At 46.5% G+C, this 130977-nt stretch overlaps 1 protein-coding gene across 4 annotated transcripts; it reads left to right on the top strand.

Annotated features, from left to right (window-relative positions):
• The first annotated feature begins 12938 nt into the window (after positions 1-12938).
• On the top strand, positions 12939-65065 carry LOC132402312 (bone morphogenetic protein 2-like). Of its 4 annotated transcripts, XM_059985183.1 has the most exons (4): positions 12939-17764; positions 29093-29194; positions 54132-54484; positions 64207-65065. In XM_059985183.1, the coding sequence occupies exons 3-4, from the start codon at positions 54139-54141 to the stop codon at positions 65022-65024; spliced, it is 1164 nt and encodes a 387-aa protein (XP_059841166.1). In that variant the 5' UTR covers positions 12939-17764; positions 29093-29194; positions 54132-54138; the 3' UTR covers positions 65025-65065. The 4 variants fall into 4 exon arrangements, with proteins under 4 accessions (XP_059841166.1, XP_059841168.1, XP_059841165.1 ...); XM_059985185.1 differs by lacking the exon at positions 12939-17764 and having other exon boundaries at positions 28953-29194; positions 64210-65065; XM_059985182.1 differs by lacking the exon at positions 12939-17764 and having other exon boundaries at positions 28953-29194.
• The last annotated feature ends 65912 nt before the right edge of the window (positions 65066-130977 follow it).

The following is a 130977-nucleotide window of genomic DNA, read 5'->3' as shown; positions in this document are numbered from 1 at the left end:
AAAAATCATTACTAATGCCTCCACAATCTCTTCAACCTTCCTCTTTCAGAACCCTTGCATGTATACCATCTAGTCCAGATGATATATCTACCTTCTGTCATAAGGTGGGCATTGAGAGCAGACCCAAATACATGACACGGACACTGAAGTACAAGGAACAGGGCTAGGTGTGTCAAGAAAGCAAGAGAAATGGGGAAGAAATGACACTAGACAAGACACGGGCCCTGGATGAGACTAGGATAGGAAGACCTGGAGGAGGAACTAGGAACCTGGACAAGGGCTCCGAGCCAGAGACTGGACAGAGACCCGGAACCTGGGTCTCGAGTCGGGCTCGGACTCCGGATCTAGACGAGGACAAGACGTGGCAAGGCAACAGGACTGGACGTGGGGGCAGGACGCGGGACTCCTGGGCTGGATGAGGACATGAAGCTTAGACTCAGACTTGGGAGACTGGAACACAGAGCCTTGGTCATGGGAGACAGGAATGCGGAACACAGAGCCAGGACCCCTCCTTGGGAACAGGATGTAGGGCCGGGGCTCATACACAGAACACAGAGCCGGGACCCCTCCTTGGGAACAGGGCATAGCGCCAGGACTCATACACAGAAAGCTGAACATGACAAGATGGCTCCCAACACAAGGTAGCGGCAAACGGCCAGACCTACCTAGCGAAGTTGAGGAGACAAAGAGACAGTTCCAAACAGCGAAAGATGGTTCCTTATTTAGACACAGCAAGGCTCCGGTCTTGCTCCGGCAGTAGAAATTGACGGCGAGGAAGCAGGCAAGGCTGCAGGCAAAAGTGTAGCAGGTGAGGCTTCAGTCAAGGGCTACAGAAAGAAGGGGAAGGGAAGGGAACAGTCCAGCCTCAGGGTAACGGCAAAGACAGCCTGGCTTACCCAATGGAGGCAAGGACAGGAAGGATCAGATACAATCACAGGGTAATGGCAAAGACGGCCTGACTTACCCCACGGAGGCGAGAACAGGATACTGACGAGATGAACCAGCACCTACACTCAATCCCAGGGCCACTTATATCCCCGGCCCCAAAGCGAGCATCAGGTGCCTATGATTACACCCAACCGAAACAAGGGACAGCCAGCCGGAAGACCCGGATCAGACCATGACACCTTCAAATCTTTCAGTTTCCCAAGAACCAAGTAATTCCTTAATAATGGCAAGATCCCACACTTAAAGCCCCCTAATACCCTCAAACTTCCGGCATACTGATAGTGTCTTGCACTGTGACGACTGGTGCAAAATACTTATGCAGTTCATCTGCCATTTCCTTGTCCCCCATTACTAACTCTCTGGCATCATTTTCCAGTGGTCTGATATCTAACTTTTGGTATCCTCTTTAATATTATTGGTTAGCTAACCTTCCCATTCTATCTTCTCCTTCTTTATGACTTACTTAGTTGCCTTTGTTAGTTTTTAAAAGTTTCCCAAACGTCCCAAAAACTTTTGCCCTCTGTTTTGGCTTTTATGTTGGCTTTAACTTCTCTTGTCAGCCATGGTTGTGTCATCCTGCCTTTAAAATACTTCTTCCCCTTAGGGCTTTGTTTATCCTGTACATTCCAAATGGCTCTTTGAAATTCCAGCTATTGCTGCTCTGCCATAATCCCTGCCAATGTTCTTTTCCAATCAATTCTGGTCAGCTCCTCTATCATGCCTCTAGAATTTCCTTTACTCCATTGTAATATTGATATACGTGGTTTTAGCTTCTCCTTCTCAGATTGCAGGGTGAATTCTGTCATATTAAGATCACTTATCCCTAATGGTTCTTTTACCTTGAGGTACTTAATCAATTCTGGTTCATTACACAACAACCAATCCAGAATAGCTAATCCATCTAGTAGGCTCAACCACACGCAGCTCTTAAAAGCCATCTTGTAGGCATCTCAGAAATTCCCTTTCTTAGGAATCAGTACTAACCTGATTTTCCTATTCAACCTGAATGTTGAAATCCCCCATGACTATCGTAACATTACCCTTTTGTAGACCATATCTTTACTACTCTTTGGCTGTATGCATATATTTCCCATTAGGGTCTTTTTATCCTTACAGTTCCTTAGTTCTACCCACAACAGTTCAACACCTTCTGACCTTATGTTACCTCTTTCTAATGATTTGATTTCATATTTTACCAACAGAGCCATGCCACCCCTTCTGCCTACCTGTATGTCCTTTCAATACAATATGTATCCTTGGAATACTGCCAGCTATGATCTTCTTTCAGCCACATTCAGTGATATCTACAATGTCGTACATGCCTATCTGTAAATCTGCTACCAGTTCATCGCTCTTATTCCCTATACTGCATACATTCAAATATAACACCTTCAGTCCTCTATTCACCTTTTTAGATTTTGTTCCCCTTCTGCATTGCAACTCACCCTGTAGTTTGCAGTTTTGCCTTTTCATCAGCCTGTCCTTGCTAGGAGTCTCACTACACACTACCTCATCCTCAGCACTATCACTCCAGTTCTCATTCCCCTGCCAAACTAGTTTAAACCCTCCTGAACAGCTCTAGCAAGCCTACCTGCAAGAATATTGGTCCCCCTTGGGTTTAGCTGTAATATGTGCCTTTGTACAGGTCATACCTTCCCCAGAAGTGATCCCAATGATTCATAAATTTGATCCCCTACCCCCTGCACTAGTTCCTCAGCCATGCATTCACCTGTCAAATTATTCTATTCTTACCCTCACTGGCATGTGTCACATGCAGCAATCCAGAGAATAGTACCCTAGAGGTCCTGTTTCTCAGCTTTCTACCTAGCTCCATAAAATCTCTCTTCAGGACCTTCTCACTCCTACCTATGTCATTGGTGCAAATGTGTACCAAGACTTCTGGCTGCTCACCCTCCTCCTTTAGAATACCATGGATCCAATCCAAGACAGCCCTGACTAGCACCTGGGAAGCAACATGCCATTCGGGTGTCTCTATCATGCACACAGAATCTCAACTCCGTTCCTCTGACTATAGAATTTCCTATCACCACTGGTAGTGCTTTTCACCTCTCTTCTCTTCTGAGCCACAGCACCAGACTTAGTGCCGTAGACACGGTCACTGCAGCTATCCCCTGGTAGGTCATCCCCCTCAACAGTATCCAAAATGGTATAATTATTACTGTGGGAATGGCCACAGGGTACAGAGCAATTCCCCTCCTCCTGACACCTGTTACCTGTCTCCTGAAACTCAGTGGTGACTACCTCCTTGTAACTATTATTTATCATCTCCTCATTCTTCTGCATGAGCTGAAGGTCATTGAGCTGTAGCTCCAGTTTCTTAACACATTCTCTGAGAAGCTGCAGTTCAGTGTTCCTGTTGCAGATGCATTTATCCAGGAGAATGGAGGTTTTACAGAATTCCCATATCTAAAACAAAGTACGAAACACTGCTCCTGGAGCCATTCTTGCCAAACAACTATACCCTAACAAATGAGGAATGAAGAATTAATAAAAGAGAAACTTACCAGACTTACCTTGCCCAAGCCTGATGAACCAAAGCTGCTCCAGACAATGGCACACACACAACTATGGCTGCTCTGCTTGTTCTATTTGCCCTTTCTAATGAATCCCAATAAGTCATTGGTTGCAGTCCAACTCCGAAAAACCTTGATTCACTCTTCGCCTATTTTTACTGATTACTGTCAGTCCAAATGAAGAATGTTAACCTGAGCACTCTCCCCCCACAGCCTCCCTGGCCAGGGTCATGCAAAGCTATGGGAGCAGGTGGTGGATGGTTGTATGAGCAGCTGGTATAAATCACAAGTCCTGTTTATGTGACCATGGGCTCCAGCCAATCTCTGAAGTGTATTGATTATGGCTGGGGTCACCTGTCTTGCAAAGACTCTGCCTTTGAGAAGGCAATGGCAAACTACTTCTGTAGAAACATTTGCCAAGAACAACCATGGTGAATGAAAGACCATGATCACCCATGTCATACAACATGGCACATCATGAACAAACAAATTTACCTGGCAGTGCATTCCATGCACTCTCTGTGTATTAAAAAAAATTCTGAATATGCCTCCTATCTAGTCATTTTTAGATTATGGTCCTTCATGTTAGCAATTTCCACCTTCAGAAAAAAGTCTCTGGCCGTCCATTATATCTCTGCCTTGTATACGTTATCAAGTTACACCTCATCCTAAAGAGAAAAGTCCTAGCTCACTCAACCTACCCTCATAAAGCTCACAGCCCCATAGCCCCAGATCCCAGTGAAGGAATGAGCTGCTGGAGAATTTGGGTGAGTTGGTGAGCATCTGTGGAAGTTGAAAGATGGTCAATATTTTGAGTAGGACGCTGTATCAGGCTCTGAGATGTCAACCATCCCTCAACATTCACAGACACCACTCAGCCTGCTGGATTCCTGTGTCTGCAGTCTCGCCCATGTCGGCATGACAGGACACCGGGCTTCCCTCATGACAATATGTAGTGTGTGTGATTCTGCTGCAACCCTTCCAACTGGTCTGTTAACTCTTGCCTTTCTTTCCTGACAATTGTTTCTGAGAGTTAGGCCAGTTGCTTAGGGAGGCAAGGGCCTAGTGCAGTGATGTCCATGCCGAGCACTGTCCTAGATTATCTGGTGGTTGACCATGGATGAACATTGTATCCAACTCTGTATCTAACCTGCGGCATCCCTGTCCAGAAAATATGTGATGCGATGATGAACGGGGAATTTCACTCCGTATCCAACTCTGTTCATGCCCTGGGTGTGTTTGATCACTATGTTTAAAGGATTCTTTAATCCACATGACAGAGAGAGAGAGAGACAGAACAGTAACAAGAAAGTGATATGCACCAGCTTCTCATACGACCATCCACCACCTGACTTTATATGACCCTGATCGGGGGGCTAAGCAGGTGCTACACCTTGCCTAAGGGTGACCTGCAAGCTAGTGGAGGGAAGGAGCACCTTACACCTCTTTTGGTAGAGACACATTTCCGTCCCTCCATCCAAAATTAGTTGATAGGAAGAAAGATAGAAATCTACTGCACATTACAGGCCCTTCAGCCCACAATGTTGTGCCGACCATGTCACCTACTCTAGAAACTGCCTGGAATTTCCTTACCCCATAACCCCCTAATTTTCTAAGCTCCATATACATACCTAAGAGTCTCTTAAAAGACCCTATTTCATCTGCCTCTGCCACCTTCACTAGCAGTGCATTCCACACACCTACCACTCTCTGGTACAGTACCTGTGGGGATGTGTCTGGCACTGTATATCTCCAGGGTACAGTACCGATGAGGATTGGTCTCTCAGTGCATAACTTTGAATACCCAATCAATTATCAAATAAGTCACAACTGTGCCCCTTTACTGTCTGCTACCTGGAAAGGACCAGGGTCCTGAAACTCATCTCCTTATATACCTCCCACTCACACCAGGTTCTGTCCCTAAGGATTAGACCATGGATCCCTAACTTGTATGCCAAGTTCCCTCTATTCCTCAGTACTGCCCAAAACCCCACCATTCATGATATAGATACATCTCAATAAACTTCCTCACATTTGTAAGGTCCATTCAACTCCATCTACCATTTTTCAGCCCATGTCACCACTACATCAATACCTCTCTCTCACCTTCTCAACCACCAACAACTCTGCAATCACTGTCTCTTACTGATCTAGAGTTGTAAACTCAGTCAGTTCCACCATGGGCACTAGCCTCCATAATATCCAGGACATCCTCAAGGAGTGAAATTTCAGAAAACGGCTTCCATTATTAAGGACCACCACCACCCAGGACTTAGCTATTTCCTCACTGTTACCATCAGGGAGGAGGTACAGGAGCCTGAAGGCACACATTTAATGATTCAGGAGCGGCTTCTTTCCCTCTGCTATCTGATTTCTAAATAGCCATTGAGCCCACAAACATTTTCTCACTACTTTTTGTTTAGTTTGTTTTTTCTTTACTTATTTTATTTAATATATTCAGTATATACTTACAGTAATTCAGTTTTCATCTATTATTATGAACTTCATTGTGCTGTGTAAATTTCATGACATATGCAGGTGATATTAAAACCTGATTCTGATTTCTACATCCACATCCAAGTCATTGCTAACAAGGGTCCCAGTGAGGACTTGCAGGTGAACAGTGAATGAGATCAGATTTTTATGTACACAGTGAGTTGGATCATAAGATGCAGGAGTGAAATTAGGCCATTCAGCCCATTGAGTCTGCTCCAGCATTCCATCATGGCTGATTTATTAACCCTCTCAACACCATTCCCCTGCCGTCTCCCCATAACCTTTGATGCCCTGACTAATCAGTAAACTATCAAGCTCCCCCATCTCCCTTCATCTCCCCCCCATCTTTCTCTTCCTTGCTATTCCCTTTCCTGCGCTCCCCCTCTCCTCTTCTCACAGGGTTCACAGGGGCAGTTGGTGGGTAACTCTACGTTCAAACCTGCCTGTACTTACTGAACAGTGCAACCACTCCCTGGCCTTTCCCCAGAACAGGGGAGCATCTATGCAGACAGGAAGCCACCTCATCTCCTGGCTAGAACAGATGTTTTCGTCTGGAGATAAGGGTCACGTGATGGAAAATGAGTGTTTCAGAGGAAATGGCAGTATGCGTCTGCTTACTTCTAGATTAAAAACTGCATCTTGGTCAAATGGTGACAAGGAGATAAAGTTTCCCTTCTCTCCTCCATCCCTCAATTGACCCCATCCTCTTGTCTGTCTGATCTCTCCCCCCCCTCCCCGTCCCTCTCCTCCCCTTTCTCCCTCCTCCCTCCTTCCCCCTCTCTCTTTCTCTCCCCCTCTCTCCACCTCTCTCTCTCCCCTCCCTCTCTCCCCCTCTCCCCCTCTCCCTCTCTCCTCCTCTCTCCCCCTCTCTCCCCTCCCCCTCTCTCCCCCTCTCTCCCCTTTCCCCTCTCCCCTCTCTCTCTCTCTCCCTCTCCCCCTCTCCCTCTCCCCTCTCCCTCTCTCCCCCACTCTCTGAGTAAAACTCGAGGAGCAGTGATAGAACCAGCCCATCATTCGCCTCAGGCCCCAACACCCTGACCTATGTAATCGTGGGCGGTCATGTTGGCACTGGAATGTGTGGCAGCACTTGTGGGCTGCCCCCAGCACATCCTTAGGTTGTGTTGGTTGTTAATACAAACAATGCATTTCACTGCATGTTTCAATGTACATGTGATAAATAAATGAATCTGAATGAATTAATCTGAATCAGAAAACCTACTTCAGAAACAGAATCAGATTTAACATCATTGGCATATGTTGTGAAATTCATTAACTTTAAGGCAGCAGTAATAGTTAAGTTTAAAAAAAAAAGTAGTGAGATAATGTTCATGGATTCAATGCCCATTCAGAAATCAGATGGCAGAAAGAAGAAGCTGTTCCTAAATCACAGAGTGCACTCTCAGGCTTCTATACCTCCTTCCCAATGGTAATAATGAGAAGAGGGCATATCCTGGGTGGTGGGAGTCCTTAATGATACATCAAACCTTGAAGATGTCTTGGGTACTATGTAGGCTAGCACCCATAATGGAGATGACTACTTTTACAGTTTCTTCAACTTACTTTGATCCTGTCTGTAGCTTCACCCCCCCCCCCCCCCAACACCCACCCACACCCCACCAGGCTGTGATGCAGCCTGTCAGAATGTTCTCCGTGGTACAATTGTAGAAGTTTTCGTGTGTTTTAGTTTTGCTTTCTTGTTTTCTCATGAACTGGAAAAATATATCTGCGGAATCCAAAAATCTGAAGTAAAACAGAAAATGCTGGAAACACTCAGTGGGCCAGCCAACATCTATGGAGAGAGGGACAGTTTAACATTTCAGGTTGGTGAGACTTCATCGGAACTAAATGTATTGAAAATCAGAATACTGTAGATGCTGGAATTAATTCTGTATTCAAAGTTCGAAGTAATTTTATTATTCAAGTACATATATGTCACCCTGAGATTAATTTTCTTGAGGCCATACTAAATAACTCTATAGAATAATAACTATAACAGAATCACTGAAAGACCACACCAATTTGGGTGTTCAACTAGTGTGCAAAAGACAACAAACTGTGCAAGTACAAAAGGAAAGAAATAATAACAATAAATAAATAAACAATAAATATCAAGAACATGAGATGAAGAGACCTTGAAAGTGAGTCCATAGGTTGTGGGAACAGTTCTGTGATGGGGCAAGTGAAGTTCAGTGAAGTTATCTCCTTTGGATCAAGAACCTGATGGTTGAGGGGTAATAACTGTTCCTGAACCTGGTGATGTGGGACCTGAGGGTCCTGTACCTTCTTCCTGAGTGCATGTCCTGGGTGGTGGGGGTCCCTGATGATGGATGCTACTTTCCTGCGATAGTGCTTCATGTTGATCTGCTCAATGGTGGGGAGGGATTTACCTGTGATGGACTGGGCCAGATCCACTACTCTTTCATACCAGGCTGTGATGCAGCAAGTCAATAGGCTCTCCACTACACATCTATAGATGCTTGTTGAAGTTATAGATGCCATGCCAAATCTCTGCAAATTCCTAAGGAAGTAGAGACACTGCTGTGCTTTCTTCATAACTGCACTTATTGAAATAAAGAGAACTTCTGGCACATTGGCCTTTATGAATCAGAGTATTGAGTACAGGGATTGGGATGTAATGCTTGAAGTTGTACAATATGTTAATGAGACCAAATTTGGAGTATTGTGTACAGTTCTGGTCATCTATTATATCTAGTTTAATTATTATTTGGCCATTCATGAATACAAACAAAACAGTGTTCTCTGGAGCCAAGGTTTAAAACATGCACAGCATAAGGCACACACAGTACATATAAGATAAGAAGCAAACATACAGTCTTACAAAAAAGTATGTATATATAGCCCAAGCCCCTGAGTGACATATTTTCAAATTGTTGGGGCATGGGTGCAATTGGCATGAAAACACATTTTCCAGTAATCTATGCCCACAGTCCAGCCCCCAACCAAACATGGATGCTGTGTTCCACCGCCTTGGGATCTCCTCTCCTGGGTTGCTGCAACAGCCAAGCTCACAGCTTGAGGCCTAGTCCTTGCTACACCAAGACCACACAATTCCCCCGTCATCTGTCACACCAACAAACAAGGGAAATGGGATTACGGCATTTTAAGTTATCAACACCTAACAGGGTCTTGCGATTGCAAGAGAAAATGTCCAAGACAATCACCCAACAACACTGTAGCAGGCAGCGACACGAGTGGCTTGCTGACCTGCAGTACCCAAAGTTCTCAAAGTCCATTATTGTCTTGGGATCATGAAAAAAACAAGAACACCTTTAGTTGTCCCTTGGGAGGCCGCTTCGTCGGAACACACTGCTATCATACTGGAAAGATATTAATAAGATTGAAGGGTAGAGAGAAAATTTACAGGGTCATTGCTGGGACTCAGAACATGAGTTATAGAGAAAGGTTGAATAGCTTATAACTTTATTCCCTAGAGTGTTCCCTTTTTTATGCCATAGAGCCTTACCATTAACTGGAACCCCTGATAGAGGTGTACAAAATTATGAGGGGTAGGATAGAATGAATGCTTTTTCCCCTCAGGTTGAGTGAGACTAAAAGTAGAGGTCACAGGTTTAGAGCGAAAGGAGAATCTGAGGGAGAACTTATTCACTCAAGGGGTGGTACAAGTGTGGAATGAGCTGCCAATGGAAGCAGGTTCAATTGCAACACTTAAGAGAAGTTTGGATAGGTACATGGATATGGGGGAGATGCATGGGGGGGGGTAATATGGAGGACTATGGTCCAGGTGTATGTCAATGAGAACAGACAGAGTTTGGCATGCACTAGATGGGCAGAAGGGCTTGTTTCTGTGCTGTAGTGCTCTATGATTCTATAAACACAGAAACTGCAGAATCTGAAACAGTCAAAAAAGCAAGGGTTGTAACCCTGAAACACCAACCGTTTCTCTCTCTACAGATGCAGCCTGCCGTGCTGAATTTTTACAAAGGATTTTTTTGTGTGTATAAGTATAAACCCAGCTTTTTCTCGTTCCTAGTATGACTCACAGAAATACAGCATAGAATCAGGCCTTTCATACCATTGAGTCCATCCTGACCACCAACCACCCATTTATACTAATCCTACATCTGATGTGCTCCCCCCTTCCTTTCCAGTCCTGAAGAAGGGTCTCAGCCCAAATTGTTGACTACTTATTCATTTCTGTGGACGCTGCCTGGCCTGCTGAATTCCTCCATTTTTTCAAAAATCCCATTTTATTCTCCCCACGTTTTTCCCCTTGATTTTACCCCTCACCTACAGAGTAGGAGGGCAACTTATAGCAATCAGTTAACCCATCCGCTTATCCACACATTCTGCGTGGCATGAAACTGGACCATCCGTGGGAAGTCCACAAACAGAACACACAATCTTGGCACAGGCAGAGGTCAGGATCGTACCAAAGAACCAGGCACAGCAGCTATAATAGCTCTGCTACTGTGCCACCCATCGTACACAGCGCTGGAAGTTGTGTAGTTTTCACAGTGGACTCTTCTGTTCTGCAAATGTCTGTGATTCTGTGGGTGCCACACGCTCAGTTCCTCGTCCAACAATTCAAAGACGTGTTCGCACATTCTGCTTTCAACAGGTGAGCAAGAGAGGGGGTGAAGCTATACTTCAACTGGGATTACAACTCCTTCGTCTCACTCCAGGTTAATGTGAATGGGGATAGAGGCCAAGTAATTACTGAATTTATTTATTTAGACCAGGGGTTCCCAACCATTTTTATGCCATGGACCAACACTATTAAGCAAGGGGTCCATGGAGCACAGGTTGGGAAACACACAGTTTAGACTTTAATAGGCTCTTTCGACCCAGCAAGCCCACTATGCCCTGTGACCAATTAATCTACTTACCTGTATGCCTTTGGACTGTGGGAGGAAACCGGAGCACCCGGAGGAAACCCATATAGTCACTGGGAGAACATACAAACTCCTTACAGGCAGTGGTGGGAATTGAACCTGGGTCACTGGTACTGTAATAGGAACATAGAAGCATGAAAACATACAACACAATACAGGTCCTTTGGCCCACAAAGCTGTGCCAAACATGTCCTTACCTTAGAAATTACCTAGGGTTGTCCATCGCCCTCTATTAAAGACCCTATCGTATCCACCTTCACCACCGTCGCTGGCAGCCCATTCCATGCACTCGCCACTCTCTGCGTAAAAAAAAAACTTACCCCTGTGTACCTACCTCCAAGCACCATAAAACTATGCCCTCTCGTGCTAGCCATTTCAGTCCTAGGAAAAAGTATCTGATTATCCACATGATCAATGTTTCTCATCATCTTATACACCTCTGTCAAGTCACCTCTCATCCTCCATCACTCCAAGGAGAGAAGGCCAAGTTCATTCAACCTATTCTCATAAAGCATGCTCCCCACTCCAGACAACATCCGTGTAAATCTCCTCTGCACCCTTTCTATGGCTCCACATCCTTCTTACAGTGAGGTGACCAGAACTGAGTACAGTACCTCAAGTGGGGTCTGACCAGGGTCTTATATAGCTACAAAATTACCTCTCAGCTCCTGAACTCAGTCCCATGATTGATGAAGGCTAATGCACCATATATGCCTTCTTAACCACAGAGTCAACTTGTGCAGCAGCTTTGAGTGTCTAATGGACTCGGACCCTAAGATCCCTCTGATCCTCCACACTGCCAAAAGTCTTACCATTAATTCTATAATCTGCCATCATATTTGACCAACCAAAATGAACCACCTCACACTGATCTGGGTTGAACTCCATCTGCCACATCTCAGCCCAGTTTTGCATCCTATCAATGTTCTGCTGTAACCTCTGACAGCCCTCCATACTATCCACAACACATCCAACCTTTGTGTCATCAGCAAATTTAATAACCCATCCCTCCACTTCCCTCCACTTCCTCATCTAGGTCATTCATAAAAATCACAAAGAGTAAGGGTCCCAGAACAGATCCCTGAAGCACACCACTGGTTACTGGCCTCCCTGCAGAACCACTCTTTGCCTTCTTTGGGAGAGCCAATTCTGGATCCACAAATCAATGTCCCCTTGCATCCCATGCCTCCTTATTTTCTCAATAAGCCTTACATGGGGTACCTTATCAAATGCCTTACTGAAATCCATATACACTACATCTACTGAGTTACCTCCATCAATGTGTTTAGTCACATCCTCAAAAATTCAATCAGGCTCATAAGGCACGACCTGCCTTTGACAAAGCCATGCTGACTATTCCTAATCATGTTATGCCTCTCCTAATGTTCATAAATCTTGCCCCTCAGGATCTTTTTCATCAACTTACCAGCCATTGAAGTAAGTCTTAATTTCCTGGGCTATCTCTACTCCCTTTCTTTGATAAGGGAACAACATCCACAACCTCCAATCCTCCAGAACCTCTCCCGTCCCCATTGATGATGCAAAGATCATCAACAGAGGCTCAGCAATCTCCTCCCTCACCTCCCACACCTCCCACAGTAGCCTGAGGTACATCTCGTCTGGTTCCAGTGTCTTATCCAACTTGATTTCCAAAAGCTCCAGCACATCCTCTTTCTTAATATCTACATGCTCAAGCTTTTCAGTCCGCTGTACGTCATTCCTACAATCACCAAGATCCTTTTCCATAATGAATACTGAAGCAAAGTACTCATTAAGTACCTCTGCTATCTCCTTCAGTTCCATACACACTTTTACACTGTCACACTTGATTGGTCCTATTCTCTCAAGTCTTATCCTCTTGCTCTTAACATTATTGTAGAATTGATGCACCATCAATAACTCTGAGACGTGAGTTAAGATAGGCTTTTATTGGCTGGAAGAAAGCACAAGCAGCAAGTGACCACCACACAACATCCTGGAGACTGAGGAAGGGACTGTGCCTCCAATCGCCTTTATACCAGGGTCTGTGGGAGGAGCCACAGGAGCAGTCAGCAGCGGGGGGGGGGGGGGGGGGGGTGTCCAGACAGGTATATGTAGTTCACCACAAGAATGCCTTGGGGTTTTCCTTAATCCTGTCTGCCAAGGCCTTCTCATGGCCATTTCTGGCTCTCATAATTTCATTCTTCAGCTCCTTCCTGCATTAAGCTAGCTGCTATCTACCATGCCACTCAATTCAAACCCCACTTCAAGTTCAAGTTTATTGTCATAGGTGTATATACACAGTTTCAGAAACCCCAGAGGACTCTGTCACTTGCCCCAGAGTGTTGGGCTTCTAGTTTTCTCAAACACCAGTATTTCTAATTGTTAGAGCCATAAGGCCCTTGTGCTTTCTGTTTAATCTTGTTAAGTTAATTATGATTGCATGGGTTTCCTGCGTCCAATGGTTATTTAAAGAGGACTCTTATTTAGTGCTGGAGCGGAGTCTTTGTGTTTGGAAGAATGATTTCTCTTGCAGTGTCGCTCAGTCTTGACTTCAAGGCTCTGTTGGAGTTCCTATGCCTACCCTCTTGCTTCCATCCCTCCATGGATTTTCTGCCATTTATCCACTCCTGGAATAAGTCATTGTTGCCAGCGCTCATGGTGAAAGATTCTTCCATTCCTCAGCACACCGTCATGTCACACAGGACATAAATGTCATGAAAAACTGGCTTTTTGCAGCAACAGCACAGTACATTATAACCACGATTAACCTAATTAAACATAAATTCTCATAACACACATAGCTTTGAATAATTATACATATACCTTTCCAAGTGTTATACCCTTACAATTTTTATCAATGCAATATCAAAAGAATTCTATCTGGATGACGAACGGCTTGTTACAGCAACAGCTCTGCACATGATGAAAGGAAACTACAGAGAGTTGTGCACACAGTTCAGTACATCATGGAAAGTCAGCGTCCCCTCCATAGATGCTGTCTCCACTTGTCACTACCTCAGTAAAGCAGATAGCATAATCAAAGACCTCACGTTTCCCTGACATTCTCTCTTCCACCCTTCCCATTGGGTAGAAGATACAAAAGCCTGAAAGCACGTCCCACCAGGCTCAAGAATAGCTTCCAACCTACTGTCTTTAGCCAAGTCATTAGGTATATTGAAAGCAGAAGTTGATAGTTTCTTGATTAGTAGGCATCAAAGGTTATGGGAAGAAGGCAAGACAATGGGGTTGAGCAGGAAAATAAATCAGTCATGATGGAATGGTGGAGCTGAATGGGCTGAATTCTACACCTATGTCTTATGGTTATCAGACCCTTGAATGGACCTCATGCAATAAGCTGGGCTCTTGATCTCACAATCTACTCACAATACTCCTGCATTTTATCATTTACCTGCACCGCTCTTTCTTGATCGCTTTTAAACTTTATTCTGCCTTGTTAATGTTTTACCTTGTACTACTTAAGTGCACGGTGTAATAATTTGATCTGTATGAAGATTTTCATCATACATGTCACAGTAATAAATAGGTAACAATATCAAATAATCCTGGGCTCACACCCACTGAAGCCCTTGATTTTCTCTCCATTATCTTCAGTTCCTCCCAGCCATTTGCATTTATTCTACTCTCCATAAACCTGGGCAGCAGGGTAGCATTATGTTCCCACAATGCTTTACAGTACCAGTGATCTGGGTTCAATTCCCATTGCTGCCTGTAAGGAGTTTGTACATTCTCACAGTGATCAAATGGGTTTCCTCCAGGTGCTCCCGTTTCCTCCCACAGTCCAAAGACATATCAGTTGGTAGGTTAGTTGGTCATTGTAAATTGTCCTGTGATTAGGTGCGGGTTAAATCTAGGGATTGCTGGGCAGCATGGTAAGGACCTATAAGGGGCTGCATCTCAATAAATAAATGAACCTGAGCCCGTCCATAATTTTGCTTACTAACAAGAAGGGTCTGTGGACATTTATCCATAGACACTGTCTGACCTGATGAGTTCCTCAAGCATTTTGTGTGTGTTACACTGACCATAGACACTGTCTGACCTGCTGAGTTCCTCCAGCATTTTGAGTGTGTTACTCTGTCCATAGACACTGTCTGACCTGCTGAGTTCCTCCAGCATTTTGTGTGTGTTACTCTGTCCATAGACACTGTCTGACCTGCTGAGTTCCTCCAGCATTTCGTGTGTGTTACTTTGTCCATAGACACTGTCTGACCTGCTGAGTTCCTCCAGCATTTTGTGTGTGTTACTCTGGACTTACAGCATCTGCAGAATCTCCTCTGTTATCCAAGTATGTATGCATTACCTTGAGATTTGTTTTCTTGTAACAGGAACCCATCAATCGTTCAGTTCCCCGCCCCCCCCCCCACCACCACCACTACATACTCCTCACACAGACTCTCAGCACTCTTCACTACCCCCTCTCACTGCCACTTTATGCTTACGTAGTGATCATGCCCCAATTGACTCCCGTTCATCTAGGGTAAACTGATACCGACCCTGCCAACTATGTACCCCTGGTTGCTATGTATCCGCTGGGGAAGGCCATAATGCAAAAATACTTCTCCCATAGCACCTTTGCCACCGTAGTTGTCCTTTGATCCTTGGTAGGGAAAGCTTGAGCGTACCTGGAGTAGTGGTCCGTGATGACGAAGACATTCGCCGTGTTGCTGCTATTGGGTTCTACAGCCAGGAAATCCATGCACACCAGATCCAAAGCCCCCGCACTCTACAAGTGCAACAAAGGAGCAGCCTGCACAGGCAGCGTCTTCCGGCGTATGCAACGTATGCAGGACTTGCAATACTCGTCGACCTCCGACCTCATTCTGGGCCAATAAAACTGGTCCTTGAGCAATCCATAGGTCTTCTCCACCCCCAAATGTCCAGAGTCATCATGCAGTGACTTCATCACAAACCTCCAGTACTTCTCAGGCAGGTCCAGCTGCCAATGCTGAGGTCGGTCCGGGGCTGACGTTACCAGGTATAACATTTGGTTCTTCAGCCTCAACCGAGGCCATTCTTTCAGTGACAGAGACACTGAGCCGTGTTGTGTCTTCTCCACCCGGGCCATGTCCCCCTTCTCAGCTGCGTACCGAATAGTGCCAATGCCAGGGTCATCTTGCTGAGCAGCTGCCACTTCCCCAGGACTCAACTCTGGCAGCTGTGGGGTCTTCAGAGCAGTCAGGTCACAGTAAACTAGGGGTAGGGTGTCATCGGACACCCCTATTGGGTCCACCGTGTGATCTGGCCTCTCCTTTTCCTCAGCCTGCACAGTGATAGCAAACTGACACATGGCCTTCACCCCGGATGCAGGAACACTCTTCCACTCTTCTTCCCCCTGCAGGACCTTGTGCCTCCATCGGTACAGAGCGTCCACATCAACATTTCAGCTCCCCAGCCAGTACTTCAGACTGAAATCATACGGATAACACTGCCAACCACTGACGGCCAGTGGCATCCAGTTTCGCTGAGGTCAGGATGTAGTTGAGCGGGTTGTTGTCAGTCTTCACCTCAAACTTGGCCCCATAGAGATAGTCACTCAGCTTATCCACCACCGCCCATTTCAATGCCAGAAACTCCAATTTGTGAGTGGGATAGTTTCTCTCAAAGGGCGACAAACTGCGGCTGACAAATGCTATAGGCATCAACCCATTGCCATGATCCTGATACAAGACAGCCCCTAACCCCTCACAGCTGGCATCTCCTCTAAGTTTCTTGACCCCTCTTCCACTTGGGACACCCATGGACTCGCTCTCTGGGGGGCTCCCTGCCATTCACATTCCTGCCTGAAGTGCCTCTCTTCCCCACAGTTATAACATAAGGGGCCCCGACCTCCCCTGGGCCGATGTGCAGTCCATCCCTTCCGGGAGGGGCCCTCTGTGCTATCCCCCTCCCTCAGACGGACCCCACCTGCTGCGACCCCTTTACTGTCTCCGGAGGGGAGCTGGCCCTGGCCCACAAGGGGCTACTACCGAGGACTGCACCGTACTAACGGAGCCCTCTTCCGACTCCAATGCATCCTCCTCCTCCCTCACCTCTCTGAGCAAATGAACGAAGGATGGGGGGGGATGCCTTCTACGGGACTGCCGGAGACTGGTAGCGATCATATCATGCCTCTGTGCACCCCTAGCTACCTGGTCTACCCTTATCTGATCCACCTCAGTCCCCGAAATGACACCCCCCCCCCCAGTGCCTCAAACAATTTAGCCTTCACTCTATCCGGAAAAGATACTCAGAAAGCTTTTCCCCTTCCTCCTGACACAGGTTCCGAAGCCCCCCCAAAAGCTCCACCGTGCTCCCCGTCAGGCCAAAAGCCTCCTCCAATGCTTTTAGATACTCAATCAGAGAAGCAAAGGGCTGGTTAACTTTCACGCCTCTTACTACCTCAGCTGCTACCCCTCTCAAACTTTCCACCAATCTCTGTCGCTTTTCTTCCTCAGACCACTGCAACTCATCCAGCAGCTGAGAGACATGTTCTATCCAGGTCTTATAATCATCCTCCCTGAGAAAATTCTCAACTTCTGACAAGGACCTGCCGCCTTGTTCACCAGGGTGTTAATGGCAGAGACCAACTCTGAGCCTTCATCCTTCCATGGGGGATGGGGACTAATTAAATTTTCCAAATCTGACCACTCCCTTCTTTCATCTCTCAGAACCGATTGGACCCAATCTCTAAAATCTCTGCCTCCAGCTTCAGGCAACTCCTCTGGTGTCCCATTGGACCCTTCAGACTTTCTGCTGTGATAATGTGAATGCCTCATGGCCCCGCCTCACTGGGGTCACCGATAGACAGTGGCAGTCCCACCACCGTGACATCAGCACTAGTCTGAACTAACACAAAGCCTGGGTCCACCATTTATGGAAAACAAAGTTCATTATATTAAAAAATCTGCTGTCATGAACAGTTCTAACGAGGTGGGTCTAAATTTTCTTGATTTTGACAATCTTAATAATACTTTTTAAATTAATTGGATTAAACAATTTTTCGGTAATCCTACTTCTATATGGAATTGTGTTCCTTCTTTTGTCTTTTCCCAGGTTGGTGGATTGAAATTTTTTCTTTTATGTAATTATAAAATAGACGAAGTTCCTCTCTGTTTATCTCAGTTTCATAAACAGATGCTTTTATCTTGGTCTTTGATTTACAAACACAATTTTTCTCCTCATAGTTATTTTATCTGGAATAACCACAACATAACTTATAAGAATAAATCTTTGTTTTATAAAGGTTGGTTTGATAATAATATTTTGTTAGTGAAACAGTTATTTAATTTAAGCAGTACTTTATTGAGTTATACTGAGTTTTTATCCACCTTTGAATTTCCTGCGACTATAAAGAATTTGCAGTTGTTATGGATGCAAGTCCCTCTGGTGTAATTATGTTGTTTAGAAATACATCATATTTGGTAGTTGAATTACCCATCCACTACAGCTGTAGGAAAGATTTGTTTTCCTCCATCTTTAAAAAAAATAATAGCGGTATTAGAAGCTTGTTTCAAAAAGACAATACTTCTATTCCTCATCTGAGAGATTTGGAATAGTCACTTGGGGAATCTGAGGTGGAGTATTTAGGGCTGATTTAATAAATTTTTATTGAGGAATAAAATTAAAGAAATTTAATTTAAAATTATACATAGATATTATCCAACCAATGTTTATTTGTCAGGGTTTAATTCTGATATTGAAACTAACTGTTCTTTTTGTGGTTTATATCCAGAGGATTTATTTCATCTGTTTTGGGACTGTGATTATGTTAAAACATTTTGTGTTGATGTTTGTCAATTTATAGATCAATATATTAATGTGGATTTTTCTTTTTGTTTTGAAAATGTTTTACTTGGGTTTACTAATAATACCAAATCTCATAGGGATCATTTTTTATCATAAATCTTTTGTTAATTTACAGTAACTTTTATATCCATAAATGCAAATACAGCAATAAGAAACCTTCATTTATATTTTTACATCAGACTTCAAACTATATATTAATACTCTGAAAACTTCCCATAATCAGAAAGCTGTAAAGTCTGTACAAATTTGTCAAAGTTTCGGGCTATTTCTCTAAATGTTTCTGTTTTGTGACTCCTTTCAGATATAGTTCCTTCTGTCCAACAGTATTTAGAATGGATTTTCTTTTTTATATGTATATTTAAAGTTAATAGTTATATATTTGTTGCTGCTTATGGTGATTCCCTGGCTTTGTTAGCATCTGTTCAATGTTTTTGTTTGTGTTCAATAAAAATTAATTTTTAAAAAAGCCTGGGTCCGCTATTTTACCAAACTTTCTGGCTATGATCTCGACCTTACCGATAGCTTTAACCTTACTCAACCATCGAATTAACACTTCCTCCAAGGTACACATATCCACCCCACTTAATACACCGGCATGGTTAACCAGTATGTCCTCGATCTCACACCAATGTTCAATCTTATCCGAGTCCATTTCCACTAATTTAAACCAGGCGAATTACACAGTATCCAACAAAATTCAAATGCCGGATGAGTCACCCACAATGTAGTGACCATGCCCCAATTGACTTCCGTTCGCCGAGGATAAACTGATACTAACCCTGCCAGCTCTGTAATCGTGTTGGTGTGGATACGGTGTGATGTGCTCCAGTACACACCCACAACATAAAATACCAAACAGTACACAATATGCAAGTGAATGATTACACTTTATAATTTTACTGCAACTAGGAGGTTAATAGCGAACAAATACAAATACGAAAGTGAAAAAAAATAAGGCGCCACACTTATCAGAGTTTATCAGTTCGTGCATAAAATCATTGGAGCTCAAGAAGCAGGGTATTCTCTCCACCATTCGATCTCCTCCGAACTCCATGACCCTTGGCCTTGGACCCACCACGGTGGTCAACCAGAGCACTTCCCACACATCCTTCTTCTTCGCCTCTTGGCTCCAAAGATCCCCAAAACCTGTGCAAACTAACAGCCTTAGACAGACAAGAGAGAATAACATCTCTTCCATTGGATAAAAGTCCCATTATCACTAATCATAACCCAAACATGCTGCTACAGAGAACCCATTACCTCAGCAGTTAACATTACAAAGAAGCCATCTTATTATTAACAGGACAGAGAAGCCGTTTTATTAGCAGTTAACAGGTAAAATTGCAGGTAATAGTGCTAAGAACCCTACATTCTCCCACTCCCACCGAATTTAGTCATGCCCTCATGATATTCAGATAATTTGCCAACCCTTCCTGCAGAACACACTGCCCAACCCAAGTGCAGAAAGCAGTGACGTAACTTCCCAAAACAGTGGAGATCATACCCTGTTCCCCGGGTGCTACGTAGGCCTACCTATCTGGGGGGGGGGGGGGGTTCCTACTTCGCTGAAACCTACGCAGTCCCTCTTCTAACTCCTCCACCTCAGACACTACAGGGAGCCCTTTGGAGCTACGGGGCGAACCCTCCCGCGAGCGATCAGTCAAACCCCTCTGCACCCTGGAATCCTCTGTCTCTTGTTTAGGCCCCACCTCCTCCTCCTTTGGCGCCCTGCAGAACCACCAACAGCCCATCACTAGCCCCCCTTACCCCATCTAACCCAGTGAGGGAAGGGCCAGGAGTCTCTTCCTCCCTCACGGGAGCATCGACGTACGGCAGCATGTACCAAACTTTGGAATCATCATCCTCCAAATCGGTAACCCTCACAGGGGCTGGGGCCGGGCACGTCTCTTCCGTCACCCCGGGGGTACGCAGAGACCTTGTAACCGGCACCTCAGGCTCCCGCTCTACCTGTACTTCTCACCCCTGGGGCAACTGGTGATTCCGATAGAGAATCTTGACAGGCCCCTTCCCACCCTTGGGCCACACTCGGAAAACCGGTAGGTTTGGCATCTGACTCTCCACCACATAGGACGTGGCCACCCAGCGATCAGCCAACTTGGGCTTTCCAGGTAATGCCAAATTCCTTATGAGGACTCGGTCTCCCAGCAGGAGTTGGGAGAACTTTACTTTCTGGTCATACCTCCTCTTATTTCCCCGATTCTGTTTGGCGGCCGCCTCCCCAGCCAACTCATAAGCCCATTGCAGCTCTTTCTTCATATCAGACACATACTTCAAGTAAGGCTTCGGCGAAACTTTCACCTGAAACAGAGGTCAAAGGGCAACCTTGCTTCACGCCCAAACATCAGAGAACAGGGCGAGAATCCAGTAGCTTCATTGTGTGTACAGTTGTAACAGCGAACCAGGTGCCCAATATGTTGACTCCATCTGCTCTTTTTGATGATCTCCAGAGTTCCAAGCATGTCGAGCAATGTCCGATTAAAGCACTCCGGCTGGGAGGCGCCCTGCAGATGACAGGGCGTGGTCCTCAATTTCTCAACCCCCAGCATGTCCAATAACTCATAGATGAGCTTACTCAAAGTCCCATCCCTGGTTGCTATGTATCCGCTGGGGAAGGCCATAATGCAAAAATACTTCTCCCATAGCACCTTTGCCACCGTAGTTGTCCTTTGATCCTTGGTAGGGAAAGCTTGAGCGTACCTGGAGTAGTGGTCCGTGATGATGAAGACATTCGCCGTGTTGCTGCTATTGGGTTCTATAGCCAGGAAATCCATACACACCAGATCCAAAGCCCCCACACTCTGCAAGTGCGAAAAAGGAGCAGCCTGCACAGGCAGCGTCTTCCGGCGTATGCAACGTATGCAGGACTTGCAAAACTTGTTGACCCCCGATCTCATTCGGGGCCAATAAAACCGGTCCTTGAGCAACCCATAGGTCTTCTCCACCCCCAAATGTCCAGAGTCATCATGCAGTGACTTCATCACAAACCTCCAGTACTTCTCAGGCAGGTCCAGCTGCCAATGCTGAGGTCGGTCCGGGGGTGACGTTACCAGGTATAACATTTGGTTCTTCAACCTCAACCGAGGCCATTCTTTCAGTGACAGAGACACTGAGCCGTGTTGTGTCTTCTCCACCTGGGTCACGAGTTCCTTCTCAGCTGCGAACCGAATAGTGCCAATGCCAGGGTCATCTTGCTGAGCAGCTGCCACTTCCCCAGGACTCAACTCTGGCAGCTGCGTGGTCTTCAGAGCAGTCAGGTCACAGTAAACTAGGGGTAGGGTGTCATCGGACACCCCTATTGGGTCCACCGCGTGATCTGGCCTCTCCTTTTCCTCAGCCTGCACAGTGATAGCAAACTGACACATGGCCTTCACCCCGGATGCAGGAACACTCTTCCACTCTTCTTCCCCCTCCAGGACCTCGTGCCTCCATCGGTACAGAGCGTCCACATCAACATTCCGACTCCCTGGCTGTTACTTCAGGCTGAAATCATACAGACAACACTGCCAACCACTGACGGCTGGTGGCGTCCAGTTTCGCTGAGGTCAGGATGTAGTTGAGCAGGTTGTTGTCAGTCTTCACCTCAAACTTGGCCCCGTAGAGATAGTCACTCAGCTTATCCACCACCGCCCATTTCAATACCAGGAACTCCAACTTGATGGGTTAATTGGTCATTGTAAATTGTCCTGCGATAAGTCTATCATTAAATTGGAGGATTGCTGGGTGGTGAGACTCAAAGAGCCAGGAAGAGCCTATTCTGCACTGTATGACAATTAAAGTAAAGTTAAAAAACTAACCCTTTGAATGTACAGCTACTTGTGCATTGTGTTTTATATGATTGGTTTTATGTTTATATTTATTGTGTGTTTTCTCCCTCATTTTTTTGTTGCTGTTTGTGTTTTTTTGCACATGGCGGGGTGGGTGTTTTCTATTTTTCTTTGAAGGTTTTTCTCTATTTTGTGGCTGTCTGTGGAGAAGATGAACATCTGGGTGGTTCTCTGCACACGTACTTAGAGAATTATCTTTATTGAGGCCCTTCTGGAACTTAAGCAATAAATATTGACAGCATGAAATGAAGAGTCCTTGAAAGTGAGACCATTGGTTTGGGAACATTTCAGGTGAAGATGAGTGAAGTTATCCCTTTTGGTTCAAAAATGTTATGGTTGAGGGTCAGTAACTGTTCCTGAACCTGGTGACGTGAGTCTTGAGGCTCCTGTATCTCCTTCCCGATGGCAGCAGCGAGAAGAGAGAATGGCCTGGGTGGTGGGAGCCCTGGTGATGGAGGCTGTTTTCTTGCAGCAGTGTTTCAAGTATTTTCCTGTAAATACAAGAAAATGAATCTCAAGGTAGTGTATGAGCACTTTGATAAGAAATTTGTTTGAACTTTGAACTTTAGGTAGGACAGAGGGACTGCTGCAAGGTTTTGCCTGTGGTACATCCTGCACCAACTGTGCTCATAATGCAACCATCTCTGTGGAATTTCTCTGCATTTCCCAGATTCAGATTAATTTATACATGCACATCAAAACATCCACTTAAATGAGTTGTTTGCATTAACAACCCAAGGATGATCTGGGGGCAGCCCACAACTGTTGACTTCACAAACAACCTCGTGACAATCTTGCACTTTATTGTTTACCTGCACTGCGCTTTCTGTGTAACTGTTACACTTTAGAGACTCATAGAGTACTACAGCAAGGAAACAGGCTCTTTAACTCATCTCCTTCATGATCAACTATTATTGTCCCTACTCCCATCGACTGGCTCCTAGACCATAGCCCTGCACACTCCTCCTGTCCATGTACCTATTCAAACCTTCTCTTAAATGTTGAAATCAAACCCACATCCACCGCTTCCACTGGCAGCTCATCCCACAATCTCACCACCCTCTGAGTGAAGAAGTTTCCCCCTTGTACCCCTTAAATATTGCACCTCTCACCCTTAACCCATGGCCTCTAGTTCTAGTCTCATCTAACCTCAGTGGAAAGAGCCTGCTTGTATTTACTTTGTCTATACCTTTCATAATTGTTGTACCTCCATCAAATCTCCCCTCATTTTCCCACACCTCCAGGTAATAAAGTCCTAGAGAGGAATAACATATATCGGAAAGGAAAGAGCCAGATTGTTCAAATTCAGAGTGGAACAAGTCTGTATAAGTGTGCCAGACCCCGTGCCTATCTGTGTGCCATTTTGTGAATATTTGTTCTAACATTCACATCTTATTTATTTATATTGCCCTCCCTCTTTATTGGTATGTCCCTGTCAGAGACAAACACTTGAAAATAGATGAGTCACTGGTTTTACAGTCTTTCCAATTTTTTTTAAGAGTGAAAGAATTATTTTTGGCACCCAATGGAGTAAGGGAGCATAACATGATCGGAATGCTCCAGAGAAAAGGCGGAAGTGATAATCAGCCCCGACAGGAAAGGTAGCATTGTGTTTGTGTACACTCAAATGAACTGCAAGCTCTTGCACGAACAATAAGGGTCGGAAGCAAAGAATGTCCTGATGCAAAGTCCAAACATTGCTACAAGATTATTGAGAATGTTGTTCCTGTGTCAGAATAGTGTTGCTCTTCATTTTTTGCTCTTTTTGGGATTTCACTTGGGTTAGTCCTCATTTGTTGGGTGACACAGGGATGCCGCGGGGTCGGTCTTGCATCTCCAGAGATCGGGTTCAGTCCTGTAACCTGGCGCTGTGTGTGTGTGTGTGTATATGAGTATGAGTGAGTGAGTGTGTGTGTGCGTGTCTGTGTATATGTGCCCACGTGTATGTGTGTGTACGTATGTGTGGCTGTGTGTATCAAGTCAAGTCACTTTTTATTGATATTTCGACCATAACTGCTGGTACAGTACACAGTAAAAATGAGACAACATTTGTCAGGACCATGGTGCTACATGAAACAATACAAAAACTACACTGAACTACATAAAAACAACACAAAAAACTACACTAGACTACAGACCTACCCAGGACTGCATAGAGTGCACAGAACAGTGCAGACATTACAATAAATAATAAACAAGACAATAGGCACAGTAGAGGGCAGTAAGTTGGTGTCAGTGCAGGCTCTGGGTATTGAGGAGTCTGATAGCTTGGGGGAAGAAACTGTTACATAGTCTGGTCGCGAGAGCCCGAGTGCTTTGGTGCCTTTTCTCAGATGGCAGGAGGAAGAAGAGTTTGTATGAGGGGTGCGTGGGGTCCTTCATAATGCTGTTTGCTTTGCAGATGCAGCATGTAGTGTAAATGTCTGTAATGGAGGGAAGAGAGACCCCGATGACTTTCTCAGCTGACCTCACTATCCGCTATCATAGGACATACTATCCTACGTATGTGTCTGTGTCAGTGTGCATGTGTTTATGTGTGTGCATGCATGAGTGTGTTAAAATTGTACAAGGCATTGGTGAGGCCAAATTTGGAGTATTGTGTACAGTTCTGGTCACCAAATTATAGGAAAGATGTCAACAAAATAGAGAGAGTACAGAGGAGATTTACTAGAATTTTACCTGGGTTTCAGCACCTAAGTTACAGGGAAAGGTTGAACAAGTTAGGTCTTTATTCTTTGGAGCGGAGAAGGTTGAGGGGGAACTTGATAGAGGTATTTAAAATTATGAAGGGGATATATAGAGTTGATGTGGATAGGCTTTTTCCATTGAGAGTAGGGGAGATTCAAACAAGAGGACATGAGTTGAGAGTTGGGGGCAAAAGTTTAGGGGTAACACGAGGAGGAACTTCTTTAATCAGAGAGTGGTAGCTGTGTGGAACGAGCTTCCAGTAGAAGTGGTAGAGGCAGGTTCAATATTGGCATTTAAAGTAAAATCGGATAGGTATATGGACAGGAAAGGAATGGAGGGTTATGGGCTGTGCAGGTCGGTGGGACTAGGTGAGAGTAAGCATTCAGCATGGACTAGAAGGGCCGAGATGGCCTGTTTCTGTGCTGTAATTGTTATATGGTTATATGGTTATATGTGATATGTATGTGTGCCTCTGTGTGTATGTGTGAGACAGAGAGAGTGTGTGTGTGTGTACGCGGGCATGGGCGTGTATGGATGTGTGCCTGTGAGTGTGTGTGATTGTGAGTGAGTAAGTGTGACTGTGTGTGAGTGAGTGAATATGTGTGTGTGTGAGTGAGTGTGTATGTGTGTATGTGTGTGAGAGTGTGAGTGTGTGTGAGTGAGTGAGTGTGTGTGTGAGTGAGAGAGAGTGTGTGTGTGTGTGAGTGAGTGTAAGTGAGTGAGTGTGTGTGAGTGAGAGTGAGTGTGTGTGTGAGTGAGTGAATATGTGTGTGAGTGTGTATGGAGTTTGCACGTTCTCCCTGTAGACACATGGGTTTACCTGCTGCTCTGGTTTCCACACTCAACCCAAAGATGGTCAATGGGTTAATCTGGTACTCTGTGTTAAGTGGGTGTGTCTGGCCAAGTGGTGGAATCTGGGATGAGCTGATGAAAATTTAAATGGGATCATTCATTTGTTGTGTACCACATTGTATGACGTGGGCAATCATGGTCTTTCCATGACCATGATTATTCTTGTCAAAGTTTTCTTCAGAAGTGGTTTTCCATTGCCTTTGCCTGGGCACTGTGTTTACGAGATGTATGAACACCCAGACGTTACCAATACTCTTCAGAGATTCTTTTCCTGACGTGGGGTGGCATGGTAATGCAATGGTGAGCACAGCACTTTACAGTACAGGTGACTCAGGTTCAATTCCCACTGTTGTCTGTAAGGAGTTTGTACATTCTTCAGTAAGGACAAACTGAACATTCTCCCTGACACCACCTGGGTTTCCCCTGGGTGCTCTGGTTTCTTCCCATAGTCCAAATACTGTGGTAGCTTAATAAGTCATTGCAAATTGTCCTGTGATTAGGTTAGGGTTAAATTTGGAGGATTGTTGGGCTTATTGTCAATAAATAAATAACTAGGACTTGTGATATGCACCAGCTGCTCATATGACCATCCACCACCTGCTCCCATGGGTTCATGTGACCCTGATCATGGTTGGGGGGGGCTAAGCAGGTTCTACACCTTGCCCAAAGGTGATCTGCAGGCTAGCGGAGGGAAGGAACACCTTACACCTCATTTGGGAAAGATGTAGCTCCATCCAACCATCCAAAATGGAATTAATGTAGTTAAACGAATGGTTGGTGGCTAGCATGGACTGTAGGTCATCAAAGGGCCTGTTGCTATATTTCTTTCTAACTATGAAAGAGAGCTCTCCTCACACTGTCTCTCATCTTTCAAGTTCTCTTTTCCCACTTCAACATCAGAAGTTCTGTAAATGCTGGAAATTTGGAGCAACACACCCAAAATACAGGAGGAACTTGAAAGATCAGGCAACATCTATGGCGGGAATAAATAGGCAATGTTTCGGGCCGACACCCTTCATCTAGAAGGTTTTGATCCGATCTGATGAAGGGTCTTGGCCTGAAGTTGTACATTTCCCTCCATAGATGTGGCCTGACCTGCTGAGTTCCTCCAGCATTGTGTGTGTGTGTGTTGCCCATTCCAATCTATGAAGAATTAAATATTTTCGGCATTTAAGAAACTCTTCGATAGGCATATGGATGATATAAAATGGAGAGAAGAATTAGAATGATTTTAGAATAGGTTAAAAAGTTGGCACAACATTGTTGATCAAATGGTCTATACTATGCTGTTATAAGACCATAAGATATAGGAGCAGAACTGGCCATTTGGCCCATTGAGTCTGCTCCGCATTTCAGCGTAGCTGATCCATTTTCCTCTCAGCCCCAATCTTCTCCCTTCTCCCCGTATCCCTTCATGCCCTGATTAATCACAAATCTATCAATCTCTGCCTTAAATATAGATAAAGTCTTGGCCTCCACAGCTGCCTGTGGCGATGATTTCCACAGATTCACCACTCTCTGGCTAAAGAAATTCGTCTCCATTCTAAATGAAAGCGCCTTTCCCTGAGGCTGTGTCCTCAGGCCTTAGACTCCCTGACTATAGGAAACATATCCACTCTATTGAGGCCTTTCAGCATTTGATAGGTTTCAATGAGATCCCCCAATCACTCCTTATGTGATAAGGCTTTCAACACCAAAATCATTTTGGTTTTATGTTATGTTCTAGATTCTATGCTTTTCAAATGCTGCAATCGAACCCACAACCATTACTTCAGCTGGAAGCTCATTCCACACTGTACATCCTTCAATAATTTTGATCCTGGTCCCTGTCTGTGAGAGCTTGCTGTGCAAGATTGGTGGCTATATTTCCTACTTTACAATAGCCACTATAATTGACCGGCCATGGAGAGTTCAGGTGTGTTCTCGGGGTGCCATAGAAATGCAAGTCAGTCTTTTTTCTCCATGTCATATTGTCAGGATGGGAAGGAGAGGGAATGAGGGGATGGGAAAAGGTGGTGAAGGAGTTTCTAAGGAAAAGGGAGAGGGGGAGGGGCTGGGAATGGGAAAGAGGGAACAGATGAAGAAGGAGAAGGGTGAGGGATGAGTGGGATTGCGAGGAACAGGGAGAAGGGAGGGAGGGAGATGGAGATGGGGAGGAATTGGGGATGGGAAAGGGAGGGGATCATAGGTGAAAAAGGGTGGGTGAGGAATGGGAAGGCAAGGGAGAGGGAGATGGAGATGGGGAAGGGTTGGGGTGGGATGGGATGGAAAGTCGATGAGAGATGAGAAGAGTGGGGAATGAGTGGGATGCAGAGGAAGAAGGAGATGGAAATGTGGAGGATGTAGAGAAGGGAAGGGGTAGAGATTTGGAATGGGGTGTATGGAAATGGGAGGCATTAGAGATGGAGACAGATATGGGAAGGGCTTAGGGTTATAAAGATGGAAATGCAGAGGTGTTAAAGATGAAGACAAGGATGGGGAGCAGTGTAGAGATATGGAAATGGAACTGGGGAGGTGTTAAAGATGGAGACAGAGACAGAGAGTGGTGTGGAGATATGTGGATGACTTAGGGAGGTGATAGAGTTGGAGACAGAGATGGGGAGCAGTGTAGAGATATGGAGATGGAGATGGAAAGGAGGAGTGACTATACCCCACACCAGGTTTTTGGGTCAGGATCGGTAGGATTCTCGCAACGTGGCCCCTCGGAAACTTTGGTTCACTTCGGCAGGGTAAGTGTGTGTGTGTGTGTTTATATTCAGGAATGATTCCCCCCCCCCCCCCCCCACCATCCCGAGATATGGATCGTTACACATGACATCAACGGCAGGTCAGAATAAATCAGGAATTTAAGGGAGGTCCTGTCACCAGACGAGAGACAGAGAGACAGAGACAGGGGGAGAGAGAGGGGAGGGGGGGTGGAGGCACACACAGAGAGTGAGAGAGAGAGAGAGAGAGAGAGAGAGAGGCAGCAAGAGACCGATATCAGAGATCGGGAACAAAGTTAGCACGACAACAGAGGAGTATGAAAGAGTTGAAACATGTTAAAATGTTTACTCTGCCCTCCCAGTTAATGCAGTTGAAATGAGTTCACGAGTCGGAAGGAGACGCTGAAATTGCCGGTAGACCGAAGGAGGGTTGAACCATGGAATCTCACTACCCGCTGAACTTGGTGAGTGTATTTAAAAAAGGTTTTAATTGTTTTAATTATGCCTTTCGTTTGGAGTCAGGGCGTTGGGTGGGGATGGGTCATTTGCTTGTTCTAGATCGGAACTATCTAAATGCGGGTTGTGAGGTTGCCCCGGTCCGGAACCCCTGCTGGGTGGAATCGAAATTCGCTCCAGGAGGCTCAAACACGAGGAAATCTGCAGATGCTGGAAATTCAAGCAACACACATAAAATGCTGGTGGAACACAGCAGGCCAGGCATCATCTATAGGAAGAAGTCCAGTCGACATTTTGGGCCGAGACCCTTCGTCGGGAGGCTGCCGGACAGACAGGGTGCCAGTCAGATTTCTCGGTGGGATTTGGTACGCCGGGCGCTACTATTTTAAATCACCGCCACCGCCAACAACAAAAGAATTATCGAGGCTCCCTTTCCACGACATTATGGCGTTGCGGGGTCTTACCGTGAGCTGTTTAGCAACAGTGACCGCACTTCAAAGGAAATGTCCCGCTGGCTGTCCAAGGCGGAGAGACGTCCCGTTTAGTGAACTTGGGAAAAGGGATTACTCTGAGGTTATTCGGCCCCCTTTTCGGTGGGCAGGGAGGATAACAAAAACACGGTTTCTCAGAGGGCACGGGAGCTCCCGGGATCGAACAGTTATTTACCCCACCCCTCCACAAACCCCCACCACTCATAACTCCGTGCGAGCCGTGTGACCCATTCGTCAGCATGACTGTTTATGGGATCTTGCAGTGCACATATTGACAACGGGGCACTGGCTATGGAGTGAATGCTTCACAGTACAGTACAGCTGAGCTTGGTTTAATTCCCGCCGCAGTGCACGAGTTTTTTCCTGTCCTCCCGTACCAGTTGGTATGCTTCAATATTGATTGGATCAAAAAAGAATCCAGACTCCCCACACACCCACGTACAAAAGGGATCACTGAAAACTACAGAAAGTAGTCAAGTTATATATCCTTTGAGCTCATGCATAGCCCTCTATATCCTCCATTACAGCCCCCCCCCCCCAACCAAGGCAGACAAATGAAGAGGCACCGCACCCCATCCTGCAGGTAGATGTGCTCTGGAACAACCGCTCTCCAAAAAGCCCAGGCAAAAACCTTCTCCACTATGTTCCCCTCTCACTCTCAGCCTGCCCATTAACTCTATGCTAGCCCTCAGGGTAATCCTAACCCACACTAATTTCCCTTGTACCTGTTTTCTCCACAGTCCTATCAACTCCCTTACCCCCTCATTTTTATACCTCTGATCTATACACCAGGGACAAATTGCAGAGGCCAATTAACCCAATGATCTACCTGTCTTTGGGATTTTGTGGGGGAAGCAATCATATGGTCACAGCACAGGGTGCCTCCACATAGACATCACTGGAGGTCAGGGAGGAAGAGAATATTGGGAAGAAGAGGCAGTAACCCTACTAATGACATTACCACGGTTGAGAACAGGAATAACCCTGTGTGAAGTACTCACACAAAATGGATGCCTTCCAAGATGTGGAATTATTTCCAAGGACAGACAGAGAATTTCAGTACTTGGAATTGGTTTATTACTTTCTCAGGTACAGGCGACAGTCTTGTCTTACATACTGGTCATACTGATCAGATCATTACACAGTGCATTGAGGTAGTACAGCAAGGTGGAAGTCCATTTGAGAGTCTAATAATAGTGGACTCTGTGGGAAACTCTTTATTCCCAATGGACAGGATTCCCAAATTAAGGATTAACTGGATCCTAGTGGGAGAGTTAGCCATGAGACCTGGAGTGGGACTGGAAACTCAGAGTAGAGAGGAAGAGATTGCCATCTGGGAGCTCCAAGCATTATCATTATCAAGTATAACTTCCTCTCGCCAGAAGTCTTATGCTGAAGAGGATATAGTAAATTAAATCAGTAAATCGGTTTATTAATGATTCATGAAGGTAGAATGAAATACTTAGTGTTGTATGCATCGGTACAGATCACTTCATTACATAGTATATCAAGGTACAACAAGGAAAGCAATAACAGAATGCAGAATAATGTGCTACAGTAACCAGAGAGAGTACAGTGCAGGTAGACAATAAGATGCAAGGCCACAGTGAGGTAGATTGTGACATTGAGTCCATCTTATCACAAGACCATAAGACTGAAGCAGAATTAGGCCATTTGGCCCTCCATTCTAGGGGACTGTTCGACAGTCTCATAACACACAGGGTATCAACTGTCTTTAACAGAAACTGTTGAGCCCTAATGAAAGGTCTTGATCCAAAACGTCGACTGTTTATTCCCATCCATAGAGGCTACCTGACTTGCTGAGCTGAGCTCCCCCAGCCATTGTGTCATTGAGCCTAGTAGGACGTGCTTTCAGGCTTTTGTATCTTCTGTCCAATGGGAGAGAGGAGAGAGAATGAGCAGGGAAGGTGGGGACATTGCACGAGCTGTGTTCACAATTCTCTGTGGGTTCTTGTGGTCATGGGAAGAACAGTTCTTTTCAGCTGGTAGCTAGTCCTGAAGAACAATCTTGGGCTGAAATATCGACTGTCTATTCATTTCCATAGATGCTGCATGACCTGTAGCATGTTTTACTATGAATTTCCAGCATCTACAGAATCTCTTGTGTTTAAGATTTGTATTTATTTTATTAATATTGGGAATATATAGTAGTTCAAAGAAGCTGTGCCTCCCTTCCAGAACTGAATGAAGGGTGTTCATAAGGAGTTCCCAATGTCCACAAAGATCCTGTTGCCAGTAGGTTCACCAGGCAAGATCAAGTGATGTAATAGCCAATAAGAATCCAACTTTGTGTCCCGTCCTGGCAACACACCCTGTCTTTGTATCAGAGGGTAGAGAACCCACTACTTGCTCAACATTCCCGTCAGAGAAGTTCATAGCAGAGAAGATCAAAACTGGACAGGGGACAGTGAACAGTACAGCACCAGAACAGGCCCTTTCACCCAGGATGTCTGCAATGATGAGTTAAACTGGCTCCCTTGTACCTGTAGCTGACCCATATCTCCATCACTTAGGGTATGCCCTTTTCTCATTATTACCATCAGGAAGGAGAGTCAGGAGTCTGAAGACACACATTCAATGTTTCAGACACAGATTCTTCCCGTACACCTTCTCTGAATGGACAATGAACCCATGAACATTCACAATTTTTGCTCTCCATTTGCACCTCTTATTTAATGATATAATTACATATACAGTACTATGCAAAAGTCTTAGGCACTTATAAATAATTAGGATACACGGGCTATGTTTCAATGAGAGCTTACTGAAAGGATTGCATTCGTATTTGGGAAAAGAGGAAATTGAATGCGATGCCAGGAGTGGTAGTAGAGATACACTAGAAACAGATTAAAGAAATGGAGAATTATGTGGGAGGGAACAGTTAGGTTGAATTTAGTGTAGGTTAAAAGGTCAGTACAATATTGCATGCTGAAGGACCTGTACTCTGCTGTACTGAGCAGTGCCTCATTAATGACCCCCATCACCCAGGACATGCCCCCTTCTCTTTTCTACCATCAGGTAGGAGATACAGAAGCCAGAAGGCACATACACAGCAATTCAGGAACAACTTCTTCCCCTCTGCTATTTGATACACAAATGGATATTGAACCCATGAACACTACCTCACTACTTTTTAAATTTATTTCTGTTTTTGCTCTTTAACTTAACTATTTAATGCACACATATATACTTACTGTAATAAAGAAGAAGAAGAAGAAGAAGAAGAAGAATAATAATAATGCCCTTAACTCCTGGTGCAGTCACCAGGGCATCGTCATGACAAGCTTTTTGCACCGATCTTATTGGTGATTGCTCATCCTGTGGTGTTTCTGTAGCATTCTCCAGTTTTTTGTTATGAGGTTGAGTTGCTAGCTCGATGCTCAACCCAGCATTGGGAGAGTTAGGGTTAGGGTTAAGTTAGGGCAAAGGGAGCCAGCTGGATTCGAACTTGGAACCATTTGCTCCAGAGTCCAGTGCTGATGCCACCAGCCAGCCACTGTAATACAGTTTTATCTACATTTATCATTATACCATAAAACATAGGAGCAGAATTAAACCATTCGGCCCATTGAGTCTGCACTGCCATTCCATCATGGCTGATCCTGGATCCCACTCAACCCCATACACCTGCCTTCTCACTATATCCTTCGATGTCCTACCCAATCAGGAAATAGAAAATAGACAATAGACAATAGGTGCAGAAGTAGACCATTCGGCCCCTCGAGTCTGCACTGCCATTCTGAGATCATGGCTGATCATTCACTATCAATACTCAGTCTCTGCCTTGGCCCCATATCCCTTGATTCCCCTATCCATCAGATATCTATCTAGCTCCTTCTTGAAAGCATCCAGAGAATTGGCCTCCACCGTCTTCCGAGGCAGTGCATTCCACACCTCCACAACTCTCTGGCAGAAGAAGCTCTTCCTCAACTCTGTTTTAAATAACTGACCTCTTATTCTCAATCCATGCCCTCTGGTACTGGACTCTCCCAACATCTGGAACATATTTCCTGCCTCAATCCTATCAAATCCTTTAATTATCTTAAACGTTTCAATCAGATCCCCTCTCAATCTCCTCAATTCCAGCGTGTACAAGCCCAATCTCTCCAATCTCTCTGCGTAAGACAGCCCTGCCATCCCAGGAATCAACCAAGTGAATCTACGCTGCACTTCCTCAATTGCAAGAATGTCCTTCCTTAAACCTGGAGACCAAAACTGTACACAATATTCCAGGTGTTGTCTCACCAGGGCCCTGTACAAATGCAAAAGGACATCCTTGCTCTTGTATTCAATTCCCCTTGTAATAAAGGCCAACATTCCGTTTGCCCTCTTCACTGTCTGTTGCACTTGCTCATTCACCTTCATTGACTGGTGAACTAGGACTCCTCGGTCTCTTTGCATTTCTCCCTTACCTAACTCTACACCGTTCAGACAATACTCTGCCCTCTTGTTCCTGCTTCCAAAGTGGATAACTTCACATTTATTCACATTGAATGACATCTGCCAAGTATCTGCCCACTCACCCAGCCTATCCAAGTCTCCCTGTATTCTCCTAACGTCCTCTTCGCATGTCACACTGCCACCCAGTTTAGTATCGTCAGCAAACTTGCTGATATAGTTTTCAATGCCCTCATCTAAATCGTTGATATAAATTGTAAAGAGCTGTGGTCCCAATACAGAGCCCTGTGGTACCCCACTAGTCACCTCCAGCCAGTCCGAGAAACACCCATTTACTGCTACCCTTTGCTTTCTATCTGCCAACCAGTTTTCTATCCATGTTGAAACCCTGCCCCCAATGCCATGAGCTCTGATTTTACTCACCAATCTCCTATGTGGCACCTTATCGAATGCCTTCTGAAAGTCTAGGTACACAACATCCACTGGCTTACCCTCGTCTAACATCCTTGTTACACCCTCAAAAAACTCCAACAGATTAGTCAAGCATGATTTGCCCTTGGTAAATCCATGCTGGCTCGGCCTAATCCTATTTCTGCCATCAAGATGTGCCACTATTTCGAAATTTAATAATGGACTCAAGCATCTTCCCCACGACTGACGTTAGGCTAACAGGGCGATAGTTCTCCGTTTTCTCCTTCCCTCCCTTCTTGAAAAGTGGGATAACATTAGCCACTCTCCAATCTTCAGGAACTGATCCTGAATCTAAGGAACATTGGAAAATGATTACCAATGCATCCACAATTTCCTGAGCCACCTCTTTTAGAACCCTCGGATGCAGACCATCTGGACCCGGGGATTTATTAGCCTTCAGTCCTACCAGTCTACTCATCACAGTTTCTTTCCTAATGTCAATCTGTCTCAACTCCTTTGATATCTTATGACCCTGGCCCATCCATACATCTGGGAGATTGCTTGTGTCCTCCCTGGTGAAGACAGATCTAAAGTATGCATTAAATTCTGTTGCCATTTCCCTGTTTCCCATAACAATTTCTCCCAATTCATTCTTCAAGGGGCCAACATTGTTCTTAACTATCTTCTTTCTCTTTAGCTTTTGCTATCCCCTTTTATATTCCTGGCTAGACGGAGCTCATATCTGATTTTTTCTCTCCGTATTGCTTTTTTAGTTAAGATCTGCTGTTCCTTAAAACTTTCCCAATCATCTGTATTCCCACTCATCTTAGCCCTGTCATACTTCTTTTTCTTTAATGCTATACAATCTCTGACTTCCTTTGTCAACCACTGTGGCCCCTTCCCCCTCTTTGAATCCTTCCTTCTCATTGGAATGAACTGCTTTTGCATCTTTTGTATTATCCCCGAGAATATCTGCCACTGCTGATCCACTGTCTTTCCTGCCAGGGCATCCGCCCATTTAACTTTGGCCAGCTCTTCCCTCATGGCTCCGTAGTCTCCTTTATTTAATTGCAACACTGACACCTCTGATCTGCCCTTATCCCTCTCAAATTGTAGATAAAAACTTATCATGTTATGATCACTACTTCCTAATGGCTCCTTTACTTCAAGATCACTTATCAATTCCTGTTCATTACACATCACCAAGTCCAAAATAGCCTCGTTCCTGGTTGGCTCAAGCACAAGCTGTTCCAAAAATACATCCCTTAGACACTCCACAAACTCCCTATCCCGGGGTCCAGCACCTACCTGATTCTCCCAGTTCACCTGCATGTTGAAATCTCCCATAACGACTGCATTACCTTTAGCACATGCCAATGTTAACTCCCTAATCAACTTGTACCCAATATCCACACTACTGTTTGGGGGCCTGTACACAACACCCATTAGGGTCTTTTTACCCTTACTGTTCCTCAGCTCAATCCACACAGACTCTACTTCCCCTGTTCCCAAGTCACCTCTTGCTAAGGACTGAATCTCATTCCTTACCAACAGGGCCACCCCACCCCCTCTTCCCATATTTCTGTCTCTACGATAGCAAGTATACCCTGGTACACTCAATTCCCAGGCCTGATCCCCTTGCAGCCATGTCTCCGTTATCCCAACAATATCGTAGTTCCCCATTTTCATCTGAGCTTCAAGCTCATCTGTCTTATTTCTGACACTACGCGCATTCAAGTATAGAATTCTTAGCCCATTCCTTCTCTCCTTGCTTAAAACACTGTCTACTGTACCTAACCCAGCTCCTTGAACTTCCATCGGGCTAATTGCACCCTGAATTTTGATGACCTTCTCAAGATCATCCAAACCTTCTACACATTTAACCCCATGCTCCTTCTGACCAACCCTCTGGATCTGGATCCCTGCCCGCTGCACTTCTAGTTTAAACCCCCCCCCCCCCCAAGCAGCACTGGCAAACATTCCTGCAAGAATGTTAGTACCCCTCCGGTCCCTTCGAAACAGATCCCAATGTCCCTGGAACAAAGACCAATTATCCAAAAACTTGAACCCTTCCTTCCTGCACCATGCTCTCAGCCTCGTATTAATGTGCATAATCATTCTATTCTTCGCCTCACTCGCACGTGGCACAGGTAGCAATCCTGAGATTGTCACCCTGGAGGTCCTGCCTTTCAGCTTCACTCCTAACTCCCTGAACTCTCTAAGCAGGACCCCCTCACTCACCTTACCTACATCGTTGGTCCCTACATGGACCACTACATCTGGGTTCATGCCCTTGTTCTCAAGAATAGCCTACACCCGATCTGAGATGTCCCAGACCCTGGCACCAGGAAGGCAACATACCATCCGAGACTCCAGATCTGCCCCACAAAATCTCCTATCTGCCCCCCTAACTATAGAATCCCCTAAAACTATTGCTCTCTTCTCTTCCCTCCTCCCCTTTCTAGTTGAGGGTTCAACCTCTGTGCCAGAGGCAGGACCACTACAACTCATTCCTGGTAGGTCACCCCCATCAACAGTATCCAGTACGGTATACTTATTGTTAATGGGAATGGCCGCAGAGGTGCTCTGCTCTCTCTGCCTGCTCCCCCTGCCTCTCTGGACCGTCACCCATCTGCCTACTTCTTGGTTTTTTGGTTTTTTGAAATAATCAACTTCTGCCTTAAATAGAACCACAGACTTGGCCTCCACCTCAGAGTGTTCCACAGATTTACTACTCACTGGCAAAAAAAATTCCTCCTTACCTCTGGTAATAATAAAGGGTCATCCCTCAATTTTGAGGCTGTGCCCTCTTGTTCTGGATACCCCCACCATAGGAAACATCCTCACCACATCCACCCTATCTAGTTCTGTCAACATTCAACATCATGTATTGCATTGTACTGCTGCTGCAAAGTTAACAAATTTTATGACAAATGCCGGTAATATTAAACCTGATTCTGATTCTGTTTATGACGCAGCAATACAGCAAGAAATTCCATTGTCTCATAATTCCGATGACTTCGGTTGATCCCAACCTGTGTGGAGTTCTCACATCCTTCCTGTGACTGTGGTGGGCAGTGACCGAGCAGCCCTGTTATCAATCTCGTCAGAGTTTTCTCAGCCCAGGGCAACACTGCTCAGTAGGACCATGCTTATTTGGTTGAGTCCATTCTCAGTTTTTGACATGAGATAGGGGAGGATGTTGATAATTGGTGAGCATTGCACTGCATGGAAGGGAGGCTGTTGATAATTAGTGACCACTGTATTGCACAGAGGGGAGGCCGTTGACAATCAGTGAGCACTGTATCCACAGAGGGAGGACGGTAGGCTGATGAGGAGTGGTGTGGTACATTTTCTGAGCATTGAATGGACTCACCCATTTTTATATTTTATTAACTCCTGTGTTTTACAGACGTGTCTGATGGTCCAATGCGGCACTTCCTGAATTACAATCTTCTGGGTCATTTCACTCCACAAGTGCAATAATGGACACAAAAATGTCCGTCTTTACAATGAAAGATTTGAATTGAATTGAATTGACTTTATTTCTTACATCCCTCACATACATGAGGAGTAAAAATCTTTGTTAAATTTCCATCTAAATGTGCAATGTTCAATTAAAGTAATTTATAATAAATAAAACAGTCAATGTAACATAGAAATACACTCAAATCAGTGTGAGTTAATTAGTCTGATGTCCTGGTGGAAGAAGCTGTCCCGGAGACTGTTGGTTCTGGTTTTTACGCTATGGTACTGTTTCCCGGATGGTAGCAGCTGAAATAGATTGTGGTTGGGGTGACTCAGGTCCCTTTGGGCCCTTTTTTCACACCTGTCTTTGTAAATGTCCTGAATCATGGGAAGTCCACACCACTCTCTGCAGAATCCTGCAATTAAGGGAGGTACAGTTCCCATACCAGGCGGTGATGCAGCCAGTCAGGATGCTCTCAATTATGTCCCTGCAGAAAGTCTTAGGATTTGGAGGCCCATACCAAACTTCCTCAACCACCTTTTTCCACCACACAGCAGGTGTGTACAGACCATGTGAGGTCCTCAGTGATGTGGATGCGAGGAACTTAAAGTTGTTTACCCTCTCAACCCCAGATCCATTGATGTCAATAGGACAGCCCGTCTCCATGCTTCTTGTAATCCACAACCAGCTCCTTTGTTTTTGTGACATTGAGGGAGAGGTTGTTTTCTTCCCTGTAAGCCACATGTTATTGTTTGAGATAAGGCCAATCAATGTAGTGTCGTTGGCAAATTTAATTAGCAGATTGAAGCTGTGGGTGGCGACACAGTTATGAGTATACAGGGAGTAAAGAAGGGGACTTAGTACACAGCCCTGAGGGGCTCCTGTGTTGAGAGTCAGAGGGGTGGAGGTGAGTGAGCCTACTCTTACCACCTGCCAGTGATCTGACAGGAAAACCAGGATCCAGCTGCACTAGGCAGGGTCAAGACCAAGGTCTGTGAGCTTCTTGTCAAGTCTGCATGGAATTATGGTGTTGAATGCTTGATTGTAAGAATGGCATTCTCACATAAGCATCATTCTTCTCCAGATGTCTAAGTATGGTATGTACAGCATCATCTGTCAATCAGTTGTGTTGGTAGGTGAATTGTAGGGGGTCCAGTGTGAGTGGTAGCATGCTGCAGATGTAGTCCTTGACCAGCCTCTCAAAGCATTTGCTTATTATTGAGGTGAGTGTGACAGGACGCCAGTTGTTCAGGTATGAGTATAGTACTCGCCCTAGGATGCCGTCCAATCCCGCAGCCTTGCGACTGTCCACTTGTTGGAAACATCTGCGTACCTCAGCCTCAGAGACCGACCAGGTTGCAGGCTGAAGCGGTGGCTTCCCTCGAAGGCTCAGAGTGAGCGACATCGAGCCAGGAGAGAGGCCGCCATGTTGGTGGCACCTCTAAGATTGGCTTTGAAGACTGCGATGATATGCAACCCTCGCCGCAAGTCACATGTTGTTATGAATCTAGACTCAATCTTGTCCCTGTATTGGTGTTTCGCTGCCTTGTAGCTTTGCCAGGTCGGAGCTGCTTTTCTTGTGCTCTTGCTGGCTGCCGGCAGCATAAACTCTGCGTCGGGCGGTAAACGCTGACCACACGGAACTATTAGACAACAGACAATAGGTGCAGAAGTAGACCATTCGGCCCTTCGAGCCTGCACCGCCATTCTGAGATCATGGCTGATCCAGGGTTTCTGGTTTGGGAATACCCTGACTAACTTCTGGGGAACAACGTCGTCGATGTACTTCCTGATGACGCACGTGACTCCAGCTGTGAACTCGGAGTCATCCTCATCAATGTCATTGTCATTCCAGTCCTGAAGCATGGAGACCGATTGGTGGGACCAACAGTGGACGGTTTTAACTATGGCGTCTCCTCTTCTTTTCGGCTGTCATTCTGGATTCCTCCAAGTTGTTGGCTGCTCCGCGTGTCAGCGTTCTCCGGTGGTCTCTGCCACAAGCCACCGCTGCCACTCGTTGACCTTGATACTTGTCTGAGGGAGCTGCTACTTAAGTTGATTTCTCTTGCCCTGAGAGAGTTCCCGGTGCAGTGCTGCTTTCGGTAACCTGGGGTTGTCCGTGCGAGAAAACCACCTGAGCAGCAACGTGCTTTCAGTGCTTGGAAGGGAACCACGTTCTCCAGGACGCCGATGCCGCTCTGATTTGCTTGCGGTACGAGTCCCAGGCGTCAGAGGCATAAAGCGATGTTGTGACAACGGCAGCCCTGTACACCTGGATTCCTGTGGACAGACGCAGCTGGTGGTTCCTCGGCATGTTTCTGGAGGCAACCGTTAGCTCTGGTGAGTCGATTCCGTACCGTCGCTGGAGATGACGCTGTTCAGGTAGGTGAACTGCTCAACTGTGGTGAGAGAGTGGTCGTCAATACTGATCCGAGGTGGGTTGTAAACACTACGAGGGGGCTTCTGATGGAGGATCATTGTTTTCTTCAAACTGACAGTTAACCTGAAAGCCCTTTCAGCCTTGCCGAACTGAGTGACTGCAGCCTGGAGCGCGTCCTCTCTGTGTGCGTGACAAGACACAGTCATCCGCATGGATTTGTTCGGGCGAGGAGGCGGCCACTCTCAAACAGTACGATAGTCAACCTATTGATAACATGTCACACGATGCCCGAGAGGTTTTGCGTGATAAACTGTAAAACAACAGCTTCTCTATCCAGGTTGATGAGGCAACAGATTTCACCAATAAATATCATGTTGCAGTATTTATAAGATCTGTAAATGATGGTGCAATTCAAGAAAACTTTTTCTGTTACAAAGAGCTGCCCGAAACAAAGACTAAGATATATTGATGAACCCTAACCCTGATGAAGGGTTTCGGCCCAAAACGTCGTCACTACCTCCTCCCATAGATGCTGTCTGGCCTGCTGAGTTCTGCCAGCATTTTGTGTTTTTACTAAGATATATTGAGTGTTTGGTCTTATGTGTGGAAAGAGAAGGTCTGTCTTGGAGGAACTGTTTGGCATCTGTACTGATGGTGCCCCATCAATGGCTGGCTCCATGAGAAATTTAGTTTCTCTTGTAAGAAACTACCCTATTGAGCAGATATTTGTCATCATATGAACCAGTTGAGCAAGTCTCTGCAAGGCCCTAGAGAAAATGTTTTGATTTCAAGTGACAAAATTCTTGGATTTAAAAGGAAACTGAATTTTTGGAAAAATGATGCAAAAGTAAATCTTGAAATGTTTCCACTGCTGCTGAGGAAAGATCAGAAAGTATTCAGTCTTATTGAAAACCACCTGGAAGCGTATAATTCAGATAATGGTAGTAGAATCATTTCAAACATGTATAAGGGGTTGTCAAATCTTAAAACACATTCGACTTCATACATTAAAACAAAATGGGAGAAGGAAGGAGGAATAATTATGTCTGAGGAAGAATGGACAACAATATGGAGATACCAATGGAAGTGTACCAGTTCATAGAAATGGAGGGAGTTCGGATGGAAAGACTTGATAAGATATTTTTATTACACCCTCTCAGAAATCCCATTATGATAGTAACCTCCCTGTTTGCTGGAGAAATTGTGGAAATCAAAATGCAAACCATTATCATATTTTCTGGGAATGTCCCATTATCAAAGACTGTTGGAGTGGGATGCACAATGCTCTACAAGACATCTTTAAATGTGAAATACCCTTAGAGAGTAAGACCATATATTTTGGGTATATACCTCAAGAATGGTTGAAAAGAGATAAATATTTAATGAATATACTGTTGGTGGCTGGTAAAAAGACTCTTACTAGGAAATGGTTATCACAGGAGAGCCCAACCTTAGATACATGGATGGAAAATACAATGGACATTTACAAAATGGAGAAGATAACAGCATCTGTTAATCATAAGCTGAAACAATTTGATTCATACTGGGAAAAATGGCTTAACTACGTAATGCCTCATAGGCCTGATTTTATTCTCACAAATCAATGAATATGTTGTAAAAAAAGATCACTCCCTACTTGTTAATAGTTCTTTCCTTTTGCTTGTTTTTTCTTTCCAGTCTTTTCTATAAGTGTATACCTCAGATAAATATTATGTGGAGATTTGTGGCATATATGATTATATGATATATATGTACAATATCTGAAATACATCTTATGGAAATGTTTGTTTGATGATGAACTTCAATAAAAAATAAATTACAAAAAAATAAAACCACCTGGAAGAGCTGCAGAATAAAACTGAACAGTATTTTTCCTCCCTTTCAACACAAATGTATGACTGGGCAAGGGACCCTCTCTCTGAATCTTCTGCTCAGCCTGACAACTTGATTTTGAAAGAAGAGGAAGAGTTTAGTGAGATACGGTCTGATTGTGCACTCAATTAAACATTTTCTGACCTGCCCCTGGATAAGTTCTGGATTTCTGTGAAAGAAGGGTGACCTGCCATTCATAGGAAAGCAATGAACATTTGCTGCAGTTTTCACCTCTTACATGTGTGGGCAAGCTGTTTTGTGTTTAACAAGCATCAAGAGCAGGGATAGAAGTAGTCAGCTCATTTCAGCTCATTTATCTCGTTTGACCCAAAATTGAGTATTTGTGCAGCAAAAAAAGCAAGCATAGGTCTTACATGCTAGGCCTATATTTGAGACTGATCATGTCATTTAGTAAAAAAATGTTTTTTTTCAGATTCTTGTCTAAAATTGTCTTGGGCTATATTTTCATTAATATTGCTCTTTGGCTTATGTTTTTCAGTATTCAACCATTCAACATTGTCAATAAATTTTTGTGTTGTAAATAGCATTAATTAAAATCAATTTACAACCTTTATTTAAATTATTTCTTCAGCGGTTTGATTGGGACACGACTCCGCAAGGGCGTGGACGTCAGCCTGTGAGAACAGCGAGAAGAAGACACCTTTTAGAGTGGGTATCAGAGTAGAGGGAGACAGAGTAGGAAGGCTTTGGCTCAACGGGGCTTCAGTGGTAACGGGTCGAGGCCAGGTAGGTTAACAGTGTAGAATACAGACAGTAAGAATGTGTGTGTGGCTGATTTTCTGGGTTTGGTGTCAGATGTGGGAGGTCCGGGAGACTCCCAGCCTCCCACCTGGTCACATCCTCGCCAGGTGTGTCGAGCTGCAGCTTCTTAGGGACTGCGGTAGGGAACTGGAGATGCAGCTCGATGACCTTCGTCTGGTCAGGGAGAGTGAAGAGGTGATAGAGAGGAGCCATAGGCAGGTAGTCACACTGGGGCCTGCAGAGACAGATGTGGGGACCAGTCAGGAGAGGGAAGGGCGGGAGTCAGAGGCTAGAGAGCACCCCTGTGGCTGTACCCCTTGACAATAAGCACTACTGTTTTGAGTACTGTTGGGGGGAACAACCTACCTGGGGGAAGCAACAGTGGTCGTGCCCCCGGCACAGAGTCCGGCCCTGTGACTCAGAAGGATAGGGAAAGGAAGAGGAAGGCAGTAGTGATAAAGGACTCTATAGTTAGGGGGTCAGACAGGTGATTCTGTGGACGCAGAAAAGAAACACGGATGGTAATTTGCCTCACAGGTGCCAGGGTCTGGGATGTTTCTGATCGCGTCCAAGATATCCTGAAGTGGGAAGGTGAACAGCCAGAGGTCGTGGTACAAATTGGTACCAACAACATTGGCAGGAAAGCGAGGAGGTCTTGAAAGCAGACTACAGGGAGTTAGGAAGGAAGTTGAGATGCAGGACCGCAAAGGTAGTAATCTCGGGATTACTGCCTGTGCCACATGGCACTGAGTTTAGGAATAGAGAGAGGTAGAGGGAAAATGTGTGGCTGAGGGGTTGGAGCAGGGAGCAGGGATTCAGATTTCTGGATCATTGGGACCTTTTTTGGAGCACCAGTGACCTGTACAAAAAGGACAGGTTGCACTTGAATCCCAGGGGGACCAATATCCTGGCAGGGAGATTTGCTAAGGCTATTGAGGAGAGTTTAAACTAGGATTGCTGGGGAGTGGGAACCAAACTCAAGAGACGGAGGAAGAGGCAGTTGGTTCACAAATAGAGAAAGCTTGGAGACAGTGTGAGAGGTAGGAGAGGCAGGTGATAGAGAAGGGACGTACTCAGACTGATGGTTTGAGATGTGTCTATTTTAATGCAAGGAGCATTACGAACAAAGCGGATGAGCTTAGAGCGTGGATCAGTACTTGGAGCTATGATTTTGTGGCCATTACAGAGACTTGGATGGCTCAGGGGCAGGAATGGTTACTTCGAGTGCCAGGCTTTAGATATTTCAGAAAGGACAGGGAGGGAGGCAAAAGAAAGGATGGGGGGTGGGGGTAAAAGAGGTGGGGGTGTGGCACTGTTGATCAGAGATAGTGTCACGGCTGCAAAAAAGGAGGAAGACATGGAGGGATTGTCTACGGCATCTCAGTGGGTGGAAGTTAGGAACAGGAAAGGATCAATAACTACTTGGTGTTTTTTATAGCTCACCCAATAAGAACAGGGACATTGAGGGGCAGATTGGGAGACAGATTCTGGCAAGGTGTAATAATAATGGGGTTGTAGTGGTGGGAGATTTTAATTTCCCAGATATTGATTGGCATGTCCCTAGAGTGAGGGGTTTAGATGGGGTGGTTTTTGTTAGGTGTGTTCAGGAAGGTTTCTTGACACAATATGTAGATAAGCCTACAAGAGGAGAGGCTGTACTTGATCTGGTATAGGGAAATGAACCAGGTCAGGTGTCAAATCTCTTAGTGGGAGAGCATTCTGGAGCTAGTGATCACAATTCTATCTCCTTTATCACAGCATTGGAGAGGGATAGGAACAAACAAGTTAGGGAAGTGTTTAATTGGAGTAAGGGGAAATAAGAGGTTATCTGGTAGGAACTTGGAAGCATAAATTTGGAACAGATCTCAGGGAAATGTATGGCAGAAATGTGGCAAATGTTCAAGGGATATTTGCGAGACATTCTGCATAGGTACGTTCCAATGAGACAGGGAAAGGATGGTAGGGTACAGGAACCATGGTGTACAAAGGCTGTTGTAAATCTGGTCAAGAAGAAAAGAAGAAGTTATGAAAGGTTCAAAAAACTAGGTAATGATAGAGATCTAGAAAATTGTAAGGCTAGCAAGAAGGAGTTTAAGAAAGAAATTAGGAGAGCCAGAAGGGGCCATGAGAAGGCCTTAGTGGACAGGATTAAGGAAAACTCCAAGGCATTGTGCAAGTATGTGAAGGGCAAGAGGATAAGACGTGAGAGAACAGGACCAATAAAGCGTGACAGTGGAAAAGTGTGTATGGAACCGGAGGAGATAGCAGAGGTATTTAATGAGTACTTTCCTTCAGAATTCACTACAGAAAAGGATCTTGGCGATTGTACAGATGACGTACAGTGGACTGAAAAGCTTGAGCACGTAGATATTAAGAAAAAGGATGTGCAGGAGCTTTTGGAAAGCATTAAGTTGAATGTCACTGGGTCCAGATGAGAGGTACCCCAGACTACTGTGGGGGGTGAGGGAGGAGATTGCTGAGCCTCTAGTGATGAAATTTGCATCATCAATTGGGATGAGAAAAGTTCCAGAGGACTGGAGGGTTGTAGATGTTGTTCCCTTATTCAAGAAAGGGAGTAGAGATAGCCCAGGAAATTATAGACCAGTGAGTCTTACTTCAGTGGTTGGTAAGTTGATGGAAAAGATCCTGAGAAGCAGGATTTATGAATAGCTGGAGAGGTAGAATATGATTAGGAATGGTCAATATGGCATTGACAAAGATAGGTCATGCATTACAAGCCAGATTGAATTTTTTGAGGATGTGACTAAACACATTGGTGATGGTAGAGCAGTAGATATAGTGTATATGGATTTCAGCAAGGCATTTGACGAAGTATCCCATGCAAGTCTTATTGAGAAAGTAAGGAGGCATGAGATCCAAGGGAACCTTGCTTTGTGGATCAAAACTGGTTTGCCACAGAAGGCAAAGAGTGGTTGTAGATGGGTCATATTCTGCATGGAGGTCGGTCATCAGTGGTGTGCCTCAGAATCTGTTCTGGGACCTCTTCTCTTCATGATTTTTATAAATGATCTGGATGAAGAAGTGGAAGGATGTGTTAGTAAATTTGCTGATCACACAAAGGTTGGAGGTGTTGTGGATAGTGTTGGGGGCTGTCAGAGGTTACAGCAGGACATCGATAAGATGCAAAACTGGACTGAGAAGTGGCAATTGGAGTTCATCCCAGATAAGTGTGAGGTGGTCCATTTTGGTAGGTCAAATTTGATGACAGAATGTAGTATTAATGGTAAGACTCTTGGCAATGTGGAGGACCAGAGGGATCTTGGGGTCCGAGTCCATAGGACACTCAAAGCTGCTGCGCAGGTTGACTCTGTGGTTAAGAAAGCATATGGTGCATGGGCCTTCATCAGTCGTGGAATTGAGTTTAGGGGCCGAGAGGTAATGTTGCAACTATATAGGACCCTGGTCAGACACCACTTGGAGCACTGTACTCAGTTTTGGTCACCTGACTATAAGAACAATGTGGAAACCATAGAAAGGATGCAGAGGAGATTTACAAGAATATTGCCTGGATTGGAGTGCATGCCTTATGAAAGTAGGCCTTATAGGCCTTACCCTCCAGGTGAGGTAAGGCTCGGTAAGCTCCTTTAATTAATCAATTAGATTAGGAGTAGGTAATGGAGGCAGCAGTTAGGGCATTTGAGTGCTCCGTTTGCAGTACGTGGGAAGTCAGGGCAAGCACTGTTATCACTGATGACTACACCTGCAAAAGGTGCATTCAGCTGCAGCTTCTGACAAACCATGTTAGGGAACTGGAGCTGGAGCTGGATGAACATCAGATCATTCGGGAGGCAGAGGCAGAAATAGACAGGAGTTTCAGGGAGATAGTCACCCCTAGGAATCAGAAGACAGGTAGTTGGGTGACTGTCAGGAGAGGGAAGGGGAATAGACAGGAAAAGCAGAACACCCCTGTGGCCATTCCCATCAACAATAAGTATACCGTATTGGATACTGTTGGTGGGGATGACCTACCAGGGACAAGTTGCAGTGGTTGCGTCTCTGGCACTGAGACTAGACCCTCAGCTCAGAAGGGAAGGAGGGAAAAGAGGAGAGCAGTAGTGATAGGGGATTCGATAGTTAGGGGGACAGATAGAAGGTTCTGTGGAAGAGATTGAAAATCCCGGATGGACTGTTGTCTCCCTGGTGCCAGGGTCCATGATATCTTGGATCGAGTTCTCAGTATTCTCAAGAGAGAGGGTGAGCAGCTGGACGTCGTGGTCCATGTAGGGACCAATGACGTGGGTAGGAAGAGTGAGGAGGTCCTGAAAGGTGAGTTTAGGGAGCTAGATGCCAAGTTAAAGGACAGGACCTCCAGGATAGCAATCTCAGGATTGCTACCAGTGCCACGTGCAGGTGGGTTTAGAAATAGTAAGATAGCGCTGAAGACACGGTGCAGGAGGGAGGGCTTCAGATTTATAGATAATTGGGCAGTTTTCCAGGGAAGGTGGGACCTGTTCCGGTGGGACAGTTTACATCTGAACTGGAGGGGGACAAATATTCTTGCAGGCAGCTTTGCTAGAGAGGCTCCAGTGGATTTAAACTAGATATGAGGGGGAAGGGGAACCAGAGTGTAGGAACAGATGTATGGGAGAAGGAAGAAAAAGAAGACAGTAAAGTTCTTTGTACTGTTAGAGATAAACAGAGAGGAAGAGGTGGCAAATTTCTTAAATGCATTTATTTTAATGCTTGGAACATTGTAAGAAAGGTGGATGAACTTAGAGCATGGATTGATGCCTGGAAATACGATGTTGTAGCTATTAGTGAAACATGGTTGCAGGAGGGGTGTGATTGGCAACTAAATATTCCTGGATTTCGTTGCTTCAGGTGTGATAGAATCAGAGGGACAAGAGGGGGAGGTGTTGCGTCGCTTGTCAGAGAAAATGTTATGGCGATACTCTGGCAGGATAGATTAGAGGGCTCATCTAGGGAGTCTATTTGGGTGGAGTTGAGGAATGGGAAAGGTGTAGTAACACTTATAAGGGTGTATTATAGACCACCTAGGGAGCGAGAATTGGAGGAGCAAATTTGCAAGGAGATAGCAGATATTTGTAGTAAGCACAGGGTTGTAATTGCAGGAGATTTTAAATTTCCACACATAGACTGGGAAGCCCATACTGTAAAAGGGATGGATGGTTTGGAGTTTGTAAAATGTGTGCAGGATAGTTTTTGCAGCAATACATACAGGTACCAACTGGAGAAGGGCAGTATTGGATTTTCTGTTAGGGAATGAAATAGGTCAGGTGATGGAGGTATGTGTTGGGGAGCACTTTGGGTCCAGTGATTACAATGCCATTAGTTTCAATATAATTATGGAGAAGGATAGGACTGGACCCAGGGTTGAGATTTTTGATTGGAGAAAGGCTAACTTTGAGGAGGTGCGAAAGGATTTAGAAGGAGTGGATTGGGACAATTTGTTTTATGGGAAGGACATAATAGAGAAATGGAGGTCATTTAAAGGTGAAATTTTGAGGGTACAGAATCTTTATGTTCCTAATCTTTATGTTAGGTTGAAAGGAAAGGTTAAAAGTTTGAGAGAGCCATGGTTTTCAAGGGATATTGGAAACTTGGTTAGGAAAAAGAGAGATATCTACAATAAATATAGGCAGCATGGAGTAAATGAGGTGCTCGAGGAATATAAAGAATGTAAGAAGAATCTTAAGAAAGAAATTAGAAAAGCTAAAAGAAGATACGAGGTTGCTTTGGCAAGTAAGGTGAAAATAAATCCAAAGGGTTTCTACAGTTATATTAATAGCAAAAAGATAGTGAGGGATAAAATTGGTCCCTTAGAAAATCAGAGTGGACAGCTCTGTGTGGAGCCGAAAGAGATGGAGGAGATTTTGAAAAATTTCTTTTCATCGGTGTTCACTAAGGAGAAGGATATTGAATTGTGTAAGGTAAGGGAAACAAGTAGGGAAGTTATGGAAACTATGACGATTAAAGAGGAGGAGGTACTGGCACTTTTAAGGAATATAAAAGTGGATAAATCTCTGAGTCCTGACAGGATATTCCCTAGGACCTTGAGGGAAGTTAGTGTAGAAATAGCAGAGGCTCTGACAGAAATATTTCAAATGTCATTAGAAACAGGGATGGTCCCTGAGGATTGGCATATTGCTCATGTGGTTCCGTTGTTTAAAAAGAGTTCTAAGAGTAAACCAAGCAATTATAGGCCTGTCAGTTTGATGTCAGTGGTGGGTAAATTAATGGAAAGTATTCTTAGAGATGGGATGTATAATTATCTGGATAGACAGGGTCTGATTAGGAACAGTCAACATGGATTTGTGCATGGAAGGTCATGTTTGACAAATCTTGTTGAATTTTTTGAAGAGGTTACGAAGAAAGTTGACAAGGGTAAAGCAGTGGATGTTGTCTATATGGACTTCAGTAAGGCCTTTGACAAGGTTCTGCACGGAAGGTTAGTTAGGAAGGTTCAATCATTAGGTATTAATATTGAAGTAGTAAAATGGATTCAACAGTGGCTGGATGGGAGATGCCAGAGATTAGCAGTGGATAACTGTTTGTCAGGTTGGAGGCCAGTGACTAGTGGTGTGCCTCAGGGATCTGTACTGGGTCCAATGTTGTTTGTCATATACATTAATGATCTGGATGATGGGGTGGCAAATTGGATTAGTAAGTATGTAGATGATACTAATGTAGGTGGCGTTGTGGATAATGAAGTAGGTTTTCAAAGCTTGCAGAGATATCTAGGCCAGTTAGAAGAGTGGGCTGAATGATGGCAGATGGAGTTTAATGCTGATAAGTGTGAAGTGCTACATTTTGGTATGAATAATCCAAATAGGACATACATGGTAAATGGTAGGGCATTGAAGAATGCAGTAGAACAGAGTGATCTAGGAATAATGGTGCATAGTTCCCTGAAGATGGAATTTCATGTGGATAGGGTGGTGAAGAAAGCTTTTGGTATGTTGGCCTTTATAAAGCAGAGCATTGAGTATAGGAGTTGGGATGTAATGTTAAAATTGTACAAGGCATTGGTAAGGCCGAATTTGGAGTATTGTGTACAGTTCTGGTCACCAAATTATAGGAAATATGCCAACAAAATAGAGAGAGTACAGAGAAGATTTACTAGAATGTTACCTGGGTTTCAGCACCTAAGTTACAGGGAAAGGTTGAACAAGTTACGTCTTTATTCTTTGGAGTGTAGAAGGTTGAGGGGGGACTTGATAGAGGTATTTAAAGTTATGAAGGGAATAGATTGAGTTGACGTGGATAGGCTTTTTCCATTGAGAGTAGGGGAGATTCAAACAAGAGGACATGAGTTGAGAGTTAGGGGGCAAAAATTTAAGGGTAACACAAGGGGGAACTTCTTTACTCAGAGAGTGGTAGCCATGTGGAACGAGCTTCCAGTAGAAGTGGTAGAGACAGGTTCGGTATTGTCATTTAAAGTAAAATTGGATAGATATATGGACAGGATAGGAATGGAGGGTTATGGGCTGAGTGCGGGTCAGTGGGACTAGGTGAGAGTAAGTGTTCGGCATGGACTAGAAGGGCTGAGATGGCCTGTTTCCATGCTGTAATTGTTATATGGTTATATAGTTAAAATAGGTTGAGTGAACTCGGCCTTTTTTCCTTGGAGCGACAGAGGATGAGAGGAGACCTGATAGAGGTGTATAAGATGGTGAGAGGCATTGATCATGTGGATAGTCAGAGGCTTTTTCCCAGGACTGAAATGGCTAGCATGAGAGGGCAAAGTTTTAAGGTGCTTGGAAGTAGGTACAGAGGAGATGTCAGGGGTACGTTTTTTTAGAGTGGTGAGTGCGTGGAATGGGCTGCCGGTGACTGTGGTGGAGGTGGAAATGATTGGGCCTTTTAAGGGACTCCCGAACAGGTATATGGAATTCAGAAAAATAGAGGGCTTTGGGTACCCTAGATAATTTCTTAGTTAAGAACATGTTAGGGACAGCTTTGTGGACTGAAGGGCCTGTATTGTGCTGTAGGTTCTCTATGTTTCTAAATCTTTCAAGCCTACCTTTAGAAAGATTAAATCCCATTTTGGCTTAAGCTAGTTATTTAACAGAAATGTGTTAATTTTGTCTTATGAGTTTTTAAAATTTATGAAAGGGAATTAGATTAATTTCAAGAACGATAAACTAAACTTTACCTGTTTTTTCAAGGAAGGTTGACTAAAAGATCATTGTCTACTCAAAAGAGCATTGACAATTATTTTTGTATTATCATATGTACAATGTACCAGTGATGCTAATGCACCATGAGCTGTAGATACAATCATTTTTATCTCAGGGGTTCCCTGAGACCTGAAAATTATTTGAAGTGTTCCTCCAGGGCACAAAGGTTGAGAAAGGCTGCTCTGGAGTTTACTGATTATGGTGTGAGGAGAATGAACATCCAGTAAGTGGCAGTTCTGTGGGTGAAAAATGCCTTGTTAAAGAGAGAGGTCAGAGGAGAATGGTCAGACTGTTTTGAGCTGAGGAGAAGGTGACAGTAAGTAAGACTCAAGTTCAAGTTCATTATCATTCTCTGTACAAATATACAACCAAACAAAGCAAAGTTCCTCTAGACCACAGTGCAGTCATAAACATATATCACACACAGCAGCACCTAAAACAAAATATTACCAGAAAATATAATTTAAAATGCACATGAAGTGCACAACACAGGTAAACAGTAAATATTACAATAATTACTATGCAGGAAATTAACCACACATTACAACAGTGAAGAGTATCTATGAAGTGGATGGGTTACAGAGGCTGAACAGCACACCAGCTAATTATCATACTTATACTGATAACTTGATTGATATCACCCATGTCTGCAGGAATGATTAAGGTTATTCATTATCAGTAAAGCTGATTTTTTTTCCCTCAGCAGTTACCAAAGGGGCAATTTAACCATGTCTGCCAGATGGATTAAAATCATCATCCCAGCTAGTCCTTCTAATATGCTGCCTGCAGCCCACATGCCCACACTGTGGAGGGAGGCATATGTAACATGCATGACAAGTATTTCCCTCAAATCTGTTGGAAATGGTGACTTTGTTGTAAAAGAGTAATTTTCCTAAGCTGTCTGAACATTGGCCCCGGTTTATACAAAATTGGCCATCAAGTTGTTGTCCAGTCCTGGAACAATTGAAAGAATCCCTCTCTCATAGAGCCTGAGAGTGATACTTCATGGGAAATGCCCTTTGCCTCAACTAATCCATCCTACCAAAGATGCCCCTCTTGCCACTTTTGGCTTGTATCCCCCTAAACTCAGTCCCTCACAGGAAAAGCCCTCCCCGCCATTGAGGTCTACAAGGTGTGCTGCCACAATAAAGCAGCAACTTCCATGTCTGGAGCTTAGGACTTCTTTCATCATGTTAGTTTCCTTTTGGATTTTATCACTGTTAGTCATGCAAGTCCCGGGTGGAGACTCAGGAATACCATCGCACTCAGATGTAGAAAGATTCTTCATTGCTGTTTCTATAACAATTTTGTTTTACCAGTCAGGATTGTTAGTCCTGAGCTGAAACCCTGAACCTAGAGGGCTGGTGTACCACTCTAAGTCTGGCCTGTACCCTTTGACCTGTTTTGCATTGGTGACCCTATCAAGAACCAAAGCATAAAGCCCTGTCTCCAGCCAACATAGATGGCTGGATAGTTGAATACTGAATCTTAATTCCAAAGAACAGGTTTATTGAATGCCTCTCTGGTGTTTCCCATTCCCTCCCCTCTCCCTTCCCCTTTTCCCAACCATGATTCCCCTCTCTTTGGCCCCTTCCCACTCTCAGTCCACCATAGAGACCCAGATCAGAACCAGGTTTATCAACACTCACATATGTCATGAAATTTGTTTTTCTTTTACAACAGCAGTACAGTGCAATACATAAATTACTACAGTATTGTGCAAAGGTCCTAGGCTCTCTAGCGATATACATGTGCCCAAGATTTTTGCACAGACTGTAGCACACAGCACAAATAGCGCACATGGTTATGAAAGCAAAAAAATCACACAAGCACAGAGAAAAATAATAACATAGACCAATTCCCTCAGTGGCATGGCCTGTATAGTGATCATAATTTGTCCTGGTCCATCAGTCCTTTTAAAGTGTTGTAATTCTTGTTCTTATAAGAAAGGAAACAAAATTTATTCAAGTTTAAGTTTAGTTTCATAGGCATACAAACACAGGTCAAGATGCCATGAAAGGCAGACTTCTGCATCACATCAACTTAAATTAACAGAAATTATATATAATTTACATAATAACAACAACACTCATGTGAGATAAGATCATAAGACATGGGAGCATAATCAGAATCAGGTTTAATATTACTAGCACATGTTGTAAGATACACAATGTAATTTACAAGCAGCACAATGCAATACATAATAATAGATTTTTAAAAAACCTGAATTACAGTAAGTATTTTAATAGTTAAATTAAATAAATAGTGCAAAAATTAGAAATAAAGAAGCAGTGAGGTAGTGTTCATGGGTTAATTGTCCATTCAAAAATCTGATGACAGAGAGAAAGAAGCTGTTCCTGAATCATTGAGTGTGTGTCTTCAGGACCCTGTACCTCCTCCGTGATGGTAACAATGAGGAGAGGACATGTCCTGGGTGATGGGGGTCCTTAATGAAAGACCATCATTAAATTAGGCCATTCTGTCCATTGAGTCTGTTCTGCCATTCCACCATGGTTGATTTATGTTCCATCTCCCCACTCTCTTGCCTTCTCTCTATAAACTTTAACGCCCTTACTAATCAAAAATCTGTCCACTTCTGCTTTAAATATACCCAAAGACTTTGACTCCACAGCCATCTGTGGCAATGAATTCCACAGATTTACCAACCTCTGGCGAAAGAAATTCCTCATCACCTCTGTTCTGAAGGGATGTTCTTCTATTTTGAGACTTCCTTCTGGTCTTAGACTTCCCCACAATTGGAAATATCCACTGAATGTCTTTCTAGGGCTTTCAATATTCAGTCAGTTTTAGTGAGAGTACCTCCCCTCATTCTGTAATCCAGTGAGTGCTGGCCCATCAGGTATGTGGGAGAGTAAAGGTTCCCCTTGCTTGAACTGCAGGGAGAGGTGCTTGGGAAGTGATCTCGAGTTTACACCTTTCCACTATGCATTAACACCACTGTTGAATCATCTTGTACAGCTCCACCATGCTCCCTGCTAGTCTGCTTCTAATAGCCGTGCTATTTGCCTGGGTGCTGGTGGACGGCTTGAACACAGCAGGAGGGAGGAAGCTGGCGGAGACGGTTGCCAGGACAGACGCCCTCCATCCCCTTCCTGACCTGGAGGCTGCCCACGCATTGCGCAGGACCCTGCTGAGCAGGTTCGGACTAGAGAGACTCCCAGAGCTCAGCGGCCAGGCTGTCGTCCCTCAGCATATGTGGGACCTATACCACTTCCACACCGGGAACTACGCTGCAGTGAAGGACTCCAGCTTCATTGCCCTGGAGCACCGCACTTCAGGAACCAACACATTCCGCTGCTTCCATCACCTGGGTGAGTGTGGAATCGATTAAGAGTCCGTATCCAAATTAGAGTCTGAATGTGAATCTGAATCACAAAGTCAAAGTCAAGCTAAATTTATTATCAAAGTATGCATTTGTCATCATTTACTACCCTGAGATATATTTTCTTGCAGGAATTTACAGGAATTATAAGAAATACAATAGTATTTGTGAAAAACTCATGTGCAGATTCAATTAGGTCTTTTAAGAGACTCTTAGATAGGTACATGGAGCCTAGAAAAATAGAGGGCCATGCGGTAGGGAAATTCTGGGCAGTTTCTCGAATAGGTTACATGGTTGGCACAACATTGTGGGCCAAAGGGCCTGTATTGTGCTGTAGATCTTCTATGTTCTGTACAAAGGCTGACAGACAACAAACATACAAAAGGAGATAAACTGTACAAACATTTTTTTAAAAATTAGATAAATAATACTGAGAAGATGAATTGGTAAGTTCTTTAAAGTGTGTTTGTAGCTTGTGGATTTAAAGAGCAAACACGAGGAAATCTGCAGATGCTGGAAATTCAAACAACACACACAAAATGCTGGTGGAACACAGCAGGCCAGGCAGCATCTATAGGGAGAAGCACTGTCGACGTTTTGGGCTGAGATCTTTCATCAGGACTAACTGAAAGGAAAGATAGTAAGAGATTTGAAAGTAGGAGGGGGAGGGGGAAATGCAAAATGATAGGAGAGCGGAGGGGGTGGGATGAAGCTGAGAGCTGGAAAGGTGATTGGCAAAAGTGATACAGAGCTGGAGAAGGGAGAGGATCATGGGACGGGAGGCCTCAGGAGAAAGAAAGGGAGAGAGGGGGGAGCACCAGAGGGAGATGGAGAACAGGCAGAGTGATGGGTAGAGAGAGAGAAAATAAAATAAACAACTAAATATGTCAGGGTTGGGGTAAGAAGGGGAGGAAGGGCATTAACGGAAGTTAGAGATGTCAGTGTACATGCCATCAGGTTGGAGCTACCCAGCCGGTATATTCCTCTGTCTCCGCAGCATCTGCTCTCAGGATGAGGCTGTTCATTCCAGGACGAAGGAGATGTCTTCCTTTTTTAAACAAAGGGGCTTCCCTTCTTCCACCATCAACTCTGCTCTCAAATGCATCTCTCCCATTTCCTGCACATCTGCCTTCACCCCATCCGCCGACCACCCCACTCATGATAGAGTTCCCCTTGTCCTTTCCTACCACCCCACCAGCCTCCAGGTCCAACGTATAATTCTCCGTAACTTCCGCCACCTCCAATGGGATCCCACTACCAAACACATCTTTCTCTCCCCCCCTTTTCTGCTTTCCGCAGGGATCGCTCCCTACGCGGCTCCCTTGTCCACTCGTCCCCCCCATCCCTTCCCACCGATCTCCCTCCTGGCACTTATTCTTGTAAGCGGAACAAGTGCTACACCTGCCCTTACACTTCCTCCCTCACCACCATTCAGGGCCCCAGACAGTCCTTCCAGGTGAGGCGACACTTCACCTGTGAGTCGGCTGGTGTGGTATACTGTGTCCGGTGCTCCTGGTGCGGCCTTTTATATATTGGTGAGACCCGATGCAGACTGGGAGACCGTTTCGCTGAACACCTACGCTCGGTCCACCAGAGAAAGCAGGACCTCCCAGTGGCCACACATTTTAATTCCACGTCCCATTCCCATTCCGATATGTCTATCCATGGACTCCTCTACTGCCAAAATGAATCCAAACTCAGGTTGGAGGAACAACACCTTATATACCGGCTGGGTAGCCTCCAACCTGATGGCATGAACTTTGACTTCTCTAACTTTCGTTAATGCCCCTCCTCCCCTTCTTACCCCATCCCTGACATATTTAGTTGTTTGTTTTTTTTTCTCTCTCTGCCCATCACTCTGCCTGTTCTCCATCTCCCTCAGGTGCTCCCCCCACTTTCTTTCTCCTGAGGCCTCCCGTCCCATGATCCTTTCCCTTCTCCAGCTCTGTATCACTTTGGCCAATCACCTTTCCAGCTCTTAGCTTCACCCCACCCCCTCCGGTCTTCTCCTATCATTTCGCATTTCCCCCTCCCCCCACTACTTTCAAATCTCTTACTATCTTTCCTTTCAGTTAGTCCTGATGAAGGGTCTCAGCCCAAAACATCGACAGTGCTTCTCCTTATAGATGCTGCCTGGCCTGCTGTGTTCCACCAGCATTTTGTGTGTGTTGTAGGTTGTGGAATCAGTTCAGAGGTGAGAAGTTATCCATGCTGGTTCAGGAGCTTGTTAGCTGTAGGCTAGTAACTGTTCCTGAACCTGATGACATGGGACCCAAGGATTCTGTATCTACTTCCCAATGGCAGCAGTGTGAAGTGAGCACAGCCTGGAAGGTAGGGGTTCTTGACAATGGATGCTGCTTTCTTGTGCCAGCACTCTTTGGAGATGTACTCAATCATGGATTCACAGGCCAGAGAAGCAGAATCGGTTTATTATCATTAACGTATGTTGTGAAATTTGTTGTTTTGTGGTAGCAGTACTACGCCAGACATAAAAAATTACTATCAAGCTTCAATACATAAATAAACAGTGGAAAAGAGGAATAGTGAGATGATGTTCATGGGTTGGTTCATTGTTCATTCAGAAATCTGATTTTCTAGGGTCTTCGGTGACATACCAGATCTCCTCAAATTGTTTATGAAACAGAGCTGCTGGCATGCCTTCTTCATGATTGCATCAACATGTTCTGCCCAGGATAGATCCTCTGAGATGTTGATGCTCACCGTTTCCACTATTGCCTCTCAGTAATACTGAACATAGAGAGTAATTGCACCCTCTAGGGGGGACAGGTCTATGTGAAGGGGAGGGTTTAAGGCTGATCATTTTTACACTTCATGGAAATCCTCAACAGCTCAATTGGCAACTGTAGAGAAAGAAAACCAGTGTCAAATCTTGCTATCGTACAGAAACAGGGCCTTTGGCCTACCGAATCTGTGCTGACATTTTCAGGATCTGATATCACCGCCATAGATCATGAAATTTGCTGTTTCGTGACAGCGGTACAATGCACTACGTAATAATAAAAATTATAAATTACAATTATATAATTAAATATATAGTGCAAAAAGCAAAGGCAAAAGAAAGCAAAAAAGTAGTGAGGTACTGTTCATAGTTTCAATATCCATTCAAAAATCAGATTGCAGAGGGAAGAAGCTGTTCCTGAATCATTGAGTGTGGCTTCAGGCTTCTGTACCTCCTTCCTGATGATATCAATGAGAAGAGGGTATGTCCTGGATGATGGAGGTCCTTGATGACAGATACCCCCGTTTGAGGCATTGCTCCTTTAAGATGTCCTCAATCCTGGGGAGGCTAGTGCCAATGGTGGAACTGTCATTTTTCCCCCACAATCCTATCAGAACTCCCCCACTACCCATCTGTGCATGGGGACAATTTATCATGGCCAGTTAACCCACCAATAGACTCAAGAGCAGTTTCGATCCACTGTTAGACAATTGAGGACTAATGCAGAGGTCAGTACCGGGACCTCTGTTATTTGGGTGTGAATGTATGTGGCATGATTAGCACGCTTGCTGATTCACTGTATGTATGTATTTATTGAGATACAGCACAGAGTAGGCACTTCTGGCTCTTCCAGCCACGCTGCCCACCAAGGCCCCCCCAGCCCCCGATTTAATCCTAGCTTAATCACAGGACAATTTACAATGATCAATTAACATACCCACAGGTACGTCTTTAGACTGTGGCAGGAAGCTGGAGCACCTGGAGGAAACCCATACAGCCATGGGGGAAAAGTACAGACTCCTTACCGGCAGAGGCGGGAATTGACCCCGGGCCGTTGGTACCGTAAAGCATTGTGCTAATCTCTACGCTACCATGCCACCCAAGGTCAGGTTCATAGTGGATCAGGTCATAATGAATTGCAGAGATTTCGATCAATTAGGGACATGGGCTGTGGAATGGCAAATGAATTTCAACAGATAATTGTGAGGTGATGCATTTTGGACATTGGAGCCTACACAGAGAATGGCAGGGCACTGATGAGTGTTGTGGAACAATCTGGGAGTACAAGTGAAATTGGCCACACAAAAGTTCAAAGCACAAAGCAAACATTATTATCGAAGAAATATATGTACCATAAATAAGCTTGAGGTTCATTTTCCTGCAGGCATACTCAGCAAATCTATAGAATAGTAACTGTAACAGGATCAATGAAAGATCAGCCAGAGTGCAGAAGACAACAAACTGTGCAAATGCAAATATTTATAAATAGCAGTAAATAATGAGAACATGAGATAATGAGATTAAAAGTCCTTAAAAGTGAGATCAATGGATGGGGCAAGTGAGTGTAGTTATCTCCTTTTATCCAAGATCCTGATAAAAGGGGATAACTACACTCACAAGTAGACAGGATGGTGAAAAAGGCATTTAGCACACTGACCTTCATCAGTCAGTTTTAGTGTAGGGGCATTACGTTGTGGTTATACAATTCATTAGTGAGATCATACGAGTATTCTGAAAGGTTTGGCTCACCTTGCTATTGGATAGACATTTTCAAGCTGGAGAGGGTGCAGAAGAGATTTATGAGGGTGCTGCCAGGACTAGGGGGCCTGATTTAAAGGGAGCAGTTGGTCATATTGTATCTTTATTCCTTGGAGTGTAGGAGAATCAAAGTCTACCTCACAGAAGTTTATAAAACAAGGGCTATTGATAAGGTGAACAGTTATAGTCTTTTTCCCATGGTTGGGGGAAAACACACTTTTCCCTCTCACCTGCACACTCTAGTTTTAGTTTCCCCTGACCCAATCTTATTTATGTCCCTCATGATTTAGGATAAACTCTGTAAGGGTCCCTGTCAGTGTCTGAACTAAAATACAAAAGCAATGTTGTACAGCTGAGGCTTTGTAAGGCCACAATGGAGTATTGCAAGCAATTTTGGGCCACATGTCGAAGAAAAGATTGGCAGGAGGTGAAGAGTGGTAATAAAGGGAACGTTTTCTGGTTGGCTGCCAGTGACTAGTGGTGTTCCACATGGGTCTGTGTTGGGACCACTTCTTTTTACATTATATATCATTAATTTGGATAACGGAATTGATGGCTTTGCGGGCAAGTTTGCAGATGATACAAACATAGGTGGAGGGGCAGGTAGGTTTGAGGAAATAGAGAAGCTACAGAAGGACATAGTCAGATTAGGAGAATGAGCAAAGAAGTGGCAGGTGGAATACTGTGTCAGGATGTGTATGGTCATGCACATTAGCAGAAGAAATAAAAGTGTAGACTATTTTCTAAATGGAGAGAAAAATCAAAAAGCTGAACTGCAAAGGGACTTGGGAGTCCTCATGCAGGATTCTCTGTAGGTTAATTTGCAGATTTAGTCAGTGGTGAAGAAGGCAAATGCAATGTGAGCATTCATTTTGAGAAGACTACAAGTTAAACGCAAGGATGTAATGTTAAGGTTTTATAAATCACTGGTAAGGTCTCAATTGTAGATTTGTGATTTGGGCCCCTAATCCAAGAAGTGGTGACATTGAAAGGGTTCAAAAGATTTTCACAACAATTATTCTGGTGTTGAAAGGCTTATCATATGAGGAGCATTTGATTGCTTTTGGCCTGTGCTCAGTGGCATTTAGAAGAATGAAGGGTGTTCTCATTGAAACCTATTGAATGTTAAAAGCCCTCAATGGAGTGGATGTGCAGTGGATGTTTCCTATGCTGAGGGAGTCCAAGACCAGAGGACACAGACTTAGAATGGAGAAACGTTCAGTCAGAACAGAGATGAGGAGGAATTTCTTTAGCCAGAGAGTGGTGAATCTGTGGAATTCGTTGCCATGGCCAATGTGTTGGGTATATTTATGGCAGAGGTTGATAGATTCCTGATTAGTTGGGATATGGGGAGAAGGTGGGAGATTGGGCCTGAGATGGAAAATTGAAATTGGGTTCGCTATGAATGGCAGAGCAGACCCGATGGGTCAAATAACCTTATTCTTCTCCTATACCTAGTAGTCTTATGATCTTATGAAAAACTGTAGAGTGGGTCCAGAGGAAGGTCACAAGATGGACTGGTGTGGAGAGTTCCAGAGGAAGGTCACAAGATGGACTGGTGTGGAGAGTTCCAGAGGAAGGTCACAAGATGGACTGGTGTGGAGAGTTCCAGAGGAAGGTCACAAGATGGACTGGTGTGGAGAGGGTCCGGAGGAAGGTCACAAGATGGACTGGTATAGAGCGTTCCAGAGGAAGATCACAAGATGGACTGGTCATGGAGAGGGTGCAGAGGAATGTCACAAAATAGACTGGTCATGGAGAGGGTCCGGAGGAAGATCACAAAATGGACTGGTCATGGAGAGGGTGCAGAGGAAGGTCACAAAATGGACTGGTCATGGAGAGGGTCCGGAGGAAGGTCACAAAATGGACTGGTCATGGAGAGGGTCCGGAGGAAGGTCACAAAATGGACTGGTCATGGAGAGGGTCCGGAGGAATGTCACAAAATGGACTGGTCATGGAGAGGGTCCGGAGGAATGTCACAAAATGGACTGGTCATGGAGAGGGTCCGGAGGAATGTCACAAAATGGACTGGTGTGGAGAGGGTCCGGAGGAAGATCACAAGAATAATCGCAGGAATTAAAGGATTAACATATGAGGAATGTGTGATGTCTCTGGGCCTGTACTTGACGGAGTCAGCAGGATAAGGGTGGATGGGATCTTTTTGAAATCTACTGAAAGGCTTGGGCAGGTGCCTCATATAGGCTGCTTCCATCATTAAGGACCCCCATCACCCAGGTCATTCCTTGTTCTTATTGCTACCATCAGCAAGGAGATACAAAAGCCTGAAGGCACATGCTCAATGATTCAGGAACAGCTTCATCCCCTCTGTTGTCTGATTTCTGATGGACATTGAACCCCTGAACGCTACCTCATTGGCTTTTTTGCACTACTTGAAGGGAGCGAGTCTGTATCAAATTATCTGCAACCTGACGGCTATTCCATTATGTGAGCAGATGATCTTGATCGAGCTGCATCTCTACAGCAGACCGGGCACTGGAGGGGTGTTGCCTTCCACATCTGGCAGGTTTTGTTTGGATGGGCGATCACCGACTACTGGAGAGGTGGCAGCCTCCTGCCAACCAGTCCCAGTAGGAGGTCTGAGGGGGGCTGAGTGGAGGAGCCCTGAAGGATGGGTGAGAATTGGTGGGCTTCACTGTAATTCATGTCTTTTATATTATTATGTATTGCAATGTACTGCTACTGCAAAAACAACAAGTTTCCTGATATATGCCAATGATACTAAACCTGATTCTGAATCTGATTCTGTTTCCGCTAGTAGGAGAGTCTAGGATCTGAGAACACAGCCTCAAAATAGAAGAATGTCCATATAGAAATGAGATGAGGAATTTCTTCAGCCAGAGGGTAATGAATCTGTGGAATTTGTTGCTACAGATGGCTGTGGGGGCTCAGTTGTGGGTGTATTGAAGGCAGAGATTGCATAGTAATGTAGCAGTTAGCAGAACACTTTACAGCACCAGTGATCAGGGTTCAATACCTACTACTGACTGTAAGGAGCTTGTAACTTCTCCCCATGACTGTGTGAGTTTCCTCCACATACTCTGTTTTTCTCTCACACTTCAAATATACAGGTTAAGGTTAGTATGTTGTGGGCCTGCTGCGTTGGCACTTGTGGGCTGTCCCCAGCACATCTCAGACTGTATTTGTTGTTGACGCAAGCAATGCTGTATGACATTACGACTTGAACCCCTTCCGCCAAACCTGCCTCAGGTTCTACCACTCAGGGGCAATTTGCAGTACTCAATTAAACTGCCAAACCACTCATCTCTGGATGAGGGAGGGATAGGTAGAGTAGTGGTTAGCACAAAGCTTTACTGTACCAGAGACCAGAGTTTAATCCCCACTGCTGCCTGTAAGGAGTTTGTACGTTCTCCTCATGACCACCTGTGCTTCATCCGAGTGCTCTGGTTTTCTCCCACAGTCCAAAGCCGTACTGGTTAGTAGGTTAATCAGTCATTCTAAATCATGGGTTCCCAACCTGGGGTCCACTGACCTCTTGCTTAATGGTATTGGTCCAAGACATAAAAAATGTTGGGAAACCCTGTTGTAAATTGTCGTGTGATTAGGATAGGGTTAAATCAGGGTTTGCTGGGTGGCTTGAAGGGCCAGAGGGCCTGTTCTGTATTCTACTTCAAGTGAAGGAAAATCAGACCATGGGGTGGAACCCACACAATCACAGAGAGAGAGTGTACAAGACATCCGGATCTCTGGCACATTCACTCTGAGTTGCCACACAGCACATGGAACAGTACAGTACAGGAGGAGTTCCAGTTATTTTATACAGATTTTCTCTTGTCCATACAGCAATCCCCTGATTTAATCATAGCCTAATCACAGAACAAATTAATGTGCCAACTGGTACGTCTGGACTTGGGGAGGAAACTGGAGCGCCCAGAGGAAACCCACATGACCATGGTGAGAATGTGTAAATGGTGGGAATTGAACCCAGATTGGTGATTACTTATGCTGTAAAGCGCTACATTAACCACTACATCACTGTGCCACACCTATAAATATTATATGTGTATTATAATATGCCGCTAACGTAAAATAAAAAAAATATCCTAATAATAATACCTCAAATAAATATCTTATTTAGGTAGATATATATAATGTAATGTACATATACTATTATATATAAAATATAATGAGGGAAAATAACAGCTTGTACGTTCTCGCTGAGACCACATGGGTATCAAAGTTCGAAGTTTATTATCAAAGTACACTTACAATACAACATTTACAGCCTGGGATTCATTTTCTTGTGGACATAATAAATCTATAGAATAATAACTATAACAGGATTAATGAAAGATCACACCAACTAGGGCATTCAACCAGAGTGCAGGAGACAACAAACCCTGCAAATACAAAAATAAATATATAAATAATCAATCAATCAATCAATATTGAGATGAAGAGTCCTTGAAAGTCAGTCCATAGGTCGTGGGAACATTTCACTGATGGGGCAAGTGATGGTGAGTGAAAACTCCTTTGGTTCAAGAGCATTTTGGTTGAGGGGGAATAACTGTTCCTGGACCTGGTGATGTGTGTCCTGAGGATCATGTGCCTTCTCCCTGATGGCAGCGGTGAGAAGAGAACATGACCTGGGTGGACCTGCATTGCTGATGATGGCTGCTGCTTTCCTGCAACAGTGTTTCATGTAGATGTGTTCAATGGTTGGGAGGGATTTAGCCCTGAATGTTGTTACTCCACGTCAATCACGTCTGCACACTCCCCTGTGCCATCAAGCTGTCCATAACAGTACATTGTCAAAGCATGAGCCCATCTGATTACTTTTCAATGTATAATTCATAACATCAGATTCTGTAACAAGGCTCATAGATTAACAGTGGTTGGGAGGACCCCACCCCACCCTACTCCAGGTGTTCTGGTTTCCTCCCTCCGCCCAAAGATGTTCTGGTTGGTAGTGTAATGTCTATGGGCAACTACAAGTATATTAACTGTCATTGTAAACTGTCCTGTGATTAGGCTAGGTGGATTGTTGTGTGACGCAGCTTGTTAGGCCCAGAAGGATCTGTTTGCACTGTATCTCTAAATAAATAAAATATTCAATGGGCCATGGGGTTCATTACTCTGGCACCACCACTGTCCTGACTGTGCCAAGCTGTCAAAGTTGGTGTTGAGTCTTCATTCAGTGTTTAACCAGACTGACAGTTTGTTTTCTGCTCCAGAAGACCAGGAGGAGGGACCACGGTTGGAGGGAGCGAACCTGCATCAGATGGTCTTCAACCTGACAGCCATTCCAGTTGGCGAGCAAATCATCTCAGCCGAGCTGCGTCTTTACAGCGAGTATGATGGCTGGGCAGATGCCAGGCACCAGAGGGTCGGTGGATACCACCTCTGGCAGGTTCTGCCTCAGCAAGCGGCTCACCGACTACTGGAGAGGCGGCAGTCCCCTGCCAACCAGTCCCAGTGGGAGGTCTTTGATGTGGGCCAGGTGGTGGAGGAGTCCAGGAGGATGGGTGAGGGGCTTGTGGGCTTCCTGGTGAAGGTGGGAGAAGCTGGAGGTGACACTGGGCCGCTGAGGGTCAGCAGGTTGCTAAGGGGTATGGAGGGGAGCTGGCCTCTGCGAAGACCACTCCTGGTTACCTATGGTCTGGATGGGAAGGGATTCCCTCTGCATTCCAGGCCGGAGCAGTCCAGACGCAAAAGGAATTCCGGGAGAGGTTGGGGCCGGAGCCAATGCCGGCGGAAGCCACTGTATGTGGATTTCAGGAGAGTGGGCTGGACTGAGTGGATCATTGCTCCCCGGGGCTACAACGCCTTCTACTGCCAAGGAGACTGCCGCTTCCCACTGGCTGACCACATGAACTCCTCCAGTCATGCAATTGTACAGACCCTGGTCCATGCAGTCAATGGCAAGGTGCCCAGGGCTTGCTGCGTACCCACCGAACTCAGCCCCGTCGCCATACTGTACCTGGATGAAGAGGAGAGGGTGGTCCTCAGAAGCTACCAGGAGATGGTGGTGGAGGGCTGCGGGTGTCGCTGAGGGTCACAGGGCAGCAGGCAATTGGGGGGGGGTGTTACAGAGACAGGGAGAGGTGTAGGGGAGGGAGAGGGTTACAGACACAGGGAGGGTTGCAGGAGCAGAGGGAGGTTACAGAGATGTGGAGGGGTGTAGGGGTTGGAGGTGGTTACAGTCACAAGGAGGTGTATAGGGGAGGGAGAGGGTTACAAACACAGGGAGGGTTGCAGGAGCAGAGGGAGGTTACAGAGAAGAGGAGGGATGTAGGGGTTTGAGGGGGTTACAGAGATAAGGAGGGCAAGGTCTCCAGATGGATTTGAATTAAAGGAGGAAAGTTTGATGATACTTTTTGTTTGATTTCCTGTTGTCAGTGAAGAGGATGGGACTAGGAGGTAGAAGGAAAGGAAAGGGGTGAGAGGAGAGGAAAGAAGATGAGGAGAGAGATGCACTGCAAACCCTTGAGCCCTCACAGTGCACTCAAACTGTCCCCCATCCTCACACCACCAAATGGAAGAATTGTATTCATATAGCACCTTCACCTCAGAATATCCCATTTTGACTTGGGGTCAATATGGAAAGATCACCTGACTTCTATCAGATTGACTGAGGAGGAAATGTTGAACGTCTCCGGACCTCAGCCGATGTCCATTGGGGAATGCCATGCAGGCTGAATCTCATTATCCCTCGGTATCATGGACTATCATCCCAGGATGGGTAATTCTTCTCTTAGTCACCACAAGCTGCCAGTGTGCGTCCCACCATAGAACTGTGGGACACTTGGACACTGGATGCCGGCTTGAACTGATGGGCAGTTTCTCCACGAGCTTGGCCAAGTCTCAGCTCAACATGGAACACCACCCACCCTCTACAAAATGTTGATGGACTATTCGACTAACAGAATCAGAATCAGGTTTAATATCACTGGCATATGCCATGAGATCGTTGTTATGTGGCAGCTGTACATTCCAAAACACAATAATAAAAAACTAAATTACAGTATAAACTAGAAGTTTAATTAAGTAGTGCAAGAAGAGGGAAAAAAGTAGTGAAGTAGCATTCATGAGTTTAATGTTTGTTCATGGGAGAGGGAAGAAGCTGTTCCTGAATTGTTGAGTGTGTGTCTTCAGGCTCCTGTACTTCCTCCCTGATGGTAGCAATGAGAAGAGGGCATGGCCTGGGTGATGATGGATGCCAGCTTTTTGAAGGCATTACTCCTTGAAGGTGTCCTGGATGCTGGAGAGTCTGGAGCATCGCTCCCCAACCTGCTTCTGCCTGTGTCCAATCGATCGATGCTTTCCAGAGACGACCACTAGTGGTTATTTGCATCTTTGAGACAGCTCCCTGACCCCTTCCACTCCCAACCTGACCATGTCTATTTCAATGGTGCTATGGGTATGCATACCCATGGTATATCAGCCATGAGAGATAGCTTCTAGCAGTTCATTGCAAATATAAGTTACTATCAACTTAAAGAGATGATGACGATTATCTATCATGTGTATATCAAAACAGAGTGAAATGCATCGTTCTGCGTCAGTCCACGGATGTCGCTGGGGGGCAGCCTGGGGGTCACCATGCTTCCGATGCCAACATAGCATGGCCACGGCTCACTCTCCCTAACCAACACGCCTTTGGAATGTGGGAGAAAACCAGAGCACCCAGACAGAAAGCACAAACTCCCTACAGTCAGCTGTGGGAGTTGAGCCTCAGATCAGTATCTCTAATGCTAATGTTCTCCCTAATTTTTTTATACAGCTGCACAGACCAACAATTACTTTGAGCAGGAAATTTTGACACAACTCAAAAACTGTGCCGCACTTTAAATGCTATTTTTTTGTATAATGCATACTATGAATATTTAGAATGTTCAGGATATTTAGAAAAATCACATACTTTGATTTTTTTTTATTAGTTGAAGGGTATAATGAAATACAGTACAGCAGAAAAAACCCTTCATGTTCCATAAACGTTTTCTTGCTGCATCCAATTCCGGCTGCACAGAAACAAAGGCTATGAGCATAGGGACATTTCAGTTAGTGTGTGGCTGTGCCCCCATGCACATGTTACATGTGGCTGGTGGTGTGAAGTGATTGTGCTAACCACTATGCTGCCAAATTATACATAACTTACATGACAAAATCAATATCACAACACTGCTGCAAGCTGAGAGAGAGAGAAAGCACTATAGTGTTCGGGATAAGAAATATCTACAGTCCATGAGTCAGCCAGCCTTTTCATCTTCCAGAGGCACATGAGATTCTGTAGATGCTGCACATCTTGAGCAGTGCACACAAAATGCTGGAGGAACTCAGTAGGTTAGACAGCATCTATGGAGGGAAATGAACAGTTGGTGTTTCAGGCTGAGATCATACACCATATTTTGGCCTTTGCCACTTTCTAGTCCTGATAAAACGTCTCGGTTCAAAGCTTCGACCACTTATTCCTCTCTGTACATTCTGTCTGACCTGCTGAGTTCTTGCAGCATCTTGTGTGCATCTCCCACTTTCCATACTTGGTTTGTGTGCTACGAGTGGACAATACTGAACTTTAAATCAGAATTGGAATCAGAATCAGATTTAATATCACTGGTGTATGTTGTGAAACTTGTTAACTTGGCGGCAGCAGTATAAAGCAATATGTAATAATCTTCATGTACAACACGCTGGAGGAGCTCAGCAGGTCGGGCAGCATCCGTGGAAACGAGCAGTCAACATTTCAGGCCGAGACCCTTCGTCCGGACTGAAGAGGGAGGGGGCAGGGGCTCTATAAAGAAGGTGGGAGGAGGGTGGAAGCTGCCAGGTGAAAAACCAGTAAGGGGAAAGATCAAGGGGTGGGGGAGGGGATAGGCAGGAAAGGTGAAAAAGGAATGTAAGGGAAAAGCACTATGAGTAGTAGAAGAAGGCAGAATCATGAGAGAGGTGATAGGCAGCTGGAGGAGGAAGCAGAGTGAGACTGGGGTGGGGGGAAGGGAGAGGGAGGGAATTATAGGAAGTTGTAGAATTCAATGTTCATGCCAAGGGGCTGGAGACTACCCAGACAGTATATGAGGTGTTGCTCCTCCAACCTGAGTTTGGCCTCATCATGGCAGTAGAGGAGGCCATGTATGGACATATCCGAATGGGAATGTGAAGCAGAGTTGAAGTGGGTGGCAACCGGGAGATCCCGTCTGTGGTTCTGACTCCTCTTACTACCCATAGTGCTTTCCCCTTACATTCCTTCTTTACCTTTCCTATCTATTCAATCACTTTTAGATGTGTTAGTTCTTTCACAGTGTCCATATATTTTCTTCTTTGCCTTCCTCTTCCATGTTTCCCAGGCATATAGCCTTATAATCTAAGGCATTCTAGTTCTCCCTTTCTGATGACATGGCCCAGGAAATTAAGTTTGCTCTCATTTAATGTTCTCATTAAAGATCCTATTTGTATGGGCACATTGGAGTACTGTCTCATTAGTTACCCTATCTCTATATGATATTTTCAGCATTTTTCTAAGAAACCACATTTTCTGTTGCTTCTAAGTTTCTTTGGAGTTCTGGTGTTATAGTCCATGTTTCGGAAGCATACGGCAAGATTTTAGTAGCCTAAGCCTTGTTGTCATAGAAATGTGTCTTTTGGTAAAAATGGGTTTCAGTTTTTGGAGGTTGGTTTTGGCAATGGCAATTCTTCTTTTTATTTCTACTTCTAGCATCTTGTGATATAAAGCTACAAAGGTAATTAAAGCTGGTCTTTTGTTCAACCTCTTGGTTACCAATGTACAATTGGCAGTTGGGAGTATCCTGCTGTTTCGATATTACCATACATTTGGTTTTTTACAGTTGATGGTTAGACCAAAATCTGCACTTGTTTGTATTACTTTGTCTAGGTCTAGGAGGATTTGTAGTTCTTCTGCAGCTCTTTCTATTAGGGTGGTATCGTCTGCAAATCTTATATTGTTGATGTTAACACCTCTGATTTTTAACCCATGTAGGTCTTCTACTTCTCTGAGAATCATTTAAAGATTCAAAAAAAAACGATTCAAAAACTTTATTGTCATTCTAACCATACATCAGGTCTGCAGGGCAGAATGAGACAGTGTTTACCAGGAGCAGTGCAATCATAACATAACAAACACAACACTAAATAATAAACACAACAAAAAATAGTAAAACACAACAGCCACATGTCAGTTAAAAACAAGTTATGAGTGTCCAGTGCAAGTTAAAAGTGTCCAAAGCAGAGTCAGGTAGAGCAGCTACTTAGCAGTCTGACAGCCTGTGGGAGGAAGCTGTTTAGTAGCCTTGTGATTTTAGTTTTGATGCTCCTGTAATGTTTACCTGATGGCAGACAAACAGTTCATGGAGAGAGTGTGAGGGGTCTTTAATGATGTACCGTGTCTTCTGGAGGCATCGACTCTGAAAGAGGTCTTGGACAGAAGGCAGGGAGACCCCAATAACCTTCTCTACTCCCCTAACCACCCTCTGCAAGGCTTTTTTGTCGGCAGCACTGCAGCTGGAGTACCAGGTTGTGATGCAAAAGGTCAGCACACTCTCAACCACACCTCTGTAGAATGTAGTTAAGATGTTAGTGGGGATTGATGCTTGTTTAAGCTTCCTCAGAAAGTGCAATCTCTGCTGGGCTCGTTTCACAATCTCAGTGGTGTTCCTGGACCAAGTGAGATTGTCCGAGATCTGCACCCCAAGGAACTTGATGTTTTCCACTCTCTCCAATGTGGAGCCGCTGATGCTGAGGGGTGTGTGCTCAGGCTGAGACCGTCTGAAATCGACGATCATCTCCTTGGTTTTGGTGACATTAAGCATCAAGTTGTTGTCACTGCACCAGCTCTCTAGGTGTTTGACCTCCTCCCTGTACATTGTTTCATCATTTTTGCTGATGAGCCCCACCACTGTGGTATCATCAGCAAATTTAATGATCAGGTTCTCCTTGAATCTGGCCGCACAGTCATGTGTTAGCAGTGTAAACAGCAGTGGGCTGAGCACACAGCCTTGTGGGGATCCAGGGCTCAGTGTGATGGAGACAGAGATGTTCCTGCCAACACGGACAGACTGTGGTCGCTGTGTCAAGAAATCCAGAATCCAGTGACACATGGCAGTGTTAAGGCCAAGCAGCGACAGTTTCTCCACTAGTCTCTGCAGGATGATGGTATTGAACGCTGAACTGAAATCAATGTACAGGATTCTGGCATAAGTGTCTTTGTTGTCCAGGTGAGAGAGAACCGTGTGCAGTGTGGTGGATATTGCGTCCTCCGTAGAGCAATTGGACAATAAGCAAACTGTAGAGGGTCCAGCGATGAGGGGAGGCTGGCTGTGATATGGGCTTGACAAGCTGTTCAAAACATTTCATCACTTTGGGGGTCAGGGCAACGGGACGGTAATCATTCAGACATGCTACAACTGATTTCTTTGCTGCAGGGATGATTGTATAGATATATTCACTATAGATATTAAATAATTCCGGTGAGGCAATGCATCCCTGTCTAACTGCTCTTTGAATTTTAGTCCAACTGCTTATATTATCATCAATTTTTACTGCCACCATTTGATTCCAATATAAATTTTGAAGCAGTTGTTGGTCCCTTTCGTCAATGTTTAGTTTAGTGAGAATTTGAAATAATTTTTCATGATGCACTTTGTCGAATGCTTTAGTGCTATCAATAAAACAGAAAAATACATTATTTCGATATTTAGTTGCCCTTTCTGAAAGCATTTGTAGTATGAAAATTGCACTCCTGGTTCCTCTATCCTCAATAGACCCATATTGCAGTTTAGAAGTTTTTGACCATAATTTATTTTTAATTCGACTCAGAACAATTCTCAACTAAATCTTTATCATGTGACTCATAAGACTGATTGTTCTATAATTTTCACAGTCAGTAGTTCCAGGAGTTTTTGGCAGAGTTATAATGATTTCAAGAGATCGTCAGGCAATACACCAGACTCATATATGCCATTAAACAATTCAAAAAGAATATCAATGCCCAGATCTTCTAGGGCTTGTACCATTTCCACTGAAATTTCATCAGGTCCAGTGGCTTTACCATGTTTCATGCTTTTCATTGCTTTAGTTATTTCTTCTTTGGTAATAGGTGGGCCAGAATTAGGGTGTTTAATATCTGGGGGTTCCCCTCTATTATCCTCAAACAACTGCTCTATATACTGAATCCTCCTCTCGCGTACTTTATCTGGATCTGTTAGTCTGGATCCATCTGCTGCTCTTATGCATCCTGTAGAGGGGGTTTTCTTAATTCCAGTAATTTCCTTAACTTCCTCGTGCATTTCTTTGCTGTTGTTAATATGATCTTCTACTTCATTGCATTTTTTGATTCAGCCATTCTTCCTTTGCAATATTGCACAATTGCTTGGTCCGTCTGTCTAGCTCTCTGTATTGCACTTCATTATTCTTCACTAACCTTTTTTCCATCAGATCTAGAATTTCTTGGGTTATCCACCCCTTGTTGGTGTGTTGAATTTCTTGTACTGGGATTATCTCCTCTGGTGGTTGCTGTATAGCATATTTAAATCTGTCCCAAATAGGTGTTTTGTTTTCATTGAGATGTTCTTCTACAGTTGTTTTGAATTGTTGCTTAAGCATGCTATCATTTTTAAGTTCTCCCAACATATACTTCTTTCTCTTTTTTCCATGTTTCAGTTTCTTTAATTTTGACTTGATGGTAGCTATTACAGGATGGTGATCTGAACCACAGTCTGTTCCTGGGTAGGCTTTAGAATTTGTGATACTATTTCTAAAACGTTCATCGATGGTAATGAAATCTATTTGATTCCTTGTTCTATCTCCAGGGCTGATCCAAGTACACAATCTACGTGGATGGTTTTTATGCCAAGTATTGTTGAATACTTGGTTGTTTCTGACACACCAATCAGTAAACCTTTCTCCATTTTCATTTTTCTCCCCTAATCCAAAAGGTCCTATGATGTTATCAACCCTTTCCTGTCCAACTTTGGAGTTAAAATCTCCCAGGACTTGTTTCATATCCTGAGATTTACATTATGTATGGGGTGTATGGGGTGGTTTGGTCCTGACTAAATATCAGGAAATGCCAATAGCAATTATATAGCTTCTCCCACCCAAGACAACTCCGCCTTCACATAGGACTGAGATCCGGGTGTGTCCTGGCTCGCTGAAGGTGCTCTGTCTGTGGTGAATGTTTGGTACCAGACTAATAGTGGTGGTGTCACCTATAGTCACTGAGGTCCTCGGCAGCAGGGAGATGGATTCCAAGCTTTGGTGGAGGATTGTCTTTGTACAACAACAGCAAAGGTTGGGCGATGTCTAGTGTATGATTCCCAATTGGGAACATCAGTAGAGGTCAAATGCTCCAGTTAGATGAGCACTGCGGCAACAGAAGGCAACGGCAAACCACTGTTGAAATTTCTGCCTAGTCAATCATGGAAAGAAACAAAAGAAGGAAACCAGACAACAGCGTGAATGGGGTTGATTCTAATCAACAGAATAACACCTCGCTTGGTAGGAGTCGTCATGTGCTGCAGGTGACACCAGACCCTCATCCAGAGACTGTCAGCAATAGGGAAAGGCTAAGGGTAGCAACATGGAGCATCCATACACTTTACTAGAAAGGAAAGTTGGACGACAAGTTAAATGAAATGAAAAGGTTGGAAGTTGATATCTTAGGCCTGTCAGAAATTAGATGGACTGACAGTGGCAAATTCACTAAGAGTAGTTCTCTGATAATGTATTCTGGAGGTCAATAACATACGTATGGAGTTGGAATTATTTTAAACAAACAAGTATCAAAATGTCTTATGTAATAATAGAGAGAAAAAACAGAGAATTACAGCAAAAACTGTATATAATTTAAATAGTTAAATTAAATAAGTAGTACAAAAATAGGAATAAAAAGTAGTGAGGTAGTGTTCATGGGTTAATCTGATGGCAGAGGAAAAGTTGGTCCTGAATTGTTGAGTGTGTGCCTTTAGGCTTTTGTACCTCCTTCTTGATGGTAGCAATGAGAAGAACACATGTCCTTTCAAGATCATCACTATAGGTGCCACAGTCTTCAGGCTCTGCCTACACTCAGAGAATAGAAGTACAGCCAGGTGATCAGACTTTCCAAACTGTGGGTGTGGGATAGCACAGTAAGTGTTAGTTTAAAGGTATGGGGTATGCCACTGGCCCGGTTAACACTAAGTGCCCATTTCACAGTGATCCTCAAGGTAGGTGTGCCTTGCTTCAGTCCATGGACAGAATGATTTTTCACTCCAGGATTTAACCTTCAGTCACACTTAACAGATCTTCGAGACTAAGGTCAGTGGGGCAGTGGGGGGGGGGCATGGTTTGGGTGGTGGGTTTAAATTCTTTGAATTGTTGGTAATGTAGAAGGAGGACATTCATCTCATCAAATCAGTGCAGCATTCCCACCTTTCCCTATAGCCCTTGTTGACTACAAACCCCCAAATGCCCAACCAATTCCCTTTCAAAGGCTGTGTTTCCACCACTCTTCCAGGTGGTGAGTTCCTCCACCCCACCCTCTGAGACAGAGTCTCCCTCACAGCTCCTTTGTACAGAGATGAGAAGAAATTCCTTTATCCAAAGTGTGATGAATTTGTGGAATTTGTTGCCATGGGCAGCTGTGGAGGCCAAGTCTTTGGGTATATTTGGAGGTTAGTCAGAGTGTTAAATATTATGGGAGAAGGCAGGAGAAAGGAGTTGAGAAGTATGATAGCAGAGCAGACTGGATGGACCAAATCGCCTAACCCTGCTCCAATATCTTAAGGTTTTTTGCTGTAAATTTTAAAGCTTTGGCCCCAACTCTTGTTGATAAATGAAAGAAGCTTCCTGTTGTTTTCTGCGTCTCACCCACTTGTGATCCTGTCCCCACCCGTTTCCTCAGCCTCGCCTCGTGGCTAAGATCTCCCTTTCCTGGCACCATTCACGTGACCCTTTCCTGCACCCTTTCTGGGATTTTTATGTTCTCCCCAGAACTGGAGTCAATTTAAAGATAAAGAAGAAAAAATAAAGATGATCTCAGCAAATTGTTTATCATGCTAGATCCTAGCATCTGCAGTCTCCATAAGTCCATGAGAGATAGAAGCCATCGAGTCTGCTCCGCCATTCCAGCATACCTAGTTTATTGTCCCTCTCAACCTCACTCCTGCCTTCTCCTCTACTAGGAGATTTATAATTGTAACATCTATTTAAAAAAAGAATTTAAAGTATATTGTGGTATGATAAAAATTCAAAATCAATTTATCATCAAAGTACTTATATGTCATTTAATACAATTTTGAGATTAGATTAAGATTAAGAGATTATTATCCCTCTCAGCCCCATTTTCCTGCCTCTCACTTTGACACCCTGACTAATCAACAACCTATCAAACTCATCTTTAAATATACCCAGGACTTGCCCTCCACAGCTGTCTGTGGCAATGAATTCCACAGATTCACCACCCTCTGGCTAAAGAAATTCCTGCTTGTGTCTCCATTACTAATCAGTCATTTGATTTCATCTTTATCCGTCACCGTAGTGTAGTGGTTCACACAACACTTTACGGTGCTAGCAACCCGGCTTCAACTCCTTTCGCTGCCCGTTAGCAGTTTGTACGTTCTCCCCTGTGACCGTGTGGGTTTCCTCCGTGTGCTCCGATTTCCTCCCACAATCCACCAATTGGTGGGTTAATTGGTTGTTGTAAATTGTCCTGTGATTAGGCTAGGGTTAAATCGGGGGACATGAAGCTTGAAAGGCCGGAAAGGCCCATTCCACGTTGTATCTCAATAAATAAACAAACAGCTGGGCAGCACGGTTAGTATAATGCTACTACAGCATCAGTGAGCAAGGTTCAATTCCAGCTGCTGGCTGCAAGGAGACAGACAGTTGTATGTACTTTCCATGACTCCATGGGTTTCGTCCGAGTGCTCCAATTTCCTCCCACAGTGCAAAGATTTACCGGTTAGAGGGGTAATTGATCACGTAGGTATAATTGGATGGCACAGGCTCATTGGGGCCAGAAAGGCCTGTTACCATGTTGTATCTCTCCACAAAGCACGACTACTTCTATTGGCAACTCACAGATAAACATCACAGTTGGGGAGTGAGCACATTGCAAGATGGATTTGCTCCAATCTGACATACATACTGCCACTGGGCATGGACAAATGGGCACAGCATACCCAGCAAACAGAGAGGCTACCACAGAGAGACACAGACATCCTTAACTCTTTGTATATCAGCCTGCCTTCTGAAGCACAGCAGGCTTGATCCTACTAATCTTAATTCCCAGTTCAGTCCACCATGTAGTTTTTATATGCAATATACTTTGTTAATGGTATTTATTGTACCTCATGCTTGAACATTAATTTTTTAAAGTTTTGTTTGTTTGTGCAAAGTTTCTTAATAGATATTTCTTAATAAGTTTAAAGTATTGAAAGAAAGGAGATTTGCTTTATTTGTTACAAGTTCAGTGAAACATATGGTGAAATGCATTATTTGCATCAACATCCACAGTCAAAGGACGTGCTGGGGACAACCTGCCAGTGTCACCATGCTACTGCGCCAACGTAGTATGACCACAACTTACTACCCCGTCTGTCTTTGGAATTTTGGTGGAAGCCAGAGCATCCAGAGAAAGCCTGCACGGTCATGGGGTAAACGTACGAGCTCCTTACAGACAGCAGTGGGAATTGGCTGTACACACTGGCTGAGGCAGTTCACTTTTATACACATTGTCTCTCATCTGTCAAAGTGTACAGAGAAATCAAAAATCTTCATCAAAGCACGAAAAAAGGAACTTGAATTTCTGTGGTGACTCCTGGAAGTCCCAAAGTGTTTTTACAACATTTAAAAAATTTTAAGTGAAGATATTATACACCAGTACACTAAAATATTCACTATTACACAGCTAGGTTTGGACTTCTGCAAACTCTGCTCTTCAAAGTAACATGCTGTTGTGTAAACTCTAGCAACCAGGCATGCTCTATATTTACATAGAACATAGAGTAGTACAGCACATTACAGGCCCTTCGGCCCACAATGGTGTGCTGAGCCTCAAACCCTGCCTCCCATATAACCCCCCACCTTAAATTCTTCCATATACCTGTATAGTAGTCTCTTAAACTTCACTAGTGTATCTGCCTCCACCACTGACTCAGGCAGTGCATTCCATGCACCAACCACTCTCTGAGTGAAAAACCTTCCTCTAATATCCCCCTTGAACTTCCCTCCCCTTACCTTAAAGCCATGTCTTCTTATACTGAGCAGTGGTGCCCCGGGGAAGAGGCGCTGGCCATCCACGCTATCTATTCCCCTTAATATCTTGTACACCTCTATCATGTCTCCTCTCATCCTCCTTCTCTCCAAAGAGTAAAGCCCTAGCTCCCTTACTCTCTGATCATAATCCATATTCTCTAAACCAGGCAGCATCCTGGTAAATCTCCTCTGTACCCTTTCCAATGCTTCCACATCCTTCCTATAGTGAGGCGACCGGAACTGGACACAGTACTCCAAGTGTGGCCTAACTGGAGTTTTATAGAGCTGCTTCATTACATTGCGTCTCTTAAACTCTATATCTCGACTTATGAAAGCTAACACCCCATAAGCTTTCTTAACTACCTTATCTACCTGTGAGGCAACTTTCAGGGATCTGTGGACATGTAACCCAGATCTCTCTGCTCCTCCACACTACCAAGTATCCTGCCATTTACTTTGTACTCTGCCTTGGAGTTTGTCCTTCCAAAGTGTACCACCTCACACTTCTCTGGGTTGAACTCCATCTGCCACTTCTCAGCCCACTTCTGCATCCTATCAATGTCTCTCTGCAATCTTCGACAATCCTCTACACTATCTACAACACCACCAACCTTTCTGTCATCGGCACACTTGCCAACCCACCCTTCTACCCCCACATCCAGGTCATTAATAAAAATCACAAAAAGTAGAGGTCCCAGGATAAATCCTTATGGGACACCACTAGTCACAACCCTCCAATCTGAATGTACTCCCTCCACCACAACCCTCTGCCTTCTGCGGGCAAGCCAATTCTGAATCCACCTGGCCAAACTTCTCTTGATCCCATGCCTTCTGACTTTCTGAATAAGCCTACCTTGTCAAATGCCTTACTAAAATCCATGTAGATCACATCCACTGCACTACCCACATCTATATGCCTGGTCATCTCCTCAAATAACTCTATCAGGCTTGTTAGACACGATCTGCCCTTCACAAAGCCATGTTGACTGTCCCTGATCAGACCATGATTCTCTAAATTCCCATAGATCCAATCTCTAAGAATCTTTTCCAACAGCTTTCCCACCACAAGTGTAAGGCTCACTGGTCTATAATTACCTGGACTATCCCTACTTCCTTTTTTGAACAAGGGGACAACATTCGCCTCCCCCCACTCCTCTGGTACCATTCCCGTGGACAACGAGGACATAAAGATCCTAGCCAGAGGTTCAGCAATTTCTTCCCTCGTCTCGTGGAGCAGCCTGGAGAATATTCCATTAGGGCCCGGGGTTTTATCCATCCTAATGTATTTTAACAACTCCAACACCTCCTCTCCCTTAATATCAACATGCTCCAGAACATCAACCTCACTCATATTGTCCTCACCATCATCAAGTTCCCTCTCAGTGGTGAATACCAAAGAGAAGTATTCATTGAGGACCTCGCTCACTTCCACAGTCTCCAGGCACATCTTCCCACTTTTATCTCTAATCGGTCCTACCTTCTCTCCTGTCATCCTTTTGTTCTTCACATAATTGAAGAATGCCTTGAGGTTTTCCTTTACCTTACTCACCAGGGCCTTCTCATGCCCCCTTCTTGCTCTTCTCAGCCACTTCTTAAGCTCCTTTCTTGCTACCCTATATTCCTCAATAGACCCATCTGATCCTTGCTTCCTAAACCTCATGTATGCTGCCTTCTTCCACCTGACTAGATTTTCCACTTCACTTGTCACCCATGGTTCCTTCACCCTACCATTCTTTATCTTCCTCACCAGGACAAATTTATCCCTAACATCCTGCAAGAGATCCCTAAATATTGACTACATGTCCATAGTACATTTCCCTGCAAAAACATCATCCCAATTCACACCGGCAAGTTCTAGCCTTATAGCCTCATAATTTGCCCTTCCCCAATTAAAAATTTTCCTGTCTGCTCTGATTCTATCCTTTTCCATGATAATGCTAAAGGCCAGGGAGCAGTGGTCACTGTCCCGCAGATGCTCACCCACTGACAGATCTGTGACCTGACCTGGTTCATTACCTAATACTAGATCTAGTATGGCATTCCCCCTAGTCGGCCCATCAACATACTGTGACAGGAATCCATCCTGGACAACCTAACAAACTCTGCCCCATCTAAACCCTTGGAACTAATCAAGTGCCAATCAATATTAGGGAAGTCACCCATGATAACAACCCGGTTATTTTTGCACCTTTCCAAAATCTGCCTCCCAATCTGCTCCTCAGTATCTCTGCTGCTACCAGGGGACCTATAGAATATCTCCAGTAGAGTAACTTCTCCCTTCCTGTTCTTGACTTCCACCCATACTGACTCAAAAGAGGATCCTGCTACATTACCCACCCTTTCTGCAGCTGTAATAGTATCCCTAACTAGTAATGCCACTCCTTCTCCCCTTCCCCCCCCCCATCCCTTTTAAAGCACTAAAATCCAGGAATATTGAGAATCCATTCCTGCCCTGGTGCCAGCCAAGTCTCCGTAATGGTCACTACATCATAATTCCATGTATGTATCCAAGCTCTCAGTTCATCACCTTTGTTCCTGATGCTTCTTGCATTGAAGTACACACACTTTAGCCCCTTTACCTTACTACCTTTACACCCTTTATTCTGCTTCTCTTTCCTCAAACCCTCTCTATATGTTAGATCTGGCTTTACTCCATGCACTTCTTTCACTGCTCAATTGCTCCAGGTCCCATCCCCCTTGCAAATTGGTTAAACCCTCTCGAACCATGCTAGCAAACCAACCGGCAAGGATATTGCTCCCCCTCCAGTTCAGGTGTAACCCATCCAACCTGTACAGGTCCCACCTTCCCCAGAAGAGATCCCAATGATCCAAAAATCTAAAACCCTGCCCCCTGCACCAACTCCTCAGCCATGCATTCAACTGCCATCTCCTCCAGTTCTTACCATCACTATCACGTAGTACTGGCAGCAATCTTGAGAATGCCACCTTTGAGGTCCTGTTCTTCAGCCTTCTGCCTAGTTCCCGAAACTCACACTTCAGGACCTCATCCCTCTTTCTGTCTATGTCGTTGGTCCCAACATGTATCACAACTTCTGGTTGCTTTCCCTCTCGTACCAGGATGTCATGCACCCGGTCAGAGACATCCCGGACCCTGGCACCCGGGAGGCAACAAACCATTCAGGTGTCCTTCTTACGTCCACAAGATCTCCTGTCTGCTCTCCTGACTACAGAGTCTCCAATGACGACAGGTCTCCTCTTCTCCGTCCCATCCTTCTGCACCACAGGGCCAGACTCAGTGCCAGAGGCTCTGCCACCATGGCTCATACCTGGTCAGTCGTCCTCGCCAACAGTATCCAGGACGGTAAACTTATTATTCAGGGGAATGGCTACAGGGGTGCTCTGCATTACCTGTCTACCTGTCTACTTTAGAAAGAGATATAGCACTTGTGCTGGGGTGTCATGGGCAAGGTTGGCATTCATTAGTTTTTCCCAATATTGAATGATTCTGAATGGCAGACTGCTATCTGTTGACACTTATGTGTAGCCACTGCTGATTCTGACCTGTGTCACCTCCCTCGCATTGCCCAGAGATGTGCTGGTAGACTGGTAATTAATTACTCACTTCCTGCCTGTTACACCACTGGTGTTTATGGCAGCAATGAAAATCATCCTTCTCTGGCTGTGGTCAGGATTTCCACGATAGTGTGAGGCTTCCTCTTGGTTTTCACTACTGTCAGTCATGCAAGTCCCGGGTGGAGACTCGGGAATACCGTCGCACTCGGATGTAGAAGGATTCTTCATTGCTGTTTCTATAACAGTCTTGTTTGACCAGTCAGAGTTACCTTCCCTGAGCTGAACCCCTGAATCTGAAGGATTCCTGACTGGTGGACCACTCTGTCCACTTTTTGACCTGTTTGGCATGGGCGACCCACCAGGATCCAAAGCATAAAACCCCGAGTCCAGCCAACATAGCTCTCCGGGTTATTGAGTGACGCGAGTCGTAGGGTTTGGAGACAAGGCTGTGGTCCTCTTGGTTAATTCGCTGTGATATATCACTCTCCATGTCTCTCTCTCTCCCACCCTTTCCCCTCCCTCCTTTTCTCTCTCTCCCTCTCCTTCTCGCTCTCTCTCCCTCTCCTTCTCTCTCTATTTCTCCTCTATCCTTCCCTCTCCCTCTTCCACCCTCACCCTCTCCCCCTCCCCCTTCCCACCACTTCCTTCACCATTTTACACCATTTAAGTGAATAAGACAATTAGACCATAAGGCATAGGAGCAGAATTGGGCCATTTTGCCCATCAAGTTTGCTCCACCATTCAATCATGGCTGATCCTTTTCTCCCTCCTCCTCCCTAGTCTTCTCCCCATAACCTTTGATGCCATGTCTAATTAAGAAGCCCTGCCTTAAATAAACCCCATGACCTGGCCTTCACAGATGTCTATGGTAATAAATTTCACAAATTCACCACCCTCTGGCTAGAGAAATTTCTCCACATCTATTTTAAGTGGATGCCCCTCTATCCTGAGGCTGTGCCCTCTTGTCCAAGACTCCCCCACTATGGGAAACATCCTTTTCACATCTACTCTGTCCAGACATTTTAACATTCAACAGGTCTCAATGAGATTCCCCCCTCATCCTTCTAAATTCCAGTGAGTACAGACCCAGGGCTATCAAACATTCCTTGTATTATAACCCTTTCATTCCCAGAATCATCCTTGTGAACCTCCTCTGGACTCTCTCCAATGCCAGCATATATTTTCTTAGATAAGGGGACCAAAACTGTTCACAATACTCAAAGTGAGGCCTCACCAATGCCTTATAAAGTCTCAGCATCACATCCCTGTTCTTGTATGGTAGACCTCTTTAAATGAATGCTAACATTGCATTTCCCTTTCTCAACACCAACTCAACCTGCAAGGCAACCTTTAAGTTGTTCTGCACAAGATTTTCTCCCCATTTAGGAAATAGCTTATACATTTATTTCTTTTAGCAAAGTGCAAACTATGCATTTTCCAACATTGTATTTCATTTGCCACTTTGTTGTCCATTTTCCTAATCAGTCTCAGCTCTTCTACAGCCTACTTGTTTCCTCAACATTATCTGCCCCTCCACCAATCTTTGTATCATCTGCAAAATTGGCAACAAAGCCATCTATTCCATCATTTAAATCATTGATATACAGCATAAAAAGAAGTGGTCCCAACACCGACTCCTGTGGAACATCAATAGTCACTAGCAGCCAACCAGAAAAGGATCCTTTTATTCCCACTCACTGCCCCCTACCAATCAGCCAATTATCTAACCATACCAGTAACTTTTTTATAATACCTTGGGCTCTCAATTTGGTAAGCAGCCTCCTGTGTGGCACCTTGTCAAAAACCTTTTGAAAGTCCAAATGCACAACATCCACTGAATGCCCTTTTTCCTAATCTCCTCGAAGAAACCATGCTGACTTTGCTTTACCTTGTCCTGCGTCACCAAGTACTCTGTAACTTCATCTTTAACAATTGACTCCAACATCTTCCCAATCATTGAGGTCAGGCTAACTGGTCTATAATCTTTTCTGCTGCCTTCCTTCCTCCTTAAAGAGTGGAGTGATATTTGCAATTTTCCCTCTTAACTCTCCACTATCAACAGCAAAATATTAATTTTCACGACATAAGCCAGTGATGATAAACCTGATTCTGATTCAGTGACCTATCCATCCTCTGTTTAATCTGAACTATCTCCCTCCTCCTCCCCCAACCCGTCAGAGAGAGTAATTGCCCTAATCAGGGGTTCCCAACCTGGGGTCTATGGATCCCTCAGTTAATGGTAAGGGCCCATGGCATAAAAAGGTTGGGAACCTCTGCAGAGACTTGACAAAGGTTTGATATAAAAGCATTCTTGCCTTCTTGCCTCTAAAACGCAACAGCTGAAGATGAGGTCATATTCACTTGATGGATAGTTAGTGTCTGTCCTTATATATGTGTTCTAATTTCAAAGTACATTCATCATCAAAGTATGTCTGCTATATACAACCACGAGATCCATCTCATTACAGGCATCCACAAAAGAAATAAACCCAATAAAAGCCATTAAAAAAAAGACCATCAAATACTCAACGTGCAGAAAACAAATCAGGCAAACAATAGAAGTAAGCAAATAACATTCAGAACTGAAGTTCACCAAAGTGAGTCCACAGCCACGAAGCCGCTTTTGTGAACTTTAGTACTATAAAAAAGTTCTCTGCACTTCCTCTCTTTCTCTATTCCCCACTCTGAACTTTTACCTACTCTCACCCACAGATTACTTGCCTCTGGGCCCCCTCCTTCTTCTCAACTATTGTCTGGGTTACTTCCCGTCTAACTGGCGAGGCCTCCTCCGATCTATCACTCGAGCCCACCTGCAACTCGGGGCCCTCTGTCCCATGGCCAAACCCCGCTTTCTCCCCTTCAAAGTCCCGCTGTAACCGAGACTGCCCACGGATAGCCCCCACTTCACCTGACTCAATGGGAGAAGGGCCAGGAGTCTCTTCCTCGGTCAACGGGGAGTTAGCAAAAGGCAGCATATACCACACATCCAGGTCCTCATCCTCCGAATCAGTATTCCTCTCAGGGGTGTGGGCCAGCCTAACCTCAACTGTTGGGGGGCCCGGTAGTCACCCCGTGTTTCCGCAGAGTCCTCTTACGAGGTGTAGGCTCCAAGCCAGGCTCTGGGCCTACCTGCACCTCTTGACCCAGGGGTAACAGGTGGTCCTGACAGAGAATCTTGACAGGCCCTTTCCCTTCCTCTGGTTTCACCTGGATAGTGTGGCAAATGCTCTTGGAAAAACCACATCAAACTCGTCAGTGGAAAAGTCACCTTCCAGCTTCAACATCTTCGCTACCAACCTGCAGGCACCGGGGAGTCCCCAAAGTTGAATGACTCAGCTGTCAACTTTCCCCCTTTTTCCAATAGTTTCTCCCTGGCCACTGAGAGGGTCTCATCATCAGGTACTCCGGGAAATTTGGGTGTCCCCATCACTCTTGTTACCTCCCCGGGCCGGACCACCAGTGGCTTCAACTAAGTGAACCACACAGTCCCTGGTTTAAATTCAGTATAGTGCTCAATGCAGCCACACACTTCATCAAAAGCAGCTCAAAACACCAGGCACACGGACAATGCCCCCAGAAAGTTCTCCCCAGCTTTCTCCTTGCAGGCCCCCATGAGCCTCCTCGCAAGAGGTTCCCAACAGAATTGAAATGCTACCCTTCTCAATGGGGTCCAGACAAACCAGCACTAATGTATCAAGGACCTCAGGCACTCTCACATTGAGAACTCCAGCTTCACTGAAAAATAACCGTCGTATGGATAATCACCAGCACTGAGACCCCAGACCTCCAGTGCCCTGAATGGGGTCAAGGGTTAATGCTTCAGATACCGGTTGTAAAACGAACGGTACAACAGTCTGACCTGTGACCTGGTGTCGAGTATGGCTTTAGCATAAATTCCCTGTATCCAGAGCGACACACGAGCATGAACCCACTAAGCCTTCAGGAATAGAGTCTTTCACTTTCGGGGGGCTGCGTCCTTGATATACGTGTTCCCCCAGAGACACCAGGCCGCTCCCTCACTGGGTCTCCTCTAAGTTTCCCGACACCTCTCCCTGCTTAGGCACCTGGGGGTTCACTCTGCGAGGGACTTCCCACTGCTCATATTCCTGCCTGAAGTGGCCGTCTTCACAGTTATAGCAGACGATACCGGCCACCCCTCTTCTCGCAGAATCCCTGCCACACGCAGCCTTCTGCATAGTCCCTCCCCTTGGGTGGTCCCCCTCTCTACCGTCCTATTATACAGGGGGCCCACCCCCACTGTTAACACCCGGGACAGCTCTACCCAATCTCTTCCTTCCGCACCTCTCTAATCAGCTCAACAAAGGAGGGAGGGGGACGCATCTTACAGGACTGTCGAAAACTCCAAGTGATCAGGACCTGGGACTGGGCGCCCCTGGCTATCTAGTCCATCCTTAACTGATCCACCTCCGCCGCCTGAATGACCCCTCTGCGCTGCAAGCAGTTGAGCTACCTCTCTAGCCGAACTATAAAAGCAGAGAGCTTCTCCCCCCTACTCCAGACGCATATTCTGAAACCCCACCGTGAGCTCCCGTCGGCTTCCTATCAGGCCAAGAGCACTCTCCAATGCATCTAGATCCTGGGTGAGGGTTGGCGAGTCTTCACAGCTCTCACCATGTCGGCCGCCAACTCGTTCAAACTTTCAAAAGCAAAAATGATGAAATCTGCAGATGCTGGAAATTCAAGCAACACACACAAAATGCTGGTGGAACACAGCAGGCCAGGCAGCATGTATAAAAGAAGCACTGTCGACCCTTCATCAGGACTAACTGAAAGGAAAGATAGTAAGAGACTCCTATTTTCAAATCTCAGCGAGGAGGAGATACTATCACCAATCCACATAGATTGTGGTCTTCCAGTTAGGAAATCGAGGATCCAATTGCAGAGGAAGGACAGAGGTCCAGGTTCTGTAATTTCTCAATCAGGTTTGTAGTAATGATGGTGTTAAATGCTGAGCTATAGTTGATGTACAGCAACCTGACGTAGGTGTTTGTGTTGTCCAGGTGGTCTAAAGCCGTTTGAAGAGCCATTGAGATTGTGTCTGCCGTTGACGTACTGTTGCAATAGGCAAATTACAGTGGGTCTAGGTCCTTGCTGAGGCAGAAGTTCAGTCTAGTCATGACCAACCTCTTAAGGCATTTCATCACTGTAGATGCACATGCTAGTGGGTGATATTCATTAAGGCAGCTCACATAATTCTTCTCAGGCACTGGTATAATTGTTGCCTTTTTGAAGCAAGTGGGAACTTCCAGCCGTAGCAGTGAGAGGTTGAAAATGTCCTTGAATACTCCCACCAGTTGGTTGGCACAGGTTTTCAGAGCCTTACCGGGTACTCCACTGGGACCTTTTGCCTTACGAGGGTTCGCCCTCTTTAAAGACAACCTAACATTGGCCTCTGAGACAGAGATAACAGGGTCACCAGGTACAGCAGGGATCTTCACAGCTGTAGTTGTGTTCTCCCTTTCAAAGTGGGCATAGAAGGCGTTGAGTTCATCTGGTGGTGAAGCATCACTGCCATTCATGCTATTGGGTTTCGCTTTGTAGGAAGTGTCGGAGTCTATAATTATTAAGGATGAAGTTTCAAGGTACTTGGAGACTAATGATAAAATAAGTCAAAGTCAGCATGGTTTCTGTAAAGGGAAATCTTGTCTGGCAAATTAATCTGTTAGAGTTCTTCGAGGAAGTAACAAACATGGTGGACAAGTGAGAGGCAGTGGATGTCATTTACTTGGATTTTCAGAAGGCATTTGATAAGGTACCGCACGTGAGGCTGCCTAACATAAGATCCTACAGCATTACAGGCAAGATACTGGCACGGATAGAGGGATGGCCGACAGGCAGGAGGCAGCGAGTGGGAGTGAAAGGGGCCTTTTCTGGTTGGCTGCCAGTGGTGTTTCTCAGGTGTCAGTGTTGGGACCACTGCTTTTCACATTGCTTTTTAATGATTTAGATAATGGAATTGATGGCTTTGTGGCAAAGTTTGCAGATGATATGAAGATAGGTGGAGGGGTAAGTTGTGCTGAGGAAGCAATGTGATTGCAGCAGGACTTAGACAATGGGGGAAAGTGGCAGATGGAATACAATGTTGTGACAAGTATGATAATGCATTTTGGTAAAAGGAGCAATAGTGCAGACTATTATCTAAATGGAGAGGAGATTCAAACATCAGAGGTGCAGAGGGACTTAGGAGTCCTCGTGCAAGACTCCCAGAAGGTTAATTTGCAGGCTGAATCTGTGGAAAAGAAGGTAAATGCAATGTCAGCATTTATTTCAAGGGGAATAGGGTATAACGATCAAGGAGATAATGCTAAGCCTTTATAAGACACTAGTCAAGCTATACAAGGAGCATTGTCAAAGTTTTGGGCTCCATACCTCAAAAAGGTTGTGTTGTCAATGGAGAGTCCAGAGAAGGTTCTGGGAATGAAGGGGTTAACGTGTGAGGAGTGGTTGCAGTTTTGGGGCCGTGCTCACTGGAATTTAGAAGATTGCAGGGGCATATCAGTGAAACCTACAGTGGAGGCCAAGTCCGTGAGTTGATCGTTTCCTGATCGGTCAGGTCATCAAAGAATATGGTGACAAAGCGGGTGTGTGAGTTGAGTGTGATCCAGGATCAGCTATGATGAATGGTGAAACAGACTCCATGGGCTGAATGGACTAATTCTGCCCCTATGTCTTATGGTCTGTTTTTGCCTCCATGGATGCTGCTTGACATGGAGTAATCTGAACAGTTTTGGTCACTCAAAAAAAAGATGTGATCAAACTGAAAAGATTTCAGAGAATATTTATTTAGTTATTTATTGAAATACAGTGCAGAATAGGCCCTTCTGGTCCTTTGAGACCCGCCACCAATAATATTCCGATAATAAATCCACCGATTTATTCCTTGCTGTATCTGGGTGAGAACTAGCAAGATTTTAGTTGAACACGTGGCTAAGGAGTTGGTGTAGGAGGGAGCGCATCAGATTTTTAGATCATTGGGCTCTCTTCCAAGGAAGGTGGGACCTGTACAGAAGGGATGGTTTGCATCTGAAGTGGAGGGGGAACTAATATCCTAGCAGGAAGATTTGTTAATACTGCAAGGCAATGTTTAAACTAGAATTGAAAGGGGGTGGGAACCAGAGTGCCAGAACAGTTAGTGGAGTGTTTGTGGAGGCAGATGTTGGTAAAACCTCAGACAAAGTTAGGAATCAAAAGGTTGGGAAAGGTGTGACTAGAGCCCTGAGCTGCAGGAAGTATCATCAGCAAAGTGGATGAGAACTGTACAGGGTACTGGTGAGGCCGCACCTGGAGTACTGTGTGCAGTTCTGGTTTCCTTACTTGAGGAAGGATATACTGGCTTTGGAAGCAGTGCAGAAGAGGTTCACCAGGTTGATTGCAGAGATGGTGGGATTAGATTACGAGGAGAGATTGAATCACCTGAGACTGTTCTCACTGGAATTCAGAAGAATGAGAAGAGTTCTTATAGATCAGCCATGATCTTATTGAATGGCGGAGCAGTCTCGATGGGCCAGATGACCTACTCCTGCTCCTAATTTTTATGTTATTATGTTCCAGAAGTGACTCATCACCCCCTCCCTGGTATCTGTTTTCCAGTCTTCACTCACTCCCTGGGTGTCTGTCACTTCCTTGTCACTCTGTCCTTGTATCTGTCCACACCCATGTCAGATGGTCCCTGATGTATCACTTCCAACATCTGCCTTTGCCACTCCCTCCTACTGCCTGTGTCACTCCTCCTAGCCCTTTCACAAGCTGTTCTCTCCCTCTGGAGCTGTTTGCACTCAATAACATGTCTTTGGGATTTGTCACTGAAGGGAAGTGTATGGTCATGCACTTTGGTTGAAGGAATTAAGCCATAGGCTATTTTCTAAATAAAAAGTGAATTCAGAAATTGGAAGTGCAGAGGGAATTGAGAGTCCTCACTCAGGATTCCCTGAAGGTTAACTTGCTGGTTGAGCCAGCAGTCATCATCATCATTATGTGCTGTGTCCTTGCATAACTATGATTGTTCTTTGAAAATTATTCTACAGAAGTGGTTTTCCATTGCTTTCTACTGAGCAGTGTCTTTACAAGACGGGTGACCCCAGCCATTATCAATACTCTTCAGAGATTGTCTGCCTGGCATCAGTGGTTGTTAAACCAAGACTTGTGATGTGCACCAGCTGCTCATACAACTGTCCACCATCTGCTCACTTGGCTTCACATGACCCTGATTCGGGGGGTGGGGTGCTAAGCATGTACTACACCTTGCTTAAGGGTGACCTGCAGGCTAGTGGAGTTTCACACCTCTTTTGGTAGAAATTTATCTCCAAATGCAATGTTGGCATTCATTTTGAGACTAGAATAGAAAAACAAGAATGTAATGCTAAGGCTTTATAAAGCATTGGTCAGACTGTATTTGGAATATTATGAGCAATTTTGGGCCCCATATCTAAAAAAAGATGTGCTGGTATTGGAAAGGGTCCAGAGGAGGTTTAAAAGGAATGAAGAGGTTAATGTGTGAGGAGTGTTCGGTGACTCTGGGCCTGTACTCACTGGGATTTAGAAGAATGAGTGGTGATCTCATTGAAACCTATTGAATACTGAATGGTCTAGGTAGTGTGAATGTTCAGAGGATGTTATCAATAGTGGGGGCATCTGGGACCAAAGGGCACAACCTTAGAATACCCCTTTGGAACAGAGATGAAAAGGAATTTCTTTAGCCAGAAGGAGAAGAATCTGTAGCATTCATTGCCATAGATGGCTCTAGTGGCCAAGAGATTGGGTATATTTAAAGTGGAGATTGATAGGTTCTTGATTAGTCAGGGCATCAAAGGTTACAGGCAGAAGGCAGAAGAATGGGGTCAAGAAGGGAAAATAAATCTGCCATGGTGGAATGGAGGAGCAGACTCAATGGGGGTGATTGGCCTAGTTCTGCTCCTATGTCTAATGGTCTTATGGATCAGCTTACTGCGTGTGGAAATACTTTGTCGAGGAGAGTAGGAGTCCCAGAGCAGATTCAGAATTGGAGCAATCTCTGGGCAAAAGTTTAAAGACCACCTGGGCCAGCACATCAACGCCCAGTTGTGCAGAGGCAATTGGTGTTTACACAGATGTGTACAGGGTGAGGTTCTACAAGCAGTCACTCCCTGTGCTGAGGTGAGGTCCCACCCCACTCCCATCATCAATAGTTTCACAAGGGTCCTATTAAGGAGGGAAATGGAAAAAGCATTTCCTTCACACTCCCCTCCATACAAAAATAAATCTAATCCTCGTATTTTATTGAAGTGAGCGATTGCAAAGGACACAGGTGAAGTAAAAGGCATCACAAGTTAGTTAGCAAACATCAAAATTAACCAGTGATCTCTAAATCAATTTACTAGATATTGCTAAAGAGGAAAGACTGGATTAGAAATCTAGGTCAGATAAATGATGGTCAGATAAAATCCAATGATTGTTTTAACCTTTAGTTAAATTTCAATTCAATGCTTTAGACTCAACAACAGAAATTAAAGCAGTGGTTTAAATGACTAGATGGGATTAACTAATGAGTACATTAAATAATGATTATGATTCAAATATTGTACAAATTATTTTCAAAATAAAACTGAATACACAAATAATGCAGTAAATTGCAGCTATGACAGGCAAGATTTGTCACTGAGTGACACAGCACAGCAACAGACCATTCGGTCCAATATTCCACACTGACCATCAAAGACCCATCTGCACTATTCCCATTCATCAGTACTTGATCCAAAGCCTTCCTTGCTATGGCAATTCAAATGCTCATACGCAACTTTTATTTATTTCGGGATTCAGCGTGGTAACAGGCCCTTCTGGCCCAGTGAGCCCACATTGCCATATGACCAATTGAGCCACTAACACATACATTTTGGGCTGTGGAAAGAAACCGGAGAACCCAGAGGAAGTCCACCCAGTCATGAGTAAGAATGTACATATTCCTTACAGGCAGCGACGAGAATTGAACCCACTGACTGGCTGCACTGTAAAACATCGTGCTAACCACTTGTTTTGGTCGGGTCCGAAGTCCACATTCTGTTTCTTGATCTGGTCCTTCGACCGTCCCTCATTTCGCCTTGAACTCAAATATTCACACCTGAGGATCATGTTAGCTCGGTTGGGCTCAAGGAGGTGCACCTGCTGCCTATTGGTTGGCTGTGAATATAAGGGGCTGTGGGATTGAGAATAGTTGTCGGGGTCATCCTGTCTGTCCCAGCTTGAAGTACCACCATTAACGATGAGTTCTGTAAGTGAGTGATGGACTGGGCTGCTCCGTAGCCCGCCTGAGTCTTCCGGCCGCAGTGAGTCTTGAAGTCACCCTGGACCGAGCTCCCTTCCAATCCCTCGCCTCTGTCAGGTAAGCCAGGCCGGATTGCCGTTGCCTGGCTGGGGACTCTGCCCCTTCCTATCACTCACCACCAACGGGTTGTGCCCCGCGATCTGCCCGGGCCCCTGTGTCCTGCCTGGGAGGTCCGGGTCCTGCCCAGGAGTTCTGCGGCCTGCCCGGGGGCTATCCTCCCAGCATTCCTAGTCCCAAGAACCCATCCTCAAGCCAAGCCTCGAGACCCCAGCCTCGAGCCAAGCCTTGAGGCCACCTTGGACCCCAAGATCTTTCTGAACTCCGTCTCCGTGAATGCCATGGTCTCCACACCTTGTCCTATCCTGCCCTTAGTTCTTCAGTGCCTGCGTCCTGCATTTGGGTCCAGTCTCATGTCCCCTTATGACACCACGAGGCGACAATGCCGCCCCATCACATGTACATCAAAGCATACACTGAAATGCGATGTTTGTGTCAATGACCAACACAATCCCAGGATAGCTGAGGGAGCCTGCAAGGGCCCACAGAGCAAGGCCACACATACACAGTCATGGGGAGAATATACAAGCTCATAGTCAGTGGTGGGAATTGAACTGGGGTTGCTGGCACTTAAATGAGAGACTGCTTCCACCAGACCTCAGGCAGTAGGTCCCACAGCAGTGAAGACAAGTATGAAATTCCATTCCAAATGAAGGCTATCGGCCCGAAATGTCAAATAATTATTCCCTCCTGAGCTCCTCCAGCATTTTGTGTGTGTTGTTCGCAGCAGAAATCTGAGCATACCAGACATATCAAATATAAGACATATCAATCTGGTAAAGCACTTACCTCTGTTCCCAACCACTATTGATGAGGATTAGTCTGCCATGGTATAACACCAGGGAACAGTACTAGTGGGGACAGTTCTGCCATGGTATAACACCAGGGAACAGTACTAGTGGGGACAGTTCTGCCATGGTATAACACCAGGGTACAATACTAGTGCGAACAGATCTGTCACTAGATAACTCTGCATTACAGCATAGAACAGTACCAGCAGGATATAGCATCCATGGGGATGGGTGTATCACTGAAAAACTCTGTCGTGCAATACCGGTGGGGACGTTGCTGTCACTATATTGCATTGGGGTACAGTGCCAGAGGGGATGCAACTTTCTCTGTATAACACTGGGGTACAGTACCTTTCGGGATGTTTCTGTCACTATAACACCAGGGTACAGGTCGGGTCTGACACTATATTGCAACAATGTATTACATTTAGATATGATATGCGGACAAGTCTGACATTGTATAACACCAGGGTACAGTACCGTTGCGGATGGGTCTCTCCCTATAACACTGGGGTACAGAACCGATGGGGTCTGTGACACAGTATACCACTGGGCTACAGTAAAGGGAAGGCAGATCTGTCACTGTATAACACTGGGGTTCAGAAACAGGGGGGCAGATCTGTCACTGTATAACACTGGGTTCAGTAACAGGGGAGGCAGATCTGTCCCTGTATAACACTGGGGTTCATTAACAGGGGAGGCAGATCTGTCAGTGTATAACACTGGGTTCACTAATGGGGAGGCAGATCTGTCACTGTATAACACTGGGTTCAGTAACAGGGGAGGCAGATCTGTCCCTGTATAACACTGGGTTCAGTAACAGGGGAGGTAGATCTGTCACTGTATAACACTGGGCTACAGTACTGGGGAGGCAGATCTTTCACTGTATAACACTGGGTTTAGTAACAGGGGAGGCAGATCTGACCCTGTATAACAATGGGTTCAGTAACAGGGGAGGCAGATCTGTCACTGTATAACACTGGGTTCAGTAACGGGGGAGGCAGATCTGTCCCTGTATGTCACTGGGGTTCAGTAACAGGGGAGGCAGATCTGTCCCTGCATAACACTGGGTTCAGTAACAGGGGAGGCAGATCTGTCACTGTATAACACTGGGTTCAGTAACCGGGGAGCCAGATCTGTCACTGTATAACACTGGGTTCAGTAACGGGGGAGGCAGATCTGTCACTGTATAACACTGGGTTCAGTAACAGGGGAGGTAGATCTGTCACTGTATAACACTGGGTTCAGTAACAGGGGAGGCAGATCTGTCATTGTATAACACTGGGTTCAGTAACGGGGAGGCAGATCTGTCCATGTATAACACTGGGGTTCAGTAACGGGGGAGGCAGATCTTTCACTGTATAACACTGGGTTCAGTAACAGGTGAGGCAGATCTGCCCCTGTATAACAATGGGTTCAGTAACAGGGGAGGCAGATCTGTAACTGTGTAACACTGGGTACAGTAGCAGGGGAGGATGATCTGTCACTGTATAACACTGGGTTCAGTAACAGGGGAGGTAGATCTGTCACTGTATAACACTGGATTCAGTAACAGGGGAGGAAGATCTGTCCCTGTATAACACTGGGTTCACTAACAGGGGAGGCAGATCTGTAACTGTGTAACACTGGGTACAGTAGCAGGGGAGGATGATCTGTCACTGTATAACACTGGGTTCAGTAACAGGGGAGGCAGATCTGTCCCTATATAACTCTGGTGTTCAGTAGCAGGGGAGGCAGATCTGTCCCTGTAGAACACTGGGTTCATTAACAGGGGAGGTAGATCTGTCACTGTATAACACTGGTTTCAGTAACAGGGGAGGCAGATCTGTCACTGTGTAACACTGGGTACAGTACAGGGGAGGCAGATCTCTCACTGTATAACACTGGGTTCAGTGACAGGGGAGGCCGATCTGTCACTGTATAACACTGGGTTCACTAACAGGGGAGGCAGATCTGTCACTGTATAACACTGGGTTCAGTAACAAGGGAGGCAGATCTGTCACTGTGTAACACTGGGTACAGTAGCAGGGGTGGCAGATCTGTCACTGTATAACACTGTGTTCAGTAACCGGGAAGGCAGATCTGTCACTGTATAACACTGGTTTCAGTAACAGGGGAGGCAGATCTGTCCCTGTGTAACACTGGGGTTCAGTAACGGGGGAGGCAGATCTGTCCCTGTATAACACTGGGTTCAGTAACTGGGGAGGCAGATCTGTCCCTGTATAACACTGGGTTCAGTAGCAGGGGAGGCAGATCTGTCCCTGTATAACACTATGGTTCAGTAACGGGCGAGGCAGATCTGTCCCTGTATAACACTGGGTTCAGTTACAGGGGAGGGAGATTATCACTGTATAACACTGGGTTCAGTAACAGGGGAGGCAGATCTGTCACTGTATAACACGGTTCTGTAGCAGGGGAGGCAAATCTGTCACTGTATAACACTGGTGTTCAGTAACAGGGGAGTTAGATCTGTCACAGTATAACACTGGGTTCAGTAACAGGGGAGGTAGATCTGTCACTGTATAACACTGGGTTCAGTAGCATGGGGGGAAGATCTGTCCCTGTATAACACTGGGTTCAGTAACAGGGGAGGTAGATCTGTCACTGTATAACACTGGGTTCAGTAACAGGGGAGGCAGATCTGTCACTGTATAACACTGGGTTCAGTAACAGGGGAGGCATATCTGTCACTGTGTAACACTGTGTACAGTAGCAGGGGAGGCAGATCGGTCACTGTATAACACTGGGTTCAGTAACCGGGGAGGCAGATCTTTCACTGTATAACACTGGGTTCAGTAGCAGGGGAGGCAGTTCTGTCCCTGTATAACACAGGGTTCAGTAACCGGGGAGCCAGATCTGTCACTGTATAACACTGGGTTCAGTAACAGGGGAGGTAGATCTGTCACTGTATAACACTGGGTTCAGTAACAGGGGAGGCAGATCTGTCATTGTATAACACTGGGTTCAGTAACAGGGGAGGCAGATCTGTCACTGTATAACACTGGGTTCAGTAACGGGGAGGCAGATCTGTCCCTGTATAACACTGGGGTTCAGTAACAGGTGAGGCAGATCTGTCACTGTATAACACTGGGTTCAGTAACAGGGGAGGCAGATCTGTAACTGTGTAACACTGGGTACAGTAGCAGGGGAGGATGATATGTCACTGTATAACACTGGGTTCAGTAACAGGGGAGGTAGATCTGTCACTGTATAACACTGGGTTCAGTAACAGGGGAGGCAGATCTGTCCCTGTATAACACTGGGTTCAGTAACAGGGGAGGCATATCTGTCACTGTGTAACACTGTGTACAGTAGCAGGGGAGGCAGATCTGTCACTGTATAACACTGGGTTCAGTAACCGGGGAGGCAGATCTGTCACTGTATAACACTGGGTTCAGTAACGGGCGGCAGATCTGTCCCTGTATAACTCTGGTGTTCAGTAGCAGGGGAGGCACATCTGTCCCTGTAGAACACTGGGTTCATTAACAGGGGAGGTAGATCTGTCACTGTATAACACTGGGTTCAGGAACAGGGGAGGTAGATCTGTCACTGTATAACACTGGGCTACAGTACTGGGGAGGCAGATCTTTCACTGTATAACACTGGGTTTAGTAACAGGGCAGGCAGATCTGCCCCTGTATAACACTGGGTTCAGTAACAGGGGAGGCAGATCTGTCACTGTATAACACTGGGTTCAGTAACAAGGGAGGCAGATCTGTCACTGTGTAACACTGGGTACAGTAGCAGGGGTGGCAGATCTGTCCCTGTGTAACACTGGGGTTCAGTAACGGGGGAGGCAGATCTGTCCCTGTATAACACTGGGTTCAGTAACTGGGGAGGCAGATCTGTCCCTGTATAACACTGGGGTTCAGTAGCAGGGGAGGCAGATCTGTCCCTGTATAACACTATGGTTCAGTAACGGGCGAGGCAGATCTGTCCCTGTATAACACTGGGTTCAGTAACAGGGGAGGCAGATCTGTCACTCTATAGCACGGGGCTACAGTACCGGTGAGGCAGATCTGTCCCTGTATAACACTGGGTTCACTAATGGGGAGGCTGATCTGTCCCTGTATAACACTGGGGTTCAATAACAGGGAGGCAGATCTGTCACTGTATAACACTGGGTTCAGTAACAGGGGAGGCAGATCTGTCACTGTATAACACTGGGTTCAGTAACAGGGGAGGCAGATCTGTCCCCGTATAACACTGGGTTCAGTAACAGGGGAGGTAGATCTGTCACTGTATAACACTGGGTTCAGTAACAGGGGAGGCAGATCTGTCCCCGTATAACACTGGGTTCAGTAACAGGGGAGGTAGATCTGTCACTGTATAACACTGGGCTACAGTACTGGGGAGGCAGATCTGTCACTGTATAACACTGGGTTTAGTAACAGGGGAGGCAGATCTGCCCCTGTATAACACTGGGTTCACTAATGGGGAGGCAGATCTGTCCGTGTATAACACTGGGGTTCAGTAACAGGGGAGGCAGATCTGTCACTCTATAGCACGGGGCTACAGTACCGGTGAGGCAGATCTGTCCCTGTATAACACTGGGTTCACTAATGGGGAGGCAGATCTGTCCCTGTATAACACTGGGGTTCAATAACAGGGAGGCAGATCTGTCACTGTATAACACTGGGTTCAGTAACAGGGGAGGCAGATCTGTTCCCGTATAACACTGGGTTCAGTAACAGGGGAGGTAGATCTGTCACTGTATAACACTGGGCTACAGTACTGGGGAAGCAGATCTGTCACTGTATAACTCTGGGTTCAGTAACAGGGGAGGCAGATCTGTCACTGTATAACACTGGGTTCAGTAACAGGGGAGGCAGATCTGTCCCCGTATAACACTGGGTTCAGTAACAGGGGAGGTAGATCTGTCACTGTATAACACTGGGCTACAGTACTGGGGAGGCAGATCTGTCACTGTATAACACTGGGTTTAGTAACAGGGGAGGCAGATCTGCCCCTGTATAACACTGGGTTCAGTAACAGGGGAGGCAGATCTGTCACTGTATAACACTGGGTACAGTAGCAGGGGTGGCAGATCTGTCCCTGTGTAACACTGGGGTTCAGTAACGGGGGAGGCAGATCTGTCCCTGTATAACACTGGGTTCAGTAACTGGGGAGGCAGATCTGTCCCTGTATAACACTGGGGTTCAGTAGCAGGGGAGGCAGATCTGTCCCTGTATAACACTATGGTTCAGTAACGGGCGAGGCAGATCTGTCCCTGTATAACACTGGGTTCAGTTACAGGGGAGGTAGATTATCACTGTATAACACTGGGTTCAGTAACAGGGGAGGCAGATCTGTCACTGTATAACACGGTTCTGTAGCAGGGGAGGCAGATCTGTCCCTGTATAACACTGGGGTTCAGTAGCAGGGGAGGCAGATCTGTCCCTGTATAACACTATGGTTCAGTAACGGGCGAGGCAGATCTGTCCCTGTATAACACTGGGTTCAGTTACAGGGGAGGTAGATTATCACTGTATAACACTGGGTTCAGTAACAGGGGAGGCAAATCTGTCACTGTATAACACTGGTGTTCAGTAACAGGGGAGGTAGATCTGTCACTGTATAACACTGGGTTCAGTAACAGGGGAGGCAGATCTGTCCCTGTATAACACTGGGTTCAGTAACAGGGGAGGCAGATCTGTCACTCTATAGCACGGGGCTACAGTACCGGTGAGGCAGATCTGTCCCTGTATAACACTGGGTTCACTAATGGGGAGGCAGTTCTGTCCCTGTATAACACTGGGGTTCAATAACAGGGGAGGCAGATCTGTCCCTGTATAACACTGGGTTCAGTAACAGGGGAGGTAGATCTGTCACTGTATAACACTGGGTTCAGTAACAGGGGAGGTAGATCTGTCACTGTATAACACTGGGTTCAGTAACAGGGGAGGCAGATCTGTCCCTGTATAACACTGGGTTCAGTAACAGGGGAGGCAGATCTGTCCCTGTATAACACTGGGTTCAGTAACAGGGGAGGCAGATCTGTCACTCTATAGCACGGGGCTACGGTACCGGTGAGGCAGATCTGTCCCTGTATAACACTGGGGTCACTAATGGGGAGGCAGATCTGTCACTGTATAACACTGGGTTCAGTAATAGGGGAGGCAGACCTGTCCCTGTATAACACTGGGGTTCAGTAACAGGGGAGGCAGATCTGTCCCTGTATAACACTGGGTTCAGTAACAGGGGAGGCAGATCTGTCACTGTATAACACTGGGGTTCAGTAACAGGGGAGGCAGATCTGTCCCTGTATAACACTGGGTTCAGTAACAGGGGAGGCAGATCTGTCACTGTATAACACTGGGTTCAGTAACAGGGGAGGCAGATCTGTCCCTGTATAACACTGGGGTTCATTAACAGGGAGGCAGATCTGTCACTGTATAACTCTGGGTTCACTAATGGGGAGGCAGATCTGTCACTGTGTAACACTGGGTACAGTAGCAGGGGTGGCAGATCTGTCACTGTATAACACTGGGGTTCAGTAACAGGTGAGGCAGATCTGTCACTGTATAACACTGGGTTCAGTAACAGGGGAGGCAGATCTGTAACTGTGTAACACTGGGTACAGTAGCAGGGGAGGATGATATGTCACTGTATAACACTGGGTTCAGTAACAGGGGAGGTAGATCTGTCACTGTATAACACTGGGTTCAGTAACAGGGGAGGCAGATCTGTCCCTGTATAACACTGGGTTCAGTAACAGGGGAGGCATATCTGTCACTGTGTAACACTGTGTACAGTAGCAGGGGAGGCAGATCTGTCACTGTATAACACTGGGTTCAGTAACCGGGGAGGCAGATCTGTCACTGTATAACACTGGGTTCAGTAACGGGCGGCAGATCTGTCCCTGTATAACTCTGGTGTTCAGTAGCAGGGGAGGCACATCTGTCCCTGTAGAACACTGGGTTCATTAACAGGGGAGGTAGATCTGTCACTGTATAACACTGGGTTCAGGAACAGGGGAGGTAGATCTGTCACTGTATAACACTGGGCTACAGTACTGGGGAGGCAGATCTTTCACTGTATAACACTGGGTTTAGTAACAGGGCAGGCAGATCTGCCCCTGTATAACACTGGGTTCAGTAACAGGGGAGGCAGATCTGTCACTGTATAACACTGGGTTCAGTAACAAGGGAGGCAGATCTGTCACTGTGTAACACTCGGTACAGTAGCAGGGGTGGCAGATCTGTCCCTGTGTAACACTGGGGTTCAGTAACGGGGGAGGCAGATCTGTCCCTGTATAACACTGGGTTCAGTAACTGGGGAGGCAGATCTGTCCCTGTATAACACTGGGGTTCAGTAGCAGGGGAGGCAGATCTGTCCCTGTATAACACTATGGTTCAGTAACGGGCGAGGCAGATCTGTCCCTGTATAACACTGGGTTCAGTTACAGGGGAGGTAGATTATCACTGTATAACACTGGGTTCAGTAACCGGGGAGGCAGATCTGTCCCTGTATAACACTGGGTTCAGTAACAGGGGAGGCAGATCTGTCACTCTATAGCACGGGGCTACAGTACCGGTGAGGCAGATCTGTCCCTGTATAACACTGGGTTCACTAATGGGGAGGCAGTTCTGTCCCTGTATAACACTGGGGTTCAGTAACAGGGGAGGCAGATCTGTCACTGTATAACACTGGGTTCAGTAACAGGGGAGGCAGATCTGTCCCTGTATAACACTGGGGTTCATTAACAGGGAGGCAGATCTGTCACTGTATAACTCTGGGTTCACTAATGGGGAGGCAGATCTGTCACTGTGTAACACTGGGTACAGTAGCAGGGGTGGCAGATCTGTCACTGTACAACACTGTGTTCAGTAACCGGGGAGGCAGATCTGTCACTGTATAACACTGGTTTCAGTAACAGGGGAGGCAGATCTGTCCCTGTGTAACACTGGGGTTCAGTAACGGGGGAGGCAGATCTGTCCCTGTATAACACTGGGTTCAGTAACTGGGGAGGCAGATCTGTCCCTGTATAACACTGGGGTTCAGTAGCAGGGGAGGCAGATCTGTCCCTGTATAACACTATGGTTCAGTAACGGGCGAGGCAGATCTGTCCCTGTATAACACTGGGTTCAGTTACAGGGGAGGGAGATTATCACTGTATAACACTGGGTTCAGTAACAGGGGAGGCAGATCCGTCACTGTATAACACGGTTCTGTAGCAGGGGAGGCAAATCTGTCACTGTATAACACTGGTGTTCAGTAACAGGGGAGTTAGATCTGTCACAGTATAACACTGGGTTCAGTAACAGGGGAGGTAGATCTGTCACTGTATAACACTGGGTTCAGTAGCATGGGGGGAAGATCTGTCCCTGTATAACACTGGGTTCAGTAACAGGGGAGGTAGATCTGTCCCTGTATAACACTGGGTTCAGTAACAGGGGAGGTAGATCTGTCACTGTATAACACTGGGTTCAGTAACAGGGGAGGCAGATCTGTCCCTGTATAACACTGGGTTCAGTAACAGGGGAGGCAGATCTGTCACTCTATAGCACGGGGCTACAGTACCGGTGAGGCAGATCTGTCCCTGTATAACACTGGGTTCACTAATGGGGAGGCTGATCTGTCCCTGTATAACACTGGGGTTCAGTAACAGGGAGGCAGATCTGTCACTGTATAACACTGGGTTCAGTAACAGGGGAGGCAGATCTGTCACTGTATAACACTGGGTTCAGTAACAGGGGAGGCAGATCTGTCCCCGTATAACACTGGGTTCAGTAACAGGGGAGGTAGATCTGTCACTGTATAACACTGGGCTACAGTACTGGGGAGGCAGATCTGTCACTGTATAACACTGGGTTTAGTAACAGGGGAGGCAGATCTGCCCCTGTATAACACTGGGTTCACTAATGGGGAGGCAGATCTGTCCCTGTATAACACTGGGGTTCAGTAACAGGGGAGGCAGATCTGTCACTCTATAGCACGGGGCTACAGTACCGGTGAGGCAGATCTGTCCCTGTATAACAATGGGTTCACTAATGGGGAGGCAGATCTGTCCCTGTATAACACTGGGGTTCAATAACAGGGAGGCAGATCTGTCACTGTATAACACTGGGTTCAGTAACAGGGGAGGCAGATCTGTCACTATATAACACTGGGTTCAGTAACAGGGGAGGCAGATCTGTTCCCGTATAACACTGGGTTCAGTAACAGGGGAGGTAGATCTGTCACTGTATAACACTGGGCTACAGTACTGGGGAGGCAGATCTGTCACTGTATAACACTGGGTTCAGTAACAGGGGAGGCAGATCTGTCACTCTATAGCACGGGGCTACAGTACCGGTGAGGCAGATCTGTCCCTGTATAACACTGGGTTCACTAATGGGGAGGCAGTTCTGTCCCTGTATAACACTGGGGTTCAGTAACAGGGGAGGCAGATCTGTCACTGTATAACACTGGGTTCAGTAACAGGGGAGGCAGATCTGTCCCTGTATAACACTGGGGTTCATTAACAGGGAGGCAGATCTGTCACTGTATAACTCTGGGTTCACTAATGGGGAGGCAGATCTGTCACTGTGTAACACTGGGTACAGTAGCAGGGGTGGCAGATCTGTCACTGTACAACACTGTGTTCAGTAACCGGGGAGGCAGATCTGTCACAGTATAACACTGGTTTCAGTAACAGGGGAGGCAGATCTGTCCCTGTGTAACACTGGGGTTCAGTAACGGGGGAGGCAGATCTGTCCCTGTATAACACTGGGTTCAGTAACTGGGGAGGCAGATCTGTCCCTGTATAACACTGGGGTTCAGTAGCAGGGGAGGCAGATCTGTCCCTGTATAACACTATGGTTCAGTAACGGGCGAGGCAGATCTGTCCCTGTATAACACTGGGTTCAGTTACAGGGGAGGGAGATTATCACTGTATAACACTGGGTTCAGTAACAGGGGAGGCAGATCTGTCACTGTATAACACGGTTCTGTAGCAGGGGAGGCAAATCTGTCACTGTATAACACTGGTGTTCAGTAACAGGGGAGTTAGATCTGTCATAGTATAACACTGGGTTCAGTAACAGGGGAGGTAGATCTGTCACTGTATAACACTGGGTTCAGTAGCATGGGGGGAAGATCTGTCCCTGTATAACACTGGGTTCAGTAACAGGGGAGGTAGATCTGTCCCTGTATAACACTGGGTTCAGTAACAGGGGAGGTAGATCTGTCACTGTATAACACTGGGTTCAGTAACAGGGGAGGCAGATCTGTCCCTGTATAACACTGGGTTCAGTAACAGGGGAGGCAGATCTGTCACTCTATAGCACGGGGCTACAGTACCGGTGAGGCAGATCTGTCCCTGTATAACACTGGGTTCACTAATGGGGAGGCTGATCTGTCCCTGTATAACACTGGGGTTCAATAACAGGGAGGCAGATCTGTCACTGTATAACACTGGGTTCAGTAACAGGGGAGGCAGATCTGTCACTGTATAACACTGGCTTCAGTAACAGGGGAGGCAGATCTGTCCCCGTATAACACTGGGTTCAGTAACAGGGGAGGTAGATCTGTCACTGTATAACACTGGGTTCAGTAACAGGGGAGGCAGATCTGTCCCCGTATAACACTGGGTTCAGTAACAGGGGAGGTAGATCTGTCACTGTATAACACTGGGCTACAGTACTGGGGAGGCAGATCTGTCACTGTATAACACTGGGTTTAGTAACAGGGGAGGCAGATCTGCCCCTGTATAACACTGGGTTCACTAATGGGGAGGCAGATCTGTCCCTGTATAACACTGGGGTTCAGTAACAGGGGAGGCAGATCTGTCACTCTATAGCACGGGGCTACAGTACCGGTGAGGCAGATCTGTCCCTGTATAACACTGGGTTCACTAATGGGGAGGCAGATCTGTCCCTGTATAACACTGGGGTTCAATAACAGGGAGGCAGATCTGTCACTGTATAACACTGGGTTCAGTAACAGGGGAGGCAGATCTGTCACTGTATAACACTGGGTTCAGTAACAGGGGAGGCAGATCTGTTCCCGTATAACACTGGGTTCAGTAACAGGGGAGGTAGATCTGTCACTGTATAACACTGGGCTACAGTACTGGGGAGGCAGATCTGTCACTGTATAACTCTGGGTTCAGTAACAGGGGAGGCAGATCTGTCACTGTATAACACTGGGTTCAGTAACAGGGGAGGCAGATCTGTCCCCGTATAACACTGGGTTCAGTAACAGGGGAGGTAGATCTGTCACTGTATAACACTGGGCTACAGTACTGGGGAGGCAGATCTGTCACTGTATAACACTGGGTTTAGTAACAGGGGAGGCAGATCTGCCCCTGTATAACACTGGGTTCAGTAACAGGGGAGGCAGATCTGTCACTGTATAACACTGGGTACAGTAGCAGGGGTGGCAGATCTGTCCCTGTGTAACACTGGGGTTCAGTAACGGGGGAGGCAGATCTGTCCCTGTATAACACTGGGTTCAGTAACTGGGGAGGCAGATCTGTCCCTGTATAACACTGGGGTTCAGTAGCAGGGGAGGCAGATCTGTCCCTGTATAACACTATGGTTCAGTAACGGGCGAGGCAGATCTGTCCCTGTATAGCACTGGGTTCAGTTACAGGGGAGGTAGATTATCACTGTATAACACTGGGTTCAGTAACAGGGGAGGCAGATCTGTCACTGTATAACACGGTTCTGTAGCAGGGGAGGCAGATCTGTCCCTGTATAACACTGGGGTCAGTAGCAGGGGAGGCAGATCTGTCCCTGTATAACACTATGGTTCAGTAACGGGCGAGGCAGATCTGTCCCTGTATAACACTGGGTTCAGTTACAGGGGAGGTAGATTATCACTGTATAACACTGGGTTCAGTAACAGGGGAGGGAAATCTGTCACTGTATAACACTGGTGTTCAGTAACAGGGGAGGTAGATCTGTCACTGTATAACACTGGGTTCAGTAACAGGGGAGGCAGATCTGTCCCTGTATAACACTGGGTTCAGTAACAGGGGAGGCAGATCTGTCACTCTATAGCACGGGGCTACAGTACCGGTGAGGCAGATCTGTCCCTGTATAACACTGGGGTCACTAATGGGGAGGCAGATCTGTCACTGTATAACACTGGGTTCAGTAATAGGGGAGGCAGACCTGTCCCTGTATAACACTGGGGTTCAGTAACAGGGGAGGCAGATCTGTCCCTGTATAACACTGGGTTCAGTAACAGGGGAGGCAGATCTGTCACTGTATAACACTGGGGTTCAGTAACAGGGGAGGCAGATCTTTCCCTGTATAACACTGGGTTCAGTAACAGGGGAGGCAGATCTGTCACTGTATAACACTGGGTTCAGTAACAGGGGAGGCAGATCTGTCCCTGTATAACACTGGGGTTCATTAACAGGGAGGCAGATCTGTCACTGTATAACTCTGGGTTCACTAATGGGGAGGCAGATCTGTCACTGTGTAACACTGGGTACAGTAGCAGGGGTGGCAGATCTGTCACTGTATAACACTGTGTTCAGTAACCGGGGAGGCAGATCTGTCACTGTATAACACTGGTTTCAGTAACAGGGGAGGCAGATCTGTCCCTGTGTAACACTGGGGTTCAGTAACGGGGGAGGCAGATCTGTCCCTGTATAACACTGGGTTCAGTAACTGGGGAGGCAGATCTGTCCCTGTATAACACTGGGGTTCAGTAGCAGGGGAGGCAGATCTGTCACTGTATAACACGGTTCTGTAGCAGGGGAGGCAAATCTGTCACTGTATAACACTGGTGTTCAGTAACAGGGGAGTTAGATCTGTCACAGTATAACACTGGGTTCAGTAACAGGGGAGGTTGATCTGTCACTGTATAACACTGGGTTCAGTAGCATGGGGGGAAGATCTGTCCCTGTATAACACTGGGTTCAGTAACAGGGGAGGTAGATCTGTCCCTGTATAACACTGGGTTCAGTAACAGGGGAGGTAGATCTGTCACTGTATAACACTGGGTTCAGTAACAGGGGAGGCAGATCTGTCCCTGTATAACACTGGGTTCAGTAACAGGGGAGGCAGATCTGTCACTCTATAGCACGGGGCTACAGTACCGGTGAGGCAGATCTGTCCCTGTATAACACTGGGTTCACTAATGGGGAGGCTGATCTGTCCCTGTATAACACTGGGGTTCAATAACAGGGAGGCAGATCTGTCACTGTATAACACTGGGTTCAGTAACAGGGGAGGCAGATCTGTCACTGTATAACACTGGGTTCAGTAACAGGGGAGGCAGATCTGTCCCCGTATAACACTGGGTTCAGTAACAGGGGAGGTAGATCTGTCACTGTATAACACTGGGTTCAGTAACAGGGGAGGCAGATCTGTCCCCGTATAACACTGGGTTCAGTAACAGGGGAGGTAGATCTGTCACTGTATAACACTGGGCTACAGTACTGGGGAGGCAGATCTGTCACTGTATAACACTGGGTTTAGTAACAGGGGAGGCAGATCTGCCCCTGTATAACACTGGGTTCACTAATGGGGAGGCAGATCTGTCCCTGTATAACACTGGGGTTCAGTAACAGGGGAGGCAGATCTGTCACTCTATAGCACGGGGCTACAGTACCGGTGAGGCAGATCTGTCCCTGTATAACACTGGGTTCAGTAACAGGGGAGGCAGATCTGTCACTCTATAGCACGGGGCTACAGTACCGGTGAGGCAGATCTGTCCCTGTATAACACTGGGTTCACTAATGGGGAGGCAGTTCTGTCCCTGTATAACACTGGGGTTCAATAACAGGGGAGGCAGATCTGTCCCTGTATAACACTGGGTTCAGTAACAGGGGAGGTAGATCTGTCACTGTATAACACTGGGTTCAGTAACAGGGGAGGTAGATCTGTCACTGTATAACACTGGGTTCAGTAACAGGGGAGGCAGATCTGTCCCTGTATAACACTGGGTTCAGTAACAGGGGAGGCAGATCTGTCCCTGTATAACACTGGGTTCAGTAACAGGGGAGGCAGATCTGTCACTCTATAGCACGGGGCTACGGTACCGGTGAGGCAGATCTGTCCCTGTATAACACTGGGGTCACTAATGGGGAGGCAGATCTGTCACTGTATAACACTGGGTTCAGTAATAGGGGAGGCAGACCTGTCCCTGTATAACACTGGGGTTCAGTAACAGGGGAGGCAGATCTGTCCCTGTATAACACTGGGTTCAGTAACAGGGGAGGCAGATCTGTCACTGTATAACACTGGGGTTCAGTAACAGGGGAGGCAGATCTGTCCCTGTATAACACTGGGTTCAGTAACAGGGGAGGCAGATCTGTCACTGTATAACACTGGGTTCAGTAACAGGGGAGGCAGATCTGTCCCTGTATAACACTGGGGTTCATTAACAGGGAGGCAGATCTGTCACTGTATAACTCTGGGTTCACTAATGGGGAGGCAGATCTGTCACTGTGTAACACTGGGTACAGTAGCAGGGGTGGCAGATCTGTCACTGTATAACACTGGGGTTCAGTAACAGGTGAGGCAGATCTGTCACTGTATAACACTGGGTTCAGTAACAGGGGAGGCAGATCTGTAACTGTGTAACACTGGGTACAGTAGCAGGGGAGGATGATATGTCACTGTATAACACTGGGTTCAGTAACAGGGGAGGTAGATCTGTCACTGTATAACACTGGGTTCAGTAACAGGGGAGGCAGATCTGTCCCTGTATAACACTGGGTTCAGTAACAGGGGAGGCATATCTGTCACTGTGTAACACTGTGTACAGTAGCAGGGGAGGCAGATCTGTCACTGTATAACACTGGGTTCAGTAACCGGGGAGGCAGATCTGTCACTGTATAACACTGGGTTCAGTAACGGGCGGCAGATCTGTCCCTGTATAACTCTGGTGTTCAGTAGCAGGGGAGGCACATCTGTCCCTGTAGAACACTGGGTTCATTAACAGGGGAGGTAGATCTGTCACTGTATAACACTGGGTTCAGGAACAGGGGAGGTAGATCTGTCACTGTATAACACTGGGCTACAGTACTGGGGAGGCAGATCTTTCACTGTATAACACTGGGTTTAGTAACAGGGCAGGCAGATCTGCCCCTGTATAACACTGGGTTCAGTAACAGGGGAGGCAGATCTGTCACTGTATAACACTGGGTTCAGTAACAAGGGAGGCAGATCTGTCACTGTGTAACACTCGGTACAGTAGCAGGGGTGGCAGATCTGTCCCTGTGTAACACTGGGGTTCAGTAACGGGGGAGGCAGATCTGTCCCTGTATAACACTGGGTTCAGTAACTGGGGAGGCAGATCTGTCCCTGTATAACACTGGGGTTCAGTAGCAGGGGAGGCAGATCTGTCCCTGTATAACACTATGGTTCAGTAACGGGCGAGGCAGATCTGTCCCTGTATAACACTGGGTTCAGTTACAGGGGAGGTAGATTATCACTGTATAACACTGGGTTCAGTAACAGGGGAGGCAGATCTGTCCCTGTATAACACTGGGTTCAGTAACAGGGGAGGCAGATCTGTCACTCTATAGCACGGGGCTACAGTACCGGTGAGGCAGATCTGTCCCTGTATAACACTGGGTTCACTAATGGGGAGGCAGTTCTGTCCCTGTATAACACTGGGGTTCAGTAACAGGGGAGGCAGATCTGTCACTGTATAACACTGGGTTCAGTAACAGGGGAGGCAGATCTGTCCCTGTATAACACTGGGGTTCATTAACAGGGAGGCAGATCTGTCACTGTATAACTCTGGGTTCACTAATGGGGAGGCAGATCTGTCACTGTGTAACACTGGGTACAGTAGCAGGGGTGGCAGATCTGTCACTGTACAACACTGTGTTCAGTAACCGGGGAGGCAGATCTGTCACTGTATAACACTGGTTTCAGTAACAGGGGAGGCAGATCTGTCCCTGTGTAACACTGGGGTTCAGTAACGGGGGAGGCAGATCTGTCCCTGTATAACACTGGGTTCAGTAACTGGGGAGGCAGATCTGTCCCTGTATAACACTGGGGTTCAGTAGCAGGGGAGGCAGATCTGTCCCTGTATAACACTATGGTTCAGTAACGGGCGAGGCAGATCTGTCCCTGTATAACACTGGGTTCAGTTACAGGGGAGGGAGATTATCACTGTATAACACTGGGTTCAGTAACAGGGGAGGCAGATCCGTCACTGTATAACACGGTTCTGTAGCAGGGGAGGCAAATCTGTCACTGTATAACACTGGTGTTCAGTAACAGGGGAGTTAGATCTGTCACAGTATAACACTGGGTTCAGTAACAGTGGAGGTAGATCTGTCACTGTATAACACTGGGTTCAGTAGCATGGGGGGAAGATCTGTCCCTGTATAACACTGGGTTCAGTAACAGGGGAGGTAGATCTGTCCCTGTATAACACTGGGTTCAGTAACAGGGGAGGTAGATCTGTCACTGTATAACACTGGGTTCAGTAACAGGGGAGGCAGATCTGTCCCTGTATAACACTGGGTTCAGTAACAGGGGAGGCAGATCTGTCACTCTATAGCACGGGGCTACAGTACCGGTGAGGCAGATCTGTCCCTGTATAACACTGGGTTCACTAATGGGGAGGCTGATCTGTCCCTGTATAACACTGGGGTTCAGTAACAGGGAGGCAGATCTGTCACTGTATAACACTGGGTTCAGTAACAGGGGAGGCAGATCTGTCACTGTATAACACTGGGTTCAGTAACAGGGGAGGCAGATCTGTCCCCGTATAACACTGGGTTCAGTAACAGGGGAGGTAGATCTGTCACTGTATAACACTGGGCTACAGTACTGGGGAGGCAGATCTGTCACTGTATAACACTGGGTTTAGTAACAGGGGAGGCAGATCTGCCCCTGTATAACACTGGGTTCACTAATGGGGAGGCAGATCTGTCCCTGTATAACACTGGGGTTCAGTAACAGGGGAGGCAGATCTGTCACTCTATAGCACGGGGCTACAGTACCGGTGAGGCAGATCTGTCCCTGTATAACAATGGGTTCACTAATGGGGAGGCAGATCTGTCCCTGTATAACACTGGGGTTCAATAACAGGGAGGCAGATCTGTCACTGTATAACACTGGGTTCAGTAACAGGGGAGGCAGATCTGTCACTATATAACACTGGGTTCAGTAACAGGGGAGGCAGATCTGTTCCCGTATAACACTGGGTTCAGTAACAGGGGAGGTAGATCTGTCACTGTATAACACTGGGCTACAGTACTGGGGAGGCAGATCTGTCACTGTATAACACTGGGTTCAGTAACAGGGGAGGCAGATCTGTCACTCTATAGCACGGGGCTACAGTACCGGTGAGGCAGATCTGTCCCTGTATAACACTGGGTTCACTAATGGGGAGGCAGTTCTGTCCCTGTATAACACTGGGGTTCAGTAACAGGGGAGGCAGATCTGTCACTGTATAACACTGGGTTCAGTAACAGGGGAGGCAGATCTGTCCCTGTATAACACTGGGGTTCATTAACAGGGAGGCAGATCTGTCACTGTATAACTCTGGGTTCACTAATGGGGAGGCAGATCTGTCACTGTGTAACACTGGGTACAGTAGCAGGGGTGGCAGATCTGTCACTGTACAACACTGTGTTCAGTAACCGGGGAGGCAGATCTGTCACAGTATAACACTGGTTTCAGTAACAGGGGAGGCAGATCTGTCCCTGTGTAACACTGGGGTTCAGTAACGGGGGAGGCAGATCTGTCCCTGTATAACACTGGGTTCAGTAACTGGGGAGGCAGATCTGTCCCTGTATAACACTGGGGTTCAGTAGCAGGGGAGGCAGATCTGTCCCTGTATAACACTATGGTTCAGTAACGGGCGAGGCAGATCTGTCCCTGTATAACACTGGGTTCAGTTACAGGGGAGGGAGATTATCACTGTATAACACTGGGTTCAGTAACAGGGGAGGCAGATCTGTCACTGTATAACACGGTTCTGTAGCAGGGGAGGCAAATCTGTCACTGTATAACACTGGTGTTCAGTAACAGGGGAGTTAGATCTGTCATAGTATAACACTGGGTTCAGTAACAGGGGAGGTAGATCTGTCACTGTATAACACTGGGTTCAGTAGCATGGGGGGAAGATCTGTCCCTGTATAACACTGGGTTCAGTAACAGGGGAGGTAGATCTGTCCCTGTATAACACTGGGTTCAGTAACAGGGGAGGTAGATCTGTCACTGTATAACACTGGGTTCAGTAACAGGGGAGGCAGATCTGTCCCTGTATAACACTGGGTTCAGTAACAGGGGAGGCAGATCTGTCACTCTATAGCACGGGGCTACAGTACCGGTGAGGCAGATCTGTCCCTGTATAACACTGGGTTCACTAATGGGGAGGCTGATCTGTCCCTGTATAACACTGGGGTTCAATAACAGGGAGGCAGATCTGTCACTGTATAACACTGGGTTCAGTAACAGGGGAGGCAGATCTGTCACTGTATAACACTGGGTTCAGTAACAGGGGAGGCAGATCTGTCCCCGTATAACACTGGGTTCAGTAACAGGGGAGGTAGATCTGTCACTGTATAACACTGGGTTCAGTAACAGGGGAGGCAGATCTGTCCCCGTATAACACTGGGTTCAGTAACAGGGGAGGTAGATCTGTCACTGTATAACACTGGGCTACAGTACTGGGGAGGCAGATCTGTCACTGTATAACACTGGGTTTAGTAACAGGGGAGGCAGATCTGCCCCTGTATAACACTGGGTTCACTAATGGGGAGGCAGATCTGTCCCTGTATAACACTGGGGTTCAGTAACAGGGGAGGCAGATCTGTCACTCTATAGCACGGGGCTACAGTACCGGTGAGGCAGATCTGTCCCTGTATAACACTGGGTTCACTAATGGGGAGGCAGATCTGTCCCTGTATAACACTGGGGTTCAATAACAGGGAGGCAGATCTGTCACTGTATAACACTGGGTTCAGTAACAGGGGAGGCAGATCTGTCACTGTATAACACTGGGTTCAGTAACAGGGGAGGCAGATCTGTTCCCGTATAACACTGGGTTCAGTAACAGGGGAGGTAGATCTGTCACTGTATAACACTGGGCTACAGTACTGGGGAGGCAGATCTGTCACTGTATAACTCTGGGTTCAGTAACAGGGGAGGCAGATCTGTCACTGTATAACACTGGGTTCAGTAACAGGGGAGGCAGATCTGTCCCCGTATAACACTGGGTTCAGTAACAGGGGAGGTAGATCTGTCACTGTATAACACTGGGCTACAGTACTGGGGAGGCAGATCTGTCACTGTATAACACTGGGTTTAGTAACAGGGGAGGCAGATCTGCCCCTGTATAACACTGGGTTCAGTAACAGGGGAGGCAGATCTGTCACTGTATAACACTGGGTACAGTAGCAGGGGTGGCAGATCTGTCCCTGTGTAACACTGGGGTTCAGTAACGGGGGAGGCAGATCTGTCCCTGTATAACACTGGGTTCAGTAACTGGGGAGGCAGATCTGTCCCTGTATAACACTGGGGTTCAGTAGCAGGGGAGGCAGATCTGTCCCTGTATAACACTATGGTTCAGTAACGGGCGAGGCAGATCTGTCCCTGTATAGCACTGGGTTCAGTTACAGGGGAGGTAGATTATCACTGTATAACACTGGGTTCAGTAACAGGGGAGGCAGATCTGTCACTGTATAACACGGTTCTGTAGCAGGGGAGGCAGATCTGTCCCTGTATAACACTGGGGTCAGTAGCAGGGGAGGCAGATCTGTCCCTGTATAACACTATGGTTCAGTAACGGGCGAGGCAGATCTGTCCCTGTATAACACTGGGTTCAGTTACAGGGGAGGTAGATTATCACTGTATAACACTGGGTTCAGTAACAGGGGAGGCAAATCTGTCACTGTATAACACTGGTGTTCAGTAACAGGGGAGGTAGATCTGTCACTGTATAACACTGGGTTCAGTAACAGGGGAGGCAGATCTGTCCCTGTATAACACTGGGTTCAGTAACAGGGGAGGCAGATCTGTCACTCTATAGCACGGGGCTACAGTACCGGTGAGGCAGATCTGTCCCTGTATAACACTGGGGTCACTAATGGGGAGGCAGATCTGTCACTGTATAACACTGGGTTCAGTAATAGGGGAGGCAGACCTGTCCCTGTATAACACTGGGGTTCAGTAACAGGGGAGGCAGATCTGTCCCTGTATAACACTGGGTTCAGTAACAGGGGAGGCAGATCTGTCACTGTATAACACTGGGGTTCAGTAACAGGGGAGGCAGATCTTTCCCTGTATAACACTGGGTTCAGTAACAGGGGAGGCAGATCTGTCACTGTATAACACTGGGTTCAGTAACAGGGGAGGCAGATCTGTCCCTGTATAACACTGGGGTTCATTAACAGGGAGGCAGATCTGTCACTGTATAACTCTGGGTTCACTAATGGGGAGGCAGATCTGTCACTGTGTAACACTGGGTACAGTAGCAGGGGTGGCAGATCTGTCACTGTATAACACTGTGTTCAGTAACCGGGGAGGCAGATCTGTCACTGTATAACACTGGTTTCAGTAACAGGGGAGGCAGATCTGTCCCTGTGTAACACTGGGGTTCAGTAACGGGGGAGGCAGATCTGTCCCTGTATAACACTGGGTTCAGTAACTGGGGAGGCAGATCTGTCCCTGTATAACACTGGGGTTCAGTAGCAGGGGAGGCAGATCTGTCACTGTATAACACGGTTCTGTAGCAGGGGAGGCAAATCTGTCACTGTATAACACTGGTGTTCAGTAACAGGGGAGTTAGATCTGTCACAGTATAACACTGGGTTCAGTAACAGGGGAGGTTGATCTGTCACTGTATAACACTGGGTTCAGTAGCATGGGGGGAAGATCTGTCCCTGTATAACACTGGGTTCAGTAACAGGGGAGGTAGATCTGTCCCTGTATAACACTGGGTTCAGTAACAGGGGAGGTAGATCTGTCACTGTATAACACTGGGTTCAGTAACAGGGGAGGCAGATCTGTCCCTGTATAACACTGGGTTCAGTAACAGGGGAGGCAGATCTGTCACTCTATAGCACGGGGCTACAGTACCGGTGAGGCAGATCTGTCCCTGTATAACACTGGGTTCACTAATGGGGAGGCTGATCTGTCCCTGTATAACACTGGGGTTCAATAACAGGGAGGCAGATCTGTCACTGTATAACACTGGGTTCAGTAACAGGGGAGGCAGATCTGTCACTGTATAACACTGGGTTCAGTAACAGGGGAGGCAGATCTGTCCCCGTATAACACTGGGTTCAGTAACAGGGGAGGTAGATCTGTCACTGTATAACACTGGGTTCAGTAACAGGGGAGGCAGATCTGTCCCCGTATAACACTGGGTTCAGTAACAGGGGAGGTAGATCTGTCACTGTATAACACTGGGCTACAGTACTGGGGAGGCAGATCTGTCACTGTATAACACTGGGTTTAGTAACAGGGGAGGCAGATCTGCCCCTGTATAACACTGGGTTCACTAATGGGGAGGCAGATCTGTCCCTGTATAACACTGGGGTTCAGTAACAGGGGAGGCAGATCTGTCACTCTATAGCACGGGGCTACAGTACCGGTGAGGCAGATCTGTCCCTGTATAACACTGGGTTCACTAATGGGGAGGCAGATCTGTCCCTGTATAACACTGGGGTTCAATAACAGGGAGGCAGAACTGTCACTGTATAACACTGGGTTCAGTAACAGGGGAGGCAGATCTGTCACTGTATAACACTGGGTTCAGTAACAGGGGAGGCAGATCTGTCCCCGTATAACACTGGGTTCAGTAACAGGGGAGGTAGATCTGTCACTGTATAACACTGGGCTACAGTACTGGGGAGGCAGATCTGTCACTGTATAACTCTGGGTTCAGTAACAGGGGAGGCAGATCTGTCACTGTATAACACTGGGTTCAGTAACAGGGGAGGCAGATCTGTCCCCGTATAACACTGGGTTCAGTAACAGGGGAGGTAGATCTGTCACTGTATAACACTGGGCTACAGTACTGGGGAGGCAGATCTGTCACTGTATAACACTGGGTTTAGTAACAGGGGAGGCAGATCTGCCCCTGTATAACACTGGGTTCAGTAACAGGGGAGGCAGATCTGTCACTGTATAACACTGGGTACAGTAGCAGGGGTGGCAGATCTGTCCCTGTGTAACACTGGGGTTCAGTAACGGGGGAGGCAGATCTATCCCTGTATAACACTGGGTTCAGTAACTGGGGAGGCAGATCTGCCCCTGTATAACACTGGGGTTCAGTAGCAGGGGAGGCAGATCTGTCCCTGTATAACACTATGGTTCAGTAACGGGCGAGGCAGATCTGTCCCTGTATAACACTGGGTTCAGTTACAGGGGAAGTAGATTATCACTGTATAACACTGGGTTCAGTAACAGGGGAGGCAGATCTGTCACTGTATAACACGGTTCTGTAGCAGGGGAGGCAGATCTGTCCCTGTATAACACTGGGGTTCAGTAGCAGGGGAGGCAGATCTGTCCCTGTATAACACTATGGTTCAGTAACGGGCGAGGCAGATCTGTCCCTGTATAACACTGGGTTCAGTTACAGGGGAGGTAGATTATCACTGTATAACACTGGGTTCAGTAACAGGGGAGGCAAATCTGTCACTGTATAACACTGGTGTTCAGTAACAGGGGAGGTAGATCTGTCACTGTATAACACTGGGTTCAGTAACAGGGGAGGCAGATCTGTCCCTGTATAACACTGGGTTCAGTAACAGGGGAGGCAGATCTGTCACTCTATAGCACGGGGCTACAGTACCGGTGAGGCAGATCTGTCCCTGTATAACACTGGGTTCACTAATGGGGAGGCAGTTCTGTCCCTGTATAACACTGGGGTTCAATAACAGGGGAGGCAGATCTGTCCCTGTATAACACTGGGTTCAGTAACAGGGGAGGTAGATCTGTCACTGTATAACACTGGGTTCAGTAACAGGGGAGGTAGATCTGTCACTGTATAACACTGGGTTCAGTAACAGGGGAGGCAGATCTGTCCCTGTATAACACTGGGTTCAGTAACAGGGGAGGTAGATCTGTCACTGTATAACACTGGGTTCAGTAACAGGGGAGGCAGATCTGTCCCTGTATAACACTGGGTTCAGTAACAGGGGAGGCAGATCTGTCACTCTACAGCACGGGGCTACAGTACCGGTGAGGCAGATCTGTCCCTGTATAACACTGGGGTCACTAATGGTGAGGCAGATCTGTCACTGTATAACACTGGGTTCAGTAATAGGGGAGGCAGACCTGTCCCTGTATAACACTGGGGTTCAGTAACAGGGGAGGCAGATCTGTCCCTGTATAACACTGGGTTCAGTAACAGGGGAGGCAGATCTGTCACTGTATAACACTGGGGTTCAGTAACAGGGGAGGCAAATCTGTCACTGTATAACACTGGTGTTCAGTAACTGGGGAGGTAGATCTGTCACTGTATAACACTGGGTTCAGTAACAGGGGAGGCAGATCTGTCCCTGTATAACACTGGGTTCAGTAACAGGGGAGGCAGATCTGTCACTCTATAGCACGGGGCTACAGTACCGGTGAGGCAGATCTGTCCCTGTATAACACTGGGTTCACTAATGGGGAGGCAGTTCTGTCCCTGTATAACACTGGGGTTCAATAACAGGGGAGGCAGATCTGTCCCTGTATAACACTGGGTTCAGTAACAGGGGAGGTAGATCTGTCACTGTATAACACTGGGTTCAGTAACAGGGGAGGTAGATCTGTCACTGTATAACACTGGGTTCAGTAACAGGGGAGGCAGATCTGTCCCTGTATAACACTGGGTTCAGTAACAGGGGAGGTAGATCTGTCACTGTATAACACTGGGTTCAGTAACAGGGGAGGCAGATCTGGCCCTGTATAACACTGGGTTCAGTAACAGGGGAGGCAGATCTGTCACTCTATAGCACGGGGCTACAGTACCGGTGAGGCAGATCTGTCCCTGTATAACACTGGGGTCACTAATGGGGAGGCAGATCTGTCACTGTATAACACTGGGTTCAGTAACAGGGGAGGCAGATCTGTCCCCGTATAACACTGGGTTCAGTAACAGGGGAGGTAGATCTGTCACTGTATAACACTGGGCTACAGTACTGGGGAGGCAGATCTGTCACTGTATAACTCTGGGTTCAGTAACAGGGGAGGCAGATCTGTCACTGTATAACACTGGGTTCAGTAACAGGGGAGGCAGATCTGTCCCCGTATAACACTGGGTTCAGTAACAGGGGAGGTAGATCTGTCACTGTATAACACTGGGCTACAGTACTGGGGAGGCAGATCTGTCACTGTATAACACTGGGTTTAGTAACAGGGGAGGCAGATCTGCCCCTGTATAACACTGGGTTCAGTAACAGGGGAGGCAGATCTGTCACTGTATAACACTGGGTACAGTAGCAGGGGTGGCAGATCTGTCCCTGTGTAACACTGGGGTTCAGTAACGGGGGAGGCAGATCTGTCCCTGTATAACACTGGGTTCAGTAACTGGGGAGGCAGATCTGTCCCTGTATAACACTGGGGTTCAGTAGCAGGGGAGGCAGATCTGTCCCTGTATAACACTATGGTTCAGTAACGGGCGAGGCAGATCTGTCCCTGTATAACACTGGGTTCAGTTACAGGGGAAGTAGATTATCACTGTATAACACTGGGTTCAGTAACAGGGGAGGCAGATCTGTCACTGTATAACACGGTTCTGTAGCAGGGGAGGCAGATCTGTCCCTGTATAACACTGGGGTTCAGTAGCAGGGGAGGCAGATCTGTCCCTGTATAACACTATGGTTCAGTAACGGGCGAGGCAGATCTGTCCCTGTATAACACTGGGTTCAGTTACAGGGGAGGTAGATTATCACTGTATAACACTGGGTTCAGTAACAGGGGAGGCAAATCTGTCACTGTATAACACTGGTGTTCAGTAACAGGGGAGGTAGATCTGTCACTGTATAACACTGGGTTCAGTAACAGGGGAGGCAGATCTGTCCCTGTATAACACTGGGTTCAGTAACAGGGGAGGCAGATCTGTCACTCTATAGCACGGGGCTACAGTACCGGTGAGGCAGATCTGTCCCTGTATAACACTGGGTTCACTAATGGGGAGGCAGTTCTGTCCCTGTATAACACTGGGGTACAATAACAGGGGTTGGCAGATCTGTCCCTGTATAACACTGGGTTCAGTAACAGGGGAGGTAGATCTGTCACTGTATAACACTGGGTTCAGTAACAGGGGAGGTAGATCTGTCACTGTATAACACTGGGTTCAGTAACAGGGGAGGCAGATCTGTCCCTGTATAACACTGGGTTCAGTAACAGGGGAGGTAGATCTGTCACTGTATAACACTGGGTTCAGTAACAGGGGAGGCAGATCTGTCCCTGTATAACACTGGGTTCAGTAACAGGGGAGGCAGATCTGTCACTCTACAGCACGGGGCTACAGTACCGGTGAGGCAGATCTGTCCCTGTATAACACTGGGGTCACTAATGGTGAGGCAGATCTGTCACTGTATAACACTGGGTTCAGTAATAGGGGAGGCAGACCTGTCCCTGTATAACACTGGGGTTCAGTAACAGGGGAGGCAGATCTGTCCCTGTATAACACTGGGTTCAGTAACAGGGGAGGCAGATCTGTCACTGTATAACACTGGGGTTCAGTAACAGGGGAGGCAAATCTGTCACTGTATAACACTGGTGTTCAGTAACTGGGGAGGTAGATCTGTCACTGTATAACACTGGGTTCAGTAACAGGGGAGGCAGATCTGTCCCTGTATAACACTGGGTTCAGTAACAGGGGAGGCAGATCTGTCACTCTATAGCACGGGGCTACAGTACCGGTGAGGCAGATCTGTCCCTGTATAACACTGGGTTCACTAATGGGGAGGCAGTTCTGTCCCTGTATAACACTGGGGTTCAATAACAGGGGAGGCAGATCTGTCCCTGTATAACACTGGGTTCAGTAACAGGGGAGGTAGATCTGTCACTGTATAACACTGGGTTCAGTAACAGGGGAGGTAGATCTGTCACTGTATAACACTGGGTTCAGTAACAGGGGAGGCAGATCTGTCCCTGTATAACACTGGGTTCAGTAACAGGGGAGGTAGATCTGTCACTGTATAACACTGGGTTCAGTAACAGGGGAGGCAGATCTGTCCCTGTATAACACTGGGTTCAGTAACAGGGGAGGCAGATCTGTCACTCTACAGCACGGGGCTACAGTACCGGTGAGGCAGATCTGTCCCTGTATAACACTGGGGTCACTAATGGTGAGGCAGATCTGTCACTGTATAACACTGGGTTCAGTAATAGGGGAGGCAGACCTGTCCCTGTATAACACTGGGGTTCAGTAACAGGGGAGGCAGATCTGTCCCTGTATAACACTGGGTTCAGTAACAGGGGAGGCAGATCTGTCACTGTATAACACTGGGGTTCAGTAACAGGGGAGGCAAATCTGTCACTGTATAACACTGGTGTTCAGTAACTGGGGAGGTAGATCTGTCACTGTATAACACTGGGTTCAGTAACAGGGGAGGCAGATCTGTCCCTGTATAACACTGGGTTCAGTAACAGGGGAGGCAGATCTGTCACTCTATAGCACGGGGCTACAGTACCGGTGAGGCAGATCTGTCCCTGTATAACACTGGGTTCACTAATGGGGAGGCAGTTCTGTCCCTGTATAACACTGGGGTTCAATAACAGGGGAGGCAGATCTGTCCCTGTATAACACTGGGTTCAGTAACAGGGGAGGTAGATCTGTCACTGTATAACACTGGGTTCAGTAACAGGGGAGGTAGATCTGTCACTGTATAACACTGGGTTCAGTAACAGGGGAGGCAGATCTGTCCCTGTATAACACTGGGTTCAGTAACAGGGGAGGTAGATCTGTCACTGTATAACACTGGGTTCAGTAACAGGGGAGGCAGATCTGGCCCTGTATAACACTGGGTTCAGTAACAGGGGAGGCAGATCTGTCACTCTATAGCACGGGGCTACAGTACCGGTGAGGCAGATCTGTCCCTGTATAACACTGGGGTCACTAATGGGGAGGCAGATCTGTCACTGTATAACACTGGGTTCAGTAACAGGGGAGGCAGATCTGTCCCCGTATAACACTGGGTTCAGTAACAGGGGAGGTAGATCTGTCACTGTATAACACTGGGCTACAGTACTGGGGAGGCAGATCTGTCACTGTATAACTCTGGGTTCAGTAACAGGGGAGGCAGATCTGTCACTGTATAACACTGGGTTCAGTAACAGGGGAGGCAGATCTGTCCCCGTATAACACTGGGTTCAGTAACAGGGGAGGTAGATCTGTCACTGTATAACACTGGGCTACAGTACTGGGGAGGCAGATCTGTCACTGTATAACACTGGGTTTAGTAACAGGGGAGGCAGATCTGCCCCTGTATAACACTGGGTTCAGTAACAGGGGAGGCAGATCTGTCACTGTATAACACTGGGTACAGTAGCAGGGGTGGCAGATCTGTCCCTGTGTAACACTGGGGTTCAGTAACGGGGGAGGCAGATCTGTCCCTGTATAACACTGGGTTCAGTAACTGGGGAGGCAGATCTGTCCCTGTATAACACTGGGGTTCAGTAGCAGGGGAGGCAGATCTGTCCCTGTATAACACTATGGTTCAGTAACGGGCGAGGCAGATCTGTCCCTGTATAACACTGGGTTCAGTTACAGGGGAAGTAGATTATCACTGTATAACACTGGGTTCAGTAACAGGGGAGGCAGATCTGTCACTGTATAACACGGTTCTGTAGCAGGGGAGGCAGATCTGTCCCTGTATAACACTGGGGTTCAGTAGCAGGGGAGGCAGATCTGTCCCTGTATAACACTATGGTTCAGTAACGGGCGAGGCAGATCTGTCCCTGTATAACACTGGGTTCAGTTACAGGGGAGGTAGATTATCACTGTATAACACTGGGTTCAGTAACAGGGGAGGCAAATCTGTCACTGTATAACACTGGTGTTCAGTAACAGGGGAGGTAGATCTGTCACTGTATAACACTGGGTTCAGTAACAGGGGAGGCAGATCTGTCCCTGTATAACACTGGGTTCAGTAACAGGGGAGGCAGATCTGTCACTCTATAGCACGGGGCTACAGTACCGGTGAGGCAGATCTGTCCCTGTATAACACTGGGTTCACTAATGGGGAGGCAGTTCTGTCCCTGTATAACACTGGGGTACAATAACAGGGGTTGGCAGATCTGTCCCTGTATAACACTGGGTTCAGTAACAGGGGAGGTAGATCTGTCACTGTATAACACTGGGTTCAGTAACAGGGGAGGTAGATCTGTCACTGTATAACACTGGGTTCAGTAACAGGGGAGGCAGATCTGTCCCTGTATAACACTGGGTTCAGTAACAGGGGAGGTAGATCTGTCACTGTATAACACTGGGTTCAGTAACAGGGGAGGCAGATCTGTCCCTGTATAACACTGGGTTCAGTAACAGGGGAGGCAGATCTGTCACTCTACAGCACGGGGCTACAGTACCGGTGAGGCAGATCTGTCCCTGTATAACACTGGGGTCACTAATGGTGAGGCAGATCTGTCACTGTATAACACTGGGTTCAGTAATAGGGGAGGCAGACCTGTCCCTGTATAACACTGGGGTTCAGTAACAGGGGAGGCAGATCTGTCCCTGTATAACACTGGGTTCAGTAACAGGGGAGGCAGATCTGTCACTGTATAACACTGGGGTTCAGTAACAGGGGAGGCAAATCTGTCACTGTATAACACTGGTGTTCAGTAACTGGGGAGGTAGATCTGTCACTGTATAACACTGGGTTCAGTAACAGGGGAGGCAGATCTGTCCCTGTATAACACTGGGTTCAGTAACAGGGGAGGCAGATCTGTCACTCTATAGCACGGGGCTACAGTACCGGTGAGGCAGATCTGTCCCTGTATAACACTGGGTTCACTAATGGGGAGGCAGTTCTGTCCCTGTATAACACTGGGGTTCAATAACAGGGGAGGCAGATCTGTCCCTGTATAACACTGGGTTCAGTAACAGGGGAGGTAGATCTGTCACTGTATAACACTGGGTTCAGTAACAGGGGAGGTAGATCTGTCACTGTATAACACTGGGTTCAGTAACAGGGGAGGCAGATCTGTCCCTGTATAACACTGGGTTCAGTAACAGGGGAGGTAGATCTGTCACTGTATAACACTGGGTTCAGTAACAGGGGAGGCAGATCTGTCCCTGTATAACACTGGGTTCAGTAACAGGGGAGGCAGATCTGTCACTCTACAGCACGGGGCTACAGTACCGGTGAGGCAGATCTGTCCCTGTATAACACTGGGGTCACTAATGGTGAGGCAGATCTGTCACTGTATAACACTGGGTTCAGTAATAGGGGAGGCAGACCTGTCCCTGTATAACACTGGGGTTCAGTAACAGGGGAGGCAGATCTGTCCCTGTATAACACTGGGTTCAGTAACAGGGGAGGCAGATCTGTCACTGTATAACACTGGGGTTCAGTAACAGGGGAGGCAAATCTGTCACTGTATAACACTGGTGTTCAGTAACTGGGGAGGTAGATCTGTCACTGTATAACACTGGGTTCAGTAACAGGGGAGGCAGATCTGTCCCTGTATAACACTGGGTTCAGTAACAGGGGAGGCAGATCTGTCACTCTATAGCACGGGGCTACAGTACCGGTGAGGCAGATCTGTCCCTGTATAACACTGGGTTCACTAATGGGGAGGCAGTTCTGTCCCTGTATAACACTGGGGTTCAATAACAGGGGAGGCAGATCTGTCCCTGTATAACACTGGGTTCAGTAACAGGGGAGGTAGATCTGTCACTGTATAACACTGGGTTCAGTAACAGGGGAGGTAGATCTGTCACTGTATAACACTGGGTTCAGTAACAGGGGAGGCAGATCTGTCCCTGTATAACACTGGGTTCAGTAACAGGGGAGGTAGATCTGTCACTGTATAACACTGGGTTCAGTAACAGGGGAGGCAGATCTGGCCCTGTATAACACTGGGTTCAGTAACAGGGGAGGCAGATCTGTCACTGTATAACATGGTTCTGTAGCAGGGGAGGCAAATCTGTCACTGTATAACACTGGTGTTCAGTAACAGGGGAGGTAGATCTGTCACTGTATAACACTGGGTTCAGTAACAGGGGAGGCAGATCTGTCCTGTATAACACTGGGTTCAGTAACAGGGGAGGCAGATCTGTCACTCTATAGCACGGGGCTACAGTACCGGTGAGGCAGATCTGTCCCTGTATAACACTGGGTTCACTAATGGGGAGGCAGATCTGTCCCTGTATAACACTGGGGTTCAATAACAGGGAGGCAGATCTGTCACTGTATAACACTGGGTTCAGTAACAGGGGAGGCAGATCTGTCACTGTATAACACTGGGTTCAGTAACAGGGGAGGCAGATCTGTTCCCGTATAACACTGGGTTCAGTAACAGGGGAGGTAGATCTGTCACTGTATAACACTGGGCTACAGTACTGGGGAGGCAGATCTGTCACTGTATAACTCTGGGTTCAGTAACAGGGGAGGCAGATCTGTCACTGTATAACACTGGGTTCAGTAACAGGGGAGGCAGATCTGTTCCCGTATAACACTGGGTTCAGTAACAGGGGAGGTAGATCTGTCACTGTATAACACTGGGCTACAGTACTGGGGAGGCAGATCTGTCACTGTATAACTCTGGGTTCAGTAACAGGGGAGGCAGATCTGTCACTGTATAACACTGGGTTCAGTAACAGGGGAGGCAGATCTGTCCCCGTATAACACTGGGTTCAGTAACAGGGGAGGTAGATCTGTCACTGTATAACACTGGGCTACAGTACTGGGGAGGCAGATCTGTCACTGTATAACACTGGGTTTAGTAACAGGGGAGGCAGATCTGCCCCTGTATAACACTGGGTTCAGTAACAGGGGAGGCAGATCTGTCACTGTATAACACTGGGTACAGTAGCAGGGGTGGCAGATCTGTCACTGTATAACACTGGGGTTCAGTAACAGGGGAGGCAGATCTGTCCCTGTATAACACTGGGTTCAGTAACAGGGGAGGCAGATCTGTCACTGTATAACACTGGGTACAGTAGCAGGGGTGGCAGATCTGTCCCTGTGTAACACTGGGGTTCAGTAACGGGGGAGGCAGATCTGTCCCTGTATAACACTGGGTTCAGTAACTGGGGAGGCAGATCTGTCCCTGTATAACACTGGGGTTCAGTAGCAGGGGAGGCAGATCTGTCCCTGTATAACACTATGGTTCAGTAACGGGCGAGGCAGATCTGTCCCTGTATAACACTGGGTTCAGTTACAGGGGAGGTAGATTATCACTGTATAACACTGGGTTCAGTAACAGGGGAGGCAGATCTGTCACTGTATAACACAGTTCTGTAGCAGGGGAGGCAGATCTGTCCCTGTATAACACTGGGGTTCAGTAGCAGGGGAGGCAGATCTGTCCCTGTATAACACTATGGTTCAGTAACGGGCGAGGCAGATCTGTCCCTGTATAACACTGGGTTCAGTTACAGGGGAGGTAGATTATCACTGTATAACACTGGGTTCAGTAACAGGGGAGGCAAATCTGTCACTGTATAACACTGGTGTTCAGTAACAGGGGAGGTAGATCTGTCACGGTATAACACTGGGTTCAGTAACAGGGGAGGCAGATCTGTCCCTGTATAACACTGGGTTCAGTAACAGGGGAGGCAGATCTGTCACTCTATAGCACGGGGCTACAGTACCGGTGAGGCAGATCTGTCCCTGTATAACACTGGGTTCACTAATGGGGAGGCAGTTCTGTCCCTGTATAACACTGGGGTTCAATAACAGGGGAGGCAGATCTGTCCCTGTATAACACTGGATTCAGTAACAGGGGAGGTAGATCTGTCACTGTATAACACTGGGTTCAGTAACAGGGGAGGTAGATCTGTCACTGTATAACACTGGGTTCAGTAACAGGGGAGGCAGATCTGTCCCTGTATAACACTGGGTTCAGTAACAGGGGAGGCAGATCTGTCCCTGTATAACACTGGGTTCAGTAACAGGGGAGGCAGATCTGTCACTCTATAGCACGGGGCTACAGTACCGGTGAGGCAGATCTGTCCCTGTATAACACTGGGGTCACTAATGGGGAGGCAGATCTGTCACTGTATAACACTGGGTTCAGTAATAGGGGAGGCAGACCTGTCCCTGTATAACACTGGGGTTCAGTAACAGGGGAGGCAGATCTGTCCCTGTATAACACTGGGTTCAGTAACAGGGGAGGCAGATCTGTCACTGTATAACACTGGGGTTCAGTAACAGGGGAGGCAGATCTGTCCCTGTATAACACTGGGTTCAGTAACAGGGGAGGCAGATCTGTCACTGTATAACACTGGGTTCAGTAACAGGGGAGGCAGATCTGTCCCTGTATAACACTGGGGTTCATTAACAGGGAGGCAGATCTGTCACTGTATAACTCTGGGTTCACTAATGGGGAGGCAGATCTGTCACTGTGTAACACTGGGTACAGTAGCAGGGGTGGCAGATCTGTCACTGTATAACACTGTGTTCAGTAACCGGGGAGGCAGATCTGTCACTGTATAACACTGGTTTCAGTAACAGGGGAGGCAGATCTGTCCCTGTGTAACACTGGGGTTCAGTAACGGGGAGGCAGATCTGTCCCTGTATAACACTGGGGTTCAGTAACAGGTGAGGCAGATCTGTCACTGTATAACACTGGGTTCAGTAACAGGGGAGGCAGATCTGTAACTGTGTAACACTGGGTACAGTAGCAGGGGAGGATGATATGTCCCCGTATAACACTGTGTTCAGTAACCGGGGAGGCAGATCTGTCACTGTATAACACTGGTTTCAGTAACAGGGGAGGCAGATCTGTCCCTGTGTAACACTGGGGTTCAGTAACGGGCGGCAGATCTGTCCCTGTATAACTCTGGTGTTCAGTAGCAGGGGAGGCACATCTGTCCCTGTAGAACACTGGGTTCATTAACAGGGGAGGCAGATCTGTCCCTGTATTACACTGGGTTCAGTAACAGGGGAGGCATATCTGTCACTGTGTAACACTGTGTACAGTAGCAGGGGAGGCAGATCTGTCACTGTATAACACTGGGTTCAGTAACCGGGGAGGCAGATCTGTCACTGTATAACACTGGGTTCAGTAACGGGCGGCAGATCTGTCCCTGTATAACTCTGGTGTTCAGTAGCAGGGGAGGCACATCTGTCCCTGTAGAACACTGGGTTCATTAACAGGGGAGGTAGATCTGTCACTGTATAACACTGGGTTCAGGAACAGGGGAGGTAGATCTGTCACTGTATAACACTGGGCTACAGTACTGGGGAGGCAGATCTTTCACTGTATAACACTGGGTTTAGTAACAGGGCAGGCAGATCTGCCCCTGTATAACACTGGGTTCAGTAACAGGGGAGGCAGATCTGTCACTGTATAACACTGGGTTCAGTAACAAGGGAGGCAGATCTGTCACTGTGTAACACTGGGTACAGTAGCAGGGGTGGCAGATCTGTCCCTGTGTAACACTGGGGTTCAGTAACGGGGGAGGCAGATCTGTCCCTGTATAACACTGGGTTCAGTAACTGGGGAGGCAGATCTGTCCCTGTATAACACTGGGGTTCAGTAGCAGGGGAGGCAGATCTGTCCCTGTATAACACTATGGTTCAGTAACGGGCGAGGCAGATCTGTCCCTGTATAACACTGGGTTCAGTTACAGGGGAGGTAGATTATCACTGTATAACACTGGGTTCAGTAACAGGGGAGGCAGATCTGTCCCTGTATAACACTGGGTTCAGTAACAGGGGAGGCAGATCTGTCACTCTATAGCACGGGGCTACAGTACCGGTGAGGCAGATCTGTCCCTGTATAACACTGGGTTCACTAATGGGGAGGCAGTTCTGTCCCTGTATAACACTGGGGTTCAGTAACAGGGGAGGCAGATCTGTCACTGTATAACACTGGGTTCAGTAACAGGGGAGGCAGATCTGTCCCTGTATAACACTAGGGTTCATTAACAGGGAGGCAGATCTGTCACTGTATAACTCTGGGTTCACTAATGGGGAGGCAGATCTGTCACTGTGTAACACTGGGTACAGTAGCAGGGGTGGCAGATCTGTCACTGTACAACACTGTGTTCAGTAACCGGGGAGGCAGATCTGTCACTGTATAACACTGGTTTCAGTAACAGGGGAGGCAGATCTGTCCCTGTGTAACACTGGGGTTCAGTAACGGGGGAGGCAGATCTGTCCCTGTATAACACTATGGTTCAGTAACGGGCGAGGCAGATCTGTCCCTGTATAACACTGGGTTCAGTTACAGGGGAGGTAGATTATCACTGTATAACACTGGGTTCAGTAACAGGGGAGGCAGATCTGTCACTGTATAACATGGTTCTGTAGCAGGGGAGGCAAATCTGTCACTGTATAACACTGGTGTTCAGTAACAGGGGAGGTAGATCTGTCACTGTATAACACTGGGTTCAGTAACAGGGGAGGCAGATCTGTCCTGTATAACACTGGGTTCAGTAACAGGGGAGGCAGATCTGTCACTCTATAGCACGGGGCTACAGTACCGGTGAGGCAGATCTGTCCCTGTATAACACTGGGTTCACTAATGGGGAGGCAGATCTGTCCCTGTATAACACTGGGGTTCAATAACAGGGAGGCAGATCTGTCACTGTATAACACTGGGTTCAGTAACAGGGGAGGCAGATCTGTCACTGTATAACACTGGGTTCAGTAACAGGGGAGGCAGATCTGTTCCCGTATAACACTGGGTTCAGTAACAGGGGAGGTAGATCTGTCACTGTATAACACTGGGCTACAGTACTGGGGAGGCAGATCTGTCACTGTATAACTCTGGGTTCAGTAACAGGGGAGGCAGATCTGTCACTGTATAACACTGGGTTCAGTAACAGGGGAGGCAGATCTGTCCCCGTATAACACTGGGTTCAGTAACAGGGGAGGTAGATCTGTCACTGTATAACACTGGGCTACAGTACTGGGGAGGCAGATCTGTCACTGTATAACACTGGGTTTAGTAACAGGGGAGGCAGATCTGCCCCTGTATAACACTGGGTTCAGTAACAGGGGAGGCAGATCTGTCACTGTATAACACTGGGTACAGTAGCAGGGGTGGCAGATCTGTCACTGTATAACACTGGGGTTCAGTAACAGGGGAGGCAGATCTGTCCCTGTATAACACTGGGTTCAGTAACAGGGGAGGCAGATCTGTCACTGTATAACACTGGGTTCAGTAACAGGGGAGGCAGATCTGTCCCTGTATAACACTGGGGTTCATTAACAGGGAGGCAGATCTGTCACTGTATAACTCTGGGTTCACTAATGGGGAGGCAGATCTGTCACTGTGTAACACTGGGTACAGTAGCAGGGGTGGCAGATCTGTCACTGTATAACACTGTGTTCAGTAACCGGGGAGGCAGATCTGTCACTGTATAACACTGGTTTCAGTAACAGGGGAGGCAGATCTGCCCCTGTATAACACTGGGTTCAGTAACAGGGGAGGCAGATCTGTCACTGTATAACACTGGGTACAGTAGCAGGGGTGGCAGATCTGTCCCTGTGTAACACTGGGGTTCAGTAACGGGGGAGGCAGATCTGTCCCTGTATAACACTGGGTTCAGTAACTGGGGAGGCAGATCTGTCCCTGTATAACACTGGGGTTCAGTAGCAGGGGAGGCAGATCTGTCCCTGTATAACACTATGGTTCAGTAACGGGCGAGGCAGATCTGTCCCTGTATAACACTGGGTTCAGTTACAGGGGAGGTAGATTATCAGTGTATAACACTGGGTTCAGTAACAGGGGAGGCAGATCTGTCACTGTATAACACAGTTCTGTAGCAGGGGAGGCAGATCTGTCCCTGTATAACACTGGGGTTCAGTAGCAGGGGAGGCAGATCTGTCCCTGTATAACACTATGGTTCAGTAACGGGCGAGGCAGATCTGTCCCTGTATAACACTGGGTTCAGTTACAGGGGAGGTAGATTATCACTGTATAACACTGGGTTCAGTAACAGGGGAGGCAAATCTGTCACTGTATAACACTGGTGTTCAGTAACAGGGGAGGTAGATCTGTCACTGTATAACACTGGGTTCAGTAACAGGGGAGGCAGATCTGTCCCTGTATAACACTGGGTTCAGTAACAGGGGAGGCAGATCTGTCACTCTATAGCACGGGGCTACAGTACCGGTGAGGCAGATCTGTCCCTGTATAACACTGGGTTCACTAATGGGGAGGCAGTACTGTCCCTGTATAACACTGGGGTTCAATAACAGGGGAGGCAGATCTGTCCCTGTATAACACTGGGTTCAGTAACAGTGGAGGTAGATCTGTCACTGTATAACACTGGGTTCAGTAACAGGGGAGGTAGATCTGTCACTGTATAACACTGGGTTCAGTAACAGGGGAGGCAGATCTGTCCCTGTATAACACTGGGTTCAGTAACAGGGGAGGCAGATCTGTCCCTGTATAACACTGGGTTCAGTAACAGGGGAGGCAGATCTGTCACTCTATAGCACGGGGCTACAGTACCGGTGAGGCAGATCTGTCCCTGTATAACACTGGGGTCACTAATGGGGAGGCAGATCTGTCACTGTATAACACTGGGTTCAGTAATAGGGGAGGCAGACCTGTCCCTGTATAACACTGGGGTTCAGTAACAGGGGAGGCAGATCTGTCCCTGTATAACACTGGGTTCAGTAACAGGGGAGGCAGATCTGTCACTGTATAACACTGGGGTTCAGTAACAGGGGAGGCAGATCTGTCCCTGTATAACACTGGGTTCAGTAACAGGGGAGGCAGATCTGTCACTGTATAACACTGGGTTCAGTAACAGGGGAGGCAGATCTGTCCCTGTATAACACTGGGGTTCATTAACAGGGAGGCAGATCTGTCACTGTATAACTCTGGGTTCACTAATGGGGAGGCAGATCTGTCACTGTGTAACAATGGGTACAGTAGCAGGGGTGGCAGATCTGTCACTGTATAACACTGTGTTCAGTAACCGGGGAGGCAGATCTGTCAATGTATAACACTGGTTTCAGTAACAGGGGAGGCAGATCTGTCCCTGTGTAACACTGGGGTTCAGTAACGGGGAGGCAGATCTGTCCCTGTATAACACTGGGGTTCAGTAACAGGTGAGGCAGATCTGTCACTGTATAACACTGGGTTCAGTAACAGGGGAGGCAGATCTGTAACTGTGTAACACTGGGTACAGTAGCAGGGGAGGATGATATGTCCCCGTATAACACTGTGTTCAGTAACCGGGGAGGCAGATCTGTCCCTGTGTAACACTGGGGTTCAGTAACGGGCGGCAGATCTGTCCCTGTATAACTCTGGTGTTCAGTAGCAGGGGAGGCACATCTGTCCCTGTAGAACACTGGGTTCATTAACAGGGGAGGCAGATCTGTCCCTGTGTAACACTGTGTACAGTAGCAGGGGAGGCAGATCTGTCACTGTATAACACTGGGTTCAGTAACCGGGGAGGCAGATCTGTCACTGTATAACACTGGGTTCAGTAACGGGCGGCAGATCTGTCCCTGTATAACTCTGGTGTTCAGTAGCAGGGGAGGCACATCTGTCCCTGTAGAACACTGGGTTCATTAACAGGGGAGGTAGATCTGTCACTGTATAACACTGGGTTCAGGAACAGGGGAGGTAGATCTGTCACTGTATAACACTGGGCTACAGTACTGGGGAGGCAGATCTTTCACTGTATAACACTGGGTTTAGTAACAGGGCAGGCAGATCTGCCCCTGTATAACACTGGGTTCAGTAACAGGGGAGGCAGATCTGTCACTGTATAACACTGGGTTCAGTAACAAGGGAGGCAGATCTGTCACTGTGTAACACTGGGTACAGTAGCAGGGGTGGCAGATCTGTCCCTGTGTAACACTGGGGTTCAGTAACGGGGGAGGCAGATCTGTCCCTGTATAACACTGGGTTCAGTAACTGGGGAGGCAGATCTGTCCCTGTATAACACTGGGGTTCAGTAGCAGGGGAGGCAGATCTGTCCCTGTATAACACTATGGTTCAGTAACGGGCGAGGCAGATCTGTCCCTGTATAACACTGGGTTCAGTTACAGGGGAGGTAGATTATCACTGTATAACACTGGGTTCAGTAACAGGGGAGGCAGATCTGTCCCTGTATAACACTGGGTTCAGTAACAGGGGAGGCAGATCTGTCACTCTATAGCACGGGGCTACAGTACCGGTGAGGCAGATCTGTCCCTGTATAACACTGGGTTCACTAATGGGGAGGCAGTTCTGTCCCTGTATAACACTGGGGTTCAGTAACAGGGGAGGCAGATCTGTCACTGTATAACACTGGGTTCAGTAACAGGGGAGGCAGATCTGTCCCTGTATAACACTAGGGTTCATTAACAGGGAGGCAGATCTGTCACTGTATAACTCTGGGTTCACTAATGGGGAGGCAGATCTGTCACTGTGTAACACTGGGTACAGTAGCAGGGGTGGCAGATCTGTCACTGTACAACACTGTGTTCAGTAACCGGGGAGGCAGATCTGTCACTGTATAACACTGGTTTCAGTAACAGGGGAGGCAGATCTGTCCCTGTGTAACACTGGGGTTCAGTAACGGGGGAGGCAGATCTGTCCCTGTATAACACTGGGTTCAGTAACTGGGGAGGCAGATCTGTCCCTGTATAACACTGGGGTTCAGTAGCAGGGGAGGCAGATCTGTCCCTGTATAACACTATGGTTCAGTAACGGGCGAGGCAGATCTGTCCCTGTATAACACTGGGTTCAGTTACAGGGGAGGGAGATTATCACTGTATAACACTGGGTTCAGTAACAGGGGAGGCAGATCTGTCACTGTATAACACGGTTCTGTAGCAGGGGAGGCAAATCTGTCACTGTATAACACTGGTGTTCAGTAACAGGGGAGTTAGATCTGTCACAGTATAACACTGGGTTCAGTAACAGGGGAGGTAGATCTGTCACTGTATAACACTGGGTTCAGTAGCATGGGGGGAAGATCTGTCCCTGTATAACACTGGGTTCAGTAACAGGGGAGGTAGATCTGTCCCTGTATAACACTGGGTTCAGTAACAGGGGAGGTAGATCTGTCACTGTATAACACTGGGTTCAGTAACAGGGGAGGCAGATCTGTCCCTGTATAACACTGGGTTCAGTAACAGGGGAGGCAGATCTGTCACTCTATAGCACGGGGCTACAGTACCGGTGAGGCAGATCTGTACCTGTATAACACTGGGTTCACTAATGGGGAGGCTGATCTGTCCCTGTATAACACTGGGGTTCAATAACAGGGAGGCAGATCTGTCACTGTATAACACTGGGTTCAGTAACAGGGGAGGCAGATCTGTCACTGTATAACACTGGGTTCAGTAACAGGGGAGGCAGATCTGTCCCCGTATAACACTGGGTTCAGTAACAGGGGAGGTAGATCTGTCACTGTATAACACTGGGCTACAGTACTGGGGAGGCAGATCTGTCACTGTATAACACTGGGTTTAGTAACAGGGGAGGCAGATCTGCCCCTGTATAACACTGGGTTCACTAATGGGGAGGCAGATCTGTCCCTGTATAACACTGGGGTTCAGTAACAGGGGAGGCAGATCTGTCACTCTATAGCACGGGGCTACAGTACCGGTGAGGCAGATCTGTCCCTGTATAACACTGGGTTCACTAATGGGGAGGCAGATCTGTCCCTGTATAACACTGGGGTTCAATAACAGGGAGGCAGATCTGTCACTGTATAACACTGGGTTCAGTAACAGGGGAGGCAGATCTGTCACTGTATAACACTGGGTTCAGTAACAGGGGAGGCAGATCTGTTCCCGTATAACACTGGGTTCAGTAACAGGGGAGGTAGATCTGTCACTGTATAACACTGGGCTACAGTACTGGGGAGGCAGATCTGTCACTGTATAACACTGGGTTCAGTAACAGGGGAGGCAGATCTGTCACTCTATAGCACGGGGCTACAGTACCGGTGAGGCAGATCTGTCCCTGTATAACACTGGGTTCACTAATGGGGAGGCAGTTCTGTCCCTGTATAACACTGGGGTTCAGTAACAGGGGAGGCAGATCTGTCACTGTATAACACTGGGTTCAGTAACAGGG

Source organism: Hypanus sabinus, chromosome 11, assembly GCF_030144855.1.
Source record: "Hypanus sabinus isolate sHypSab1 chromosome 11, sHypSab1.hap1, whole genome shotgun sequence".
NCBI classification, from domain to species: Eukaryota; Metazoa; Chordata; class Chondrichthyes; order Myliobatiformes; family Dasyatidae; genus Hypanus; species Hypanus sabinus.
The sequence above is the reverse complement of the archived record's forward strand: the minus strand, read 5'-3'. Positions and strand labels throughout refer to the sequence as shown.

Coding starts and splice junctions, on each gene's coding strand:
- LOC132402312 (XM_059985183.1), top strand. CDS start 54,139: ATGCTCCCTGCTAGTCTGCTTCTAATAGCCGTGCTATTTGCCTGGGTG. Junction 54,485..64,206: donor CCGCTGCTTCCATCACCTGG/GTGAGTGTGGAA, acceptor TTTCTGCTCCAG/AAGACCAGGAGGAGGGACCA.